We start from the raw sequence: 102,478 nt of genomic DNA, 5'->3' as shown, positions 1-102,478 counted from the left end.
GATCTCAGTCCTCTTTCAAATGAACTGAGGTTAAAAAAAGGGAAAATAACTCGGTTCCCTTTGTATTCACACTACCATTGCCTTTGAATGAGGACTCAGTTCACTTTACCTTTCAGGTTGGAGTCCTCTTTGCAGTCACATTGCTATGTTTAGAAAGGAACCAAGATCTTTCTCCAACATTAACTCAATTCCCTCTTATAAAGTGCAGGACAAGCCATTGCATCAGAACATGTTATTGAACAGCTATATATACACTTCGGAAGTTTACATACACTTAGGTTGAACTCATTAAAACTTGTTTTTCAACCACTCCACAAATTCTTGTTAACAAACTATAGTTTTGGCAAGCCAGTTAGGTCATCTACTTTGTGCATGACACAAATAATTTTTCCTACAATTGTTTACAGACAGATTATTTAATTTATAATCCATTGGGTCAGAAGTTTACATACACTAAATTGACTGTGCCGTTAATTTTAAACAGCTTGGAGAATTCCAGAAAATGGAAAATCAAAAGAAATCAGCCAAGATCTCAGATAAAAAAATTGTAGACTCCCATAAGTCTGGTTCATCCTTGGGAGCAATTTCCAAACGCCTGAAGGTACCACGTTCATCTGTACAAACAATAGTACGCAAGTAGAAACACCATGGGACCACGCAGCCATCATACCGCTCAGGAAGGAGACACGTTCTGTCTCCTAGAGATGAAAGTACTTTGGTGTGAAATCCCAATCCCAGAACAACAGCAAAGGACCTTGTGAAGATGCTGGAGGGAACAGGTACAAAAGTATCTATATCCACAGTAAAACTAGTCCTATATCGACATAACCTGCAAGGCCTCTCAGCAAGGAAGAAGCCACTGCTCCAAAACTGCCATAAAAAAGACGGTTTGCAACTGCACATGGGGACAAAGATCGTACTTTTTGGAGAAATGTCCTCTGGTCTGATGAAACAAAAATAGAACTGTTTGGCCATAATGACCATCGTTATGTTTGGAGGAAAAAGGGGGAGGCTTGCAACCCGAAGGACAATATCCCAACCATGAAGCATGGGGGTGGCAGCATCATGTTGTGGGGGTGCTTTTCTGCAGGAGGGACTGGTGCACTTCACAAAATAGATGGTATCATGAGGAAAGGAAAATTATGTGGATATGTTGAAGCAACATCTCAAGACATCAGTCAGGAAGTTAATGCTTGGTCGCAATTGGTCTTCCAAATGGACAATGACCTCAAGCATACTTCCAAAGTTGTCGGCAAAATGGCTTAAGGACAACAAAGTTAAGGTATTGGAGTGGCCATCACAAAGCCCTGACCTCAATCCCATAAACAATTTGTGGGCAGAACTGAAAAAGCGTGTGCAAGCAAGGAGGCCTACAAACCTGACTCAGTTACACCAGCTCTGTCAGGAGGAATGGGCCAATATTCACCCAACTTATTATGGGAAGCTTGTGGAAGGCTGCCCGAAACGTTTGACCCAGGATAAACCATTTAAAGGCAATGCTACCAAATACTAATTAGGTGTATGTAAACATCTGACCCACTGGGAATGTGATGAAAGAAATCAAAGCTGAAATAAATCAATCATTCTCTCTACTATTATTCTGACATTTCACATTCTTAAAAGAAAGTGGTGATCCTTACTGACCTAAAACGGGGAGTTTTTACTAGGATTAAATGTCAGAAATTGTGAAAAACTGAGTTTAAATGTTTTTGGCTAAGCTGTATGTGAACTATGCACTCGCTCTGGATAAGCGTGTCTGCTAAATGACTCAACTATAAATGTACTTACATTTTGGAAGCTAATAGACTGCATTTTGTTAAGATGAGACAATACATGTTATCAGAATATACCATTAACATGTAAACATTGTTGGTAACAGAATAAATACCAGAAGAATACCTGAAGATTAAATAATTCTGTAATTTAAAATTGTACACCCAATGTGTACTGCTCCTTTAACCCATAAGAGTCGAAGCCCTGTCTAACGTGGTGCGGGGGTGGGGGGGTTCTCCTATGGAATTGTTTTAAAGAGGTCGTACAAAGGATAATTTAGCTACTTTATTTTGAATTTTAAGAAACCTTGAAGTATCAAAAAAAAAAAATATATATATATATATATATATATATATATACTGTATATATAATTTGAAGGGGGAAAAAAATATTGGCCTTTCTGCTATTAGCCCATACAAATGCATTGAATAACAGATTCAGTACATGGAACAGAAAGTCCCAAAAACAGAAGTTTTTTCTGAAGTGTCTGTCCTTTCTCTGAGTGATATAAGAAAGAGCAGGAAACATTATATATGTATTTTTTATCTGTATTTAACCACTAACGTTTTGCACTAAACTGTCTCCATATACAGTATACTTCTATAAAGTTTTTTCAACTGGTACCGGGGGACCTTCCGACGAGTCTTGAGGGCTGTGGGAGTCAAAACATGCATGTGTTCGTGAGTCTCACCTTTCCATTGATGGGTCATATTAGTGTGCAGCCCAAACTGTTCGACACTACTGTTCGACACTACAGACAAAAGTTGGCAGATCGGCTGGACTACCTTCAGACGAGTCCCCAGATGCTTGTGGGGGTCGTAAGGCAAAACGGAGAACACCATCGTGTTCGTGAGAAAATTCCATCTTTCCATAGAGGGGTCATACAATAGTTTGTAGGCAAAACGTTCAGATGCTACATACAATTTTGTCAAACCGTGCTCAGATGGGGAAATGTGCGATACAGGTAGATACGGTGGATTGCAACACATCCAAAGCAAAAAAAAACATCTCTAGCTTAAACTGACAGATATTTGTAGGGATTTGTTTATTATGCTAATTCGTTTTCCGCAGGGGCGCAAACACCGACTGTAATGCTCCGTGTGTCGTGGGTGTGGAGTCTGTAGAGTGGAGTGCTCTTTAATTGCACCAACAGGGTGCTCACAATAATACCGGCCCCAAACACGGGGAATGAAAAATTTACAACTGAAAAATGCACAACCAGGCACTAACACGTACCTCTACTACAGAGCCGAAGGTTATAATGAATAATCCCGCACAACAAACAGGCGGGCAGGCTGTCTAAAGAAGCCCAACTAATCATCACAAACAGGTGCTACCAATAAACATACAAGGAGGGGGAGGAAAGACAATCAGTGGCAGCTAATAGGCCGGTGACGACGACCGCCGAGCGCCACCCGACCGGGAAGGGAAGCCACCCTCGGTCGGACTCGTGACAGTACCCCTGACGCACGGCTCCCGCAGCGCGCTGACACCGGCCTCGAGGTCGCCCCGGAGGACAAGGTGCAGGGCGATCCGGATGGAGGTGATGGAAATCCCTCAACATGGATGGATCCAAGATGTCCCCCACCGGTACCCAGCACCTCTCCTCTCGGACCGTACCCCTCCCAGTCCACGAGGTACTGCAGGCCCCTCACCCGGCGTCTTGAGTCCAGAATGGCCGGATTGTATACGCCGGGGACCCCTCGATGTCCAGAGGGGGGGGGGAGGGACCTCCGGCACCTCACTGTCCTGCAGGGGACCAGCTACCACCGGCCTGAGGAGAGACACATGAAACGAGGGGTTAATACGATAATAGGAAGGGAGTTGTAATCGATAACACACCTCGTTTATTCTCCTCAGGACTTTAAAGGGCCCTACACACTGCGGACCCAGCTTCCGGCAGGGCAAGCGGAGGGGTAAGTTTCGGGTCGAGAGCCAGACCCTGTCCCCCGGTACAAACACGGGGGCCTAACTGCGGTGGCAGTCAGCACTCCTCTTCTGCTGTCCACTCGCTTGTTGTAGAGATTCCTGGAGGTCTCCTCCTCCTTACCCATTCCTCCACCGCAGGAGCCTCGGTCTGGCTCGGATGCCATGGTGCCAGGACCGGCTGGTACCCCAACACACACTGAAAAGGGGACACGTTAGTAGAGGAGTGGCGTAGTGAGTTCTGGGCCATTTCCGCCCAGGGAATGTATTGTGCCCACTCCCCTGGCCGATCCTGGCAATACGACCGCAGAAACCTACCCACCTCCTGGTTCACTCTCTCCACCTGCCCATTACTCTCGGGGTGATAACCGGAGGTCAGGCTGACAGAGACACCCAAACGTTCCATGAAGGCCCTCCAGACCCGGGACGTGAATTGGGGGCCCCGATCAGAAACGATGTCCTCCGGCACCCCGTAGTGCCGAAAGACATGGGTGAATAATGCCTCCGCAGTCTGTAGGGCTGTAGGGATACCGGGCAACGGGAGGAGACGGCAGGACTTAGAGAACCAATCCACAATCACTAGAACCGTGGTGTTCCCCTGAGACGGCGGAAGATCGGTCAGGAAATCTACGGATAGATGTGACCATGGCCGTTGTGGAACGGGGAGGGGTTGTAACTTCCCTCTAGGAAGGTGCCTAGGAGCCTTACTCTGGGCGCACACCGAACAGGAGGAGACATAACCCTTAATGTCCTTTGCCAAAGTAGGCCACCAATACCTCTCCCGAAGGCTCTCCACTGTCCTCGTCACCCCAGGGTGACCCGAGGAGGGTAGGACGTGAACCCACCGAATCAGTTTGTCCCGAACACCAAACGGCTACTTCCGCCCCGCCGGACACTGAGGAGGCGCGGGTTCCACCCGTAACGCCCGCTCGATGTCCGAGTCCACCTCCCATACCACTGGTGCTACCAGTTTAGAGGCGGGAAGGATGGGAGTAGGTTCAGTGGACCCATCCTCCGTGTCGTAAAGACGGGACAGTGCGTCAGCCTTTACGTTCTGGGAGCCCGGTCTATACGACAATGTAAACCGGAACCGGGTGAAGAATATGGCCCACCTTGCCTGACGTGGGTTAAGTCTCCTAGCTGCCCGAATATACTCCAGATTCTGGTGGTCGGTCCAGATGAGAAAGGGGTGCTTAGCCCCCTCAAGCCAGTGTCTCCACACCTTCAGAGCTCTAACCACCGCTAGCAACTCCCGGTCCCCCACATCATAGTTACGCTCCGCTGGGCTGAGCTTCCTTGAGAAAAAAGGGCAGGGGCGGAGTTTTGGTGGCGTACCCGAGCGCTGTGATAGCACGGCACCCACCCCAGCCTCGGACGCGTCCACCTCCACTATGAATGCTCGAGAGGGGTCCGGATGCGCCAAAACGGGCGCATCGGTGAACAGCGCCTTCAACTTGTTGAAAGCTCCGTCCACCTCTGCTGACCACTGCAACCGCAATGGGACCCCCTTCAGCAGTGAGGTAATGGGAGCCGCTATCTGGCCAAAACCCCGGATAAACCTCCGGTAGTAGTTGGCAAAACCCAAAAACCGCTGCACCTTTTTTACCGTGGTCGGAGTTGGCCAGTTACGCACGGCCTAATGCGGTCGCCCTCCATCACCACCCCCGAGGTGGAAATGCGATAACCCAGAAAGGAGACGGCTCGTTTAGAGAACACACATTTCTCAGCCTTTACGTATAGGTCATGCTCCAGCAGTCTACCAAGCACCTTACGTACCAGAGACATGCGCGGTGTGAGTGGCCGAGTAGATCAGAATGTCATCGATATACACCACCACTCCCTGTGCGCACAGGTCCCTGAGAATCTCGTCTACGAAGGATTGGAAGACGGCTGGAGCATTCTTTAACCCATACGGCGTGACGAGGTACTCATAGTGGCCTGATGTGGTACTAAATGCGGTTTTCCACTCGTCTCCATTCCGAATACGCACCAGACTATACGCGCTCCTGAGATCCAGTTTTGTGAAGAACTGCGCTCCGTGAAATGATTCCACCACCGTAGCGATGAGAGGTAGAGGGTAACTATACCCCACTGTGATGGCGTTTAGACCTCTATAATCAATACACGGACGCAAAACTCCCTCATTTTTCCTCACAAAAAAGAAACTAGAGGAGACGGGTGAGATGGAGGGCCGAATGTACCCCTGTCCCAGCGACTCCGTGACATATGTCTCCATCGCCAATGTCTCCTCCTGGGACAACGGGTACACGTGACTCTTGGGAAGCGCAGCGTTTACCTGGAGATCTATCGTACAATCCCTTCCCGGTCGATAAGGTGGTAATTTAGTCGCTTTCACTTTACTGAAAGCGATTGCCAAATCGGCATACTCTGGGGGATTGCACACGGTGGAACCCTGGTCAGGACTCTCCACCGACGTGGCACCGATGGAAACTCCCAAACACCTTCCAGAACACTCCTCTGACCACCCCTGGAAAGCTCCTGTCGCCACAAAATTTTAGGATTGTGCCGGGCCAACCAGGGAATCCCCAGGACCACTGGAAACGCAGGCGAATCAATAATAAAAAGACTGATACGCACCCCATGATTCCCCTGCGTCACCATGTCCAGTGGGACCGTGGTCTCCCTGACCATCCCTGACCCTAATGGCTGGCTATCTAGGGAGTGCACGGGAAAGGGAGAATCTATCGGCACAAGCGGAACCCCTAACTTAAGGGCGAGTCCGCGATCCATAAAGTTCCCAGCTGCGCCTGAATCGACTAGCGCCCTATGCTGGGAAGAGGGAAAAAAAGTGAAGGAAAAAAGTTAAGACAAACATGTGGCCAACAAGGGGTTCTGGGTGAGTTTGATGCTGACTCACCTGGGGTGATCGAGAAGCGTTCCGCCTGCCATCTCTACTCCCAGACGGAGCCCCCCCAGCACCGATCAGACGTGTGTCCTCTTCGACCACAGTTGGTGCAGGGAAGGCCTCCTCCTCCGGTACCCCTCGGCACAGCCCCTCCCAACTCCATCGGAATGGGAGCGGAGGGGCTGGGTGGTGGAATGCACAGGACCCTCTCCGAATGCCCGCGGGCAGCCAGCAGATTGTCCCGTCGAATGGACATGTCAATCAGCTCATCCAGTGACAGAGCGGTGTCCCAACACGAGACTACACCTGTAGTGGTCAATAAGGGCCCTGTCGTTCCACCCAGATCCTGCTGCCAAGGTCCGGAACTCCAGCGCGTAATCCTGGGCGATCCTCCTCTCCTGCCTGAGATGGAATAGTCGTTCTCCCACCGCTCGGCCGTCTGGTGGATGATCAAACACGGCACGGAAGCGGCGGGAAAACTCTGGGTAGTGCTCCCGCGCTGAGTCTGGGCCATTCCAGACTGCATTCGCCCACTCCAGAGCACGACCCATGAGGCAGGAGATGAGGACACTCACCCTCTCCGCTCCCGAGGGAGTGGGTCTGACGGTGGCCAGGTATAGCTCCAGCTGAAGCAAAAACCCCTGGCCACCGCTCAATCATAAGCCCTTGGTAGCGTCTGGAGTCGGGAGATGGGGAGTCCGGAGCCGGGGGTGCCGAAGGTGGAGAGAGGAGACCACTCCTCTCCCATCGGTCCATTCTCTCCATTACTTGATCCATCGCGGATCCGATCCGATGAAGGACGGTGGTGTGGTGGAGAACCCGTTCCTCCATCGATGGGAGCGGGTTGGCTGCTGCTCCTGCTGACTCCATTCAATCTTTAGGTGCGGGATTCTGTAATGCTCCGGGTGTCGTGGGTGTGGAGTCAAACGCAGGAGACAGAGAGTGCAATGCTGTGCTCTTTAATTGCACCAACACACCACAGGGTGCTCACAATAATACCGGCCACAAACACGGGGAATGAAAAATGTACAACTGAAAAATGCAAGACCAGGCACTAACACGTACCTCTACTACAGAGCCGAAGGTTACAATGAATAATCCCGCACAACAAACAGGCGGGTAGGCTGTCTAAAGAAGCCCAACTAATCATCACAAACAGGTGCTACCAATAAACATACAAGGAGGGGGAGGAAAGACAATCAGTGGCAGCTAATAGGCCGGTGACGACGACCGCCGAGCGCCATCCGACCGGGAAGGGAAGCCACCCTCGGTCGGACTCGTGACACCGACCTTAGGGTTTTTTTGAGCTAGGATTGATTTTGTTCTCTATGTTGTGATTCTCACCAGATATGTTGGTGTCTTCTCACACTATTCAAACCCCACAATTGAATAAGAAGCATATGAAGTCCTCAGCCTATAGACAACATAATGCAAACGAATAATCTGAACAAAAAACTAATTTTGGACAATCGCTAATCGACATCCAAAAACAGCACACATTGTTTTCCATGAACCTGCACATCATCTTCTCTTTTGTGGTACCAATGTGAGGGATTATGGCAGGGGAAACAGTGTTGTAGTCGTCTAGTGTGTCATGTGAGAATAATGACAAGCGAACCTGGGGAGCTTTGTGTTTACATTGCCCTAAAAACGGGAACCGGACTGAGGAATTCAAGCGAACTGAACTCAGACCACCTCTCGAGAACGTCTCAGTTCGGGGATAATTTTAAAAATATTTATAGATTTTTTCAATTGGTAGTTACAGTAGTTGGTAGTTACAGTATTGTCCCATTGCTGAAACTCCCGTACGGACTCGGGAGAGGCAGAGGTCGAGAGCCGTGTGTCCGCCGAAATATGAGCCTGCCAGGCCGCACTGCTTCTTTAAACACTGCTCGCTTAACTCAGAAGCCAGCCGCACCAATGTGTTAGAGGAAACACTGTCCAACTGGCGACCGACGTCAGCGTGCATGTGCCCAGCCTGCCACATGTAGTCCCTAGAGCGCGTTTGGACAAGGACACCCGGCTGGCCAAACTCTCCCCTAACCCGGATGATGCTGGTCCAAATGTTTTTCTCTGTAAGAGCTGCTCCTGTGGTTATAATGTGCTCTCTCTGCTGTCAGCAACACACGCACACCCTTCTGCCAGTACTCTGATGTGGATCAGCTATTTACATGCTGGGGAGCTGAGCGCTGCTTTTTCCCATCTGAACCTGTAGCCCCGTCCAAACCATCCAACACCCACACCATTCAAAACAAACAAACAGCCAAACTCTCCATTCATCCATTCATTCGATTGGATACTCCCCAAGGCTGAGTAGCTTCCATCTCCTAAGTTAAAGGCCCAATGAAGCTGTTTTTATATCAAATCATTTCTGGATGATATAGAAGTACCTTACTGTAATAGATTTCCATTTAAAATGGCTTTTTAGCAAAACTATTTCTCAAGTAAAAATGTTGCTACGACTGTCTGGGAGTGGGGAAAGCTGAAAACTAGCTGTTATTGGCAGAGTGGTTTGGGACTCTCTTTTGTTACTGGTCTGTTAACCAATTTACCGCATGGTGATGTCACCATAGAAAGCCGAAACTCCCGCCCATGCAAACTTTTCTGAATGGAAGGTCCTGTGTAGATAATATTTCCAACCAGCAACTATCAGGAAATGGCACTGATCGAAATTCACACTTTTACACTGTTGTACAATTAAGTGATAATGCCCGAGAAGCCGGTTTTTGTTTCCTGTATCGAGGGCCGCCAAACCGTGCAAATATATCCAACAAACACAGGCTTCTCTGACATTATCAATTTTATACAACGGGTTACCAACATATTCAAATAATGATCGACATATTTTCATTACATTTTATTTGGATTTTATTCGTACTGTTTCATCATTCCACAATATATAGTCCCAAGACAAATCTAGGGTTGCTAGGGACGCGACCCAGTTGTTCGTTTTTTTTGTTCTGCTTCTATAGATGCAACCCAGTCGTTCCTTCTAAATGTTCCATTCCCATTCTGACTGGCAACGTTCTTACTCCTTGCTTGCTAGCTAGCTAACTACGGCTAATTTACAGTCGCGTCAAAAACTACAGCCAGAATAACAGCTAAGTAGCTACATTTACATTTGTTAAAGCCATTTTATTGTTAAGATTTATTTGGATACATCCATAACAAAGAGCTTATGAGCTTATGATGCCTGCCAGAAAAAAATTGCTCTCTTGTCAGGACACTGTTCAGACAAAAAAAAGACAATCCGTGACATTCATTTGAGCTAATTTTAATAAATGAAACCATACATTTTGTTATTCACCACATCTGACATAGCTATATATACTTATTGTATGTCACATTTATCTGTACATTACCCTGGATTGTGTATTGGTTTAAATATATGTTGGAGTCTGTGCTACTACTTTTGCTGCCTTGCTTCAGCCTTTTGGGTGTTGATGGTGCTGCAGTGTTCGCTTTGTTTTCTGCCAGGATGTTGCTCCAGCGTTAACTGTCTGTCAGTGACAGATGCTGGTAGCTATGGAGCGAACCTTCGCACTGATGCCCACTCACTGACATAATCTCCCTCGCTTCTAAACCAGCATTGACCAGTTTCTGGACTGTCGTGGTCCTGATGCTGTGATTTGTGTATGTAGTTGTTCCCGCTGCCCTGATCTTCTACCCAGATATTGGGTAGAAGTGCTGCCAGATAGTTCACACCCATTGGCTCTGATGTGTACCAGATCGAGTCCCCGATTCTCTCCTTGGGGGGAGATAAAAGGCAAGGGCGTTCTCCAGGCATTTCAATAGATATTTCTCCAGTGACATCACTGGGTATAGTGGGTTCCCTGGCTGCTCGAACATGAATCCTCTCTTTGACTCTCTGCCACTCTCCCTTTGGTCCAGATGATTCTTTATAGCTTCGTTATATGTGAGAGTGGTGTATCTGAGAGAAAGCGTTGTTATATTATTGTTTTCCAGTAGCCTATTTACGCGGGTAACTTAGAAATAACACAAACAGGCTATGAACAACATACCTTAGACCATTCTCGTCTGTTTTTACGAGGAATGAGTTGGGCTTTAGTGGTCTGTTCCCCTGTTTTCCTCCTTGACCTATGTGTAACTGGAGGTCAAACCACACTTTCTGGACCAGACCCCTTGGTGTACTGAGATTCAGAGCCTGGGAGTTTTGGAGCTGGGCCATGTCCTTATTGGTGATGGGAGGGTGGCTGTTTGTGATATATTTTCCTTGCCGCCTTAGCAGTTTGATGTTGCCTAGAAATACATGATTTGAGGTGGGAAATTCAGTGTCCTCCATAAGGCACCAGCTGTGACCGATAGGTGGGTCATTTAGAAACCGGTTGAGCCCACTACGGAGTGCCAGGTAGCTACTTATGCTGTACTGCTCCCCCTTCGCATTTCGTACATTTCCATAAAACTGTCGGAGAAGGATTTTAAACTCTTCCTTAGTGACAGTTTTGAAGTCAACAACTTTTTTCTTCTCTGCTAGCCAGCCCTTGAAGCAACTCACAGCCCAGTTTGTATTCTTAACTGTGTTTTTTTCGTTGCAGCTTTTCTCTGTCATTCAATGCGGTATCCTCTAAATCTGCATGCCTGGGTATTATTGCCATCTCTTTTTCCCATTCATCCATAGTCATGCCGCCAAAAAAAGATAAAAATAAATGTTCCATTTTAGTTTTCGCAACAAAGTATTGATTTAGCCAGTCAACTGAAAAGTTTTGGTATGTTGCTATGACAACCAGCTCAATATGCTGTCAGTGTCATTCAGACACATTCACTTTATATGGGATTGTGGAGATCACAATTCAATATTGAAAAGGTCGGAGAGACAGACAGCAAGGGTTATACAAATCTCTGCTGTTGAAAACCAAATGCTAGTCTAAAAGAAATGGGAGATAATGTCTAGATGCTTTTTATAGTGGAGAATCAAGTTTATACATTTCCTGGCAGGGTTGATGAGACAGTGGATTGCGCAGTAAGATGGAACAGAGTAAATAGGCATTTCAACATTATAGATTTAGCCGGTGGTAACTTGTGAAATAGACAACGCCTGGAATGTGTTTTTAACCAATCAGCATTAAGGATTAGACCCATTGTATAATATGATATATAAAACAGGAAAAACAGAATTCTGACTGAACTGGCCCTTTTAATACTCTATCATTTCAAACCAAGTGTTCGCAAAAAGCCCTGAATCACTTGCAGTAAACAAATATAATGCATGTTGTTTTATAGGTTTTAGAGCTGTGATGTCATGTAAACAGTATTGAATATGAAGGGGAAAAGAAAAGGATTTCCATGTAGCTCTGTTTTTGGTGTGAATTTATTTATGTTATTTAACTAGGCAAGTCAGTTAAGAACAAACTCTTATTTACAATAATGGCCTACCAAAAGGCAAAAGGCCTCCTGCGGGGACGGGGGCTGGGATTAAATAATAAATACAAATACAAATATACACTAACATTCAAATGTTTGGGGTCACTTAAAAATGTCCTTGTTTTTGAAAGAAAATAAAAACAATTGTCCATTAAAATAACATCAAACTGACCAGAAATACAGTGTAGACATTGTTAATGTTGTAAATGACTATTGTACCTGGAAAGACAGATTTTTTTAATGCAATATCTACGTAGGTGTACAGAGGCCCATTATCACCAACCATCACTCCTGTGTTCCAATGGGACATTGTGTTAGCTAATCCAAGTTAATCATTTCAAAAGGCTAATTGATCATTAGAAAACCCCTTTGCAATGATGTTAGCACAGCTGAAAACTGTTGTTCTGATTAAAGAAGCAATACAACTGGCCTTCTTTAGACTAGTTGGGCATCAGCATTTGTGGGTTCGATTACAGGCTCAAAATGCCCAGACCTTTCTTCTGAAACTCATCAATCTATTCTTGTTCTGAGAAATGAAGGCTATTCCATGCGAGAAATTGCCAAGAAACTGAAGATCTCATACAACGCTGTGTACTACTCCCTTCACAAAACAGTGCAAACTGTCTTTAACCAGAATAGAAAGAAAGGGAGACTCCGGTGCACAACTGAGCAAGGGGACAGAGTGTCTAGAAACAGACGCCTCACAAGTCCTCAACTGGCAGCTTCATTAAATAGTACCCGCAAAACACCAGTCTCAATCAACAGTGAAGAGGCGACTCCGGGATGCTGGCCTTCTAGGCAGAATAGCAAAGAAAAAGCCATGTCTCAGACTGGCCAATAAAAAGAAAAGATTAAGATGGGCAAAAGAACACAGACACTGGACGGAGGAAGATTGTAAAAAAAGTGTTACGAACAGACGAATCGAAGTTTGAGGTGTTCGGATCACAAAGAAGAACATTCGTGAGATGCAGAAAAAATTAAAAGATGCTGGAGGAGTGCTTGACGCCATCTGTCAAGTGTGGTGGAAGCAATATGATGGTCTGGGGGTGCTTTGGTGGTGGCAAAGTGGGATATTTGTACAGGGTAAAAGGGATCTTGAAGAAGGAAGGCGATCACTCCATTTTGCAACGCCATGCCATACCCTGTGGACGGCACTTAATTGGAGCCAATTTCCTACTACAACAGGACAATGACCCAAAGCACAGCTCCAAACTATGCAAGAACTATTTAGGGAAGAAACAGTCAGCTGGTATTCTGTCTATAATGGAGTGGCCAGCACAGTCACCGGATCTCAACCCTATTGAGCTGTTGTGGGAGCAGCTTGACCATATGGCAAGTAAGAAGTGTCCATCAAGCCAATCCAACTTGTTGGCCTTCCTTCTTCAAGATCCCTTTTACCCTGTACAAATATCCCACTTGTCACCACCAAAGCACCCCCAGAAAGCATGGGGTAAAATCTGTTCAGATTATCTCAACAAATTGACACCTAGAATGCCAAAGGCCTGCAAGGCTGTAATTTCTGCAAAGTTTGAAGGACAAAGTTTGAAGGACACAATTATTATTTCAATTAAAAATCATTATTTATAACCTTGTCAACGTCTTGACTATATTTCCTATTCATTTTGCAAATAATTTCATGGAAAACAAGGACATTTCTAAGTGACCCCTAACTTTTGAACGGTAGTATATATAGGACAAAACACACATCATGACAAGAGAGACAACACAACACTACATGAAGAGAGACCTAAGACACCAACATATTATGGTAGTAACACAACATGACAACACAGGATGGTAGCAACATGACAACAACATAGTAGCAACACAACATGGCAGCAGCACAACATGGTAGCAGAACAAAACATGGTGCAAGCATTATTGCGTACAGACAACAGAACCAAGGGCAAGAAGGTAGAGACAACAATACATCACGCAAAGCAGCCACAACTGTCAGTAAGAGTTTACATGATTGAGTCTTTGATATAAACCTGTCCAGTTCGGCTTCTAACCCCGCCACGCCCGTCCAGCTAAGCCAACCCAAAGCTCTGGAGAAGTTCGTCAACGAATCCTTGCCCGATAGTCCTCTGCCCCATTTCGAGGTAAGAGAGCGAGAGTCTACAGATCTGAGGGAACTATATAATTGTAAGTAATACAGTGATGGCTCCACTTAGCCTTCCAATGGATTTAGGTGAGTTTCCTCCATACTGCTTTACTGCTGTCCACTTCCAAAATAACTACCTTCAGACCCGGCCAGAGAGAGGCCTCTTCCTGCTTCCCTGAACCAGTGACTTCACCATGCATGCCTGTGGGGAGGATGGTGCAGCTGGAGTGGAAAATGCTGTGCTTTACAATACAAACTCAACCAAATGACAGTGTGACAGCACATATTGGGTCAGGTTACCCCAACTAATCACATTAAAACCATTGCGCAGAGCTCAGCATTGTTTATAAGAGATGGAAATGAACTTTTGACTTGGGGTTCTACTGCAGGCAGGTTACGTCCCAAATGGCACTCTATTCTATTTATAGTGCACCACTTTTGACCAAGGCCCTGGGAAAGAAAAATAAACGTCCCTTTCCAGTATAAAATATTGAACCATCTTCACTTTTGCTGAGGTTAGTAGAGTCTAGAGTGATGTCAGTTTTGGTTAAAGGCCCTTTATCTACTTCCCCAGAGTCCAATGAACTCGTGGATACCATTTTTGTGTCTAGTATGAAGGAAGTTAGAGGTAGTTTTGTGAATCAATGCTAACTAGCTTTACTCATGGACTTCCAGTCATTGTGCTAACACTTTAGCAGGGGCCTGTTCGGGATGATATGACATCACAGATAGTTCAGAATCCAATAGAAGTATATTGTGTAGAACATGTCATGTAGAATAGAGAATTGTGTCAGTCTGCGCTATTTATGCTTTATCTCTATTGACAACTTTTACAGTGTTAGTTTCATCAGCTGTTATAGAATTAATTAAGGAAAAAGGTTAGTTTGACTGCACTGGCCCTTTTAAAGATCCGTGTAAGAGTCTGATGACTTTCACAGGCTTCAAGCTTTCTTTTTAGAGGCATTTTCTCAGCTACTGTTGAAGCCGGGAAGTTTACCTACATTTAGGTTTTTCAACCACTACACAAATTTCTTGTTAACAAACTATAGTTTTGGCAAGTCGGTTAGGACATCTACTTTGTGCATGACACAAGACATTTTTCCAACAATTGTTTACAGACAGGTTATTTAACTTATTTAACACTGTATCACAATTCCAGTAGGTCAGACGTTTACATACACTAAGTTGACTGTGCCTTTAAACAGCTTGGAAAATTCCATAAAATGATGTCATGGCTTTACAAGCTTCTGATAGGCTAATTGACATCATTTGAGTCAATTGGAGGTGTACCTGTGGATGTATTTCAAGGCCTACCTTCAAACTCAGCTAAGACCTCAGAAATAAATTGTGGACATACACAAGTCTGGTTCATCCTTGGGAACAATTTCCAAACCCCTGAAGGTACCATGTTCATCTGTACAAACAATAGTACAGGTACAAAAGAGTCTATATCCACAGTAAGACTAGTCCTACATCGGCATAATCTGAAAGGCCGCTCAGCAAGGAAGAAGCCACTGCTCCAAAACCGCCATAAAAAGCCAGACTACTGTTTGCAACTGCACATGGCGACAAAGATTGTACTTCAACAATTAAACAATTTAAAGGCAACGCTACCAAATACTAATTGAGTCTATATAAACTTCTGACCCACTGGGAATGTAATGAAAGAAACAAAAGCTGAAATAAATCATTCCCTCTACTATTATTTCACATTCTTAAATTACAGTGGTGATCCTAATTTTTATGAGGATTAAATGTCAGGAATTGTGAAAAACTGAGTTTAAATGTATTTGGCTAAGGTGTATGTAAACTTCCGACTTCAACTGTATGTACTTTAGTTGCCTGGTTTGCTAGATTGACATGTACAAAATGGGTTTATTGGTTTATTGGCGTTAAAATACCCCAGTTATGTAGTTTTTGTGTTTCATACTTTTTCATTACGACAACGACAAGTTGATGTCGGACGACAATAGAATATTTGTGATGTACCTGCGACAACTGTATACAGATATGTTGATAGACGTAGTACAAACCTACCTTTTAGTCTTTAAATCTTTGTTTGTTTAGTACACTTCCGTACTCACTCTGTTTACATGGCCTCATGTGAATCCTTAAAGAGATGGGTGGGGCTAAGGCTTAAGAGGGTGTGAACAATGCTGAATGGGTGTAGACAAAGAAAACCTCTCCAGTAGGACTACCAAAAGGTTTTTCAACTTTCAAAGCAGAAATACTTTCTAATTGTTCCTCAACTCTAGTGTATGATATACCATTTTCTAGCTCTGGCGCTCTACTTTTGTACAATGTAAAAAATAAAGTACAAAATGTTGCTACATAATGTCGAGCCAGTCGGTCACATATTTCAGCAATTACCAAGAAAGGCTAAAGCCTACTGTACCCAATAAATGACAGCAGTAGGTTAATGATATAACAGGCCTACTTATAACCCATTGTAAACTAAATACAGAGCTCAACATTAAAAAGACAGATCAAATTTAGCCTACAAATATCTCAACAGAATGAAACAAAACACCTTTTGCATTTTTAAAGAACTGGTTTAGATTAATATTAATAAATAGGCCTGCAATAAGAGTGATGATGATGTAAATAATAATAATAAAACAAATTATTATTAATATGAAAAATAAATAAAATAAGTTCCAAAATTGCATTCTACCTGAATAGCAAGTTACACAGTAGCCTGCAATTGTCCGCGCCAACGTTCTTCTCATCTTTGTCCACTACAATATTAAAGCTTGTCCATACGAAGGACATTCCCCTTGTAGGCTTTTCACTATTGGCATACTCTCCAACTTTCATTTTACTTCAATGAAAAAAGGCTCCCAACTTCGCAAACAACAGTAGCCAAACCTTCTCTCGCTCTCCTCAGCAGCAGGCGCATGCAGGTAAGGAAGCTCGCAAGGAGTGAGAGAATGGTGCTGAAATTGGGATGTATGATATGCAACTCCGGACAATTTGGCTGGCTACAATTTTATCGACTTTTAATGTATTTAATTGGCCAAAAGCCGGCAATTACGGCTAACATAAACCCTGTCATACACATACGTGCACGTGCACACACACATTACACACTCAAACGCAGGGGTTATCTTTGTGTAGAGTGATCACTTTGATTTTCCGGAAAGCAACCCAGGTAAGGTCTTTAAATGCTGTTTCTATTCAATTTGATGACTAAAAACACTTGTGGTTTTTATTTACCCTATTTGTTCCATGGAGATGTACACAAACATACCCTCCTTTATTCACTTCACTGCTTTGATGTAGCGCGAACGCCTTTGGTTGAGGTAACAGAAAACAGAATTTGAAATAACTTATACACAGTATTACTTCTGCACGCTGTTTATTGTGTTGATCATTCACACAATGTGGAAATGTGTCTTTAGCTTCATTGATATAAAAACAAACCACATAACCTCATCAGGTGCACCTCGTCAACATGGGGTAAACATCTTGAACCACCAGATGTAGTCGTTGTCTGGAGCTTGCTAAATAGTATGACCAGTCTGTCTCCAATGTAAGTGAAGTATCTCTGACCAATGTTTGTGCACTCTGTCATCAGGCAACTAAGATGATACAGATGGGAAATGGAGAGAACATTTACCCTTTTCACGAGGGCCCAACCACTTCAAAACAAGTGCACTATGTAGGGAATGCCATTTGCGATACAGCCGCTTGCTGTTTGGATACGGGGACGTCAGGTTTCAGTCCCACCCTCCTCCATCCATCACTCCTTCCAAAACTTCTGCTAGTTAGATTTTTTTATTCCAACCCCAAACTATAATTTCATCCCAACCCGTCGCAGTTGTTGGACTGAAGTATCCACTACTCTAGAGCTTAAAATTCAGTGTTAGCATTAGTTTTATGTTTTAGACCATGATGGCACTTGACACACTTGGAGGATTGTCTCCACTCCGTGGTTCTCACCAGACATTCTGTATCTCTCACAGCTATACTATACCTCAGCCTGATTTTCTCTTTGTAAATCTCACATCGCTATTGTCTCCATATCTGGATCTATACGAAAGTAAATGTGTGTGTAGATCCCTGTCTAAATGTGAGTGAATGTGGATGTTTCATATTTTGAACTCTATTCAATCTCTAGCCCCCTGTCATAGGTTTCGCCGTTAACCGTGACGTGGGGGCAGTGCACTTGTCTCATCTTCGGGATCTCTGGACCCCTTATCTCCAGGCAGGAACCACAGCTGGACTCAGACTCCCATAATCCTTAGTTCTGGGTGGTTGTTCATTTTATGGTTGGAATCTCGATTAGCATGACTGAGCTCAAAACTCTGAACCAAGCATCTAAACAGAAAAGCTCATCAACATAACTTTGAACTGGGAGTCTGAACTGCTTCAGCATAACCTTTTTATAGCGCTAAACTGCTTGTGTGGCGTTGTCTAACATCTCTCCACTTATTGTTTGGCTTCCCCCATTGTCTGTCCTTCTCCCCTACAAACCCCAGGCCATTTCTTCATTTCACTTCACCAATTTGGACTCTTTTGTGTATGTCCATTACATGAAATCCAAATAAAAATGCATTTAAATTACAGGTTGTAATGCAACAAAATAGGCCAAGGGGGATGAATACTTTTGCAAGGCACTGCACGGCCAAGTACATCACTGGGGCCAAGCTTCCTGCCATCCAGGACCTACAGTATATGGCATAACTATGGCACTGGGCGATACTTTTCACCAGTCCGGATACACGCTCGTCTGTCTAGAACGTTCAGATGACCAGAAGTAGAATGCAACAAGACAGACTAATTAGCGACTGAATGTTATTTTTTCATCATCAATGCAAACATTGTCTAAGCCCCTCGGGAGGCAAACAGTCAAGTAGTGTTATTTTTTTCCAGGAACTACAATATGACTGCAACTACAAAAATGAGTCTACATCATCACACAAAACGCTGATTGTTTTATTCCAACGTGTAGGTACTGCGTCCTCGTGCAACTGCAATATCCGCTACATTACAACAGACAGACAGAGAAGGGACTGTTTTTGTGAGCATGTCTTCATAATATGTGTTTTGGAATGTTCAAATTCAAATTGCCACGGGGTATTTATTTCAGTTGTTCAGAAATATGAGGCAGAGAAATGCGCTACATCATCATGGTTCAAAAGACGGTCAGTAAAAGAGCGAAGTCGGCTCTAAGAGCCGCCTCTTGTGGGTGAACGTTGGGAGCCAGCTCGCATATCAGAAGAGCCGAATATATTTATAAAATGTAAAAAAAAATGTAGATATGAATAATCAAAAATGTTTAATGAATAGAAAGAACTAATTCAAAAAATGAAAAAAGAAATAAAATGATATAGGCCTAAATGCTCAAGCGCGCACACATTCATTCTGAAAGATCTGTAGATCCTTTGAGCTGGTGGAAGAACAAGGCCTCTGTCTATCCACGGCTTACTAAAGTCATGACAGGGAGACTGCATAGTGGCCACATCCGTTCCCACTGAGAGGGACTTCTCGAAAACGGGACAAATAATTACTGAGAGTAGAAACCGCTCCTCGAAAGAAGAAATCAAAAGAAGAAATCAGCCCCTCGTAAGTGAGGCATCTTGCATTTCTGAATGCAAATCTCTCATAAAATCAAAATATGGTCAGCATTGCTGTGTGCTGCTGGTTATAACATGGCAATAAAGGAGAGAAAAGAGGGACCAGTTTAATGTTTTAAGTGGGATGCTGCAGTTTTGCACATTGTTATTTATTTTTATTTTATATGGTGAAATATTATATTATGTTGTTCAGATTGTATTTGTTTTGAATTGTTCCATTTATATGGTTTATACATAAAAAAATAGTTACACTCTAAATGCACATGTGTAATAGCATCCTTCTTTTTTACATTTATTTGCAATTTGTGGGATACTGCAGTTTTGCAAATGTTATTTATTTTTCTTCGATATGGTGCAATATTAATTTATGCTTTTCAGATAGTATTCGTTTTGCATGGTTAGATTTACATGCACTTTGTTTATATACATTAAAAAGTTATACTTTAAATGCAAATGTTTAATAACATTCTTTTTCATAACAAAATAAATACATTGTGGCTAAGGTAGAATATGATTTCATTGAATAATTTAATTGTTTTAACACCAATCATAGTCAAACTATCGCAAACTGTTTGACTTGAAAAAATACAAAACATATATTTTTTAAAGAGCCGTTTGGGAGCCAAAAGAGCCGGCTATTTTTGGTGAGCTGAGCCGAATGAGCCGGCTCACCGAAAAGAGCCGGAATGCCCATCACTAGTGGAGTGTGAACTGCAGCTACATTAGAAAAATGAATGTGTGCGTAGATTTTTCATTAACATTGTTCCACATTTTGGATGTTCATTTAATATTTGGTTTTCTGCTTTGTTGTATACTGCTGGAACTTGATGCAGCATCTAAGTGGTAAAGTAGGATGGTGATGTTTGTATATTTAATGTCTTCAGCTTTTGTATCAACCAGTGCTGTATTTTCTCATTTAGGTGGAGGATAGTCATACATGGTGGCGTTGATGGGTACAGCCGTCTCGTTGTTTCTCCGTGCGTCCAGCAACAATCGCAGCAGTACTGTAATGGATTGCTTCATGAATGCTGTCTCCAGATATGGCGTTCCCTCCAGAGTTAGGACGGACCATGGAGGAGAAAACAACACTGTCTGCTTGTTGAATGTAATACATATTGAAAATATTATTTAAAAAATAGTGCTACATGCATCCTTAAAATGTCTTCTTGGCCTACACATTGATTACATTCTATAGTGAGATTACATTCTATAGTGAGATTACATTCCATAGTGAGTGATGCATGCGGCTACATTTTCTTTCTGTAAATAATTTTCAGAACGCATTCACCTCATGTTTGACAGCTTTATTGCTTTCTCCATGTTTTTGAAAAAATATAAGCCTTTAATTTACAGACTACTTCTACAAATGAGGCTACACTTGTGGCAGCACCTATTCCTGTGCCACCCCCCATCTTCTGCACCACTTCTTGTGGCCCCCCTCCACCTATACCACTCCCTGAGGCTTATCTTCCACCTTCACCACACTCTTCTGTTGGCGTTGGTGATGACAATGAGTAAGTCATCCCTGTAAATAGTTCAATGTCTTGTTATTACAGGTGAATTGTGGGAAGTATCTAAGCTTTGTTATTCTGAGTGTCTCTTTTTTAGTGTTGACCTCCAAACACTGCTGAAGTAAATAAGATGCCAACCAAATGAACGTGATGAGGGACAACGTTTATGATTGTATCATGATAGGCTTTAAAAGAGCCCGCTTTAATCCGGAGGTAAAATTAGACTTGGTTTTTAGGGATGCTGACGGAAAAGGGGCAGCTGATGAGGGTGGTCCCTCAAGAATTTCTCCGGCTGCTAATGTGTCATCCATTTCTCTGCAATATTTGAGGAACCTGATTGGCAAAAATGCCTTTAATGCAACTCTCAAGGTGAGTTACACTTTTACACCAACAAAGACACATTTGTTTATGGCAATATATGACTTGAGTAAGACATTTCATTTTTGTATGTTATGTAATGTGTCCTTTATTTACTGTTTGTCTTCTGTGTGACAGCAATCTATGATGGCGTATACAAGCAGGTGGGCCGCATGATTGCTGTCTGTCTGGTACATGGGGGTGTTGAGCCACACATATTTTCAGAGAGGCTATGCAGAGGTGTGTGGCCTACAACCTCCTGTACCAGAACTGAAAGAAATTGCAGAATATGACTTCAGAGAGAAGTTGGAGAAGGTAAGTATTTTTATACTGTGATGGATGTTATGTTACTGTTTGCACAAATATTAAGGTTGTTGTTGTTCGTGAATACTTTCCCACATGGATTTGGTTTCCTTTTGTTGGCAGTCAATCTTTTTTAAGGGTAGTGATAATCAGTTCATTGTTTTGCTACTTCGTTCAATAAACAGTGTTTTGGGACAATCTAAGATCCAGTTAGCACAAACTGTAAGGTTGTATTCGGCACATGTGACAAATACAATTTAATTTGATTTAAAGGGAATTCATTTAAGGAGAATTATCTAAAATGTTTATTGCATGACTACCGATTAAGTTCGGAATACTGCAGTCAATGTTAATTGGTGATGTGTCCCAAAAGCATCGATATGAAAGTTTCCGACAGGATTGTCTATCAGCAAAAAAGTAGTGTAGTGAAAGTTTTCAAAAACATTACAACTAACCAGAATCAATTGGACACAATAATACATAATGCAGCTTTAATATTTTAATAAATGTATGATTTCTTAGTGTGGGTAAACTGAGCATTATGCAAAGTAGTTAAGTCATGTATGTCAAGAGACTATGTTACATTGTTACAGTAAATATGGACATTTAATTTACATGTGTTATGGCAATAAAAACAGACACTGTAGTTGGTACATAGGTTGCGATGCAGCAAGTTGATGAGGGTAATGGAGAAGCACTAGTGGGACTTTTTGAGTGAAGTGACTGAGGGCAGAAAGAGACATAAGGGTGCCCAGGAACTTGAAGCTGCTGATCAACTCCATGTCAATGTACAGTAGATGGAAGAATGGTCAAGAATCACCATCGACTTTGTTTTGCTTACACTGAGACTGTTGTCCTATTACCATTATGTCAGGTCCCACAGCTCCTTCATGTACTCATGATCACTGGTGATCAGGTGTACCATGGTAGTGTCGCCAGCATGTTCAGGTGTTGGGTCCATTCTGGGGATACACATTCTTGTGATAATGTAAAAAAAATCTAATTTGTTTTTACAGGGTTTACACCCAGAGCCCTGAGTCAGCTAACCAGTTTGTGGGTCAGGATGGTGTTGAAAGCAGAGCTATAAAAGAAAATGCACTCTGATGTATGTAAACATGCATAATTGACATTTGTTGGGACAATAGACAGACTGGAGTTGGTCCAGTGAAATCTTTGCTACTATGTGCTACACAATATCTATTTTCCAGTTTTTAAAATCGATATTGACTGCAGTGGAGATGGTAAGAAGCTTCGATATCATGGGGATATCTTCCTTTCCTGGTACACCCACAAAGACACTGCAGTCAAAAATGCCAACCGGCGGCTCTCCGTCCTACGGTGTCTGAAGACGTTTTGCCTGACTTCAAACATTAACAAGAGTGTCGGATTGAAGTGTCAAAAAATATAAACGGAACCATAAGAGCAGATTACTTTTTTAGTCATCTTTACTGGCACAGTTGTAAAATAATTTGTAATTGATTAATTGTCTCCAAGAACCATAGATTGTTTGTAGTTCATAACATTAGCACACAACTGACAAACGTTGCTTGACTGTAAATTGGGATACATGTTTTAATAACATTGGATATTTGATTGGGCTTAATGTTGCATACCTTGTTGTGTTGTGCATGCCAACCAGGTGAGAATCACCAAAAATAATTGATGAATCGGGTCTCCTCTGCTGCTTTATCAGCCTCCCCCTTGCCCACTCCAAGCTCCTCTTCACGGTTCCCTTCTGCAAGACACAATTGTGTGAAAATAAAGCGGAAGGAATGGGAACCCTATTCCTTTGAAGCAGTACTATACAGTACAGGGTATATGCCTGAAGTTGTTATTTTACCCTAATAAGCTTCGATAGAATATAAATATTTAAAAAAGTGAATGTGCACATTAAAGTCTACTGTTCGAAAGCTGACATGTAGATGTTAGCAAAGGGTTTACAAGGTTGTCACTAGCCAAATTGGCTTTACATGAGCTTTTCAGTGTCTTCATACTAATCGTGAGCTAGCGCTGCTAACGCTAGCAATGAAATGACAGCCAGTCAGGCTGAAGAAGTTGCCTACCTTCAGCTGTTGTTTTGCTAAAAAATGTAACTCAAAAACATGCCCTGCTTCAGAACTAGCCGATAAGTCACATTTAGGTAGCTTGTCTTCCTTAAGTCAAAGATAAAGCAAAATAAAGACAATAGTCCAAAAATCGAGAACTACCAGGATTTTGAGCATCTCCGTTGTCTAATCTATGTATGCCTGGCCCTACATTCATGCAACAATCTTGCTAGTATGTAATTTACCTTGATAGTATTAACATAGTCCAATGTGTTTCCGTGACTGTTATAGTTGACATGTTTTTTAAACACAAGACAACTCCGTTCACGGCAGCTAGCAGTATGACCGGGCAGTTTGAGGCTAACTATACAGTATGATATCCCGGGGTTCGAGGCTACCGACATTAGCTAAAACAGCTAGCAAGTATCTGACTTAGCTTATGCTAAGCACTGCTGATGCTGGTGCTAGATTAATGTTAGCTGAATTTTATAGCCAGGAATGAGAAACAGATCCTTCCACTGTAAACTACCTGATAAACTTGATGATTCAGTAACAACAATTTTCAAAGACAAAACCGTTACCTTGTAAAGGTTCATACTCTGCTTGCAATGCCGTGGAAAGGGAAGTTCCTTCAAACTGTGAAATCTGGTTGAAAGGAGGAGCTAGGGAAATTAGCATATTAAAGAACGTGCTAAGTTAGCGTGTGTAGGTGTATATTTAGCAGCTGTAGGCGTTAATTTGACTGTGCAGGACCGCAGTTTATTTAGCACATGTTGGACCACCTGCAAGCACATTTGCAAGTGCTTATTTGACACACGTAGGCGTTAATTTAGCGCGTGAAGATGTTAATTTAGCTCATGCACGTGTTAATTTAGCGCCTGCACTTGTTTACTTTACACACGTAGCATTAAAAAGATTGCATTTTGACCACGTGATTTAGGACCCAAATGGAGTTCCATACAACACTGACATCTGTTTGTTGTGTTGCCAGATTTGTTGATAGAATATAAGGCTGGGTAGTTACTGTACCATCTGGATTGTGCCAGTTATCCTGTTTTACCTCCATACCAGTGGGATTGGGGAAGAAAGAGTTTTGTACCTCTTCATTTAGACAATGTGCTAACAATAGTGTTTTTGATTCAAAGAAACTTGAAATTTTAGGGCTTTTTAATGCATTTCATGACAAGAAAAGTATCATTTATTTATTTGAACCTTTATTTAACTAGGCAAGTGGACTCTGCAGTGCAGAAGAATACCACCCTTAGGTACAATCTGGAGGAAGTCTACAGCGTGACTACCAATCCAAGCAACCGGAGCCGGAGCCCTGTACTCACAGACCTTGCCTCCATTAAGTGTCCCTCAGTCTTCTCCTATTGGCCATTCGGAACTGAGTAAATATTGCGCCTCTTGGCCAACAACAACAAGGCTTGGCTTCTGCTCTTGGCCTTTCGGCCCCAATCTCTCCACAGGATGAAGCCAACCCTCTCCGCCCGCTTGGCGCGGAATACCTTGACAAACTCATCAAGAATTTCCCCACCTTTGACCCCGTTCCAGGTCAGCCAAACGATACTGAGACGTTCCTAGCTGACATAGAGGACGCATTGGATAGCTACCCGAACACTAAGGTTTCTGACAGGGTTTACCTGTTGATGCGAACGTCGAATAGACACGTGACAAGGTTCATTTGTCTACAACAACAACATGTGCTAAACGACTACCCTAAACTTGCCACAGCTTTGAAATTAGAATTCAGTGGTTCTGCGACTTGCAAACACGATAGCTCACTGGCTAACACAGTCAAACAAGCTCAGAACGAACACCCACAAGCTTACTATCATAGGCTTCGTTCAGCTTACTTTGGCCTACTCACTGAAACAGGCATGGAAGACCTGTTACCTTTAAACAAATGTTCCTGTCGAACACGATCCTACCTTCATTACCTACTTGGGCCCTGCCTCCCACGTTGGCTTGCCTTACTTACAACTCAGAGAGCTTGCAAGCACAGCTTTTGAGGCATCAAAAGTTCACAACGCTAAGAGCCTTGGCTACTCGGTTTGGAATTTTGACCAGGAGCACTCACTCCAGTTAGTGGGTTCGTTATCAGGTATGGGAGCATTGAGAGATGACGCACAACAACAGTTTCTACCACGTAACCTTGATTCCAATAACCTCAGCGGTCAAAATAACTATAAAGTACGTCGCCATCAACATAACTACCGCTACAATCAACCTGTTCGCTACGTTCCTGCACCCAACACACAAAAAGTGTCAGAGCACAAGGGTAACAAAGGGGTGAAGGACGATCAAAACATAGACCAATGTTCTCCAGAAGTTCCACTACGGGAAGAACTAAAGCGAGAACAATTTGAGAAAAGGGTGAAAGATAAGTCACAAGGACTAGAAGGGGAATTACCGGACACCAGGTCAGCAGGAATTAACACCCATAGCAAGGACGTTAATGTTCTAATTTCTCCCGCTCTCATTAAAGACCCAATCTGGGGCCCGCTTGATCAAGAAACAAGCCCCTGGGTTTTGTCTATAGGCTCTGATACAAAGGTTGCGCAGAAAAAGGTCAAACGCTTCGTTAAAGCCAAGCCCACTCAAATTGGAAAAGTCAATCTGCTTCCACCTTGAACAGAAATTACACATCACGTCGTTGCGAACGACCACTCCACTTTGTGTGTAATATGTCCACTAACCACAAATCTAAATGGCCATACCTGGAAACAGTCCTGGAGGACTGCTTAACTTGTCATGTGCTAATTGATTCGGGTGCGACAATATCACTCATCTCTCAAACATTGTTTGATCTTGGAACCACCCATCCCGGATCCGGGGTAATTGTCAACAACTACGCTAAATAGCATAGCGCAGCGGTCAAATAATCTTACTAGAAAATATTCATATTCATGAAATCACAAGTGAAATATAGCGAAACACAGCTTAGCCTTTTGTTAATCACCCTGTCGTCTCAGATTTTGAAATTATGCTTTACAGCGAAAACAATACAAGCGTTTGTGTAAGTTTATCGATATACTAACAAAACATTATGTACACCTAGTGGCAGGTAACTTGGTCACGAAATCAGAAAAGCAATCAAATTAATAGTTTACCTTTGATGATCTTCGGATGTTTTCACTCACGAGACTCCCAGTTAGACAGCAAATGTTCCTTTTGTTCCATAAAGATATTTTTTATATCCAAATACCTCCGTTAGTTTGATGCGTTATGCCCAGGAATCCACCGGAAATAGCGGCCACGACAACGCAGAGAAAAATTCCAAATGATATCTATAATATCGACAGAAGCATGGCAAACGTTTTTTATAATCAATCCTCAAGGTGTTTTTCAAATATCTATTCGATAATATATCAACCGGGACAGTTGGCTTTTCACTAGGACCGGGAGGAAAATTGGCCTCTCTGTTTTGCGCAAAAATCACGCTGAGAGCCAACAACTGACCACTTACGCAATGTGGACGTTTACGCTCATTCTTCAAAATTAAGGCCTGAAACTACATCTAAAGGCTGTAGACACCTTAGGGAAGGCACAGAAAAATGAATATGTTTGATATCTCTTTCAATGGTCAATAGGGATGCATAGGAACACAGAGCTTTCAAAATAAGAGTCACTTCCTGATTGTATTTTTCTCAGGCTTTCGCCTGCAATATCAGTTCTATTATACTCACAGACAATATTTTTACAGTTTTGGAAACTTTAGAGTGTTTTCTATCCTAAGCTGTCAATTTTATGCATATTCTAGCATCTGGTCCTGAGAAATAGGCCGTTAACTTTGGGAACGTTATTTTTCCAAAAATAAAAATAGTGCCCCTAGCTTCAAGAGGTAAGAACAAATTTTTATTCACAATGACGGCCTAGGAACAGTGGCTTAACTGCCTTGTTCAGAGGCAGAACGACTGATATTTACCTTGTCAGCTCGGGGATTTGATCTAGCAACCTTTCAGTTACTGGCCCAACGCTAACCACTAGGCTACCTGCCGCCCCATCATAGTTTACAGCAGGGGCTCAACTTTGGTTTTAGAAGTGGGGTGACAAAAATTATTATACTTTTTTTATCAAGTCGGATAAACACTCCAAACAGCCTACCCGACCGATCGGAGGAGTCCACATGGTCCTAAAGCACACTAACCTTTTGTATTACATTCCAATGATAAAACTGTGTGTGTATGGCGGGGGTGTTATCCGACTTCCCAGTGACAGTTGCGCCCCTTGTTTCTAGTTTTGCTATATCTACAGTATATAGATTAGTTGTGTGAACGTTTAAACTAAAGAGCTTAAACTAAATTGGGATCCTTAATGTAAAAAAATAAATCCATAACCGAAAAATGTATTTTTTACGTAGATGTAGAAAGTAAACAGCATAGTGAGTCAATTTCCACAACAACTAAAAGCCCTGGCTACCACTCTGTGAACAGCATGAAGCGAACCCATGCACATGCGTAGATACTGTGTGACTGAGAGCGAAGTGTTGCATCTCGCTCATCTCAATATCCTAGCCTATTCATTGATGATAGGCCCTGCTTTACTGAAGTTGCGAGACATTGCAAGTAAAGAAATTGTGAGATACAGCATTCCATTGTGAGATACAGCTTTTGATTGCCGATAGATAGTCCTAATGTATGGTTCATACTCTGTCTGCCTCGTGGCCGACCTGCCTATAATGTGCCCCTCCCCCTCTCTCTGTCCCTCGCTCGCTCGCTCGCTATGAAAGATGTGAGTGTTTGTGTTCTCGGTAGTATGGCATCTAATCGGTCTCCTCCGTTCCAAAAATAGTGAATCTTAGGAGTCGATTCCTAGAGGAATCTCATTTAGAGGAATCAAATCTTGACACTGCAAGGAGTTGAGGAATCCATTATTTTGAAGTTGACTCGACCACTACGTCATCATCGTTAACAGTTGGGAAGATGACAGAGAACAGAAAGCGACAGCAGCAAAGTCCTATATGTTAGGCATGTGCATTTAAAATATTTTCACTATTCAAATAATATCATTATATTTTTGGGGTATATCCGGACAGTCTAAATACATACATACAGTACCAGTCATCTGTACTTTACTATTTATATTTTTGACTACTGTACTTTTACTTCACTACATTAAGAAAATATTGTACATTTTTCTTTACACCCAAAAGCACTCAAAGTTACATTTTAAATGCTTAGCAGGAGAGGGAAATTGTCCAATTCACACACTTATCAACCAAACATCCCTGGCCATTCTTACTGCCTCTGATCTGGCGGACTCAATAAATACACATGCTTTGTTTGTAAATTATGTCTGAGAGTTGGCGTGTGCTTTCCATAAATAAAAAGAAACAAGAAAATGGTGCCACCTGGTTTGCTTAATATAATGAATTTGAAATTATTAATACTTTTACTTTTGATACTTAAGTATACTTAAGTATACTTTTACTCAAGTAGAATTGTACTTTTACTTGAGTAATTTTCTATTAGGTATCTTTACTTTTACTCAAGTATGACAGTATTGTTATCCACGTCGGCACCAACGATGTTAGGATGAACAGTCAGAGGTCACCAAGTGCAACATAGCTTCAGCGTGTAAAACAGCTAGAAAGATGTGTCGGCATCGAGTAATTGTCTCTGGCCCCCTCCCAGTTAGGGGGAGTGATGAGCTCTACAGCAGAGTTTCACAACTCAATCGCTGGTTGAAAACTGTTTTCTGCCCCTCCCAAAAGATAGAATTTGTCGATAATTGGCCCTCTTTCTGGGACTCACCCACAAACAGGACCAAGCTTGGCCTGTTAGGAGTGACGGACTCCATCCTAGGTGGAGGGGTGTTCTCATCTTATCTACCAACATAGACAGGGCTCTAACTCCCCTAGCTCCACCATGAGGTAGGGTGCAGGCCAGGCAGCAGGCTGTTAGCCAGCCTGACAGCTTAGTGGAGTCTGCCACTAGCACAGTCAGTGTAGGCAGCTCAGCTAACCCCATTGTGACCGTGTCTGTGCCTCGACCTAGGTTGGGTAAAACTAAACATGGCGGTGTTCGCCTTAGCAATCTCACTTGGATAAATACCTCCTCCATTCCTGCCATTATTGAAAGAGATCGTGATACCTCATATCTAAAAATAGGGCTACTTAATGTTAGATCCCTCACTTCAAAGGCAGTTATAGTCAATGAACTAATCTCTGATCATAATCTTGATGAGATTGGCCTGACTGAAACATGGTTTAAGCCTGATGAATTTACTGTGTTAAATGAGGCCTCACCTCCTGGTTGCACTAGTGACCATATCCCCTGCGTATCCCGCAAAGGCGGAGGTGTTGCTAACATTTATGATAGTACATTTCAATTTACATTTTTACAATCAATTTACAATTTACATTTAAATAAAAAAAAAAACGGACGTTTTCGTCTTTTGAGCTTCTAGTCATGAAATCTATGCAGCCTACTCAATCACTTTTTATAGCTACTGTTTACAGGCCTCCTGGGCCATATACAGCGTTCCTCACTGAGTTCCCTGAATTCCAATCGGACCTTGTCGTCATGGCAGGTAATATTCTAATTTTTGGTGACTTTGATATTCACATGGAAAAGTCCACAGACCCACTCCATAAGGCCATCATCGACTCAGTGGGTTTTGTCCAACATGTCTCTGGACATACTCACTGCGACAGTCATACTCTGGACCTAGTTTTGTCCCGTGGAATAAATGTTGTGGATCTTAATGTTTTTCATCATAATCCTGGACTATCGGACCACCATTTTATTATGTTTGCAATCGCAACAAATAATCTAATCAGACCCCAACCAAGGAGCATCAAATGTCGCGGTATAAATTCTCTGACAACACAAAGATTCCTAGATGACCTTCCAGACTCCCTCCGCCTACCCAAGGACGTCAGAGTACAAAAATCAGTTAACCACCTAACTGAGGAACTCAATTTAACCTTCCGCGATACCCTAGATGCAGTCACACCCCTAAAAACAAAAAACATTTGTCATAAGAAACTAGATCCCTGGTATACAGAAAATACCCGGGCTCTGAAGCAAGCTTCCAGAAAATTGGAACGGAAATGGCGCCATACCAAACTGAAAGTCTTTCAACTTGCTAAGAAAGGCAATACCGTGCAGTATCGAAGAGCCCTCACTGTTGCTCGATCATCCTATTTGTCGAACTTAATTAAGGAAAATAAGAACAATCCAAAATGTATTGTTGATACTGTCGCAAAGCAGCATTCCCTAAGAGAGGGTGACTTTCACTTCAGCAGTGATAAATTCATGAACTTCTTTGAGGAAAAGATCGTGATCATTAGAAAGCAAATTACGGACTCCTCTTTAAATCTGTGTATTCCTCCAAAGCTCAGTTGTCCTGAGTCTGCACAACTGTGCCTGGACTTAGGATCAAGGGAGACACTCAAGCGTTTTAATACTACATCTCTTGATACAATGATGAAAAATAATCAAGGCCTCTAAACCTTCAAGCTGCATACTGGACCCTATTCCAACTAATCTACTGAAAGAGCAGCTTCCTGTGCTTGGCCCTCCTATGTTGAACATAATAAATGGCTCTCTATCCAACCGGATATGTACCAAACTCACTAAAAGTGGCAGTAATAAAACCTCTCTTGAAAAAGCCAAACCTTGACCCAGAAAAATAAAATAAAAACTAATCGGCCTATATCGAAACTCCCATTCCTCTCAAAAATTTGAAAAGCAGTTCTCCCGGGTGGCGCAGTGGTCTAGGGCACTGCATCGCTAGCTGTGCCACCAGAGACTCTGGATTTGCGCCCAGGCTCTGCTGCAGCCTGCCCTCGACCGGGAGGTCCGTGGGGTGATGCACAATCGGCCTAGCGTCGTCTGGGTTAGGGAGGGTTTGGCCGGTAGGGATATCCTTGTCTCATCACACACCAGTGACTCCTGTGGCGGGCCGGGCGCTTTTCTCCGGCACATTGGTGCGGCTGGCTTCCTGGTTGAATGTGCACTGTATTAAGAAGCAGTGCGGCTTGGTTGGGTTGTGTTTCGGAGGACGCATAGCTTTCGACCTTCGTCTCTTCCGAGCCCATACGGGAGTTGTAGCGATGAGACAAGATAGTAATTACTAACAATTGGATACCACAAAATTGGGGAGAAAAGGGGGTGATTTTTTAAATATATATATATATTATATATATATATATATGCTAACCTATACTGCCTTCATGAAGACAAACAATGTATACGATATGCTTCAGTCTGGTTTTAGACCCCAACTGCACTTGTAAAGGTGGTAAATTACCTGGTTTTACCTGACAAAGATGGTTTGTCCTCTGACAAATCAACTGTAAATGTTGGTGTTCCTCAAGGTTCCGTTTTAGGACCACTATTGTTTTCACTATATATTTGACCTCTTGGTTATGTCATTTGGAAACATAATGTTAACTTTCACTGCTATGCGAATGACACACAGCTGTACATTTCGATGAAACATGGTGAAGCCCCAAAATTGCCCTCGCAGGAAGCCTGTGTTTCAGACATAAGGAAGTGAATGGCTGCAAATGTTCTACTTTTAAACTCGGACAAAACAGAGATGCTTGTTCTAGGTCCCAAGAAACAAAGAGATCTTCTGTTGAATCTGACAATAAATCTTGATGGTTGTACAGTCATCTCCAATAAAACTGAAGGACCTTGGCATTACTCTGGACCCTGATCTCTCTTTTGACGAACATATCAAGACTGTTTCAAGGACAGCTTTTTTCCATTTACGTAACATTGCAAAAATCAGAAACTTTCTGTCCAAAAATGATGCAGAAAAATTAATCCATGCTTTTCACACGTCTAAGTTAGACTATTGCAATGCTCTACTATCCGTCTACCTGGATAAAGCACTAAATAAACTTCAGTTAGTGCTAAACACGGCTGCTTGAATCTTGACTATAACCAAAAAACGTGATCATATTACTCCAGTGCTAGCCTCTCTACACTGCTAACCTACAAAGCATTACATGGGCTGCTCCTACCTATCTTTCCGATTTGGTTCTGCCGTACATACCTACACGTACGCTACGGTCACAAGACACAGGCCTCCTAACTGTCCCTAGAATTTCTAAGCAAATAGCTGGAGACAGGGCTTTCTCCTATAGAGCTCAATTTTTATGGAATGGTGTGCCTACCCATGTGAGACACGCAGACTCGGTCTCAACCTTTAAGTCTTTATTGAAGTCTCATCTCTTCAGTAGGTCCTATGATTGAGTGTAGTCTGGCCCAGGAGTACGAAGGTGAACGGAAAGGCACTGGAGCGCCAAACCGCCCTTGCTGTCTGTGCAACTGGGATTATCTGCCTCTAACCCTATTTCAGGGGCTGAGTCACTGGCTTACTGGTGCTCTTCCATGCCATCCCTAGGAGGGTGTGTCACTTGAGTGGGTTGAGTCACTGACATGATCTTCCTGTCTGGGTTGGCTCCCCCCTTGGGTTGTGCCGTGGCGGAGATCTTTGTGGGCTATACTTGGGCTTGTCTCAGGATGGTAATTGGTGGTTGAAGATATCCCTCTAGTGGTGTGGGGGCTGTGCTTTGGCAAAGTGGGTGGGGTTATATCCTGCCTGTTTGGCCCTGCCCGGGGGTTTCGTTGGATGGGGCCACAGTGTCTCACGACCTCTCCTGTCTCAGCCTCCAGTATTTATGCTGCAGTAGTTTATGTGTCGGGGGCTAGGGTCATTCTGTTATATCTGGAGTATTTCTCCTGTCTTATCTGGTGTCCTGTGTGAATTTAAGTATGCTCTCTCTAATTCTCTCTCTCTTTCTTTCTCTCTGAAAATGTCCCAGTTCTTCCATGGCCTCCATACTCAACAGACATGTCACCCATTGAGCATGTTTGGAATGCTCTGGATCAACATGTACAACAGCATGTTCCAGTTCCTGCCAATTTCCTGCAACTTCGCACAGCCAGAGAAGAGAAGTGGGACAACATTCCACAATCAACAGCCTGATCAACTCTATGCGAAGGACATGTATACAACAGGTATATACCTTAAATGGAAATGCTTGCTTACAAGCCCTTATCCAACAATGCAAATAGTCCGGATAGAACCACACTCAGTTCAAAATATTGTCTGAAAGCAACCAAGTGTGAAAACAGCCTTAGTCTCATTTACGGATGAGTGTGATGTCCGCAAATAGAGCATCACTGACATTTAAAGTGACTGATTTCCTTTTATGAACTGTAACTCAGTATAAACAAAAAATGTTGCGTTTATATTTTTGTTCAGTGTAACTACATATACATAACACAATGGTAATAATTTATTTGAATGGTAATTCGCTATTGATAAACTGGGTAAATCAAGGTTTATTCACAACCCAGGTGAATACATATTCAATAGGAGTGTGCACATGCATTGAGTCAATGAGCTTGTTTTGACAGATTTTCACGAGGCTATAGCTGAAAAACAATCTGTTTACCTTTTTTGGGGACTTATTGTATTGATATAAAAGTGTACGCTGTCTCGAAGACCCATGAAGTCATTCACACAGTCATTTCCAGGCTCAAGCAAAGATCTTGACTGGGAGAGACGTGAGGCGGGGGAGTCTAAGTGAATGAATAAAGTGTTGGGTGACTATCAGCTTTGTAACAAACAATATTTTGTGTAATGGTTTGTATCATAAACAAGGTACTAAGGTAGTGAATTGATGTTGGCTTCAGCTGTAAGCTAGGAAGGAAAGTTACCGATAGCCTACAAAGCTGGATGCTATCTTGTATTGTAGTATTCTAGTACAGGACATTGTTTTGGGAACCATTTTAACATTTTTAAATGCCGGGTTGCATTATTCAACTGTGTTTAACTTCTGTGCAGCATAAATAGTGATGCAGCCCAGACTCCCAGTGACTTCTGTGATTCTTCATGGCAGGCTGGAGCTAACAAAAAGTAAATGGTACAGGCAGGCAAGAGGCATGAACAGTGGGTGCTGTCATGCTATGAGGGGAAATCAGCTGCGCTGATAGACAGATTTGATCCTCTCTCAATCAGTAGAACATGTGAGACACATTTGACAGAAGTACCGAAAGTAACAAAAATTCTAGTACCCAACTGTTTTTCATGTTCCAGTATCGAAAATTTGTTTTGGTATACCGTGCAACACTAGTGGGTAGCTGGAATAGTGTAAGTACAGTAGTAGCTAGCTTTGAATACAAATGAATGCAAGCCCTCATGTTATTATATTACACATTCCTGACCTAGTTATTATTAGAAGCATCATACATGAATACAGATTCAAATGGTTAAATGTAGTAACACATGTAGTCCGTGTGTTGGTACAAGCACACATGCAGCCACGCGTGTGCGCATACACACCCACTAGTCTCTTGTACTTTCTCTGCTAGAGCCCTCCAGCTGGACTAGGGACTCTGGGGGATGGACTCAGGAAGCGGGTATTGTTTATTTTTGGAGGGGTTTTATTTAGCTTCTCTTCGAGGGAGGGTTGGTGGGAGAGTTGAAATGGAGACGAGGAAAATGTGGTGTCCAGATTGTGGTCTGTATGTGACGGTACTGAACACCAGGCCTTGATCCACTCCTGTATTCCGGCTGTACCAAGGGATAGTGAAGCTGCTACTCTGCCATGTGTGTCTGCTGTTTGTCTACGTTTGTGTGTGTTGAGGCTGATACTAGTACAGATGTAATGTGGTAGGTATCCTTGAGAGAAACAGCCGGTTCTCGTGCCCACTGCCCAAGCCATGAGAAGGGTAGTCTCATGAGCCATACTAAAAGTCTTGCACTAGCTAGTCGTAAGAAAGTCGAGAGAGACTAAATGGCTGATTTCATGAATGCTGAATCGCTGCGGTCTATGGCTGTACAGTATGAATGGGTCCAAGACACTCAAGGGGACTCGTTCCAACCCTCCACAGACACAGCGATTTAAAAACAAGATACAAGGACCAAACATGATTAGATGACACAGAGCAGGCCATCTGTTGAGATCAGGAAATGCACTGGAACTGTTAAGGTCAGGGCAATTACAGATGGGATGGGACTAAAGCAGGAAGTACCAGTGACTCGCTCAATACGGAAGTGGTCAGATGACGAGGATGCTTCGCTACAAGACTGTTTTCCTAACACTGACTGGAATATGTTCAGGGATTCATCCAATGACATTGAAGTATACCACTTCATTCACCGGCTTCATCAATAAGTGCACCAAGACGTCATCCAAACAGTCACCTATCCAAACCAGAAGCCATTGCTTACAATCACAATCTACACTGAGGTAAAAGATAAAGCTGCCGCTTTCAAGGAGCAGGACACTAATCCGGACACTTGTAAGAAATCCCACTATGCCCTCAGACGAAACATCAAACAGGCAAAGCGCAAATACAGGACTAAGATTAAATCCTACTACACCAGCTCTGACGCTCGTCGGATGTGGCAGAGCTTGCAAACTATAAGGGATGACAAAGGGAAACCCAGCTGTGAGCTGCCCAGTGACGCGAGCCTACCAGAGGAGCTAAATGCCTTTTATGCTTGCTTCTGTAGAACCGGACCATGGATCGTCGCCGGAGGCTTCGGACGGTGGATCGTTGCCGGAGGAACCGGACCGTAGATCGTCGCCGGAGGCTCTGGACTGGGAACCCCGGCTGGAGGCTCTGGACTGCAGACCGTCACAAGAGGCTCTGGACCGCAGACCGTCGCAGGAGGCTCTGGACCGCAGAGCATCGCTGGAGGCTCTGGACCGCAGAGCGTCGCTGGAGGCTCTGGACTGCAGAGCGTCACTGGAGGCTCTGGACCGCAGACTGTCGCTGGAGGCACTGGACCTCAGACCGTCGCTGGAGGCTCTGGACCGCAGACCATCGCTGGAGGCTCTGGACCGCAGACCATCGCTGGAGGCTCTGGACCGCAGACCGTCGATGGAGGCTCTGGACCGCAGACCATCGCTGGAGGCTCTGGACCGCAGACCGTCGATGGAGGCTCTGGACCGCAGACCGTCGCTGGAAGCTCTGGACCGCAGACCGTCTCTGGAGGCTTTGGGCCATGGATCATCCCTGGAGGCTCCTGGCCATGGATCATCACTGGAGGCTCCAGGCCATGGATCATCACTGGAGGCTCCAGGCCATGGATCATCACTGGAGGCTCCAGGCCATGGATCATCACTGGAGGCTCCGGGCCATGGATCATCACTGGAGGCTCCGGGCCATGGATCATAACTGGAGGCTTTGTGCGTGGAGCAGGCACAGGACGTAGCAGGCTGGAGACAAGCACTGGAGGCCGGGTGCATGGAGCAGGCACAGGATATACTGGACTGTGGAGGCGCACTGGAGGTCTGGAGCATAGAGCTGGCACAACCCGTCCTGGCTGGATGTTCAATTTAGCCCAGCAAGTGCGGGGCGCTGGCACAGGACGCACTGGGCTGTGAAGGCACACTGGAGACAAGGTGCGTAGAACCGACACACATTGTACCGGAAAGGTTGCACACACCTCAGGGCGAGTGCATGGAGGAGACACAGGACATACCGAACTGAGGAGGCGCACTGGACGCCAGATGTGTGAAACTGGTGCATATGACACCGGACTGGTGTCACGCTCCTCAGCACGCCCACTCTGCAGCGCTCTCAACGCCCACACCTCTCTCCGGAATCTTTCGTCGAGTTCCTCACTCAACTCCCAGACTGGCTCTGGTTCACCTCTCGGCTCCGCGAACCACTCCGTGTGCCCCAGCCCAATTGTTTGGGGGGAGAGCTGCCTCTCGTGCTTCCGTCGTGGTTGTGAACCCCGGAGTCGTCGTTGATCCTCCTTCGCTGCCTCCGCCTGCTTCCATGGCAGGGTCTTGTCTCCTGCCATAAACTCCTCCCATGTCCATGATGTCCTCCACTCCCTTTTCTCCTGGACCCAGGATCCCTGCTCCTCCTGGCCAAGCTGCTTGGTCCTTTGGTGGTGGGATCTTCTGTCACAATCGATTAGAGATGGATTGGACCAAGGTGCAGCGTGGTAAGCGTACATCTTTATTTGATGAACACCAACAAAACAACAAAATATAAACAAACAAAATGTTCTGCAGGCTAAACAGTAACTATACAAAATCAAGATCCTACAAACTAAAGGTGGAAGAAAGGCTGCCTAAGTATGATCCCAATCAGAGACAACAATAGACAGCTGCCTCTGATTGGGAACCATACCCAGCCAACAAAGAAATAGATAAACTAGAATGCCCACCCAAATCACACCTCGACTTAACCAAATAGAGAAATACCGTAGTATACTCAGCAGTAGGCTGAGAGAGGCTGGACTGAGGGCTTGTAGGCCTGTTGAAAGGCAGGTCCTCACCAGACATCACCGGCAACAACTTCACCTATTGGCACACCACCACCGTTGCCGGACAAGACAGGACTGGCAAAAAGTGCTCTTCACTGACAGGTTGCGTTTACTGTCGAAGGAATAAGCGTTACACCGAGGCCTGTACTCTGGAGCGGGATCGATTTGGAGGTGGAGGGTCCGTCATGGTCTGGGTCGGTGTGTCACAGCATCATCGGACTGAGCTTGTTGTCATTGCAGGCAATCTCAACGCTGTGCGTTACAGGGAAGACCTCCCTCATGTAGTACCCTTCCTGCAGGCTCATCCTGACATGACCCTCCAGCTTGACAATGCCACCAGCCATACTGCTCCTTCTGTGCGTGATTTCCTACAAGACAGGATTGTCAGTGTTCTGCCATGGCCAGCGAAGAGCCCGGATGTCAATCCCATTCAGCATGTCAGGAACCTGTTGGATCGGAGGGTGAGGGCTAGGGCCATTCCCTCCAGAAATGTCCAGGAACTTGCAGGTGCCTTGGTGGAAGAGTGGGGTAACATCTCACAGCAAGAACTGGCAAATCTGGTGCAGTCCATGAGGAGGAGATGCACTGCAGTACTTAATGCAGCTAGTGGCCACACCAGCTGCTGACTGTTACTTTTGATTTTGACCCCCCTTTATTCAGGGACACATTATTCCATTTCTGTTAGGCATATGTCTATGGAACTTGTTCACTTTGTCTCAGTTGTTAAATCTTGTTATGTTCATACAAATATTTACACATGTTAAGTTTGCTGAAAATAAACGCAGTTGACAGTGGGAGGACGTTTTTTTTTTTGCTGAGTTTATATAGTGCACTGCATACATACTATAGGAATTGGTCAAAACTAGAGCTCTACACAAACAAACAATATAGTGTTTGGGATGCAACTCATCTCTGAGCAGTGCAATACACCCCTACCTAAGAGTACCTCCATTACCGTGTGTGTGTGTGTCTGTGTGTGTGTGTGTGTATGCGTATGCGTGTTGGTTCACCAAACCTGTGGTATATTTATACAGTGAGCAATGCAGATATTTAGGTTTGGATGACTCCACTGCCGCTATGGTTAGGGCTGGCACGTTTGCTTACAAACGTCACCCAACGCAAACCCACACTTACATTATTCCGAAAAGTCAAAGTATACCTGTGAGGGGAGTCTACCTGGTAGTAGTCGTAGGTTTTTATACGGTACCCCATCTGAGATTTTGTTTGACCATAAGTAAAAAAGGCTACTGGATCCATACTGCAAAACGTGATTAATTTAATTGAGCCATCACAGTTTTACTCCCCACTAGACCTAGAGAGGAGAGGCGAGAGCGAGGGGGAGAAGAGGAAAGGGAGAGTTTGGGGTTCCATCTAAAAGTGATTTAGGCCTCTTTTGAGGAATCAGAGGTATTTTAGCATTTAGCTGTGTTGAATGTTTCGGTTGTTGTCACAGTGGCAAGGACACAGCCATTATGCTGTTCTGGGAGTTGACATGCAGAGTGAGGCAAGATTTGCCTCTAACAGGTCCCTGCTGCATAAACACACAAGCACTCGCACACACACACGTGTATGAGCGTTAGGGCTGACCCTATTTAGTAGACTGGTCGATTGTTTGTTCTACAGGCTTTTGGCCTACTGAGATTTCTTAAAATCGAGCCTTCGCAAAAACATTATTTTTTCATCGTGCACATGGCACCTGTCTGAGTCACACTGGTCTCAGTACAGTGAACTAATCCATTGGTTATATTATTTCAAAATAATGGTGCAACACTAATTAATCTAATATTATTTCATTACAAATGCGTTTTCTCCTGCATTGGATACAGTTGCTGCCCGCGGTTCAGTGCGCCATAGAATTGGAGCCTGTTGCTATGTGCATAATAACAAAGTTAACCAGCATATTGAAATTGAGCCATTTCACAGATTTGGCTGTTTTTAATCTTTGCTATGCTGTAATAAAGCCTTAATAAAACCAATTTTCTAGAACAGACTGGTATTACTTAGAATTTATTTAGTGTTTACAATATTCTTCTGCCTGTTTGTAAGTGTAATCTAACAGCACCTGTTTTTTCACTGATAATATGCACACAGCTCTCGCTCCTATACCCTCCTTTTTCTTGATCTCCTTGTTATTACAATTATTATTATGATCATCATAATAATAAGTAATGTCGTTATCATTAGTAGGCTTTGTATAGTAGCTTTGTATAACCACCATGAAGCTGTAGGCCTAAGAGCGCGTCCTGTTTAGTCTTAATACCGTAATTTACTTGGGCCTATATTTCAATATATAGGCTACTGTATCAATCATTCATTTATTTGTTCATCCCATCACACAGCATGTGAGACATTAATGCTTTGAAGCATTTTATCAATGAAGCATTATAGTTTTAAAATTAAATAACAAAGGGCGCTTTGAATAATTAGCCTAAACAATAGATACATTTCAATTCACAAATGCATGCAACTGTTTTTAGTCTGCTGTAATAAAGCTTTATATATATTTTTGTTTTGTTAGAACAGACTCCCTGGTACACTTATTTGTTTAGTGGTCAGAAAAAAAGTATTATATTGTAATCTAACAGCAACTGTTTAGCATACATAATACTGACTCACCGCTTGTTCCTATACCCTACTTAATGTCAGTTGTTTCAACAACTAAGTAAAATGTTTTCCACAGATCTGAATTCCCCTTTCCCTCCTGGGCAACCAATAAACAATCGCCCGTTTCGAGTTTCTTTTTCACTTCCTCCACATCCATTTTCCTGTCACGTGTTACTATGTTCTGAGTTTGTAATAACCAATTTATTGATGTGATTATGATGGGCTATAGGTCAGGCCCTATTGGTCACGTGCATACAATGCTTACATGGTTCACGTAAAGAGAGCAAGGGTTGAGGGAAAAGGGAATGTTTTTCCTAAACAAATTAAGGATTTCGGTAACAGAACTTTTCAGTCAGAAACGAAATTGCTGAAATTATGTTGCAGCTTCAGCACAGACAGCTCAATAAACATTTTCTGTGCTGTGGTGCCTTTTTGCTGCAGTAGGATGGAGAGTGAGACAACCTGCGCCAGTCACACTGCACTGGCTGTCATTTTTTTTAACACAGTGTGACCATTGGGCTCTTTCTTGAGTCATTTGTGTGTCTTAATTATTTAATCAAACAGTGTGCTTAAAGCATCCGACAAGCTCAGTGCATATGTAGTTAATTTTATTAAAACACATAGGGTGTGTGTCTATATATGGAAAAATAAGTTTAAACATTCCGACTAATCGATTGGTCGAAGAACAGGACGACTCTCGGCCGACCAAGATTTTCTTTAGTCCTGGACAGCCCTAATGAGCATGCACACATACCAAGAGTAAATACACAGACTCAACCATTCACTGACAGACTTACTCAGACACACTCAGAGGGGGTAAGAAAAAGTCCTCACACACATACTGTATGGAGACACGCTCTCACTTCTTACTAAATTCTAAATGACACTGGGCTCTGACAAAGCCTCCAGTGTTTGTGGCGAGAGCCTGTGCCAAGAAAGTAACAGGCTGTATGCCTCCCACTTACTCAGCTAGAGGCCCCAGAGCTAGCTAGTACAGCCATCAACCAGACCTCCCAATTCTAACGCTGTTCTCCCAGCTAAACACTCTCCATTTTACCCCCAGCCTCCCTCTCTTCCACCTGCCAGTCATTAAAAAGCCTCAAAACTAATGTCTACACAATGCTAGTCCTCTCTCATTCTAATCTCTGTTCACCACACACACACACAAAACAGCCACTTTTTAGCCCACACAGTGAATGGATACCCCTCTCCCCATCTTCAATGTGCCATCGTGTCACCCAGGTAATCAGCAAGTGTTTAGTAACAAAGCAGCCCAGAGCTGGAGAGACAGCCTTTGTTTTTTGCCAGCTCCACTTAGAACAGCTCCACTGAGGGGTATGGGAGGAATGTGGAGCCCAGTAGTGGTGTCCCTCTGGGTCTGGTAGCAACGGGGTGGTTGGGGCCCCACAGGTCCAAGTGTGGGTGGAGAGGATTGGGGAGAGGGGGTTTAATATGTAGACAGGTTCAATTGTGTCAGTTGGTGCTGGGCAGTGGCCAAGCGGCATTCTGGGGGTTTTCAGGCTGTTGGATGGTTAGATTGGCAGTTCTCCCGGGGTTGTGATAATGAGTGCCATGTTTGACAGGCCTAACAGGGCCCAGATGGGCCGTGGGGACAGACATGGATCCCCCCTCAGGTTTAATATGCCCCAGCCCCACTAGATGTATGATGTCTGTGTGATATAAAGCAGTTAAGCCAGTTGATAGAAAAACCCAGTGTGCAGATGGGTGAGAAAAAAATCTGTTATGTATTAAATGAGAGTTGTATCACACACACACACACACACACAGGAGAAAGCTTGACCACATTCCATCCCCTCGCAAGAAGAATTTTGTTCATGCAGGGTATTTTATTTTATTTTTAAAAAGACACACAGACCATTAGCAGATGGGTATACTGTACACCCCTGTGCATAGTACACGTGTGGGGCCTGGGTAACAGCCTGGTCTTGTGTGTGTGTGTGTGTGTGTGTGTGTGTGTGTGTGTGTGTGTGTGTGTGTGTGTGTGTGTGTGTGTGTGTGTGTGTGTGTGTGTGAGAAATAGAGTGAGAGAACAGGCCTGCTAATGCATTAACGGAAGGGATTCATACCATTTTCTCACTTGATCAATTACATTTTTGCAGTTTGTACGTATGCTAAAGGCTAAAGCTGCTGCTTTCAAGGAGCAGGACGCTTATAAGGAATACTGCTATGCCCTCCCGACGAAATATTAAACAAGCAAAGCGTCAATACAGGACGCGGATCGAACTCCACTACAAATCCTCACTGTGGTAGGGCTTGCAAACTATCACAGATTAAAAAGGGAAACCCAGCCAATAGCCGCCCACTGACGCGAGCCTACCAGATGGGCTAAATGCCTTCCATGCTCGCTTCGAGGAAAGCAACACTGAACCATGCGTTAGAGCACCAACTCTTCCAAACGACTGTGTTCACGCTCTCCGTAACCGATGTGAGTCCTTTAAACAGATTAAAATTCACAAGGAGGGCCTCCCGAGTGGTGCAGCAGTCTAAGGCACAGCATCGCAGTGCTAGCTGCGTTACTACAGATCCTGGTTTGATACCAGGTTGTGTCGCAGCCGGCCTGCGACCGGGAGATCCATGAGGCGACACACAATTGCCCAACGTCGTCCTGGCTAGGGGAGGGTTTGGCCAGCCGGGATGTCCTTGTCCCATCGCGCTCTAGCAACTCCTGTGGCGGGCCGGGCGAGACTGTAACTACCAATTTGGATGTGACGAAATTGGGGAGATAAAATAAAGATTCACAAGAAGGATTACCAGGTTGCATATTCAGAACATACACTGAGCAGCTAGCAATTATCTACACGGACATTTTCAACATTTCTTCCTGACCCAGTCTGTAATACCTACATGTTTCAAGCAGACCACCATAGTCCCTGTGCCAAAGTATGCCAAGGTAACCTGTCTAAATGACTACCGCCCCGTAGCTCTCACATCTGTAGCCATGAAATACTTTGAAAGGCTGGTCATGGCTCACATCAACATCACCTGCCCAGAAACCCTAGACCCACTCCAATTTGCATACGGCCCTAACAGATTCATAGATGATGCAATCACTATTGCACTCCACACCGTCGTTTCCCACCTGGACAAAAGGAACACCTACGTGATAATGCTGTTCATAGACTGCATCTCAGCCTTCAACACCATAGTTCCCTCCAAGCTCATCACTAAGCTAATGTCCCTGGGACTGAATATCTCCCTCTGCAACTGGATCCTGGACTTCCTGTCGGGTCGCCCCCAGGTAGTGAGGGTAGGCAACAACACATCCCCCACGCTGACCTCAACAGGGGGGGGGGGCCCTCAGGAGTGCGTGCTTAGTCCCCTCATGTACTCCCTATTCACCCACAACTGCGAGGCCGCTCACGACTCTAAACAAATCACATTTTATTAGTCACATGCGCCGAATACAACAGGTATACAACAGGAATAGAACAGGACCTTACAGTGAAATGCTTACTTATGAGCCCCTAACCAACAATGCAGTTTAAAAAAATATGGATAAGAATAAGAAATTCAAGTAATTAATGAGCAGCAGTAAAATAACAATAGCGAGACTATATACAGGGGGGTACCGGTACAGAGGTGATGTGCGGGGGCACCGGTTAGTAGAGGTATATGTACATGCACAGTAGCTAGAGTTTCTAAAGTGACTATGCATAGATAACAACAGAGAGTAGCAGTGGCGTAAAATGGGGGTGAAATGCAAATAGTCTGGGGAGCCATTTGATTAGGTGTTCAGGAGTCTTATGGCTTGAGGGTAGAAGCTTTTTAGGGCCTTCCTCTGACACCGCCTGGTATAGAGGACATGGATGGCAGGAATGTACTGGGTCGTTCACCATCAAGTTTGTTGATGACAGGATGGTGGTGGGCCTGATCACCAACGACGATGAGAGAGCCTATAGGGAGGAGGTGAGAGACCTGGCAGTGTAGTGCCAGGACAACAACCTCTCCCTCAACGTGGGCAAGAGAAAGGAGCTTATTGTGGACTACAGGAAATGGATGGCCGAACACGGCCCGATTCACATAGACAGGGCTGTAGTGGAGCTTCATGTTCCTCCACATTTCGAAGGACCTATCATGGTCCTCACACACCAACACAGTCGGAAAGAGGACACGACAATGCCTCTTCCCACTCAGAAGGCTGAATTATTTTTTACCGTGGGCCCTCAGATCCTCAAAGTGAAACACCTGCACAATTGAGAGAATCTTCACTGACTGCATCACACCTTGGTATGGCAACTGCTCTTCATCCGATTGCAAGGCACTACAGAGGGTAGTACATCACTGGGGTCAAGCTCCCTGCCATCCAGGACCTCTATACAAGGCGGTGTCAGAGAAATGGCTTAAAAAAAATTGAAGACTCCAGCCACCGAACTCATACTGCTACCGCACGGCAAATGGTACCGGAGCGTGAAGTCTGGGACCAAAAGGCTCCTGAACAGCTTCAACCTCCAAACCATAAGACTGCTAAATAGTTAATCAGATGGACTATCTTTTGGCATTAACTCTTTTTGACTATGCACCTGAACTGGTCTCTACCCACACATAACATGTCCACACAGGCACACATTCGCCACATTCATCACATATGCTGCTGCTACTGTCTATTCAGAAAGTATTCAGACCCCTTGACTCTTTCCACTTTTTGTTACGTTACAGCCTTACACACAATACTCCGTAATGACAAAGCAAAAACACATTTTTTTTATTTTGTGGAAATGTATACAAATGTTAAACTCACATTTAACGTAAGTATTCAGATTCTTTACTCAGTAATTTTGTTGAAGCACCTATGGCAGCGATTACAGCCTTGAACCTTCTTGGGTATGACGCTACAAGCTTGGCACACCTGTATTTGAGGAGTTTCTCCCATTCTTCTCTGCAGATCCTCTCAAGCTCTGCGAAGTTGGATGGGGAATGTCTCCTCACAGCTATTTTCAGGTCTCTCAAGAGATGTTCGATCGGGTTCAAGTCTGGGCTCTGGCTGGGCCACTCAAGGACATTCAGAGACTTGTCCCGAAGGCACTCCTGCGTTGTCTTGGCTGTGTGCTTTAGGGTCATTGTCCTGTTGGAAGGTGAACCATCGCCACAGTCTGAGGTCCTGAGCGCTCCAGAGCAGGTTTTCATCAAGGATCTCTCTGTACTTTGCTCCGTTCATCTTTCCCTCAATCCTGACAAGTCTCCCAGTCCCTGTTACTGAAAAACATCCCCACAGCATGATGCTGCCACCACCATGCTTCACCGTAGGGAGGGTGCCAGGTTTCCTCCAGAAGTGACGCTTGGCATTCAGGCAAAAGAGTTCAGTCTTGGTTTCATCGAACCAGAGAATCTTGTTTCTCATAGTCAGTCCTTTAGGTGCCTTTTGGCAAACTACAAGCGGGCTGTCATGTGACTTTAACTGAGGAGTGGCTTCCATCTGGCCACTCTACCATAAAGGCCTAATTGGTGGAATGCTGCAGAGATGGTTTTCCTTCTGGAAGGTTCTCCCATCTCCACAGAGGAACTCTGGTGCTCTGTCAGTGACCATTGAGTTCTTGGTCACCTCCCCGACCAAGGACCTTCTCGGCGGCCAGCTCTAGGAAGGGTCTTGGTGGTTCCTAACTTCTTCCATTTAAGAAAGATGGAGGCAACTGTGTTCTTGGGAACCTTCAATGCTGCAGACATATTTTGGTACCCTTCCCCAGATTCTGTACCTCGACACAATCCTGTCTCGGAGCACTACAGACAATTCCTTCAACCTCATGGCTTGGTTTTTGCTCTGGCATGCACTGTTGGGATCTTATATAGACAGTTGTTTGCCTTTCCAAATCATGTCCAATCAATTGAATTTACCACAGGTGGACTCCAATCAAGTCGTAGAAACATCTCAAGGATGATCATTGGAAACAGGATGCACCTGAGCTCAATTTCAAGTCTCATAGCAAAGTGTCTAAATAATAAGGTATTTCTGATTTTTATTTTTGATACATTTGCAAAATGTTATAACCTGTTTTCGCTTTGTCACTCTGTATTGTGTGTGGATTGAGGAAAATGTTTTATTGAATCAATTTTTGAATAAGGCTGTAACTTTCTGAATACTTTCCGAATGCGCTGTTTCTTGTTTACCCCTACCTATATGTACAGATCTACCTCAATTTCCTTGTAACCCTGCACATCGAATCAGCACTGGTACCCCAAGTATGTAGTCAAGCTATCATTTATAATTGTGTATTTATTCCTTGTGCTACTATTTTTTTCCCTATTGTTTTTATTGTATTCTGAATTGTTAGGAAGGGTCTGTAAGTAAGTATTTCACTGCTATTTAAATCTTATTTTTATTTGATATATAACCTCCATCCATCTCTCTCTCGCTCCTCCCTCTCTCTTAATCTGTCTCCCTCTATCCATCCCCCTCTCTCTCCCACACACCAGGCGGAGACGCCTACGGACGGTCCAGAGGTGGGCCACAGTTCCTTCCACCAGCAATACTGGCTGGACGGCCGCATTGTGGCAGTTGGGGTGGTGGACATCCTGCCCACTTGTGTGTCCTCCGTCTACCTGTACTACCACCCCGACTTCACCTCTCTATCGCTGGGTTCCTACTCTGCACTCAAGTCAGTGGGGATATAGCTGTGGATCTAGCTCCACATCTGGCAGTGCTCTTTTCTTTTTTACCCCTTTTTTACTCTTCCCTTTCTGCCTGATTTGTCACTCCTCTCCTTGTCTCTTTCTGTTATTGGGAGACATGTTCACATTGCCTAAGCAAGTGAAATAGATAAACAAAAGAGAAGTAAACAATAAAAATCAACAGTAAACATTAATCTCACAAACATTCCAAAGGAGTAGAGACATTTCAAATGTCATATTATGGCTATATACGATGTGCAAATAGTTAAAGTACAAAACTGAAAAGAATAAATATAAATATGGGTTGTATTTACAATGGTGTTTGTTCTTCACTGGTTGCCCTTTTCTTGAGGCAACAGGTCACAGATCGTGCTGCTGTAATTGCACACTGTGGTATCAATAGCAAGGCTATGCTCACTGAATCTGTACATACTGAAAGTTTTCCTTAAGTTTTGGTCAGTTGCGGTGGTCAGGTATCCTGTCACTGTGTACTCTGTTTTTATTTTAATTTTACCTTTGTTTAACCAGGTAGGCAAGTTGAGAACAAGTTCTCATTTACAACTGCGACCTGGCCAAGATAAAGCAAAGCAGTTCGACACATACAATAACACAGAGTTACACATGGAGTAAAACAAACATACAGTCAATAATACAGTACAAAAACAAGTCTATATACAATGTGAGCAAATGAGGTGAGATAAGGGAGGTAAAGGCCACGATGGCGAAGTAAATACAATATAGCAATTAAAAACACTGGAATTGTAGATTTGCAGTAGGTGAATGTGCAAAGTAGTAATATTGGGGTGAAAGTAAATAAAATAAATAAATAAATACAGTAGGGGTAATTGTTTGGGCTATTTACAGATGGGCTATGTACAGGTGCAGTGATCTGTTTAGGGCCAAATAGCATTCTAGTTTGCTCAGTATTTTTGTTGATTCTTTTCAATGTGTCAAGTAATTCTCTTTTTTTTTCTCAAGATTTGGTTGGGTCTAATTGTGTTGCTGTCCTGGGGCTCTGTGTAGTCTGTGTTTGTGAACACAGAGCCCCAGGACCAGCTTGCTTAGGGGACTCTTCTCCAGGTGCATCTCTCTGTAGGTGATGGCTATGTTATGGAAGGTTTGGGAATCGCTTCATTTTAGGTAGTTGCAGAATTTAACGTCTCGTTTCTGGATTTTGATCATTAGTGGGTATCGGACTAATTCTGCTCTGCCTGCATTATTTGGTGTTTTACGTTGTACACAGAGGATATTTTTGCAGAATTCTGCATGCAGAGTCTCAATTGGGTGTTTGTCCCATTTCTTTGTTGAATTCTTGGTTGGTGAGCGTACCCAAGACCTCACAACCTTAGTGGAATGGGTTCTATAACTGATTCAAGTATTTTTTTAGCCAGATCCTAATTGGTATGTTGAATTTCATGTTCCTTTTGATGGCATAGAAGGCCTTTCTTGCCTTATCTTTCTGATCATTCACAGCTTTGTGGATGTTACCACTCTCTCTCTCTTTCCCTTCCTCACCCACTCTCTCACTCCTATGTTTTTCCTCATCATCCCTGATCCCCATTTCTCTCTTATTTATTCCCTTTTCTCCTTCTTCCCCATTTACCCTTCTCTCTCTGTTTCTCAGTCTATCGCTCTCTTGAGGTAATACCTGACTAGGTAGCTAAATACTCCTCTAGTCTGTCATGATGCAGTTTGTGCACTCACTCACTCACCCACTCACACACACTCTCTCACTGCACACACACATCTGCCGCTTCCTGTAAAGTGTAACCCAATAATGTGAGAAAGCTTTTAAAAACTATTTCTGCATACAGTGGTTCTTCCTTTAAAAGTTGCGTCATACCGCAGCACAGCTTGCGGGCTGCCGCAAAATTCTATGGCATGTTATTTAAGTGTCAGCCATTGTTGCCACCAATGGTAGTTAGTGCTAGTTTGCCCACCAAAAGGCATCTTTGAGAAGCTAAGTTATTGAAATGACATGGAGATGTAGGCTTAAGTGTCAAAGGGAGCCTTGAATAGAACAGATTATATGGGATTGCTTTTTAGAAATGTAGTTTAATTAATTTTATAAATATTATATCTTTATATTCCAAGAAAAACGAAAATGCAGTTCGTACTGTAGCTGTTTTAGCGTAACTTACTTCTTGGCATGAAGACCTACTTAAATATACAGTACATCAATCAATCGCTCATTAATTTGTGCATGTCATCACACAGCCTTCTAGGCAGAGTTGCTAAGAAAAAGCCATATCTCAGACTGGCCAATAAAAATAAAAGATTAAGATGGGCAAAAGAACACAGACACTGGATAGAGGAACTAAGCCTAGAAGGCCAGCATCCCGGAATCGCCTCTTCACTGTTGACGTTGAGACCGGTGTTTTGTGGGTACTATTTAATGAAGCAGCCAGTTGAGGACTTGTGAGGCGTCTGTTTCTCAAACACTCTAATGTACTTGTTCTCTTGCTCAGTTGTGCACCGGGGCCTCCCACTCCTCTTTCTATTCTGGTTAGAGCCCGTTTGCCCTGATCTGTAAAGGGGATAGTACAGAGCGTTGTACGAGATCTTCAGTTTCATGGCAATTTCTCGCATTGGATAGCCTTCATTTCTCAGAACAAGAATAGACTGACAAGTTTCAGAAGAAAGTGCTTTGTTTCTGGCCATTGTGAGCCTGTAATCAAACCCACAAATGCTGATGCTCCAGATACTCAACTAGTCTAAGGAAGGTCAGTTTTATTGCTTCTTTAATTGGAACAGCAGTTTTCAGCTGTGCTAACATAATTGCAAAAGGGCTTTCTAATTATCAATTATCCTTTTAAAATGATAAACTTGGATTAGCTAACACAACGTGCCATTGGAACACAAGAGTGATGGTTGCTGATAATGGGCTTCTGTACGCCTATGTAGATATTCCATTAAAAATCAGCCGTTTCCAGCCACAATAGTCATTTACAACATTAACAATTTCTTCACTGTATTTCTGATCAATTTGATGTTATTTTAATGGACAAAAAATGAACTTTTCTTTCAAAAACAAGGGCATTTCTAAGTGACTCCAAACTTTTGAACGGTAGTGTACGTACTGTATTCTATACTATTCTACTGTATCTTAGTCTCTTTAATGTTTACACATCTTGCATTGCTCATTTCGTATGTATTTACTGTATTCTATATTATTCTACTGTATCTTAGTCCATGCCGCTCTGACATTGTTCGTCCATATATGTATATACTAATTCCATTATTTACTTAGATTTGGGTGTATTTGGTATATGTTGTGAAATTGTTAAATATGACTTGTTACTGTCGGACATACTTGCACTGTCGGACATATAGAAGCACAAGCATTCCGCTACACCCGCAATAACATCTGCTAAACGTGTATGTGACCAATAAAATGTGATTTGATTTTATAGCCTTAAGGAGGCCCTGGAAAAGCAGACCAGTGCTATGGAAAAAAAACTCCATGTTGTTTACATACACCACATCCTAGTTGTTTGATTTCACTTCATAAGACTTCCTCTGTCAAAAAAGACACTTTTCTACTCTGCGCCGTACATTCTGAAGTGTGTGCGTGTGGGGGGGGGGGGGGGGGGGGGGGGGGAGTATATAGAAGGGATAGTGTGTGTGTGTTGAGGTCTTGGGGTGTTCCATGGGGAATGTGTTCAGGTGTGATTCTGTGTTATCAACAGGAGAGGGGGATGTTGAGAGGTTCCCCTGATGAGAGTCACCAAGAAGAAGGGGGGAGGGGGATAAAGAGGGATTGAAGGAGTGGACATTGTTCCTGAGGCACTGTTGTCCAAAAGGCAGCTGGTGTCCGGCATTGAGGTGATTTTGTGTGTTGGCATGTGCGTGCATACACAAGTGTGTGTGTGAGTACATGCGTGTGACTGTATTAGTGAAAATGTGTGATTATGTTTAATTTGGTTTTGTAAAAAATAACTTGTTTTGTGTCTAGGTCTGGGCTTTGTTTGTTTATTTATGGGTTAAAGTCTATCTGGACTGAGTGTTTGCATGAGTGCATGTGCGTGGGTGGGTGCACATTTGTGTGCGTTTGTGCTTAGCCCTACACAGTTAGGTTCTCAGTCTGAGCTGAAGCTCAGCACTGCAGTGTGCATTAATATGTAGCAGGGCTCTGTGTAGAGAGAGAGAGAGAAGCGGGGGCCTAGATAATTGGCTTGTTTTGTAGTGTCAGATCCCTGAAGAGGGGATAATGGCTGGCTCAAGCTGCTGCCACGGGGGTTAGGGGGGGTGGGGAGGGGGGCACTTTTTGTGAACGGGCCCCTTACCTCTCCTGATCCTCCGCATTCAACCCCCGGTCAGCCTTTGTGGTGAGGGGATGGGAACCCAGGAACCTGGCAGCTAACCGGCTGACCTTCTCGCACCTCTCTCCTAGCCCCCTTTCTCTCGTCACCCCCCACCCCCCTTTTCACCTTCTCATCCCCCCCTAGACTTTTATATTCTTCTTTCAGTCTGTTTGGGTCTCTTTGTGCACACCCCTTTTTATTTCCCAGTGCATCTATTTTATTTAACTTTTTTTTCCGCTCTTGAGAAAAGTGGAAGAAAAGAAGCTCTCACTCTTCATTTAAGAGGGTGAAAGAAAGAGGGATGGAAGGAAGAGTGAAACAAAAGGTGGAGAAAAGGAGTGGAATTTAGTTATGGAAAAGGGAAGGAAATAGAAGCGAGAGAGAAAGCGAGGGAGGAAAATAGGCTTAAAATAAAAGGATGCAATTAATGAAAGAACGATAAAGTAAATAAAGAAAGAAAGACATTTACTGTATTAGGGGATGTTGTATAAAAATCTCCCAATGATTTAGTCTTTGTAAACATGCTCCTTTGCCTTATTGTCTACCTTCCCACTCTCAATATTTCAATGGCTTTGGAAGGCAAGGCATGTTTTTGACCAATGAAATGTGAACACTGGAGAAACTAACTGCATTCTTTAATATAGTCATTGGCTGCTTCCCAAATGGCACCCCAGGGGCCCTGTCCACTCTGACTGCTTGTACTAAACTCACAGAATACAATGCAGTAGATAATAAACTTTCAATTTCTGTGAGAAACTTCTATTTATCCTCTGAAAATAGAATGATGTTAGCCAATATTGTATCTGTTTAAACATCTCGCTCTTTTCTCCAGGGAGGTCACCTTCACCGGGCATCTCCAGAAAGTGTCCCCCAAGCTGTGCTACTACTACCTGAGCTTCTATATCCACTCCTGCCCCAAGATGCGATACAAGGCACAACACGTTTCCTTTGTCATCTAATGAAGTTCGATCCTATACTCTGCTATGCTCTACTCCACTCTGTTCTACTCTATGTCCTACACCACCTTACCCAACCCTGTCCCAGTGACTTATCCAAAGAAGGAGAGAATACATCTGCATGAATGTACAGCGGTATCATTGTGATTTTTTTTGTCATTGATCTACACAAAATACTCAAATGTTAAAGTGAAGAGAACATTTTACAAATGTTTACATACTATTACAAAACGTAAAGAATCTATATAGCCATTGCATAAGTATTCACCCCATTTGTCTACACAAGCCTAAATTAGTTTAGGAGTAAAAGATTGGCTTAACAAATCACATAATAAGTTACATGGACTGTGAAATAATAGGGATTGACATGATTTTTGTCCCCCATACATACAAATCAAATCAAATTGTATTTGTCACATGCGCCGAATACAACAGGTGTAGGTAGACATTAATTACAGTGATATGCTTACTTACAAGCCCTTAACCCTTAACCAACCAGTTTTAAGAATAATTTTGCACGCCCAATTTTTCAGTTTTTGATTTGTTAAAAAAGTTTGAAATATCCAATAAATGTCGTTCCCCTTCATGATTGTGTCCCACTTGTTGTTGATTCTTCACAAAAAAATACAGTTTTATATCTTTATGTTTGAAGCCTGAAATGTGGCAAAAGGTCACAAAGTTCAAGGGTGCCGTATACTTTCGCAAGGCACTGTATGTTTAAACATGGTCAAGTTAATAATTATTCATTGAATGATGTATTAAACCACCCAGTCACAACAAAGATAGTCGTCCTTCTGAGCTGAGCTGCAGGACAGGAAGGCAACTGCTCAGTGATGTCACCATTAGGCCAATGGTGATTTTAAAAAGACTACAGAGTTCATTGCTGTGATGGCAGAAAATGAGGATAGGTCAACAACATTGTAGTTACTCCACGATAATGACCTAAATGACAGAGTGAAAAGAAGATTACAAATATACAGAGTAAAAATATTCCAAAACATGCATCCTGTATGCAACAAAGCACTAAAGAGAACACGGCAACACAGTTTTTGGCATAAATGCAATGCATTATGTTTGTACCAAGCTCTTAGATTTAACCAGAAAGAATAGAAGCTGTAATGACTGCCAAAGGTGATTCTAACATGTATTGACTCAGGGGTGTTAGTACTTATGAACAGTGCATTCGAAAAATATTCAGACCCCTTAACTTTTTCCACATTTTGTTAAGTTACAGCCTTATTCTAAAATTGACGAATACATTTTTAAAAATCATCATTCTACACATGTTACATAATGACAGAGCGAAAACAGACCCTTTGTTATGAGACTCGAAATTGAATGGAGACACCTGTGGTAGGTCTTGATGCCCCCCTAGACTCCACTCCGCCCCCTCCTTACCTCTCTGGCCAGTCGCTACAGCGATCTGTTTCTCTCACTAAAACCCCAGTACATTCAGACGGACATGTTCCTGAAAGCCCTATTCTGGCCTCTTGGAGAGCTCTTCCTCCTCTCCTTTTTCTTCCTCTCCCTCCTTTCCTTAGTCTCTCCCTCCTCTGTGTTATTCTAGGTGCAAGGGCCTCAACGGGGAGAGAGAAGTCACAACTAGTTCCCTGGTTCTCTTTTTCCCTCTCATTTTCACTCCCCTTCTTTTTATATTTCCCCCCTCCTTGCTACACTGACCCCAGGCGTCTGACTGAAAAGCCAGAAGCTGGAGCATTTAGCTTTATTCTCTACTCCTCTGTCTTTCAGTGAGCTCCTTAACTGAGGAGCAAGGCTCTGGGCCAGAGCCATATTTATATATAGCTTTGCTCTTGTCCATACAATGTGTAACAACAGCCCATTACTTATATGAGAGCTGTGTGTTCTCACTCTGTGCTGTTACTATTCTCACTCTGTGTGCAGAGTTGCTACTGCACTTTAACTTAAGACAGCCACTGTAGAAGCCCTATGCCTCACAACTCCCAGTTGAGGTAGAAACATACTCGCATACTCAACTTAAACCAATAATCAGAGGGTTGTGGATTCAAGGCCCGGCCAGGACATCTCTGGAACATGAACAGAACATCATGTCAGCCATTCCATTGGTAAAGCCATGTGATTCCAGCAGCGAGGGGCTAAGTGCTAAAACAGGTGTGTGCGTGCTACAGAGGCAGGGTGCAGTGTGTTGGCAGACACACACACATACAGCGAGACAGACAGGGAATCGATTAGACCAGAACAGCTGATACATATACAGTAAAGGGAGGGAGGAATTGAGGGAGAGAAGCAAATCATGTAAATAAAAGTGATGGACTGGCTCAGTGCAGATAGGGGGAGTGAGGGATGGAGAGAGGGAAAAGGAGCAAGTAGGGGAGAGCAGACTGGGCTGCTAGAGCCATTAGCGGTTGAGGGAAAGGTCAGTGGAGATGGCTACTGTAACTCAGCAACATGAGGAATAGTATGTGTGAGACACACACATTAGGGCCTGGACAATACCAGTATCGTGCTAATCTTTCGTGTCGTGGCAAGGAAACAAAACACTAAGTGGATTTAACTTATTTAGGAAAACAGCCTTAATGTTGGAAACAAACATCATTATGTTTGAGATTGAGTCAAATGTATTTAGTTTCCAAGCTATAGCACACTATTTTACATACAGTAGCATTGTCGGTGTGTGTGTGTGAGTGTGTGTGTTTGCGTATCTGCGCTGTGTGTGTGTTTGGGTTCCTCTGCGGGGTTGTAAGCGTAGAATCCCAAATACACTTTTGTGTCAGTCGCGTCTATTACTACATTTTCCTGCCCCTCCCCTTCTTGCCCCATCTATTTGATTTTTGGGGAGGGGGGCATTCACTCACTACCTTATTTACCTCGCCCTATTTTACCCCAGGGAGTGACGGAGCTGGGGTGACAAGGTTGCCCAGTTCCCACATTGTCACACACACTCGAAACACACACTCAAAATACATTCCCACAGTTTCCCATTACGGGTTTATTTGCATAAGTCACCAAACTAGCCCATTTAATGTGCAGACGCCGTTTGTGAGATTTGTTTTGGTCACAAGATGTCCCTGTCAGAAGTCCCGGCAGGACAATGTGCTTGCGTTGTGTATCCCCTGGCTCAGGCAATTTATAAACTTGATCTCCACTAAAAAGCATCTAGATATTATCTCCAATTTCTTTTAGACGAGTATTTTGTTTTCAACAGCGGAGATTTGTATAAACCTTGCTCTGTCATTTGCAACATTCTTTCAATATCGAAATTTGATCTCTAGCTGTTCCAAAGTAATGAATGAGTCGGGGCGAGGCAGACCGCTTTTCTCAGCTTGACAGAATTATGAATGGTGTTTTTTACATTGGATAAAAGTACAGATTCAGAGCAACAAAATGGTATATCATACACTACAGTTGAAGAACAATAGGAATGTAATTCTAATTTAAAAGTTTATAAACTTGTCACCTAAATTTTGAGAAAATTGTCCCTGAATATTTTTGGTAAATCTACTGGTGAGCTCTTCTTGGTCTATTCCCATTCAGCATCGTTTACACCCTCTTAAGCCTTAGCCCCACCCTTATCTTTAAGGATTCACGTGTGAAGCCATGTACTAAACAACCAAACATTTCAAGACTAAAGGCTGATTTATACTACGGGTTAGAGGTCGACTGATTATGATTTTTCAACGCCGATACCGATACCGATTATTGGAGGACCAAAAAGGCCGATACCGATTAATCGGCCGATTTAAAACATATTTTATTTGTAATAATGACAATGTCGTGTCTTTACTATCATTAACTGAAGACTGATAGTTTTTATCAAAGATTCTCTGTAATTAGTTACTATGCGATCAACTGATTAATCACGTAACTAATTAACTATGAAATAGGGGCACCAAGGAAAAATATTCAGATTACAAAGTTATCATTTTCTAAAATAACTTTTCAGATATTGTATCTGATCAATTAGTCTTTGAATTAATGAATTATTTACTTTACCTCATGTTAGTCTCATTCCAAACGTCGCAAATTGTTGGTTATCTGCACGAACCCAGTCTTCACTATGAGTCATTCATACATCAATTGTCTTAATTTATTTATTACTAACTAAGTAATTCACAGAAATGCATAAACAAACAAACAAAGGTAAATGTAATGATAGGAAAATGTGCCCTAGTGCGCCGAACCGGCGTGGCGGCTTGTTAGACAAAGGGGAAATGAGGGGGGTCGACTAAGAAGTCACTACAGAGTGATAATTATAACAATTAAAATGCTAATCCTTTACATATGAACGCTCACTCATTCGGGAACAATTGCAATCAATATATATATTTACGCTCAGTGTGTCGTCTTGATCGCTGGTGAAAAGTTTGTCTTTCGTAGAATTGTTCGTCTCTCTCCCTCTCTCTCTGTCTCTGTCTTGGTTAGAGGGGATAGTTCAAAGTGACATTCGTTATAGAATGGATGTTTCGGTGGTTGTCGCTCTTCGCGTTCAATGATACCGAATTCCTAGCTGCAGACTAGTAATTAATATCAAAGACTTGTTCTTATTCTGTCAGTATCGATAGTCTAAGAGTTTAACCACGCGGTATGGTTAAAAGATTCAGCAATGGTCTGCAACCTTTGTTCCCCTCCTAATGGAGAAAAACATGGTCTAGTGATAATTTCTCAAAGTTGGGTTTTATTCGGAATGGCAGAAGAGAGCTGTCCCAGGATGTCTTACCCTAACTGGGCTCAGGGGCGGTCCTCTGATTTAGTTCAAATCCAATTTCCTTTTTGAGTTTTCCTTCATTAAACAGTCCAAAATCACATTGTAAAATTGTGTAAACAGTATCATAGTCACTCATTCATCTTATACAACAATTAGATGTAAACCTTTTATCTGGGGCTATTATATAAACAGCATTACGGGGCGGCAGGGTAGAGAGTTGGACTAGGAACCGGAAGGTTGCAAGTTCAAACCCCCTAGCTGACAAAGTACTAATCTGTCGTTCTGCCCCTGAACAGGAAGTTAACCCACTGTTCCTAGGCCGTCATTGAAAATAAGAATGTGTTCTTAACTGACTTGCCTGGTTAAATTAAGGTAAAATTAAAAAAATTAAAATGTGGCCACAGCGTCTCTCTTGAGCTTCCCAAGTTGTGACAAACGGACCAGTTTGTAGCTGGATTCTTCACCCATCTTTTACACTTTCTCTGGAACATGAAATTTGTTCATACCTCAAATTCTGTGAGGTGGAAGGATTGCAGGCGAAAACTGAGGAAAATCAAACCAGGAAGTGGCTTCTATTTTGAGAGCTCCATGTTCCATAGCCTGCCTTCGGTCCATTTAAAGGGATATCAACCAGATACATTTTCCTATCACTTCCTCAAGGTGTCAACAGTCTTTAGACATCATTTCAGGCTTTTATTTTGAAAAATTAGCGAGAAAGACAACATCGCGTCGGTGGATAGCTGGGTGTTCCCATGAGTTTTGCTCGCGCAACACAGTGGGGCAGCCATTGACTCTCCATCTCCTACTGAAAAAGATGGTGTCGGTTGATATAATATTGATTATATATTTTAAAAACCTGAGGATTGATTATAAAAAACGTTTGACATGTTTCTGTGGATTTATGGATCTATTTGGAATTTACGTCTGCGTTCTCGTGACCGCTCGAGCCTGTGGATTTCTGAACATAACGCGCCAAACAAATGGAGGTATTTTTTATATAAAAATAATCTTTATGGAACAAAAGGAACATTTAATGTGTAACTGGGAGTCTCGTGAGTGAAAACATCCGAAGATCAAAGGTAAGCGATTAATTTTATTGCTTTTCTGATTTTCGTGAACAAGCTACTTTGATGCTAGGTGTTCATAATGTTTTGTCTAGTGATCGAGAAACTTAGACAAACGCTTGGATTTCTTTCGCTGTAAAGCATATTTTCAAAATTCTGACACGACAGGTGGATTAACAGAGTGCTAAGCTGTGTTTTGCTATATTGCACTTGTGATTTCATGAATATAAATATTTTTAGTAATATTATTTGAATGTGGCGCTATACAATTCAGCGGTTGTTGATGACAATTATCCCACGAAAGGGATGGGTAGTGTCAAGAAGTTAAGACATGTAGCTAGCTAGCTAAACAATGAACCATAATTCAAACTCATAACGTTACTACCCTGCACGAATCTGCAGGTAGCTAACCAATCAGGTTCAATGTTAGCTAGCTAACATTAGGCTGTAACTAGCAATGCAAATGGTTCTGAGATATGAATGATATTACTACACAGATCATACATGTAATGTTAGCTAGCGAGCCAGCTAACTTTAGCTAGCTACCTAACAGTATGCTTTAACTTGAAATAAAAACAACTTTCTGACAAAATTAGAAACGCGTAATATCTGAAAATGTAGCTAGCTAGACTATTTTACCCGGATACATGGATGGGCGCTTCTCCCTCTGTCACGGATGCCATGGTTGCGCTTAGTTTGAAGATGTAATCCGGAAACAGGTGTTTTATACAGCCTTCTGTGTGTTCTCTTTTCGACTCCCTCTGCATATTTGCAATCAAAGGCCAGAATTTTCTCCATATCCTTAGTGTCATATATACACATATTCATATACATAGCTCATATATCAAGCACATATATTAAGCCGCCTGACTCAAGTCATTGCACGCACCCCTGTCAAAACAGGAAGCACCCTACCCCCAGCCATAAACTGCCAGTTTCAGTTCCCCCTATTTCACGCTTCCTTGACACACAAACATTTCATGAGCACTGCACACTCACACTCCACCCCCCTCTACTTTCGGGTGCCAAGAGCAGAGGACTCTGCTGTGCACCATTGGGGCTCCTGCTCTGGCTGGAGCAGGCCCGCCTCCAACTCTTCGGGACCAGTCAGAAGACCACCACGACAAGACTCCACCTACATTATTCCATGTATATAATCTGCTACAACCTTTGTCTAGGTCCCTTTTTCAGCTAACTCCTTCTGAGCTATATGAATCAGGTCCGTGCACGTTAAACTGCAGGACAAGATATCTTTTGACTCAATAAACTGCCTTTTTGTTACAACTGAAATCCACTCTGTCCAGCGTCCATGATTTGGTCTCACTCTCCTGTAGTTAATCATCAACATTAGCCATCATACTTTAATTCCACTGGGCCTACCACAGATTTCAAAACTTGGTCCTACAGAAAGTGGAGAGCAACACTTTGATATCTTTAAAAAAAGCCATGTTAGATAGGATTACCTACAAATACTGACCAGCTCATGTTATAGACAGAAGCGTGCGACATGTAAGACCAATCGAAGCTCATATCTCGGCATGTCCAGCTCATTCAATCTCAGCCAATCATGGCTAGCGGGAAGGTCCCTGTCATTTTCCATGGCTAAACCAACTAGGCTCGTAATTTAACAATGTTATTGGTATTTACAGATGGAATACAAGTTTGTTATTAAGGCATATGAAAGTTCATGATCCAGAAGGCATTTCTGCCCCCCCAAAAAATGTTGATAAATGAAAAAAAGTTCAAACGGCTCTCCTATTAAGTAGTGACGCTAGTATCTCAAGTATCTTAGTTTACAAATATCTCAACTTTCAAAGCAAGATTTCCTTTCCCATTGTTCCTCAAATGCAATGTATAATATACAATTTTGTAGCTCTGAGTCTCTATCTTTATACAATGTAAAAAACACAATTTCAAATTTTACTATATCAGACCGATTTGAGCCGGTTGGTCACATATGTCAATCATTATTTGAAATCAAATCATTAGGGTTAGAAGCACAATTTTACGTTTTACAAAATTCTTTCGATTTCTTGTCAATTACACATAAGAACTGTATGAACATGCTTTTGGCATATTTGATTATCATAATATTTTCTTTAACTTATCCATGAGGCATATGTTTTGTCCATTTGCAATGTGATTTCATAGGAAGTCAAAAGTCGAAGTCAAATGTCACTTCTTTTTTTTGTTGCCAAATGCCTTAAGAAATGTCCAAATGCAATATTAAAGATTTGAAAGTGCCAAATCTGGATGTTATGTCCATTTGCCATGTACGATCAATGGAAGTCGGTTTACAAACCCAAAAGTCAGTGAACCATGTCCAAAAGGCATTTATACTGCCAAAATGATATATAGCACTATGTTAAGCCATGAATCAACCTAGATGGTCTATTTATCATGTATGATTAGGGAGAAGTGGGACTGTTGCTTTTTAACATTTTTTTTTTTAATTGTCCAAAATGACTATTGGATGGGCACGGGTGTGGGGTGCTCCCTAACCAACCGTGGACCCCTTGCTACCCCGTAATGGCATTAAAAAACATTTAAAAAATGTGCTCCTGGTAACCCGTTCCAATCACCAGGTGCACGGCTGTGCATTTGCAATATGTTTCAATGTGCATTCACAATCACGAATTTGACATGCTCAAAAATTCTGCAGAAATGCAAAATTGACTGGCCTGATGAACTCGGGATGGCCGGCATTTGGTGATGTTTTTTCACTGTTGAATCATATTGCAAATGCACTGTTTACGCTAAGAACTGACCGATTTACACAGGGTTGAATGCACTATTTATCATAAACTGCTGGTTGGGTATGGAAAAACACTTTTAGGGTGATTTTAACCACTTCCGGTTGCTCCAGGAAGCTTAGAATCAACACAGGTAGACCTCTTAGTGGCTTGATGTATTGTCATCGAAGACAGGTTCATAGGACATTCATAACCCACATAGGCTTCAGGTTGAATTTAGGGGTGCAGGCAATGTATTTCTATGGGGTGAGAAGTCATTGAAAACGGTTTGAAGTAAACACCTTCTTTTAACTGTTAAGGGTTAATGCCAAATGGTCAAGGTTAGGCTTGCACAGATCGGGAGGACCTCAGGAATGTTCCTGAGGTCAAATTGTGCTTCTAACCCTAACTGTTCTCCCTCTGTCACCTGCAATTTAGGGCCAGGCTTCATTATGAGCTCAGACCGAGCAAGCTACAGTCTAGCGGGGCATCTCGTTGAACTCGGCACAGCCTAGAGATTATGGTAATGCCATTTGAAGGCTCTGAGTGTCTTTAAGCACCGCACTTTGTCACTCCATCCTTGCTGTGTGTATGTGTGTGTGTGTGTGTGTGTGTGTGAGCTTTTCTTTGACATCTGTTGGGAGAAATTACTGACTTACAGTTCATGAGGGTTGCCTAATCACACATATGAAGTTTTGAAAAGATCTGACCTTTTTAACCCTTCGAAACAGCACCTATGACACAATTTTAAGGCACTTCCGGTTGACACAGGAAGCTGAAAGTGATCACATATCCTCCTTGGGGTAGGCACTTATAGAATTTTGAGTTTTAAGACTTTATGTTAAGAACTGACTTATTTACAGAGGGTTGAATGAGTGTGTATTATTTCAGAAAATCACAGAAAATCACAATAATCTCAGAGCTCCGAAACACACTTCAAAACGATTTGTCTGAACACACTGCAACTGGATCTGTAACTTAAAAATAAAAGCACACCTTACTTTGAACATCACCAATTGTACATTGTACGATTTCTCTTAAATTACGAGATATAAATGGCTGGTTCTTTTTTTTCTGACACCGTGGGTTCATTTACTTTGACGTGAAGCGGTCAACTTAATCCCAGAAAATCCCAGAAAAATGGCCATAACTCAAAAACCATTGAGGCCTCGACGCCATCTTGTTCGGGGCCAACTGCCCATTATGCCAAACCTATCCTCACCAAGTTTCTTATTCAAAGTATTTTCCGTTTAGGAGAAAAGGCCACGTCGTGATTGGTGATTTTTTTGTAGATTTGCAATATGATTCCATTCGCCCTCTGGTAGGATTTACCTGGACAGCGGAAAATCTGAAAATTTTATAAAACGGAAACCGAATGTCTGAAAGACTTCATTCGATGACTTCCCGGAAGATCCGGCCCTGCTGCATGGCCCGCCGCCATCCGCGAATTGTAGAAATGTTTGCGGACGTTTAGTAAGGGACCGTACATTTGCAATATGGACTTTCTCACTAACCATATGGCAAATGTCAAAATGTTCCCTTCAGGTATGGAAAGTAACTTACACTGCCACTCAGCCAGGCAGGTACAGAACTGACTGATTAGGAGCTGCCAAATGTCACATCGCTAGCTAAAATACCAGGCAAATGTAATGTCAATCCTGCCTTTTGTCGGTATGGAACATTTTTGGGATATTTTATTTGAGCTCATGAAACATGGGACAAACACTTTACGTGTTATATATATTTTTTTTCTGAATCGTTAACCACCTTTTTTTTACCACTACGTCACCTTACCCAACAAACCCACACTGTCTAAGGTGCAAAAAATGCGTCGGACTTTGACATTTGACATGAAAGGGGAAAGACACAACACTGCATCCTGCGCTGGTGCCAGTTCTACATTTTTACCTTTCTCTGCAACAACCTCCAGAGCTTTTTTGCTAATCACCTCCCTCATTCACGGGGCACCCACAATATTCCGCTTCGTCAAGCGACAGCCGTGCTCCTGCCGTTCTGGTGGCCATTCACATGCAATTTTCCTCACACAGCCAGCCCTTCTCCCGACCGGCACCACTGAAGCCGCCAGTTGGAAGCAAGACACATTTTTGTATCTATTAAGTAGTAGATTACCAGATGCCCAATAAAAACAGTCATTAAGCTGGAATTGTGTAGTAATGTGAATCGGAAATGTGTGTTCACAAGTAGGCATGTCCCTAAACTCTGCTCATCACTACTCAAATTACAAAATCATCAGTACTGACTTACCACTTAAGTATGTAATAAATAAGTAGTGAAACAATGTATTTTTGAGTAAAACTTGTAAGGTAGGGATGAATACTATTATTATTTTTTATATTTGCGGTTGTGGCGATTATACTGCTGTCTGGTGGCAACTAGAAACAATAGCGTAATATTAACTACTACAAATGAATGGTCCTTGACAATAAATATTTGTCCTTGAAAAAGTTCTTGAAGGTTCTTGAATTTGACTTGCCACTCTCTGTGCGAAACCCTGTATAAGTACAAACAGGGTTATATTTTGGGGTCATTACATGTTTATTTACTTTAAAAAAAAAAAGTTTTAATTACTTACTTTGTACGGAGGATCTACTCTGTGCTACAGAGTCCGAATGCTAGCTCGGTAGCTAGCTCAAGCTGACTAATGTTAGCCACTAGCCATGCAAGCATGTAATTACGTTCCAGGCCAAGTGTTGGCGGTGGTGAGTTACAATTCACCAATCTTGATGGGCAACATTTGGCCATGCATCATGCTTTTCACAGACATTGCGTTATCTAGTGGGAGCCCGTACCTTCTTGCCGTGGGATCAAAATGAAAGAGAAAGTCATACCTGCTGTGGAGCTTGATTACTAATGCCTAGAAATACAAATTTAAAAGCTTTGTAATTTGAGAAAATAGATATCTACCTGAAGATTTTATGATTTTATGAAATTCATCATTATAACGGACTGAACAGTCGCTAAAGCTAAGTGATAAGGTAGCTGGGGTAAATTTTGCTTGTTTTTGCTGTTTTCCAAATAGCTTTTCAACATTTAAAAATGTTTGTATGCAGTTAACCTGATGACGGGTTAGGGATCCCTTTTGGGAACATCCCCTCCCACGTTCAGCTGGAACGTGGCGCATGGAACGCAAAAATATTCTTAGAAATATTTAACCTCCACACATTAACAAGTCCAATACCTCAAATGAAAGATAAACACCTTGTTCATCTACCCAGCATGTCAGATTTTTTAAATGTTTTACGGCGAAAACACACCACATATTTATATTAGACCACCACCGAAACGAAGACAAGAGGCAGCCATTTTGTCCCAGAAAATATAAAATGTTAAAAGCAGGATTAAAAAATAAATCATTCACTAACCTTTTGAAAATCTTCATCAGATGACAGTAATAGGACATGTTACACAGTACATTTTTTTCTTCAATAATATGCCATTTATATCCATAAATGTCCATTTACATTGAATTCATGTTCAGAAAATACTCAAAAATGTCCGCAGAAAATCTAGGTAGCGCCGCAAGATAACGTAAATAGACATCATAAACTTTGACTAAATATACATGTTGTACATATAGTTAGAAAGATACACTGCTTCTTAATGCAATCGCTTTGTCACATTTATTTTTAACGTTACAGAAGTCGCTCACTATTCAATATTCTGAGAGGCGCTCAGATATAAGCTATATTTCTCCGCTATGTAGGAGTCAACAGAAACACACAATTTCAGCATAAATATTCCCTTACCCTTGATGGTCTTCGTTCAGAATGTACTGGAAGGGTTCATACTTACCCAAAACATTGTTTGGTTTCAAGTCTTGTGTCTTTGTATTAGCATCTGCTAACAATATCAGCTGAAATGCACCCAAAATGTCCTCTGGTCCGAAAAAGTTGCGCATCAAAACTTCAAAATTACATATTATATGTCGACTAAACAGGTCAAGCTAAGTGCAGAATCAAGCTTTAGGATGTTGTAAACATACAAAACAATTTTCAATTCAACCGGTCATTGTTAGTTCTCCTCCGGAGTGCTGGAACAAAGGAATGGCTGGGACCAATTCGCACCCCAACGCACAGGTATTTTCTCGCGGCACTCACTCAATTCACTCCCATAGGGCCAATTCTCACGGGATTTGAACGATTAAACACTCTACTGAATGAGGGCATCTAGTGGAAGACATAGAATGTGTCCCCAGATCCATAGCTGGTTGGGAAGGGTGGGGGCGATCACGTCAAAGTTGCCCCAACTTTCATGACCACAAAACTAGTTTGGAAGAATGCCTGCCCTGTGAGTTCAGCTATACTTACAGACATAATTCCAACGGTTTTAGAAGCTTTAGAGTGTTTTCTATCCAATAATAATTATTATATGCATATATTAGCAATTTTTGACAGATTTTTTTTCAGTTTACTATGGGCACGCAATTCCTCCAAAGGGGGCAGTATTCTGCCTTGCCTTATTAAGCTTCAACTCTCCCAAAATTTCTAGCCAACCATCCAGCCTCTATGGGACCCTCAGTCCCAGTTCCAAGCCCAGCTTTGCACAATGGATCGGACTGACACTCCACAGCCACACAGCCAGCTCCCTGGACCAGCTCCAGTCTATAGTTTCATAGCAGGACTATTGGAAAGGCCGGATGGAGGGGCTCCATGTCTGGTGTGGGTTGTGGAAGCAACAGAACATGGAGTGGCCTTTTGGACTTGCTGAGGTGTGACTTGGCATGGACTGTCACACACGCACACCACTAAGGTACTGTAGCTGCAGGAGAATAAGGGACAGGACCTTCTGGCTGCCACCTCACGACTCATGCTGCATCCGTATCCCTCCACCACCCGCAGAATGAGTTGAGAACACACTCCAGACAGAGGAGTATTGTAGATATTGGTGGTGGATGAGGTGAGTCTGCCCTTTTGTTACTGTAATTTAATTATGCCAATGTGCTTTCATCAATTTAAAGCCCTTAAAACTATTTTATGAGAATTTCTAAGATTTCTTGTTTGCATAAAATAGACGCAGACCAGTCTTTCAATAATAGGTAATAGAATTTATTCTCGGAGCGCTTAATCACGTGCAGCAGTTTATATACAGATCATGACGTCATTTCATTGCTTCAACAGAATCCCCTCCTCTCGACCCGGACAAAGTAAGGTGAAAAGTTCATTCTAACTTACTAACACACTCCCAGATAACTTTTGACCCCTCAACATTATCGATCACCACTGAACTGACAGTTTTAATTAACAGAAAACCTAGGAATGCACTCACTGACTTATCTAAAAACCCCACAGTTTCTGTAGGGTCAACCATAGGCTAACGACCTTATCTGTTTTCACAGTCCACAACCCATTCGTTTCTTCCTAGATGGAATGGTGTTCATTAACTTATTACTCCTTGTCCGTGTCACACAATCCCTTCTTATGAACTCATATTGTTAATCAGATATAATAAAACAGAGTATAAGTTTACTTAGTTACAGTTCCATTTAAAATGATTTGTTCAGTCATTTTAATCATAATTTCCTAACACATTTACTATGTAAAGCACTTTGGGTTCTGGAAAAGCGCTCTATGAATTCAATCAATTATTTTAAGCCTAGATCAGGGGTGTCAAACTCATTTCCATGGAGGGCCTAGTCTCAGCGGATTTTTGTTTTTTCCTTTCAATTAAGACCTAGAAAACCAGGTGAAGGGAGTTCTTTACTAATTAGTGACCTTAATTCATCAATCTAAGTACAAGGGAGGAGCGAAAACACGCAGACACACGGCCCTCCGTGGAATGAATTTGACACGTGGCCTAGATGTTGAAAAGCCATCTCTCCTCTCTCACCATCTCTCTTACCAAGACCTATGCTCTATCCAATAACCAGTGATGGTAAACAATTCCTTAGACAAATTTCATTCCAGATAGCCTGGTCCCAGAGTGGTCTATTGGAGCTGTATAGCCAAACAGTTACTATAATCCTGAGAAGTCTGTGGAAGGGTACCACTAGTGGTACCTCAGGGGTATTTCACCCTGTCTTTTTTCTACAGTGGTTCAACAGATTGTCTGTGCTCTCAGAAAGGAGCCTCAAACTCACCGACTGACTGCTCATAAAGTCTGGCATCGTAAATACTCTCAATGTGGCAATTAGTAAAGATTCACAACTTTATTAATTTGCATAAATCAGTTTTTACTGATTCGTGTAGACATGTTTTATATCTTTAGATGTAAAACATAAACAAGTCTTTCTCCCGGTATCTCTGCTCACTGCTCTTTCTCCCTCAACACTCTCTGTCTCTCTGTCCCTGCTCTCTCCTTCCATCTGGCACCAAAAATCTTGCACAACCAACCTACATACAATTTAATTTGCAGCTATTGGTTTATTTTGTACAGACTAGAGAACTAAAAATACTGGTCCGTGTTTTTATGATTCTCCATTTCTTTTGAGATGTGGAAGTTATTTTTAAAGATTGACTAAGCAAGCAAACATTTCGTGATGGCAATAGTTAAAGTACAAAAATGAGGCAGTTGGTTACTTGGCATAAGTTAGTTTCGACCAGACCTGGGCTTGTAGGAACTGACAGAGGTTTTGTTTTCAAGGCCCCTTTAACGTAACATGCAATGTATTTGGACCGTATTCAGACCCCTTGACTTTTTCCACATTTTGTTACGTTACAGCCTTATTCTAAAATGGATGAAATAGTTTTTGTTCCCTCATCAATTGACACAGAATACACAAAAAATGGAAATAGCACATTTACATAAGTATTCAAATCCTTTACTCAGTACTTTGTTGATGCAACTTTTCAGCGATTACAGCCTCAAGTTTTCTTAGATATAATGCTACAAGCTTGGCACACCTGTATTTGGGAGTTTTTGCCCATTCTTCTCAAGCTCTGTCAGGTTGGATAGGAGCATCACTGCACAGCTATTTTCAGGTCTCTCCAGAGATGTTTGATCGGGTTCAAGTCCGGACCCTGGCTGGGCCAATCAAGGACATTCAGACACTCGTCCCGAGCCACTCCTTCATTGTCTTGGCTGTGTGCTTAGGGTCATTGTCGGATGTTGTTCACCTGTTGGAAGTTGAACATTTGCCCCAGTCTGAGGTCCTGAGCGCTCTGGAGAAGGTTTTAATCAAGGATTTCTCTGTACTTTGCTCTGTTCATCTTTCCCCTCGATCCTGACTAGTCTTCCAGTTCCTGCCACTGAAAACATCCTCACAGCATGATGCTGCCACCACCATGCTTCACCGTAGGGATGGTACCAGCTTTCCTCCAGACGTGAAGCTTTGCATTCAGGCCAAGGAGTTCAATCTTGGTTTCATCAGATCAGAGAATCTTGTTTAGGCACCTTTAGGTACCTTTTGGCAAACTCCAAGCGGGCTGTCGTGTGGCTTCCGTCTGGCTACTCCACAATGAAGGCCTGATTGGTGGAGTGCTGCAGAGATGGTTGTCCTTCTGGAAGGTTCGCCCATCTCAACAGAGAAACTCTGGAGCTCTCTCAGAGTGACCATCAGGGTCTTGGTCACCTCCCCAACCAATGCCCCTCTCCCCCGATTGCTCAGTTTGGCCAGGCGACCAGCTCTAGGAAGAGTTTTGGTGGTTACAAACTTCTTTCATTTAAGAACGATCGAGGCCACTGTGGTTTTGGGGACCTTTAATGTTGCAGAAATGTTTTGGGACCCTTCCCCAGCTCTGTGCCTTGACATAATCCTGTTTCGGAGCTCTACGGACAATTCCTTCAACCTCATGGCTTGGTTTTTGCTCTGACATGCACTGTCAACTATGGGACCTTATATAGACAGGTGTGTGCCTTTCCAAATCATGTCCAATAAATTGACTTTACCTCAGGTGGACTGCCAAGTCATAGAAGCATCTCAAGGATGATCAATGGAAACAGGATGCACCTGAGCTCATAGCAAATGGTCTGAATACTAAACAAATAAACCAAAAAAATGTCTAAACCTGTTTTCGCTTTGTCATTATAGGGTATTGTATGTAGATTGATGAGGTGAAAAAAATATTTAATACATTTTGGAATAAAGTAACAACATGTGAAAAAAGTCAAGGGGTCTGAATACTTTCCGAATGCACTGTACTAACACATACATGGAAACATAGACGGGGAAAGATACACACACACACACACACACACGCACGCACGCACACACCGGTGCCCAGGGGCGAGGGAGGTAGTGAGAGAGTTACATAAAGTGGCTCTTACTCTTGTTGTTATTATTCTCTCTGAAAGAATGTCTCAAACTGAGCCCAGGAAAACATTATAGTTTCCACAGAAAGAGCGGGTGAGTGAAATGGAGAGTAAAGAGTGACAAAACAGTTGCCAAGTGAGAAAAGGAGAGAAGACGATGACAATAAGGAATATTTGTTGCTTTTGGTGGTTGTTGACAGCCCTTTTAAGGAGTTTTTTTTTTTGCAACAGCTGTAGCTATCTCCTCAGTCCCATTAGGCTCAATTCTTAATCTAATAAAAACACAGACAAAGAAAGAGCCATCAACAATCACTAGTTAATAACAATTTATCCTCCATGTTGCCTTGGTGTGTGTGCATGTTAAGTAGAAACGCAACAGTTTTGTAATTTTTTGGGGAATTTACATTTAAATCAAATTAAATCAAATCTAATTTATTTGTATAGCCCTTCGTACATCAGCTGATATCTCAAAGTGCTGTACAGAAACCCAGCCTAAAACCCCAAACAGCAAGCAATGCAGATGTAGAAGCACCTTGTATGACTGTACCCCCTGGGAATTTAAATTGCTATGACATTGTTTAAAGTTATCTCAAACCTTTTGGAAAATAAATGCACAAACATGGAATATAATACATGATATAAGTACAAATTACATGATACAGTATTATTATTATTTTTTAGTTAATTGAGTAGAATCTGTAAAACTTGTGTGGTCCAGTAGAACTGTAGAAGTCATGATGGTACTGGATTAGCTAATGTTTTATTTATGAGTTGTAGCCTGAGGGTAAGACACGATTTCCATGATATCAACAAGATATGACAAACTGCCTCGTCCGTTCATCCTCATTTCCTTACAGTAAATACACTCACATATGTACACTGAACATAAAGTAAACGCAACATGCAACAATTTCAAGGATTTTACTTACAGTTCATATAAGAAAAAAGCCAATTTAAATAAATAAATTAGGCCTTGATCTATGGATTTCACATGACTGGGAATACAGATATACAATCTGTTGGTCAGAGGTACCTTACAAAAGAAATAAGGGTGCTGCCTCATGCAGTGCATCACATCTACTTCGCATAGAGTTGATCCGACTGTTGATTGTGGCCTGTGGAATGTTGTCCCACTCCTCTTCAATGTTTGTGCAAAGTTACTGGATATTGGGGGGTACTGGAACATACTGTCGTACACGTCGATCCAGACCATCCCAAACATGCTCAATGGGTGACATGTCTGGTAAGTATACAGGCCACCGAAAAACTGGGACTTTAAGCTTTCAGGAATTGTTTACAAATCCTTGTGACATGCATTACCATGCTGAAACATGAGGTGATGGCGGCGGATGAATGGCACGACAATGGGACTCAGGATTGCGTCACAGAATCTCTGTGCATTCAAATTGCCATCGATAAAATGCAATTGTGTTCATTGTCCATAGCTTATGCCTGCCCATACCAGAACCCCACCACCACCTTGGGGCACTCTGTTCACAACGTCAACATCAGCAAACTGCTCGCCCACACAACACCATATAAGCTGTCTGCCATCTGACCAGAACAGTTGAAACCAAGTTTCATGCATGAAGAGCACACTTCTCCAGTGTGCAATAGTGGCCATTGAAGCTGTGCATTTTCCCACTGAAGTCGGTTACGATGCCGAACTGCAGTCAGGTCAAGATCCTGGTGAGGACGACAAGCATGCAGATGAGCTTCCCTGAGACGGTTTCTGACAGTTTGTGTAGAAATGCATTGGTTATGCAAACCCACAGTTTCATCAGCTGTCAGGGTGGTAGATCTCAGATGATCCCGCAGTTGAAGAAACCGGATGTGAAGGTCCTGGGCTGGCGCGGTTGCACGTGGTCTGCGGTTGTGAGGCCAGTTGGACATACTGCCAAATTCTCTAAAAGAACGTTTGAGGTCTGTAATAAAGCCCTTTTTGTGGGGAAAATCTCATTCTGATTCATGTGAAATCCATAGATTAGGGCCTAATGAATTCATTTCAATTGACTGACTTCTTAATATGAACTGTAAATCTGTAAAATCGTTGAATGTTGCATTTACATTTTTGTTTAGTATATTTTTGTCTTCGTTTGCGGGTCTTTCGCTTGTACTGTTCATTATTTTATCTCCAATCGCTAGAATGAACAGTCCAGTCGGTTCTTTCTTTTTTTAGTCCTTCCTGCTCCTCTGTCCTCCACTGTGTGTGTTTTCCTCCCCTTCAATCTCTTTCTGTGTAAACCTCAAGGTATTCAGTGGCAGGTAGCAACATGCTCAGCTTAGTAGTGTAACTCGCAGGACTCAGCTTGTCCTACTCATTCGTTGTTATTCACTCTTTCTAGCCATGTGTGGGACCTCACATTCTATGTGTCACTTAGATGTGCACCTCTCTGCTCAGATTAAGAGTGACAGTGTTGAGGAATTTATAGGTAGCCAGTCAAAGGCTTTTTGAGGGGTAAGTTTATGATGTGTATATTGTTTGACCATTGCAAATTGTCCAAATGAATAATATTATTTTCAGTTAAGAACAAATTCTTATTTACAGGGAACAGTGGGTTAACTGCCTTGTTCAGGAGCAGAACAACAGATTGTCAGCTCGGGGATTCGATCCAGCAACCTTAAGTTTAGTGGCCCAATGCTCTAACCACTAGGCTACCTACCGCCCCACTGTTGTTTGGAAAGTCATATGATTCTTTCTCTATTGTGCAGCTGAGTGATATTTATAGTGTGTTCTATTTGTTTAGGATCTGTTTTCTTTAATTATTGTGGTGTGTGCGTTCTCTATTAAATACCGCAATGACAACTGTGCTATGACTAAACGTATGTTGACACCTACTTGTCGAACATCTCTTTTCAAAATCATGGGCATTAATATGGTGTTGGTGCCCCCCTGTGCTGCTATTCCACTCTTCTGGGAAGGCTTTCCACTAGATCAGGTATTCCAGAATTGGGGAACGGGGATCCTCGCAATGCCGTCGCGGGTACGCCAAATAAAAATGTGATTCCCATCTAAAATGTTTTTTTTGTTTTTTTTCAGCAATGGCTTTTTTTCTGGCCCCTCTTCTGTAAAGCCCAGCTCTGTGGATTGTATGGCTTAAAGTGGTTCTATGGACAGATACTCCAATCTTCGCTGTGGAACTTTGCAGCTCCTTCAGGGTTATCTTTGGTCTCTTTGTTGCCTCTCTGATCAATGCCCTCTGCCTCTCTGATCAGGCGACGAGCAATCCCGTATCCGGGAGCGTAATCATAGCCTCAAGCGCATTACCATAACGCAACGTTTCCTATTCATGAAATTAAATAAATATATTCAAACACAAGCTTAGCCTTTTGTTAACAACACTGTCATCTCAGATTTTCAAAATATGTGTTACAGCCAACGCTAGACAAGCATTTGTGTAAGTTTAGCATGGCATAATGCTATGCTAGGCTGTGCTGGCAGCAGGCAACATTTTCACAAAAATAAGAAAAGCAACCAAATTAAATCATTTACCTTTGAAGAACTTCAGATGCTTTCACTCAGGAGACTCCCAGTTAGATAGCAAACGTTCCTTTTTTCCAAAAATAATATTTTTGTAGCCGAAAAACTTCACGTTTGTTCATCCTGCTTGGCTGAGAAATCGACCGAAAATACAAACTATAACGCCAAACCTTTTTCAAAATTTGCTCCATAATATCGACAGAAACACGGCAAACGTTGTTTAGGATCCATCCTCAAGGTGTTTTTAACATATGTATTCGATAATATATCCGTGGAGGCAGTTGGTTTCTCATAAGAAACTACTGGAAAAATGGCTACCTCAGTATTTTACGCAAGGTTTTCTCCGAGAGACACCATGCGTCCACTCGCCCTATATGGTCTCTTACAGCCATTCTCCAATGGAAATGCCTAAAAAGACGTCACAATGCTGCAGACACCTTGGGGAAAACGTAAGCTGACTCCTAGCTTCTTCACAAGCATATAAGGAGTCATTGGCATGAGGCGGTTTTTAAAAAATGCGGCACTTCCTGATTGGATTTTTATCTGGGTTTTGCCTGTAACATCAGTTCTGTGGCACTCACAGACAATATCTTTGCAGTTTTGGAAACGTCAGAGTGTTTTCCTTCCAAAGCTGTCAATTATATGCATAGTCGAGCATCTTTTTGTGACAAAATATCTTGTTTAAAACGGGAAAGTTTTTCATCTAAAAATTAAAATAGCGCCCTCTATATCCAAGAAGTTAATGGTGTTCCGTGGGATATTCAAAGTTTCTGATATTTTTTTTATAACCAACCCTGATTGTTACTTCTCCACAACTTTGTACCTGACCTGTTTGGAGAGCTCCTTGGTCTTCATGGTGTCGCTTCCTTGGTGGTGCCCCTTGCTTAGTGGTGTTGCAGACTCTGGGACCATTCAGAGCAGGAATATATATACTGAGATCATGTGACAGATCATGTGAGACTTAGATTGCACATAGGTGGACTTTATTTAACTAATTATGTGACTTCTGAAGGTAATTGGTAGCACCAGATCTTATTAGGGGCTTTATAGCAAAGGGGTGAATACATATGCACGCACCACTTTTCTCTTTTTTATTTTTTTGAATTTTTTAAAATCTCCACGGATGGTTGTCGGCATGGTTGTATGCTCTGCAAAAACATATTCACGTTTTTAGTACACAATCCTTTTTATTTTTATTACACCTTTATTTAATTATCTATTTTATTACTTGGCTCGCAGTCTGCATTCCAATTCATCCCAAAGGTGTTCAATGGGGTTGAGGTCAGGGCTTTGTGCAGGCCAGTTAAGTTCTTCCACACCGATCTTGACAAACCATTTCTATATGGACCTCGCTATGTGCACCGGTTGGAAGCACAGAGTCATGTAGAATATCATTGTATGCTGTAGTGTTAAGATTTCCCTTCACTGGAACTAAGTGGCCTAGCCCGAACCATGAAAAACAGCCTCAGACCATTTTTCTTCCTCCACCGAACTTTACAGTTGACACTATGCATTGTGGCAGGTAGCGTTCTCCTGGCATTCACCAAACCCAGATTTGGCAAGCTATGCACCACTCCAGCCGATGCTTGGCATTGCACATGATGATCTTACGCTTGTGTGCGGCTGCTCAACCATGGAAACCCATTTCACAAAGCTCCCGACAAATAGTTATTGTGCTGCCGTTGCGTCTAGAGGCAGTTTGGAACAGATTATTTTTTACACGCTTCAGCACTCAGCGACCCTGTTATGTGAGCTTGTGTGGCCTACCACTGAGTCGTTGTTGCTACTAGACGTTTCCATAACAGCACTTACAGTTGACCGGTTCAGCTCTAGCACGGCAGAAATTTGACAGACTGACTTGTCGGAAATGTGGCATCCTATGACGATGCCATGTTGAATGTCACTTAGCTCTACAGTAAGGCCATTCTACTGCCAATATTTGTCTATGGAGATTGCATGGCTGTGCTCGATTTTATACACCTGTCAGCAACGGGTGTGGCTGAAATAGCCGAATTCACCAAATTGTAAGGGGTGTCCACATACTTTTGTATATGTAGTGTATCAAACCGGCCCAAGCCAAACTGTACTGGCATTGTCTGTTGCAGCACGTTACAGTGACTAGGGCATGGTGGATTTTGTCACACAACACAATGCCACAGATGTCTCAAGTTGACGGAGCATGCAATTGGCATGCTCACTGCAAGAATGTCTACCAGAGCTGTTGACAGAGAATGTAATGTTCATTTCTGTACCATAAGCCGCCTCCAAGGATGTTTTAGAGAATTTTGCAGGATGTCCAACCGGCCTCACAACTGCAGACCATGTGTAACCACACCAACCCACATCTGACTTCACTTGTGGGATCGTCTGAGACCATCCACCCGGACAGCTGAAGAATTTCTGCACAAACTATCAGAAACCATCTCAGGGATGCTCATTTGCGTGCTTCGTTGTCCTCACCAGGGTCTTGACCTGATTGCAGTTTGGCGTCATAACCGACTTCAGATTGCTCACCTTCGATGGTCACTGGCACAATGGGGAATTGTGCTCTTCACTCATGAATCATGGTTTCAACTGTACCGGGAAGATGTCAGACAGCGTGTATGGCGTTGTGTGGGCCAGCGGTTTGCTGATGTAGGACAGCATGTTCCAGTTCCCGCCAATATCCTGCAACTTCACACAGCCATTGAAGAGGAGTGGGACAACATTCCACAATCAACAGCCTGATCAACTCTATGCGAAGGAGCTGTGTCGCGCTGCATGAGGCAAATGGTGGTCACACCAGATACTGACTGGTTTTCTGATCCATGCCCTTAACTTTTTGTTTAAGGTATCTGTGACCATCAGATGTACAGTGGGGCAAAACAAGTATTTAGTCATCCACCAATTATGCAAGTTCTCCCACTTAAAAAGGTGAGAGTCCTGTAATTTTCATCATAGGCACACTTCAACTATGACAGACAAAATGAGAAAAAAAATCAGAAAATCACATTGTAGGATTTTTAATGAATTTATTTGCAAATTATGGTGGAAAATAAGTATTTGGTCACCTACAACCAAGCAAGATTTCTGGCTCTCACAGACCTGTAACTTATTCTTTAAGAGGCTCCTCTGTCCTCCACTCGTTACCTGTATTAATGGCACCTATTTGAACTTGTTATCAGTATAAAAGACACCTGTCCACAACCTCAAACAGTCACACTCCAAACTCCACAAGACCAAAGAGCTGTCAAAGGACACCAGAAACAAAATTGTAGACCTGCACCAGGCTGGGAAGACTGAATCTGCAATAGGTAAGCAGCTTGGTTTGAAGAAATCAACTGTGGGAGCAATTATTAGGAAATGGAAGACATACAAGACCACTGATAATCTCCCTCGATCTGGGGCTCCACGCAAAATCTCACTCCGTGGGGTCAAGATGATCACAAGAACGGTGAGCAAAAATCCCAGAACCACACAGGGGGACCTAGTGAATGACCTGCAGAGAGCTGGGACCAAATTAACAAAGCCTACCATCTCAAATCCTCAAATCCTGCAGTGCCAGACGTGTCCACCTGCTTAAGCCAGTACATGTCCAGGCCCGTCTGAAGTTTGCTAGAGAGCATTTGGATGATCCAGAAGAAGATTGGGAGAATATCATATGGTCAGATGAATCCAAAATATACCTTTTTGGTAAAAAAGTTGCATCCAAAGAACACCATACCTACAGTGAAGCATGGGGAAAATTACAGGCCTCTCTCATCTTTTTAAGTGGGAGAACTTGCACAATTGGTGGCTGACTAAATACTTTTTTGCCCCACTGTATGTCTGTGTTCCCAGTAGTGAAATCCATAGATTAGGGCCTAATGAATGCATTTCAATTGACTGATTTCCTGATTTGACTGAAATCCATAGATTAAAATGTAAATTGACTAAATTCCTTTTATGAACTGTAACTCAATAAAATCTTTGAAATTGTTGCTTTTATATTTTTGTTCACTGTATTCTTTTGCTCGTGTTTTTAACAAATCCTTAACAGCCCTGGTGTGGTGCTGCGTTCTGGGGATAATTCATTCTGCCAGGGGGCGCTGACAGGGTTGATGGGCCAGGGGTTAGGGTTCACGGGGCCATGTCAAATGATTGACTCAATGAGTTTTACTGACCGTGGATGGAGGGATAGAGAGAGGGAGAAGGGGTGTGAGGGTCGCAGGGGTTAAAGAAAGGGAGAGTTTGGACCTGGTGTGACTCTGAGAAGAGCCAGACCCTGCTATTTGGCAGCCATAGGTGTTTGCCTTGCCATAAACTTGGACTGGTTCATTTTTCACAACTGCGGCTGCACCTACCTCTCTGTCTGAATTCTATGAAACAAGCAAGGCTTTTTAGGCAGAGGAGGGGGATTCCAGAAAACTGATAATCACTGCTGGCAGAAGTTGGGGCCATAACACAGGCTAGTGATACTCACTCACATAAAGAGGGCTGGGGCTGTGTGTCTGTGGCTGGGACTGGGGCAGTATATGTTTGTGTCTATCGTTTCCCTGCCCATTAAGGACCTGTGGAGATGGAGAAGACTGGGACTTTATTTCGGGGGCTGGGGCCTTATGTCAGGGGCAATGGCTGAGGTTGGGGATATGGCTGGGGTTATATGTTTGTAGCAGTCTGTGCCGCCTCCTTGCCTTTAAAGACCAGGAGAGTTGATGGGGAGATAAAAGTGCCCTGTGAGTCTTGATGCCCATAAAGCCGCTCATTGCCCTCAGTCTGTTGGGCTCTGTCGAGATGTGATCCAGCAAAAATATTTTCTCGTCATGAACCTGTCATCTATGGAGCCCTGACGCGGAGCCGGGTGGAGCCAAGAGGAGTGGGGCGGTCTTGTTTTATTTATTTGAAGGTTGTCCTGTGGTAAAGTGTTGAGTGGGGTGAAAAGGCCTCGTGGGCCTCCAGTGTTTAAACAGCTAGGTTTAGTGTAAATCTCCCCCATACACAGACCCAGACATGTCCAGGGTCGACTGAAACCAGACTTGTCCAGGGCCAACTGACACACCACTGACTTATACCAGACAGAGTTTGTATTTGTGTGTTCCGACATTTTGGGGAGTGTGTGGTGGTGGGGGGTCGAGTGTGTGTTCCCTTTCAGTCAGTAACAACGGTACAACAGACTAAGGGGGAGTCGTACTCTCATGACTTCGGTTGAAGGATCTGCAGTCATGCCTGACAAAGCCAATGAAATCCGTGCCTTGTTGGAAGCCCCAGACCTAACAGGTAATAATTCATTCCTTAAATTATGCCGCTCTTTACCTCGGTGTGAACAGGAACGATTCACACTACTAAAACAAACAATTGGACCACAAGACTGTCTTAAATTGCAACTAAATTGCAACTAAACTGTCCCTTAGTGGGAGAGTGTGCTCTCAACTGGACGTTGAGTCCTGAAGTTTGTATGGTTCTCCTAAGATTTTTAATCACAAACAATTCCTAATTCTTCTAATTGTTCGGCCTGGCTATAGCAATAAGTAAGCTGGATAACGCGACCAAAACAACAAATGCTAACAAGCCGGATTTGGGTTTGCATGCCCCAATAAATTAAAAGATACTCACACATGTTGCCTTGTATGGCTCGGTGCATCCTCAGGCTGCCTTCGCTCGAATCAGTTTGTGTGCGAGACTAGTGGACGGCTGGCACTGTTCCCCCTAGTAGTCCTCAGTGCATGTTCTCTTGACAATTGTGTAGCCTTCTTTAGGGGGCTTGGCGTTTCCAATAGTGACTTCCTCTCCCGAGTGCCCGTACTTCGACTGAGTCTCAGTTGCGGCACAAAAAGATGGTTTGTGTCATTGGTCTGGACAAATGCCTCCCGGCTCTTGTGCGCTCTGTTGCCAGTTACTGGAAACTACTCGAAGAGAGAGGGCAAACAGGTTCTGTGGGTATCCCTGTGTCTGCCTTGGTTAAGCACCGTTTGCCTCTCTTCGCTGACCATGGCTAGTGGGGCGGCAGGGTAGCCTAGTGGTTAGAGCATTGGGCTAGTAACCGGAAGGTTGCAAGTTCAAATCCCCGAGCTGACAAGGTACAAATCTGTCGTTCTGCCCCTGAACAGGCCGTCATTGAAAATAAGAATTTGTTCTTAACTGACTTGCCTGGTTAAATAAAGGTAAAATAAAAAAAATTAAAAGTTAACAAGTGCTGCATAGCATGCTAGCCAGGTTAGCTAACTCGCTGAGGCAAGCTAACTACTACTAGCTATTCCTGCCACCCACGGTGGAGTTGCTTGGGTAGCTATCTTGTTTAGTATACGTAGTGTTAAGTCAATTTGTTATTGTAAACAGACTGTCCTGTGATTAAAATGGCTGGCTAACCTAGCTTAGACTAAAGAGCCTCCTGGCTAACGCATCAGCTAGCTAGCATGCATAACTTCTGGTGAATTAAACTTAATAGCGCTGACACGGCGCTATGGCAACCCCATTACTATTTTCAATTCCTGGAGTTGGAGGGAGTAGAGAAAGCGGGGCTTGCATGCTCCTCCGATAAGGAAGTAACCCCGAGCAGCCGTGGTGCTCCACAAAAAACATTACTGTGATGAGTGCCCCAACGTTTTGTTACGGAATACAGGGTACTACGTCAGCCATTGCCGGAGCCCTCATGCAGGCTATACAGTCTCACGGAAGCACAACGTGTGTTGAAGCTTGTCCAATTTTATCCCCCTAGAGTCGATGCCCGCGCCCCCGTGGAAATCAAATTAGCATAATAAAAAATCTCCAATCTATCAGTTTAAGCTTGAGATACCTGTTTTTTGCATTGGATGCATCAGAATCCACTGCATTGGCCGATATCGCACTTCCGTATTTACTGTGAAAGGTGACAGAGCTAGAGTGGTGTTTGTCAGGCCATGGGTCATCCCGAAAATGGGTCTACTGACAAAATTGTCTGTAGTGTCCGAACAGTTTGGCATTCAAACTATTAGCTCTCTATGGAATGATGAGACTGTCACAAACACTATGCTGCTCTAAGTCCCTCATGAGTGTCTTGGGACTTGTCTGAAGTCAGTACAGCTTCCAAACAGTTTGGGCTACACACTTGCATGTGAGAATGTGAATGTGTGCATATTTAACCTTTTCATGTGTGAGTTCCAAATAACGGTCCTCCTAGCATACATTTTTTTTTTTTAAATGCGTGATGTCAAAATACACTCACTGTTCCAAAATGTGATTGTTACGCAACAGGACAGTTACCCCGTACTGCCTTCAAACCAAGACACACCAAGGCTCTATTTCAACTATTTCAACTTGTGTATTTGAAATGATTTTCTAACAAGTTTTATTTTCTAACAGTTTGAATTGAGGTGTGTTGCGCCTCCTCATTAATTCACATAGAGTAGCCCGTTTCACTGTTGCGGACAATTTATGTTTGAGGTTTTACTGAACAGTACAAACTTCTCTCTTCAATGAGAGCCCGAGCAGTGTTTCCCAAGATCAATTATGCAGACATTTGCGCAGTATACCACCAACTTTTTTCTCCATCACATTTTCTGGCATTGCCTTCATTGATGTTTTCCTTACAAATAATAACTTTGGACGTGTGTGTTTCAATCAAAGTAAGAACCTTATTTTCTGTATATTGTGTTGTGGTTTCTACGTATTTACTGTTTTATTCACATGTTTTCATGTTCTGGTGACAAATCATGCATTCCGATTCTTTCATTGGTTTGTAATGGACACATGATGTGTGTAAAATACTTTTTTGAAGATTGTACTGATTATGATGAGCAAATGCTAAGCTATTTACCAGCTATGTGTGGCGCCATGGTTATGGACATTATACAATGCATTCTGGGTGTCACGTAAACGTCTGTCAGACCAAAGATGTTATAACATAATGAGGTCTTTCGAGTACACTTCCAGAAGTGAATGATGGTAGACACACCCCCTTCAACATGCATTCAGACCTAATTACTTTTTCCACATTTTGTTACGTTAGACTTTTTTTCCCTCATCAGTCTACACACAATACGCCATAATGTCAAAGCAAAAACAGTTTTTATATATTTTTGCAAAAAAATAAAAAAGTTTTCAGACCCTTTACTCAGTACTTTGTTGAAGAACCTTTGACAGCTATTATAGACTCAAGTCCTCTTAGGTACGCTACAAGAATGGCACACCTGTATTTGGGGAGTTTCTCCCATTCTTCTATTTTCAGCCTTCTCCAGAGATGTTCAAGTCTGTTCTCTGGCTGGGCCACTCAGGGACATTCATAGACTTGGCCCAAAGCCTGGTCTTTAAGTTTTGGTGGCCGGCCTTCTCTTGGCAGGTTTGTTGTGGTGCCTTATTCTTTCCATTTTTTAACAATGGATTTAACGGTGCTCCATGGGATGTTCAAAGTTTCAGATTTTTTTTAATAACCCATCCCTGATCTGTACTTCTCCACAACTTTGTCCCTGGCCTGTTTGGAGCGCTCCTTGATCTTCATGGTGCCACTTGCTTGGTGGTGCCACTTGCTTAGTGGTGTTGCAGACTCTGGTACCTTTCAGAACAGGTGTATATATATACTGAGGTCATGTGACAGATCATGTGACACTTAGATTGCACACAGGTGGACTTTATTTAACTAATTATGTGACTTCTGAAGGTAATTGGTAGCACCAGATCTTATTAGGGACTTCATAGCAAAGGGGGTGAATACATATGCACGCACAACTTTTCTTTTTATTTTTTTTATTTTTACATTTTAGATGTTATGTTTTCATTTAACTTCACCAATTTGGACTATTTTGTGTATGTCCATTACATAAAATCCATTTGAATTACAGGTTGTAATGCAAAAAAATAGGAAAAACGCTAAGGGGGATGAATACTTTTGCAAGGCACTGTCGCTGTGTGGGCTAATATAGTCAAAATGTTTTCCTTGGGGTAAGTTGAGCGAATGGAAAGTTGAGTAAATGTAAATGTTTTCTTCCCAGGCCTAATGCAAGGCATTATCGCTGGGATATGAGGAAACAGGGCCTGGCCTATGTTAAAAGTGTTACAAAAAAGTACAAATATTTTGTTGGTTGTTAAGCCTGTGTTAAAATTTGCTTAAAATTATTAAAATTAAGTCAAAAAAGCGATTGTGATTGTGTTCGGGAAATAAAGAAACACATGGTTTTTAAAAGGTAGAGGTTCAATTTCATTCAGTACAGACATTTGTTCACAGCTCAACTAAACCCATAAGTTATGCCAAGAGACCACCTTTTTTGGAGAAGCAATTTTTTGTAAACTATATAATTCCAATTTTTTTTCCAGGGATACACAACATCCTGAAATATACACTAAATCGCCAAAAGTATGTGGACACCCTTTCAAAGTAGTTTTGGTTATTTCAGCCTAACCCGTTGCTGACAGTTGTATAAAACCGAGCATACACCGTAATAGGATGCCACCTTTCCAACAAGTCGGTTTGTCAAATTTCTGCCCTGCTAGAGCTGCCAGTCAACTATAAGTGCTCTTATTGTGAAGTGGAAACGTCTAGGAGCAACAACTGCCCAGCTGTGAAGTGGTAAGCCATACAAGCTCACAGAACGGGACTGCTGAAGAGCATAACACGTAAAAATCCTTCTGTTCTCCGTTGCAATACTCACAACCGAGTTCCAAACTGCCTCTGGAAGCAACGTCAGCACAATAATTGTTAGTAGAGAGCTTTATGAAATGGGTTTCCATGGCGGAGCAGCCGCACACAAGCCTAAGATCACCATTCGCAATGCCAAGCATCGGCTTGAGTGGTGTAAAGTTCACCGCCATTGGAATCTGGAGCAGTGCAAACTCTTTCTCTGGAGTGATGAACCAAACTTTACCGTCTGTCAGTCCGACAGATTAGTCTGGGTTTGGCGGATGCCAGGAGAACCCTACCGGCCGCAATGCATAGTGCCAACTGTAAAGTTTGGTGGATGAGAAATAATGGTTCAGGCTAGGCCCCTTAGTTTTTCATGGTTCAGCCTAGGCCCCTTAGTTCCAATGAAGGGAAATCTTAACACTACAGCATACATTGACATTCTAGACGATTCCGTGCTTCCAACTTTGGGGTAGACCCTTTCCTGTTTCAGCTTAACAGCGTTCCTGTGAACAGAGCGAGGTCCATACAGAAATGGTTTGGCCTAATCGCCCGACCTCACTAATGCTTGTGACTGAATGGAAGCATGTCCCAGAAGAAATGTTCCAGCATCTAGTGGAAAGACTTCCCAGAAGAGTGGAGGCTGTTATAGCAGCAAAGGGGGGACTAACTCCATATTAATGCCCATGATTTTGTAATGAGATGTTTGACAAGCAGGTGTCCACATACTTTTGGACATGTTGTGTTTGTAGATGTCTTTGTTAGAAATAATTATATATTACCCTTGACGGAGTGATCCTGAAAGTTAAATATTGCTCAACTTAACCCACTCTACCCTACTGTTATCTACAACAGACCCCGAGAGCCTGGAGTTGGAAGTGGTCACATAATGTTTCACACACACACTTCTACAACTTCTTCCCCAACTATCCCTGTACTGGGTGGAGGGTGGCTGAAAACTCAATGGGAGATATGAGCAGGAAATAAGAACCAGATGTGGGTGTAAAACGAGGGGGAACAGGGAACCCCTCTCACTGAAACATGGAGCCGCCCTGGCTCCGCCCACTGTACCTCTACTTTACTGGTCCACAGTAGGCATCCACAACTCTGCATTGGGAAGACTTTTAACCGTAAAACTCAATAGAATACAACCCTATATGCCTTGAATCCCATAGTAACTCTGTACCCCACCACCAGTGGTTACAATAAGATCCAGATCCACAAAAACTGGTTAATCCAACTTTACAACAACACAACCTGAGATATGCTATAGCTACAGCCTTGGGCTAGATCTACCTGCCTGCCTGCCTCAGTCTTTCTCTACATGGCTTACTATACAATGGAACTGTCTCCACATACCAAAGCTATGTCTATGTTCCTTTCTCAATGCACTAAACACACTCAAACAGCAGTTTTTTTTCTGCAGAGGAGAAGAAAAGAGATACATGATAATGTTGGTGAGTTTGCTAATTCTGTAAGGTTTAATGCGTGTGAATTGGTGTGGGCGCATGTTTCTGTATGTGTGTGTAATTTAGGAGCTGTGTGTGTATGTGTTAAGTGGAAAGTGTTTTGGACAGTCTCCCCTGCATCTTTCCAACCACTTACCATTCCCCTCCAGAATTCAGTCAAACCTGCACTTAAGTTAAATTACATTGCACGAATAGAGGAAACATTTACTGGGTGAGAACAAAAGTAAAGTCAATTGAATGCAAATTCTGGGGTGTCTTTTTGAATCTGTGTTCCTTCACTGACAGTTTTATTGAATCTGCCTTAGTTTCTGTCCTTCTCCTGTCTCTCCCTCCTTCCCTCCTCTGTCAGCTAACCTCTCCCTTCTGTATCACCCCACTCTCTGTCTTTCCATCTCTCTTTCCATGTAGGGGTAGGGCCCAGTCATGCCGGCACTGTGAGCTCTCCTATCACTTCCATCAGCTCAACTTATGTCTCGTGACGTTAAATACCCTCCCTGCACTCATCTGCATCTAATTCTCACCCCTTCCCTCTTTCCATTTCTCTCTTTCCCTTTCTCTATCCCTCTTCTCTCCCTTCCCCTCTCCTCACACTCCTGACATCAGCTGGCGCTGCTCGAGTGCTGTGAAGTTTGTCCATGTCTCCTCTGCACGCTCTCCTTTTTTCTTTCACCCTATTTCTCTTGCACTCTAACACACTAACACAATCTCACTCTTTATCAATCTCTTTCTCACTTTTCTTTGTTTCTCTTTGGTGAAGTTAATGAGCCTTGCAGAGGCCGTCAATCGTCAGCATCATCTCCATATCTGTCTGAAGGAGTGCGCGTGGCAGGCAAGGGAGGGAGGAGGGGATGGAGATGGATGGATGGAATTGTGTGGGAAGCAAGCAGCCTTGTGCATTCTGAGGAGGAGGAGGAGAGGGTAGCAAATGAGGGTAGAGAATACAAAAAAAACAAACGGGGCTTTTTAGTTGTTGGTTTCTCTCACTATCAGTAGCCCTGACCAGACACGACCTCTATCCGTAACGGGGTAGACCTTTTCACCCCTTCTCTCTGCTCCGTCACAGACCAAGGCCGCGTTCATTAGTAATGGAGAACGTTTTGCAACAGAACATTTCCAGGTACTCCCTCCCTGTGTTAGTATTTTTTTCCCCCATTTGGTACAGAATGAACGCAACTCAGTTAGCCCGTTATCATCTGGCTTCTCGTCCAGCACTAGTACTTCTGGTACTCGGATTATAACCTACTGAGCTGGCAGCATGACACCATTTGATTTATATGAATAAATACATTTTCTCTCTCTTTTCTCTCCATGATGTGCATTTATGTTCTTTGCTCTTCTTTCCCAAGGCTCTTCCAACACACTCTTATTGGTATCAGTTTAGATATTGACAGCTGTTGTTAGATAAATAAGAGACAGATAAGGTGAGTGGACAACAGAAAACATGACGATGGCTGTATCACAAAGGGCACCCTATTCCTGTTATTGTCCACAGGTCCGCTGGCCAGGTAGACTGACTGTAGAAGTAATTGTGAAACTAGAGAGAAGAGAGAGGAAAATGATGATGAAGGGAGTGATTGAGAAAGAGAGTGAAGGAGGCGAGAGGGAGGGAGAGAGAAAGAAAGAAAGAAAGGGAGAGAAAGAAAGGACAAAAACAGGGAGAGTGTTAGAATACACAGTGAGGAAAGAGATGCATGAGGGAATGGGGAAAGAGAGTGAGAGAAGAGAAGAGACAGATCGATGAACTTAGCCTTAAGATGCTTTTGAGAAACGGGGCCCAGTCCAATAAGGAAAGGGAACAGACACACAAATAGTGGCCAGCCAGATTTCTCGCCCTCCTCCTTCCTCCTATTCTTTCTCTAATCACTTTCCTCTCAACCGTTCCAGAACACTAATCGCTGTGTCCATTCATATTTTGGGTTCTGTCCCTCCTCTCCCACTCCCGTCTTGTCTTCCTTTTTGTAGGAGTGCTGAGTTCTCTGACTGTGCCCTGACCAATGTTCTCTCTAAGCTGCGCACAGACGCGCAGCTCCCCCAGGACTGCCGCGCAAAAGAAATGCCAGCATGTCCAGAGATGCACAAGATTGAGCTTTGCTCAACTTGACTAATTTGCCATGTTAGTTTACACCAGAGGTCACCAACCCTTTGAGTGAAAATCCCTTTCTGAGTGTAAATTCAAGCCCAGATCTACCGTGCAGATTATTTTTAACATCACTTAAAAAATGTAAGCCTATGCAACATTAACTGTTTAAAAACAGTACTGTAGCAATGAGGTTTGGGCAGCAGGCTATAGGCCCAATACATTATCACCGCATATGGGCTTTGCTTGAATTGCCCTGCCAATGCATCTGATTGACCAGCGGTAGGCCTATAGTGCACTTGATTTACTCTCCGGGCCTGGAAAAAATGGGAACACTTTGCCTACCCACCGTGCAGGGAGACCTACCGCCAACAGCGTGAGATGAAAAAAATAGGAAAGCAAATGCTTTATAATTGGGTTTTTACAGAAATGTTTGGAGATTGACTAGGAATGCCTTGGAGATCGACCAGTAGATCGTGATCGACTGGTTGGTGACCACTGGTTTATAGTATCATTGTTTCCTTCTACTTTGGGAATTGTGATCGAATCAACATTAATATTTGTCCCTTTCAATGCAACATATCGAAACAAATGTAATTCTGCCAGACTTAGTCTGCCATTTTGTTTTAGGCAGAGTACATCGGAGGAGGATGCTATTGCATTGACAGGCACGAGCGGTCTCGAGTAAATGTGCTTGTTTTGAGATCAAAGCTGTATGTACCTAGTTAGTAAGTTGTAGCTAATTTCTGGTCAGCAATGGGGGACTGATTTGCTTCTTACAAGAGCACAAAATGTGTACATTTTTAGCCATCATTGAAAAGTCAGGTAAATGTTTTTTTGAAGGGGTGTGTTGTATTTTGAGACAGGCTTGAATAAGCTAAGATAATAGGCAGACAAAGACAATACATTGTCTGATTATATGTCAAAATTAATATGAGAATAATAATGAATTTTATTTTGTAAAGTGGTTTCTTGCATCAAACAACACAATACAACATTTTCAGTCACAGCCTTTTCTGAAGGACAAGTAGCTAAACAGGTTAATATCGAGCTCTGCATGTTTTAAAAAGGCTTGTAGGCCTACATCGAACACCACACATTGGCTGCTACTGTAGACTATAGCACAGCTAGAACATCTATTTCAATAGCTATTTCCATGTTAAAATTTTATGAGATCCATTTTCTAAATTTTTTGATGGTAGGCTACTCTGGTAGGCCTACATTATGATCAAATAGCCATAGTAGCCTATTTGGCCACTGTTAAAATTGTAACTTAGTGTGTACAGCCTCAGTGTTCACAGTAAACCTAAACGCAAGTTTGCCCTCAGCAAACCTAAAATTTGCTGTGTGCCAAAAAAAACAAGAGGGAACATTGGCCCAGGCCCTCCTCTGTCTCTCATTGTGGTTATATAGACCCTCTCTCTACATCTTTAAACTTTTATACCATCACCATGGAAATCTTTAAAGGCACAGAGATGTTATTCTGGGCTAAAGTTTGGACCGGGACATAAAAATAGGCCTAAATAATCTAATATGGGACCCGTTCCAAATGGTACCCTATTCCCCATATAGTCCACTACTTTTCACCAGAACCCTTATGGGCCTTGGTCAAAAGTGGTGAAATATATAGGGTATAGGGTGCCATTTGGAACACAAACATGGACGTTTTTAATGCCTAAATTCCAAATTCCGTCGTCCTGTATCTGTTTCTTGTCATGGTACAGGAGAGTACGGAGAGAGAGAAGCCTGCCCTTACAAGTTGGCTCACTTCACTCTGTCTGCTGAAGAAGTATTCTGGTGGTACAGAGTGTAACTGTGGCCTAGTCACTCCACCTACATCCCTCTCCATTTCTCCCTCCATCCCTCCCTCCTTGTGTCCCTTCACTCATCCGTGCCCACGGCTGTTCACAAGAGGTCCAGCACAGTGTGTGTCTGTGTGTGCACACTGGTGTGCGTGTGTGTGTGTGCATATGTGTGTGTGTGCAGGTGTGTGCGTGTGAGAGAAACATGTGGAGGTGTGCTTTTGCTGAGCAGTAATGAGGGAACCCATAGACTAGTCGTGGTGAAGTGTGACAGTGTGTTGACAGTCGGGGAACATCAGTGGGTGTAGGGGAAAGCAGGAAAAGTCGTATTCATTTGGCACCAAATGGAAGAAAACACTGAATCAGGGAGAGACTACTTGAACTTGTTTTAATTTTCCATTGCAAAACATTTTGCTACAATGTGCCCTTATGAATATGACCCTGGTCCTGTCCATGGCCTTACCCTGTCCCCAAACCCGGACCAAGGGTACCGTATAGACAAGCAGCCGCCAGGGCAGGACCCCAATGGCCCCACCCTTCTTAGATTATTTATTGCATTTTTTTTGTGAGCAGTGATAAGACAAGTCTGTTCTCATGGCATTCTGCTTGTGAAAACAGGCTGCATAGTTTCCATGCAGGCCCACTGACAGACAAGTCACAGTCAGTGATGGTATAGCAAAATATATTTTATTATTGTGAGAGAGAGCCCCTCGTCCTCACCCAAGTGTGTGTGTGTGTGTGTGTGTGTGTGTGTGTGTGTGTGTGTGTGTGTGTGTGTGTGTGTGTGTGTGTGTGTGTGTGTGTGTGTGTGCATGAGTGTTTGAGATGGTGCAGAAGCCCTCTTGTAGGCGCCTGCTTGTTTATTGCATAATCTTTTGTTTGTGTGTTTATCAGTGTCCGTGTGTTTGGGCATGAGTGTGTGTTTTGTTCATGTGTGTGTTTGTGAGCCTGTGTGTTTATGTAAGTGTGTGTGTGTGTGAGACGGTGTAGAAGGCCTGTTGGAGGCGCCTGCTTATTTATAGTGTAATCTGTGTTTGTTTGGAGCCCTGTGATCGACTCCAGGCCTCTGATAAAAGGCCAAGTATCTGCTGCTGCATTCTACTCTTTTCTCGCTTTCTTTCTCTTCAGCCTTTTCCTCTACACTAGACTCAGACTTCAGCCTTTTCTTCTTAATCAGACTTTCCCCATGATCTCTAAGTATTACTCAAAATATTGTGTAAACCTCTTGGAGTAGCGTATTAAATTGGTGTTGGGTTGATGTTTGCTGCACCCGGGTTCCAGTACTGGTCGGACCACCTCCCGAATACGCCCCCTGAAGTTGCTGCAGGATTATGTTATATATGGTAAAATAACAACCCCTCTCTCTCTCTCTCCAGGGGCAGTACCAGCCTTCAGACCTCCTGTGCCCAGAGACGTATGTCTTTGTGCCCATAGAGAGCTGCATCCCAAGCCTGGAGCAGACCCACTACGCCCGCTTCAACCAGGAACCTGACGCAGGTAATGAACACAGCTCCCTACTGTACACTAGGAACACTACCCTACAGCAATCAGCACACTGACCTATCAGTCATTCTTGGTCGGCAATAGCCTCAAGATTAGAGAAGTGGGACAGTAATCGGAGGGTTGTTGATTCGGATCCCCGGGGGAAATATGGCTGGAGTGAGCCGGCAACCGGAGGGTTGCTTTCATCAGAATCTCAGGTGCCATCTACTGCCGTTGTGCCCGTAAGCAAGGCACTAAACCTCTACAACTGGTTGGGGTTGGGAATATCATAAGACATAATAAAAAGCACATTTCCAATTCACATTGGACAATGTTGCATTCCACACACTGAAAACTGACAACCCACTCATCCAATCATCCCCTTAGACCACGGGTTCCCCAACTTTTTCACTCAGGCCCCCCAGCTATTTTGCGCCCTATAGGCAATATCAAAATGCGTAAAAACGACCTAAGAAATGTGTTAAATTACCAGAGCTTTTCACTTGGCCCATTATATTAGGCTATTGGTTTCTGCCTACAGACAGAATCTAAAACAAGAAGCTCCCACGCTCAGGTCTGTTCAACGCTGGTCCGACCAATCTGATTCCACGCTTCAAGACTGCTTTGATCATGTGGATTGGGATATGTTCCGTACTGCGTCAAACAACAACATTGACGAATACGCTGATTCGGTGAGCGAGTTCATTAGAAAGTGCATTGATGATGTCGTACCCATAGCAAAGATTAAAACATTCCCAAACCAGAAACCGTGGATTGATGGCAGCATTCTTGTGAAACTGAAAGCTTGAACCACTTCTTTTAACTAGGGCAAGGTAACCGGAAACATGACCGAATAAAAACAGTGTAGCTATTCCCTCCGCAAGGCAATGAAACAAGCTAAGCGCCAGTATAGAGTCAAAGTAGAGTCGCAATTCAACTGCTCAGACACAAGAGGTACAGTGGGGCAAACAAGTATTTAGTCAGCCACCAATTGTGCAAGTTCTCCCACTTAAAAAGATGAGAGAGGCGTGTAATTTTCATCATAGGTACACTTCAACTATGACAGACAAAATGAGAAAAAAAATCCAGAAAATCACATTGAAGGAGTTTTAATGAATTTATTTGCAAATTATGGTGGAAAATAAGTATTTGGTCAATAACAAAAGTTTCTCAATACTTTGTTATAAACCCTTTGTTGGCAATGACAGAGGTCAAACGTTTTCTGTAAGTCTTCACAAGGTTTTCACACACTGTTGCTGGTATTTTGGCCCATTCCTCCATGCAGATCTCCTCTAGAGCAGTGATGTTGCTGGGGCTGTTGCTGGGCAACACAGACTTTCAACTCCCTCCAAAGATTTTCTATGGGGTTGAGATCTGGAGACTGGCTAGGCCACTCCAGGATCTTGAAATGCTTCTTCCGAAGCCACTCCTTTGTTGCCCGGGCGGTGTGTTTGGGATCATTGTCATGCTGAAAGACCCAGCCACGTTTAATCTTCAATGCCCTTGCTGATGGAAGGAAGTTTTCACTCAAAATCTCACAATACATGGCCCCATTCGCTTCACATTAGGTATGGTGTTCTTTGGATGCAACTCAACATTCTTTGTCCTCCAAACACAACGAGTTGAGTTTTTACCAAAAAGTTATATTTTGATTTCATCTGACCATATGACATTCTCCCAATCTTCTTCTGGATCATCCAAATGCTCTCTAGCAAACTTCAGACGGGCCTGGACATGTACTGGCTTAAGCAGGGGGACACGTCTGGCACTGCAGGATATGAGTCCCTGGCGGCGTAGTGTGTTACTGATGGTAGGCTTTGTTACTTTGGTCCCAGCTGTCTGCAGGTCATTCACTAGGTCCCCCTGTGTGGTTCTGGGATTTTTGATCACCGTTCTTGTGATCATCTTGACCCCACGGAGTGAGATTTTGCGTGGAGCCCCAGATCGAGGGAGATTATCAGTGGTCTTGTATGTCTTCCATTTCCTAATAATTGCTCCCACAGTTGATTTCTTCAAACCAAGCTGCTTACCTATTGCAGATTCAGTCTTTCCAGCCTGGTGCAGGTCTACAATGTTGTTTCTGGTGTCCTTTGACAGCTCTTTGGTCTTGGCCATAGTGGAGTTTGGAATGTGACTGTTTGAGGTTGTGGACAGGTGTATTTTATACTGATAACAAGTTCAAACCGGTGCCATTAATACAGGTAACGAGTGGAGGACAGAGGAGCCTCTTAAAGAAGAAGTTACAGCTCTGTGAGAGCCAGATATCTTGCTTGTTTGTAGGTGACCAAATACTTATTTTCCACCATAATTTGCAAATAAATTCATTAAAAATCCTACAATGTGATTTTCTGGATTTTTTTTCTCATTTTGTCTGTCATAGTTGAAGTGTACCTATAATGAAAATTACAGGAACTCTCTCATCTTTTTAAGTGGGATAACTTGCACAATTGGTGGCTGACTAAATACTTTTTGCCCCACTGTGTATCACTAGCCACTTTAAACAATGCTACTTAATAATGCTACTTAATATAATGTTTACATACCCTACATTACTCATCTCATATGTATATACTGTACTCTATATCATCTAATGCATCTTTATGTAATACATGTATCACTAGCCACTAACTATGCCACTTTGTTTACATACCCTACATTTCTCATATGTATATACTGTACTCGATACCATCTACTGCATCTTGCCTATGCCGTTCTGTACCATCACTCATTCATATATCTTTATGTACATATTCTTTATCCCTTTACATGTGTGTGTATAAAGTAGTAGTTTTGGAATTGTTAGGGTAGATTACTCGTTGGTTATTACTGCATTGTCGGAACTAGAAGCACAAGCATTTCGCTACACTCGCATTAACATCTGCCTATGTGACAAATAAATTCGATTTTGATTTGATTAGGATAGACATTGTTTGAAGAGAGCAGAGTTGGAGAGAGAGCAGACACCTGCACTTTCTCTTGAGCTGCGTTTTGCAGATAGGCTACCTTTTAGGAGAGGAATGATTTTCAGACAGAGATATATGGGTGATGAATATTTATTTCCAGGCAATCTAGAAGTTAATTTCCTTGGAAAGATACCTGTCCCGTACTTCTCCACCCATGCATATAGACTACATGCACGCGCCCCTGATCTCGCATGCCCAAGAGGAGAGGTAGGCCAAAGGCAACTGAACTTGAAGAAGCAAAAAAAAAATGTGCGGACACTTGCACTTGCTCTTTAGGTTTTGCATATAGGACGAAGCCTACCTTTAGGAGCGGGACCATTTGCAGTGCAAACATATAGGCCATTTGATCTCGCATTTACAACTAGGAGATGTAGGCTACTGAACTTGAAGTTGCGAATGCTGAGTGTGTGAATAATGCGAGAAAGAGGTGCTTTTAATACAATAGGTAGTAAGCTAATGCATGCAAAGTAGAAAGATTTAGTTTCCAAATAATCCCAAAGTTGTCTGTCTCACCACCTGCTCCCACCTGCAGCATGTAAAATGCTGACCACACAGTAATCTCTGTCAGGACCCGCAGATCACATGGATATCCCGTGGTAATGCAGCCCACCACATTGGTCCTACTTTAAAAATTAAAAATAAAATACAATTTCAAGCTGTTTTGGATGCGTATGTGCTCGGATGAACCGTGTGTGAACCGAACTGATCCAAGTCTGATCGTGCAGTATGTTGAAACCTCTGGGATGGCTCCAGACACGGAGCGGTCCCTGAACCCAGGTCAGTTTGTGTGCTAGCTCAACTGGCTCCACTGTGGTCTGAGAGCTGACACTGTCATTAATGAGGACTCAGGGCTGCGTCCCAAATGGCACCCTGACCTGGGGCCCTGGTAAGAAGTATTGTACTATGTAGGGAAAAGGGTGACATTTGGGATGCAGCCTCAGTGTTATTATTTCCAGAATAATGATATCAGTGATAAAAGCTGGGCCGACCAGGAGGCGTCACGGATGGAAGAGAGCGGTTGGAGAGGAGGAGAAGGAGAGAGAGGGTTCACTGCAGGTAACTGGCTAGTGGGGTACTTAAAAGTACTCTTTCTCTCTCTCACACACACACAGTCCCCTCTCTCTCCCTCTCCAATCTATGTCCTGCTCTGCTGACTGTGCAGTTCTCTACTCTCCTCTGAGTTGTTAGAGTTCTATATCAGCACACACACTTACCCCCACTGCAGTGGCTATAGATATCCTCTCCAAAGCCGTTTAGCTCTTTCATGATGAGCCTGGCTGTGTCTATGAGAATCTCAACTCTACTCACTGATCTGGCTAAGGAAACAAAAATATAGGTGAGATGTTAATCTGTACAGCTAGCAGATCTTTGAGTTTGAGTTTGTCTCCTGTGTGTATAGTAGCCTGCAAGCGGAGAGAAAGAAAAAATAGTTGTTAACCTGTTAAAATCTGATGCCCTTTGGTGGAATTATATTGCAACATATATTGTAAACTACCTTCATTAGATACAGTTGAAGTCGAAAGTTTACATACACTTAGGTTGGAGTCATTAAAACTTGTTTTTCAACCACTCCACACATTTCTTGTTAACAAACTATAGTTTTGGCAAGTCGGTTAGGACATCTACTTTGTGCCTAACACAATTATTTTTTCCAACAATTGTTTACAGACAGATGATTTCACTTATAACTCACTGTATCACAATTCCAGTGGGTCAGAAGTTTACATACACTAAATTGACTGTGCCTTTAAACAGGAACATTCCAGAAAATTATGCCATGGCTTTAGAAGCTTCTGATAGGCTAATTGACATCATTTGAGTCAATTGGAGGTGTACCTGTGGATGTATTTCAAGGCCTACCTTGACATCATGGGAAAATCTAAAGAAATCAGCCAAGACTTCAGAAAAGAAATTGTGGACCTCCACAAGTCTGGTTAATCCCTGGGAGCAATTTCCAAGTGCCTAAAGGTACAATGTTCATGTGTACAAACAATAGCGCACAAGTATAAACACCATGGGACCACGCAGTCGTCATACCGCTCAGGAAGGAGACACGTTCTGTTTTGTTATTTTTGTACCTTTATTTAACTAGGCAAGTCAGTTAAGAACAAATACTTGACAGCCTTGTGGGTTAACTGCCTTGTTCAGGGGCAAAATGAATTATTTTTACCTTGTCAGCTCAGGGATTCAATCTTGCAACATTTTGGTTACTAGTTCAACCAGTAGGTTACTTGCCGCACCAGCATCTTCACAAGGTCCTTTGCTGGTCCATCTCTGTCTCCTAGAGATGAACGTACTTTGTTGTGAAAAGTGCAAATCAATCCCAGAACAACAGCAAAGGACCTTGTGAGGATGCTGGAAGGAAACAGGTACAAAAGTATCTATATCCACAGTTAATATGAGGGTGCTCAGCAAGGAAGAAGCCACTGCTCCAAAACCGCCATAAAAAAGCCAGACTACGGTTTGCAACTGCACATGGGGACAAAGACCGTACTTTTTGGAGAAATGTCCTCTGGTCTGATTAAACAAAAATAGAACTGTTTGGCCATAATGAACATCATTATGTTTGGAGGAAAAAGGGGGAGGCTTGCAAGCTGAAGAACACCATCCCAACCGTGAAACACGGGGGTGGCAGCATCATGTTGTGGGTTTTTTTTTCTGCAGGAGGGACAGGTGCACTTCACAAAATAGATGGCATTATGAGGAAAGGAAAATTATGTGGATAAATTGAAGCAACATCTCAAGAAATCAGTCAGGAAGTTAAAGCTTGGTCGCAAATGGGTCTTCCAAATGGACAATGACCCCAAGCATACTTCCAAAGTTGTGGCAAAATGGCTTAAGGACAACAAAGTCAAGGTATTAGAATGGCCATCACAAAGCCCTGACCTCAACCTTTATAGAAAATATGTGGGCAGAACTGAAAAAGCATGCGCGAGAAAAGAGGCCTTACAAACCTCACTCAGTTACACCAGCTCTGTCAGGAGGAATGGGCCAAAGTTCACCCAACTTATTGTGGGAAGCTTGTGGAAGGCTACCTCAAACGTTTGTCCCAAGTTCAACAATTTAAAGGCAATGCTACCAAATACTAATTGAGTGTATCTAAATTTCTGACCCACTGGGAATTTGATGAAATAAATAAAAGCTGAAATAAATCATTCTCTCTACTATTATTCTCTACTATTATTCTTATTTCACATTCTTAGAATAGAGTGGTGATCCTAACTGACCTAAGACATGGCATTTTTACTAGGATTAAATGTCAGCAATTGTGAAAAACCTAGTTTAAATGTATTTGGCTAAGGTGTATGTAAACTTCCAACTTCAACTGTACACTCCATTACCAAAAGTAAGTGGACACCTGCTTGTCTAACATTTTCTGCGGGGACTTGTTTCCATTCAGCCGCAAGAGCATTAGTGAGGTTGGGTACTGATGTTGGGCGATTAGGACTGGCTCGCAGTCTGCTTTCCAATTTATCCCAAAGATGCGTGATGGAGTTGAGGACAGGGCTCTGTGCAGGACAGTCACGTTCTTCTACACCAATCTTAACAAACCATTTTTGTGTGAAACTCACTTTGTGCACGGGGGCATTGTCATGCTGAAACAGGAATGGGCCTTCCCCAAACTGTTGCCACAAAGTTGGAAGCACAGAATCGTCTAGAATGTCATTTTATTCTGTAGCATTAAGAACTAAGGGGCCTAGCCCAAACCACGAAAAACAGCCCCAGACCATTATTCTGCCAAACCCAGATTTGTCCATCGGACTGCCAGATGGTGAAGCGTGATTCATCACTCCAGAGAACGCATTTCCGCTGCTCCAGAGTCCAATGGCGGCGAGCTTTACACCACTCAAGTCGACGCTTGGCATTGTGCTTTGTAATCTTAGTCTTGTGTGTGGCTGCTCGGTCATTGAAACCCATTTTATGAAACTCCCAACGAACAGCTATTGTGCTACGTTGTTTAGAGAGGCAGTTTGGAACTCGGTAGGGAGTGTTGCATCCGAGGACAGACGATTTTTACGCGCTCCAGCACTCGGCGGTCCCATTCTGTGCACTTGTGTGTCCTACCACTTCGCAGCTGAGCTGTTACTCCTAGACATTCAAAACAACAGCACTTACATTTGACGGGGGCAGCTCTAGCCAGACCGAAATTTGACGAACTGACTTGTTGGAAAGGTGGCATCCGATGACAGTGCCACGTTGAAATTCACTGAGCTCTTCAAGTAAGGCCATTCTACTGCCAATGTTTGTCTATGGAGATTGCATGGCTGTGTGCACGATTTTTATACACCTGCCAGCAAGTGATGTGGCTGAAAGAGCTGAATCCACTCATTTGAAAGGGTGTCCAATACTTTTGTATACATGGTGTACATTTCGAATGCCAGGTTTCCCGGGAGACAAGTGATTATTCTCTGGATGGAACATTTGTTAAAACACAAGGAAAATATTCAACCCTAGTCTGTAGCTTATTCTTTAGATGCTTGGGGCTACTGGTGAACCATGATGTGCAGACATAATCAAAGTGCCACTGAACTTTAGGGTGCCTGTAGGTTTCCATCCAATTGGTGACAGATTTTATGTGAACATTATCAAATCTGTATAAAAACAATATGCACATTTCAGGGTTTCCATTAGGAAGATTTGGTGCTCGACAACGTGACCGGGAATATTTTAATTTAGATTCAGATTTAACTTGGCGCAGGCAGCGCCATCATGAAGAAAGGGATATTGACCAAATGAGCCACATTTACTCGTCCTTAAAAACGGCCTATAACAAATTACAAAAACACTATTCCTTGTGTTTCAATCTGTAACATATGCAAAACTTTATATAATATTTTTAGGCTACTTTCCTAAAACAACAATTGAACCTCATGGTTCAGCTGTCTGAGATTTGAGCACTAAATGCTTCAGGGCATTGCATGCATAGACCTATAGGCTTGTGTCCACTATATGATTCAGATTCAGAAAACTTTTAAAGTCCTCAGAGACAATTAATCTTGCAGCAGTCATAAAACATATCACATCAAAAAATGTCAAATAAATAGCAAAGGATGTTTACAAACAAATAGGCAGGGTAAGTGCAATTAGTCCAACATTTTAAGTTGCAGAATGGCATTCGAAGTAAAATACTCCTTAACCCTATTTTTTTTAACCTAAGGTAGTCTGTACCTGCAACCAGAGGGAAGGAGCTGGAATTCAGGGTGGAGTGGATGGGAAGAGTCAACCACTATTTTATTCGCCTTATGGAAGGCTCTACTCAGGTCAGTTCTTGCTGTTGCTGCCCCATGATTTTTCCGCAAGTCCTGACTATCTTGCCCAACCTATTTTTCTGTGCAACCTTGATATTCCAAGCAGTAGGACAGAATGCTCTCAATTCATGATTTATAAAAGAGAACCTTGATGGTTAGATCAACATAAAAAAAAGTGAAGTTTCCATAGGTATAACATTCTCTGATTGGCCTTTCTTAAAAATAGTGTCAGTACACCGATCCCAGGACAGCTTGTTATCAATGACTAGCCCAAAGTATTTGTACTACACTATTTCAATGGGCTCACCTTTATCAGTGATGGTGTGTGCATGGTAGTGTTCCTTCAAAAGTCAATCACCATGTCCTTAGTTTTTGATGTATTCAATATTCGATGGGATGGCTCACACCAGAGAGTAAAATCATTCAGAGCCGTTCTGTGCTCCGTCTCATCCCCTTCGAGAAGACTGACCAAAGCAGTATCATCAGCATATTTGATCAGGTGGGGCCCAGGGAATTGGCTTTGGCAGCTGTCTGGATACAGTAGGTATAGTACTGTTGAAAGAACACTGCCCTGTGGGGTTCCAACCGAAGTAGTACGCACCTCAGAGAGTGTGTTGCCAACTTGTACCTACTGAGATATATAAGTTACGAAGTTGGTGATCCCTGTGATAAGCATAGCATCAAGTCCGAAGTCTCCTCTCACTATCTGGGAGGACCAACGGATTGATTGTGTTGAATGCTGATGAGAAATCTGCGAACATGATATGCACATGGGTTGTATGCATGTACACCAGATGTAAGAGCGAGAGGATTGCATCATCTGTCCCTCTCTCTGACCGGTATGCAAATTGGAGGGGTCAAGGGGGTGTCTGGTGGTGTTAATTTATATATGCCTTAATGATCTTTTCAAGAAATTTAATCAAGAGAGGTAAGAGCAACAGGTCTGTAATCATTTGATGCAGATGGATGAGAGGTTTTTGGGACAGGTACAACAATAGGGAAAAAGAGAGCAGAAGACACTGCTCAGCTGGGTAGAACAGTGTTTCAAGACATGACCACTTATGTTGTCAGGCCCTGGACTCTTTCGTGCTCCGGTGCTTTTGAACACTTGTTGTATGACTTCCTCATTGATGACAAGCGTGCTCTCGGTTGCCATGCCATCCTCCGACAGACAGGCCAGGGAAGCGGGGGCGCCCCCTGTTTCAAAGCGGGTGAAGTTGTTTAGTTCATTGGCGGTAGAGGCACAATCTCTCGTCCAGGCAGGGATTGATACGTCGCTTACCTTTGAAGGGGGTGTTTACCATATTCTTAATGCCCAACCAGGCAGAATGAGAGTCTCCATGTGACATTATCTGTTGCACCTTATCCTTGAACTGGCATCTCACCTTTTTTATCTCTTTGTTCACCTTTCTCTGTACCTCTTTTCTTTTGAGTGGATTCCCGGAGGCAAACAGTTGTTTCATCTTGTTAAAAGCACCACTTTCAATTATTTGGTCACCCATGGTTTGTTGTTAAGAAATATACAGTGCATTTGGAAAGTATGGTTTTTAGTTGCTTCTATGCGTGCAGAACAAATTCTCTACTTCCTGTTTTCGTACAGTCTTTCTAAGTACCAGAAAGCTCCACTAGGGGGCTATAAACACCATGGAACACAATGAAAATCGATCTTAACCACCGTAATAAAATAATCTGTTACCTTCTAACAGGATGGCAGCACACTCCCCGCATGGTATAATGAAATTGTGCCACTATGAAATAAAACATGTATTAACAAATAACGTGCTTTTTATTCTCATCTTTTGTCTCTAGGATGCTTCAGAAAGAAGAACAACTATCTCTGAGATTGGTCTCAGAAACAGCTTAGCAGCTCCTTACTTGACAATTTTTAGTTCTACCTTCCTAACCTTTTTGTCAGTACTGGGAAAGGTTTTGACCACAAGCCCGACTGGCCAGTCATTTCTGTGTGCCTGACTGTCTTTCAATAAGACAACATCTCCTACTTTTACATTAGGCTTTTCTGCTGTCCATTTCTGCTTCTCTGCAGCTGGTGTTGTCCGCACCTTCATGGAAGGATCTGGCAACATGAATGAGTCATGCTGTGGCTCGATTGAGAGCTTTCCAGCTTGAGAACCTCTCAAAGCGATGATGAGATGAGCTCCAGAAACCCTAGTGGCGAAGGCAGTGACGTCTGGTCGAATCTCTGCGTGAGGCTCTACAAGGTCAAAATGTATGTTTTCAGGCACACTTGAGTTTGTTTGGGTCAGAAAAGGTGGAATGAGAACCAAGTGGTGTGCTTTAAGAGCACAGCAAGTATGGGCCTGGTTGCATGGTCTGCTGGATTGCTGTCAGTGTTTACATAACACCACTGATCTGGATGGGTAGACTTCCTGATGCGAGTTACCCTATTGGCAACATACACATATAATATTTTGGTGATATTGTGGATGTAACAGATTATCTTACTGTCTGTGTAGAACTTGGCCGCATTTACATCAATGCCCATTTCGTCTCTGATCAGTTCATACATCTCAACAGCTAGCACAGCAGCACACAGTTCTAGGCGTGTGATAGTCATGGCCGGTCAAGGGGCCAATTTTGATTTCCCCATGACAATTCAGAGTCAATAACTCTCAGGTAGGCTACCGCTCCTATGGCTACTGTAGAGGCATCCGAGAAGATGTGCAGTTCTCTTCTTTGAGTGGTAGACATGGAGACTAGGATGTAGGTCCTCTGAATATACATATGTTCCAACTCCATCAAAGATTCCTTCCACATTTTCCATTCCTCTTCTAATTCTGTGGGTAGGGGGACATCCCACTCACTCTGATCAGAAGAGAGTTCTCTGATTAAGGCTTTACCTTGCATTGTTATTGGAGCCACGACCCCAAGGGGGTCATAAAGACTATTCACTATGGACAGGATGCCTCTCCGCGTAAAAGGCTTCTCATTGTGGGACACCTGAAATGAGAAGCTGTATGTTTCCAGGTTCCAGGAAAGTCCCAGGCTCCGTTGAAAGGGGAGAGGATCCACTCCGACGTCCAGATCTTTTAAGTCTTTAGCACGGTCCTCCATATGGAAGGCTTCCATAACTGTTTTGCTATTGGATGCAATCTTGTGTAGTTTCATGTTGGACTCGCTAACATTGCTTGTGTTTTTCTTAGAATGTTGATAGTTTCTTCTGTAGTAGCTACTGATGTCAGCCCATCATCGACGTAGATGTTCCTCACTACATATTGCTTGGGTTCTGACCCGTGTTCCTTCTCACCCTGTAGAGCTGCTCGTCTCATGCAGTATATGGCTACGGCTGATGAAGGGCTGTTCCCAAATACATGGACTTTCATCCTGTACTCATTTATGTTTCTATCTGGGTTGTTGTCTTCATACCAGAGAAACCTTAAGTAATCTCTGTGATCGTCACGTGCAACAAATATCTTACTGTTTTGGTGTACATCTACTGTTAGTGCAATTCAATCCTTGCGGAAGCTCATTAGGACGCCCAAGAGTGTGTTGTTTAACTCTGGACCATTGAGCAGAACGTCGTTAAGTGACACACCTTGAAACTTACCACTGGAGTCAAACACCACTCTTATTTGTTCAGGCTTTTGTGGATCGTAAACACCAAATATTGGCAGATACCAGCGTTCTTTGTCTTCCTCTAGTGGCGGAGAAGGTTCGACTTGGTCGCATCTTTTGCATGAAGTCAATAAAATGACGCTTCATGTCAGGCTTTTGTCTAAAGTCCTGCGAAGTGATGTAAGACAGTTCATGGCCTGCTCCCTGTTATTAGGAAGGTGACGTCTAGTGGGGCGAAAGGGTAGTGGAGCCACCCAGTTGTTTCCATCATCCTGGAAAACCTGTTTGTACATAAAGACCAAGAAGGCATAGTCCTCCACTGATGGTGCTGGTTTACAATCTTGTGTTTTGTCGAACACGGAACATACCAGGCTGTCTGTGTTCAGTTGTGCTTGGATCTATCGAGTGCACTGTAGAGGGAGATGCGTTTCTGAGCTACGCTGTTGTAGTTCTCTTTCACCTGGATGATGTCAGGGCAAGGGCTCAGATAGGATGTGCGATCATTTTGAAGTATGTTTGTCCTGAACACATTAAGACTGGCTGGTCGATGAGCCGTTCCCAGACAGACCTCACCCACGATGACCCACCCGAGGTCGAGTCGCTGTGCATAAGGAGTGTCTTGGGGCCCATTGATTTGCTCTCGTACCTTGTGTACCCTTAAGATGTCTCGTCCTAAGAGTAGGAGGATGGGAGCGTCTGGGTCCACAGCTGGAATTTTGTCCATCACTGGTTGTAGATGGGGATGATACTACGCAATGTCGGGGGAGGGAATCTCCATCCTATCTTCTGGCATCACATCACACTCTATCAGAGTAGGGAGAGTGAGCTGCATGTGTCCATCTATAGACTCCAACATGAAGTTGACGGCTCTCCTGCCTGAAGATCTTTATGGTGTATGGAGAAGAGTTGTCATTGATGTTGAAGAGATTGAAAAACTCTGTCTTGGCCAGAGATTTGTTACTCTGTTCATCAAGCACTACATACATTTTGACAGCTTTCTCTCTTTTCCCAGCTGGATAAGCTTTGACTTGGCATATTTTTTAACATGATCTTGGATTGACTGCCTCACCACAGATCTCGGTACACTTTGAGGTGACAGATATAAGAGCATCGTCACCTTGCACCCCGCCATGCTCTTTCTCTGCTGTAGCGGTGTCTGTATTTGAAGGGGCTGGGCCTGGATGCAGAGCATCAAGATGTCTGTCGCTGTCACACTCAGAGCACTTGATTTACACCTTACAGTCTTTAGCTCTGTGCTGAGTTGACCCACAACATCGAAAACAAATGCCATTCTCTTTGAGATATGATTTGCGCTCATCTAGAGTTTTGTATCTAAACCCACAACACTTTTAAAGAGGATGAGGCTTGTTATGTATTGAGCAGTGATGGTCAGGGCATTCAACCTTTGTCTTACTGGGTTTGTTTTGGTGGTCTGAAGGCTCAGATGACACATCTGTTTTGTATACAGTCACCAGGTGTCTTGCTGCTGTACCTGGCAGGTTTCTCACTTTTCGTAGACACCTGGGTAACTGAGGTGTAGAGGGTGAAACTGGG

General features: G+C 43.0%; 1 protein-coding gene across 1 annotated transcript; it reads left to right on the top strand.

Annotated features, from left to right (window-relative positions):
- The first annotated feature begins 36,341 nt into the window (after positions 1-36,341).
- LOC110492870 (arginyl-tRNA--protein transferase 1) lies at positions 36,342-89,216 on the top strand. Its single transcript, XM_036945882.1, has 4 exons — positions 36,342-36,395; positions 47,139-47,320; positions 52,470-52,569; positions 89,034-89,216. The coding sequence occupies exons 1-4, from the start codon at positions 36,342-36,344 to the stop codon at positions 89,214-89,216; spliced, it is 519 nt and encodes a 172-aa protein (XP_036801777.1).
- The last annotated feature ends 13,262 nt before the right edge of the window (positions 89,217-102,478 follow it).

This window comes from Oncorhynchus mykiss, chromosome 16, assembly GCF_013265735.2.
Source record: "Oncorhynchus mykiss isolate Arlee chromosome 16, USDA_OmykA_1.1, whole genome shotgun sequence".
NCBI classification, from domain to species: domain Eukaryota; kingdom Metazoa; phylum Chordata; class Actinopteri; order Salmoniformes; family Salmonidae; genus Oncorhynchus; species Oncorhynchus mykiss.
Note: the sequence above shows the minus strand (reverse complement) of the source record. Positions and strands in the feature narration are given on the sequence as shown.

What these genes read in the sequence shown, in the direction of transcription:
- LOC110492870 (XM_036945882.1), top strand. Translation starts at nt 36,342, where the DNA reads ATGGATCGTCGCCGGAGGCTTCGGACGGTGGATCGTTGCCGGAGGAAC. An exon ending in GTTGCCGGAGGAACCGGACC is followed by an intron (nt 36,396 to 47,138) that starts GTAGATCGTCGC and finishes CCCACACACCAG; the next exon opens with GCGGAGACGCCTACGGACGG. An exon ending in GCCCCAAGATGCGATACAAG is followed by an intron (nt 52,570 to 89,033) that starts GCACAACACGTT and finishes CTCTCTCTCCAG; the next exon opens with GGGCAGTACCAGCCTTCAGA.